This window comes from Heterodontus francisci, chromosome 20 (genome assembly GCF_036365525.1).
Source record: "Heterodontus francisci isolate sHetFra1 chromosome 20, sHetFra1.hap1, whole genome shotgun sequence".
Lineage (NCBI taxonomy): Eukaryota > Metazoa > Chordata > Chondrichthyes > Heterodontiformes > Heterodontidae > Heterodontus > Heterodontus francisci.
The window spans coordinates 57,751,284-57,895,462 of record NC_090390.1 but is presented as its reverse complement, the minus strand read 5'-3'; the positions used below and the strand labels follow the sequence as shown (position 1 = coordinate 57,895,462).

Genomic DNA, 144,179 nt, shown 5'->3' with positions numbered 1-144,179 from the left:
TGTGTGTGATGTCTCCATTTTACGAAAGAGGCGCTCACTGAAATCTGCCACCTTTGGCAAACAGATCTGCAGCCTTACAGTAGGGTGATGACAGTGCTGCCAGTGACTATGAAGATGACCATGGCCATGAACTTCTTTGTGCTGGGACCTTTCCAGCCTGGAGCATGCAACATCTCTAACATCTTGCAGTTTGCTATCCACTGCTGTATAAGGGAGGCCAGTGACACTCTTTATGCCAGGAGAGAGGAATGCATTGCATTCTCTCTGGTCAAAGAGAGCACGTGGCTTCACCAGGATAACAGGCTTCCCCATGGTGCAGGGTGCCATTTACTGCCCATACGTTTGCATGCACTGTATCTAAATGCAGAAATGTACTGTAACTGCAAAGAGTTCATTCCCTGAAATGTGCAGATGGTTTACAGCGATGCTTAGCACATCATGCAGGTGAATGCCTGGCAACAGTCATGATGCCTTTATTCTGCACCAGTCTGCTGTACCATGAGTGTTAGAGCCACCATGTCAAATCAGAGGGTGACTGTTGGGTGCAAAGGGGTATCTGCTGGCCACCTGGCTCATGACTCCAGTGCGCATCCTAATCACATGTGGCCAGCGTGCACATAATGAGAGCTATGCTGCCACACAAAATGTCATCGGACAGACTATTGGGGTGCTCAAGCAATGCTCCACTGCCTGGACTGCTCTGGAGGAGCCCTGCAGTACTCACCAGAGTGTGTGTCATGATCTGTTGTAGTCTGTGTATCCTACCCGACCATGCCATCATGAGGGCACAGATCTTGTCACCAGGTATACAGTGAGCAGCTGAGGAGGAGGAGGTAAAGGAGGAGCAGGAGGAGGAAACCACTATGATCCTTTCTGGCTGGACTGTCTGTGATTGGCTTAACTGTCTGCAGTATCAGTGAACACTATCCCTATTCCCCATTCTACAACAGTTCCACACCTTACCTTCCTTCTGTCACTGACCATCACAACATGTTCTTGACAATAATGCTGAAATAAAAGCCACCATGAAACAAACCATACAATATTTCACACAAGTGTTAACCTTGTGCATTCCGTTGGCGCCTGTCTTGTGGTTTCCTTTGCCTATCCACATGCTACCCTAGTGGTTGCAGCATGCTGGCAGAAGTCTGCTGAATTTCAGTACAGGAGACTGCAGATGGCCTTGCAGGAAGCCCTCAAGCAGCTCTGGCCCTAGAAAGCCCAGCTTCAGACTGCACCAGCGCTGCATGGGTGGCATTGTCTGGGCTGGGTAACTAACAGGCAACAGCAAGTTGGCAGAGTGGCAGTGATGGGATGATGAATGCTGTCATCCTGAGAGAGAACAGCAGGGTCATGTTCCATAGAGCCATTCCAATTCCCCCGATGGCATCTCAGCAGTCCTGATAATCTGTTGGAGGACAGATTGCTGGACTGCTGTGATGTTCTGCAAGCCCCTTTAAACACTGATAACCACAGCCATGATGAGCTGAGATTGCATGCCATCACTCTGAGCTTCTACTGCCACGCTGAGACATTGTGGCTTCTGCTTGTGCTGCAATGGAAGCTGAGACATCGTCCATCAGACACTGCATCATGGTTGAGTCTGCAAATTCTCTCATGGAGTTGGCCACCACTTCCACATTACAAAGGATGGTCTCCAAACTTTTGCAAAGCCCTGTGCCAAATTGGTGCCGGACTCCTCCATGCTCTCTGATAGTGACAGTCGGGTTTCTGATGGGCCTGCCAATGTACAGAGCATTTCACAGTGCATGCCCATCAATCTTTTCCAGTACGCCACCCCATCGAGATCCTTATGTAGGTCCTCAGCAGCAGAACGTCTGTGATACCTTGCTCTTCAGGGTCCTGGTGTCTGTGCAACTCTTTTTTCTTGCCATGGCTGCAGGCCAGTCATGCCCGGTGACTCACCATGTGAAGATCCCGTCTCTATGCTACCCTGTAAAATACAGGCAGTACCAGTATCTGAGCTGGTGGCTGTGAGTCTCAGATCAAGTGATGGTGCTTCGTCAGCATCAGACTCTAGCTCCCACTTCATGCTCCTGCGCCACTGACTGGGCAGGTGGCAGATCTTGGATATCTGAATGGAGAAAGGCACATGGATAGGGTTGTGGTGAGGGAAGTGGCAGGGAGTGGGGGAGGGAAGCAAGAGGTGCATGCTTACACAATCTTGTAAATCAGAAGAGATTGTGGTTTGATGGGGGAGTGAGATGTAAGAGGAGGATTAGCTAGGAACATACTGTAATCTTCAATTGTTTCAACCCCACCACTGGTCACAACCTCAGTTGTGGCTGCTCGAATGATGGTGAGCACCATCTCCTCCATCAGGGTGAAGACATGCAGCTGTGTGCGTCTCTCGCTTAGGTGCTGCTGCCTACGGTTGAGCACTAACTTCTCCTGCAAGGGAGAGGGAAGTGTGTTAGTGAATGTGATGCAATCTGCTTAAGTGATGTGCCTGTCATAGTTCAATAACTGCCTGTGTGTGCAAAGTGTGAGATGTGGAGATGAGGCTTGCAGCAGTACTAAGTGTGTGAGGGTGAGGTGTTGCTATGAATGTGAAGTATGAGTCGTACTTGTTAGAGATTTTCGGTAGCTGAGTGCAAAGGTCATGGTGAAAGGAGCATTGTGTGACCCTAGTGTAGCATTTTGATAGGAAATGGCATTTGATGATGCATTCTCTTACCTTGACAACTTGTGTGAGGTCCTTGAACTTCTTGCGGCCATGCATCCAGGTTCTCGGGGCTACACTGCTGTCATTGACCCCGACAGCTATCTGCTCCCACTGTCCTACAATGTTTGGCTAGAGGGCCTCTGGTCCCCTGTTCTTAGTGCACCTCTCTCCTCCTGTCCACCACCTGCATTAGGACGTCCATGGAAGTGATAGAGAACTTTGGAGCACACTCTCTGCCCTGTTACACCATGATTCTGAGTTCTTCTTGCTCTTCTCCAGCCTCTTCCAGCACCTGCCGCACCCAGAATGCATCTCCTCTTTTAAGAGGTTCAGGCTGGTCTTAAGTAGTGCAGGCTAGCTTTAAATGGTACCATCCTTGCATGTTCTTGGGCCCCCTGCTGAGGCATGTAGCCACTCAACAGTGCACTTAGCACTGGGCTGCACGCTACTATAATTTAAATTAGCAAGCAACACCAAGTTTGCGTGCTGCCTGCATCAGAAGGAACAGGCGTGGGTTAATCATGCATCGAGATCCCCATCTCTGCTTTCAGGCCTTATCCAGTTTCTCCCCCACACATCAGAAAATGTCAGTTTTCCCATCAACTGCACTTCTTAAATAAAACTGCTTTATTTCGAATTCACCCATCTTAACCACAGAGGGGAAAGTTCTGCAATTTGTTTTCCTTGACACCTAAAGTTGGCATCCTTCCATCTATGAAAGATGATGGACACAGAGCAAACAATCCATAAAGGTGGTGTGTCTTCTCTTGGGGCACCTTTGCTCATGACTGTGAAGGCCAGCCCTTGGGAGGCAGGTTCTGCCACTAGTGCCACACGTGAAGCTGCCAAGTGATGCTGTGAGTTGTTTTTGACATTGGCGCTTGTTGCCAAGCTGCTGTAGCAACTGGTCGTCATGGTAGTGCACATCAGTCCACAGGATGTGTCGCCATTTCCCTCTTTCACCAGCCAGTGACTCCAAGGTGCGATAGTTGACACTTAGGGCCTTCATGTCATGCTTGCAAGCATTCTTGAAGTGGAGCTTTGGGCGCCCCACTGGTCATCTGGCACCAAGGATAACCAAGAAAAACTGCATGACATCTATCTATAACTATACCTCTATGCTTCAAACATAATTGTTTTATTCTTTTGCTGGTGGAGATAAAACACTAACTGTAACTCTAACCTTGTTCTGGACAAAATGCTGCCTTGAAACTTGTGTCTCCTTCTGCACCCTTCATCCCTCCGACTCTGCCTGTCAGCACTTTCTACATCCCATCATTAGTGGTAGAAGTGCATAGTTCAATGGGCTGACACACTGTCCTAACATCAGACTAATAGGATCTTTCTGACTGAAAGGACATAAGTAAATAAATGGGCTGGTTTTAATCCAGTTCCTATTTAGCATGGACTCACAACAAAAAAACTGCTGACTGCAGCTCATAATTACACACATGCTGGCCTAAAAACTGGTAATCTGATTCAGAGAGAACTTAATGAAAGCTCGTGTAACATATAGAAACAATCTCACAGGTGTAGTCAAGGATGCTGTTCTCAGATTAGAGATAAGGTACAAGGTAGGGGAAAACAAAGGGAATTTAACTTCTCTGCGCTTTTACCTCACTTTGAATAGTTACATGGTGGCAAAAATGGGAATTAGGTTTCATTCCCGAGGACTGATTTTCTTTACCTTGATTAACACAAAATCACCAAAAATATAAATTTAAAACAAAAAAGCCATTGAATAGCAAAAAGAAGGGACTTTGCTTTCATTCACCCAATCAATAGGTGTAATGTCAACTAGTAGGAACAAGAAAGAATGTGTAGTCTAATTTTCACTTGACTTAATTCATGATTTGATTTTTTTTGGGGGTGATATATGTTACAATGAATCAGAATGAATGTGGGATAAAACTGTAGAAGTTTACAGAACAGAAGGAGATCACTTGCTAAAGCAATCTAAAACAAAACCCAAAAGCAAAATACTGCAGATGCTGGAAATCCGAAATACAAAATACACAGCAGGTCTGGCAGCATCAGTGCAGAGAGAAACACAGTTAACGTTTGAGGTCAATGACCCTTCATCAGAACTGGGAGTACTTAGATGTAACAGTTTTTAAGCAACCCATTGACCTACAGTCCCCATAACCCTGTACTTCCTGTTTTAACTATTTATCCAATTTTCTCTTGCAATATGCAATGGTTTTTGGCTCAACCAGTCCCTGTGGAAAAGCATTCCATGGTTCAACAAACCCTCTGTGTAAAGAAATGTCTCTTAACCTCTCTGCTCACAATCTTAATTAACAATTGTAAATTGACTCCATTCTCACTGACTTCAGAGGAAGTAACCTTCCCCTATTTACTCTCTAAAAATCCTCCATAATTTCCAAAAGATATATTAAATCCTCTCTTAGCCTTCTCTGCTCCAGTGGAAATAATCGCAGTATTTCAAGTCTCTCCTCATAACTATACTTGCCCATCCCTGGATCATCCTGGTGAATCTACATTGTAGATGCTTGGTGGCTTCGATGTCCTGTCCATAATAGGGTACCTAAAACTGCACACAGTATATTAACTGTTGCTGAACCAAGGGTTTTTAGAAATTCATCATCACTTCTTTGCTCTTGTATTCTATGCTCTGCTTATGTAACTCAGAATGCCGTTGACTTTTTTGTGGCTTTATTTTCCTGCTCTTAGGCATTATGTATTTGAACCCTCAAATAATTGTTCATCCACACCCTTCAGCATCTTTCCATTTGAATGTATATTCCCAATCCTTGTCTTTATTTAAATATATTATCTCGCACGTATTCACATTAAATTGCATCTGCTAATTGTTTGCTTTTTTCTGCTCAGCTGAAACCTTTAACAGTGGCGCAGTGGTTAGCACCGCAGCCTCACAGCTCTAGCGACCCGGGTTCAATTCTGGGTACTGCCTGTGTGGAGTTTGCAAGTTCTCCCTGTGTCTGCGTGGGTTTCCTCCGGGTGCCCCGGTTTCCTCCCACATGCCAAAGACTTGCAGGTTGATAGGTAAATTGGCCATTATAAATTGCCCCTAGTATAGGTAGGTGGTAGAGAAATATAGGGACAGGTGGGGATGTGGTAGGGATATAGGATTAGTATAAATGGATGGTTGATGGTCGGCACAGACTCGGTGGGCCGAAGGGCCTGTTTCAGTGCTGTATCTCTAAATTAAAAAAATTAAAATAGTCCACATAACTGTTAGCCCAACCCCTTACTTTTGCGTCATCAGCAAATTTTGAAACTGCGTTCCTTGTCCTCAAGTCCAAATTATCGATATATACACACCAAGAACGAAAAAGAAACCAGCACCAACTGCTTGGTACACAGAGTAACATTCATTCATTCTAACTCTGTTTCCTGTCGACCAGTCAATTTTCTATTTGTGCTGCTATATTTCCTCCTATCCCATATACCTGATTTTTTTATAATAAGCTTCTTGTGAGATATCTTATTGAACAATTTCCAGAATTCCATATACATCACATCCACTGCATTTCTTTTCACTATCCAGTCACGCAGTCACATCTGCAGTTCAGTTATTGATCTGAAATGCTATTGATTGCATACTTCTCCCAATCTTATTTCCTTCAGTCTTCCTCCTTTCCCCCTTCATGCAGTAAGAATGTAGTCTGGGTTATGAACTTGTTGAAATCTGCCATCACTACTGCACTGTAATTGTTTCTCAGGAAGTGCCTTTCCACTGGGGGTTTTCTGCCAGCAGCGAAATGCCCTACTTACCCGCCTGGCAGCCTCGTCAAAGCCCGAGATAAGCATCATTCGAGACTAGGCTTGAACTGAGCATGACTGCAGTATCCTATGTAACTTGAAAATAACATTTTTAAAACAAAAGATAGGAGTTTTATTATTAAATAAGATACTGTCACACATTATAATATCTCAGTGAACTGCCCTCGTTTCTCTTCCTATGAGTGGTGAAGAACTCCAGCAGCCCAGTGTTAGAGGTTGTCAATGAGTGGGATATATAGGGATGTAGTCAGCGTCAATGACTACCATCTTTTCTTCCACAATATATTTTCGATGCCTGTGAGTGCAACTCTGGATGGACTTTGAGCAAATATATAATCTAACTGGCTGATGGATTCTGGTGTGGCTAAGTAAATAGCTAACTGTGGTATATAAAGCAATAACTCATTCAAATTTAGACATTATGATTTACTTGTCATGGCTCCAAGTTGGCCAGATGCTTCACTTTTCCAAACAGCTGTCTGCCTCTCCCTCGATTGATTCAGCTGAGAATAATTACACACAATAAATATAATATTGTTTGACTACTGTCAGACACTCCAATTTGAACATTTAAATATACAACACAAGATATCTTTGTTGCCCTTTGGGTTATGTTACTGATATATATGACTGACATGAATTATATGTGGGGGTGAATCTCCTCTGGACTTCTCCCACTCTGCCAGTGTAACTTTGGCAGAAACCACGTTTAAGCTGAGTTTCCACTAAAGTTGCAGCGATGGAGCTGGAGAAAAAAATTGACTCCATATATGAGATGAAGTCTGTAGATTTATGAAGATAAATGTAATCATAGAATTGTTGCAGCACAGAAAGAGACCATTCAGCCCATCATGTCTGTGCAAGCTCTCTGCAAGAGCAACTAAGCTAGTCCCATTCCCCTGCCTTTTCCCCATAGCTCTGTAATATTTTTCTCCAGATAATTATCCAATACCCTTTTAAAAGCCATGATTGAAACTGCCTCCAGCACACTCCCAGGCAGTGCATTCCAGATCCTAACCACTAGCTGAGCAAATAAAATTTGTCCTAAGTTGCTTTTGGTTCTTTTACCTTATTTTCACTAGAGTTTAGGAGAGTGAGGGGAGACTTGATTGAAATATATAAGATCCTGAATGGTCTTGACAAGGTGGATGTGGAAAGGATGTTTCGTCTTGTCGGTGAGTCCAGAACTAGGGGGCACTGTTTTAAAGTTAGGGGTCGAACGTTTAGGACAGAGATGAGGAGAAATCTTCTCTCAGAGGGTTGTGTGACTTTGGAACTCTCTGCCTCAGGAGGTGGTGGAGGCGGGATCATTGAATATTTTTAAGGCGAAGGTAGATAGATTTTTGTTAGGCAAGGGAATCAAAGGGCATCAGGGGTAGATGGGAGTGAGGAATTTGAGACACAAACAGATTGGCCATGATCTTATTGAATGGCAGAGCAGGCCCTAGGTGCCGAATGGCCTACCTCTGGTCCTAATTCGTATGTTAGTATGTTCGTATTCACCTTAAATTGGTGTCCTCTGGTTATCCAACCTTTTGCCAGTTTCTCCTTATCTACTCTGTCCAGACCCCTCATGATTTTGAACATATCGATCAAAACTCTCAACCTTCTCTAAGGTTAAACAACCCCAGCTTCTCGAATCTATCCATGTAAGTGAAGTCCCTCATCCCTGGAACCATTCTTGTAAATCTTTTTTGCACCCTCTCTAATGCCTTCATAACCTTCCTAAAGTTTGGTGCCCAGAACTGGAAAAAATACTCCAGTTGAAGCCAAACCAGTGTTTTATAAATATTCACCATAACTTTCTTGCTTTTATACTCTATGCCTTTTTAAAAAATAAAGCTTAGGAAACCGTATGCCTTATTAATCGCTTTCTTAACCTGCCCTGCCACCTTCAATGATTTGTGCACATATACCCCCAGGCCCTTCTGCACCTGTACCCCTTTAGAATTGTATCCTTTATTTTATATTGCCTCTCCTTGTTCTTCCTCCCAATATGTATCACCTCACACTTCCCTGCATTAAATTTCAACTGCCTCATTTCTGCCCATTCCACCAGCCTGTCTACGTCCTCTTGAAGTTTATCACTATCCTCTTCACAGTTCACAATACTTCCAAGTTTTGTGTCATCTGCAAATTTTGAACTTGTCCCCTGCACACCCAATGTCTGAGACTTATGATGTAAGTCCACTAGGAGGAGGCATTTCCAGGTAATTTCAAGTGCAGTACTGCAGTTTATTTAATTCTCTGGAACACTTTCAAAACATTTAAACCCAGTAGTTACTATCCCTCTGCCCACCATTTTTAGTCCATTTATTTTAAATGGGTTAATCCTTTCACCAAAATAACAGACAGAGGAATGTCACACAAATGTTTTTAACATTAGTCCACTAAGATTGTCAACAGTAAGTTTTAGGTTTTAAATTTTAACTGTTGTGAGTTAAGTATGCAAGTAATTCCAGCTGTATAACTGAAGATTTATGCTGCAGAACTAGCCGTGCTGCTAGCCAAGCTGTTCCAGTACAGCTACAGCACTGGCATCTCCCTGACAATGTGGAACATTGTCTATGTATGCCCTGTCCACAAAAAGCAGGAAAAACCCAATCTGGTCATCATTCCACCCCATCAGTCTACTCTTGATCATCAGCAAACTGATGGAAGGTGTCATCGCCAGTGCTATCAAGCACCACTTAAACAGCAACAACCTGCTTACTAATGCTCAGTTTGGGTTCTGCCAGGGCCACTCGGCTCCTGACCTCATTACATACAGCCTTGGTCCAAACATACACAAAACAACTGAACTCAAGAGGTGAGGTCAGAGTGATTGCTCTTAATATCAAGGCAGCATTTGACTGAGTGAGGCATCAAGGAGCCCTAGACAAATTGAAGTCAATGGGAAGCAGAGGGAAAAGTTTCCACATGTTGGAGTCAGACCAACCACAAAGGAAGATGGTTGTGGTTGTTGGAGGCCAATCATCTCAGTCCCAGGGCACCACTGCAGGAGATCCTAGGCCCAACCATCTTCAGCTGCTTCATCAATGACCTCCCCTCCATCACAAGATGCATTGCAGCAACTCACCATGCCTCCTTCGACAGCACTTTCCAAACCCACGACCTCTACCACCTAGAAGGACAAGGGCAGCAAATACATGGGAACAGCACCATCTGCAATTTCCCCTCCAAGCCACACACCATCCTGACTTGGAAATATATTGCTGTTCCTTCACTGTCGCTAGATCAAAATCCTAGAATTCCCTCCCTAATAGTACTGTGGGTGTACCCACACTGGATGGACTGCAGCGGTTCAAGAAGGCAGCTCACCACCACCTTCTCAAGGGATGGGCAACAAATGCTGGCCTTGTCAGCGATACTCACATCCCATGAAACAAATAAAAAAAAATCAAACAGGTGAAGAGGTGTCTCCAGGGCAGGAGGATTACAGTTTGAGGCAGGTAGTATAAACGAGATACTGCTTGGCTCCCACTAATCACTGTCAGTCTTCAGATCTGCAGCAGCAGTATAAATATTGAGAGTATTGAGAGGTATTGAGAGAAATATTGAGAGGCAGTATAAATAAATGTTGAGAGAATGAGGGAAAAATTGTTTTTCACCGATTACAAATTGACAGGCTGTTTTGCACTCTGCCCAATTTCCATTTCCAATGGCTGGTGATTCAATATCACCCACTTTGCACTATCGCCGAAGACCAGTTTCACCCTAATGTTTTAAAAAATACATTCTGAAGCAACTCCATCTCTAACCAGTAAAAGCAATTCATGCTCCCAGTGGAGTGTCTAACCCACTAGGAAAACATGTGAGAAATTCAGGAGCACTGTGCATGATTTTCCAACTGTTTACATTAATGGTCAGAAATCAAATGCAGCGACCCCACACTTCCGTTATACATTCTCAACAGTGAAGGTTTCCCATCGGAATGTGAAGTCAGAAAATTATCCCTAAGAAACTTGGACCTGTTTCTCGGTGTCTGAAATTTTAACCGGCAAACTTTCCAAGAAAAACCCAGGCAAAAGGATTCGAAGTAAAATCAGTTCAAGAATTGCTCTCCATATTTTCTTTTGACTGTCACATTAATACTGTAGCTTTGTGTGATTGCCAGTAACAACAATCATCAGTCCTCCTTGTGAGGCTAATAATGCTGGAACGAGTTATAAAAGGACTGGGAAATAGTTTGATTTCACTATCTGTATTTGAACATCTAGTCCCAATGTTGGAAGGTCAGGACCAGGAAAGATTGCTTTGGAGGTGATTACTAGGATTAGCTGAATATACATTCTGTGTGAAAGTGTTTCCTGACTTATGTTCGAATCGTTCTTCCAATTATTTTAATGCCAGCTCAGCTGAAATAGAGCTGTACATTCTTTGACTTAAACAATTGTTATACAAATAGGTTTCCATTGTTACAAGATGCCATGGAAACCATTAACAAATTAGCATTCTGATTTAAACGACAGAAATTGCAACATTAATTTTATAAACTGGAGCCACAGTTTTTTTTTCTCGTTCTTTGCCAAAGCTCTTCCCTTCCTTCTTTGTGTCTGATTTTCTTTTCCACTTGTCCCTTTCAACATTTCTTTCTTTTTATAGCACATTATTTAGTTTATTTAGGAATGAATTTGAAGATATTCTGTCGTTTCCTTTGAATTCTCTCTATGTTGAGAATTTGCTTTTTTATTGCTGTATCTTTTCCTTCTGCAGCTTTAAAAAAATTTGTTCGGGGGATATGGGCAACGCTGGCTATGCTGACATTTATTGCCCATCCCTAATTGCCCTTGAGAAGGTGGTGGTGAGCTGCCTTCTTGAACTACTGCAGTCCTTGAGGTGTTGGTACACCTACAGTGCTGTTAGGAAGGGAGTTCCAGGATTTTGACCCAGCGACAGTGAAGGAACGGTGATAGAGTTTCAAGTCAGGATGGGGTGTGGCTTGGAGGGGAACTTGCAGGTGGTGGTGTTCCCATGCATCTGCTGCCCTTGCGGGTTTGCGGGTTTGCAAGGTGCTGTTGAAGGAGCCTTGGCGTGTTGCTGCAGTGCTTCGTGTAGATGGTACACACTGCTGCCACTGTGCATCGGTGGTTGAGGGAGTGAATGTTGAAGGTGGTGAATGGGGTGCCAATCAAGCGGGCTGCTTTGTCCTGGATGACGTGAGCTTCTTGAGTGTCGGAGCTGCACCCATCCAGGCAAGTGGAGAGTATTCCATCACATTCCTGACTTGTGCCTTGTAGATAGTGGACAGGCATTGGGGAGTAAGGAAGCGAGTTACTCACTGCAGGATTCCCAGCCTCTGACTTGCTTTTGTAGCCACAGCATTTACGTGGCTGGTCCAGTTCAGTTTCTGGTCAAGGGTAACCCCCAGGATGTTGATAGTGGGGGATTCAGCGATGGTAATGCCATTGAATGTCAAGGGGAGATGGTTAGATTCTCTCTTGTTCGAAATGATCATTGCCTGGTACTTCTGTGGCATGAATGTTACTTTCCACCTATTAGCCCAAGCCTGGATATTGTCCATGTCTTGCAGCGTATGGACACGGGCTGCTTCAGTATCTGAGAAGTCACGACTGGTGTTGAACATTGTGCAATCATCATCGAATATCCCCACTTCTGACCTTATGATAGAAGGAAGATCATTGATGAAGCAGCTGAATATGGTTGGGCCTAGGACACTACCCTGAGGAACTCCTGCAGTGATGTCCTGGGACTGAGATGATTGACCTCAACCACAACCATCTTCCTTTGCGCTAGGTATGACTCCAACCAGTGAAGAGTTTTCCCCTGATTCCCATTGACTCCAGTTTTGCGAAGGCTCCTTGATGCCATACTCAGTCCAATGCTGCCTTGATGTCAAGGGCAGTCATTCTCACCTCACCTCTTGAGTTCAGCTTTTTTGTCCATGTTTAGACCAAAGCTGTAATGAGGTTAGGAGCTGAGTGGCCTTGGCAGAACCCAAACTGTGCATCTGTGAGCAGGTTATTGCTGACCAAGTGTTGCTTGATAGCACTATCGACGACCCCTTCCATCACTTTGCTGGTGATTGGGAGCAGACCGATGGGGAAGTAATTGGCTGGGTTGGATTTGCCCTGCTTTTTGTGCAAGGATATACCTGGGCAATTTTCCACATTGCTGGGTAGATGCCAGTGTTGTAGCTGTACTGGAACAGCTTGGTTAGGGGCACGGCTAGTTCTGGAGCTCAAGTCTTCAGTACTATTGCCGGAATATTGTCAGGGATCATCGCCTTTGCAGTATCCAGAGCCTTCAGTCAATTCTTGGTATCACGTGGAGTGAATCAAATTGGCTGAAGACTGGCATCTGTGATGCTGAGGACCTCAGCAGGAGGCTGAGAGGTATCATCCACTTGGCACTTCTGGCTGAAGATGGATGCAAATGCTTCAGCCTTGTCTTTTGTACTGATGTGCTGGGCTCCCCATCGTTGAGGATGGGACTGTTTGTGGAGCCTCCTCCTCCTGTCAGTTGTTTAATTGTCCACCACCATTCACGACTGAATGTGGCAGGACTGCAGAGCTTAGATCTGATCCGTTGGTTGTGGGATCACTTAGCCCTGTCTATTGCATGATGCTTCCGCTGTTTGGCAAGTAGTCCTGGGTTGCAGCTTCATCAGGCTGACACCTCATTTAGATGTGCCTGGTGTTGCTCCTGGCATGCCCTCCTGCACTCTTCATTGTAGCAGGGTTGGTCTCCTGGCTTGATGGTAATGGTAGAGTGAGGGATATGCCAGGCCATGAGGTTACAGATTGTGGTTGAATACAATTCTGCTGCTGCTGATGGCCCACAGTGCCTCATGGATGCCCAGTTTTGAGTTGCAAGATCTGTTTGAAATCTATCCCATTTAGCACGGTGGTAGTGCCACACAGCATGATGGTGGGTACACTCAGAGTGAAGACGGGACTTTGTCTCCACAAGGTCTGTGCGGTGGTCACTCCTACCATGCAGATGCCCCTGCGACAGGTAGATTGGTGAGGATGCGGTCAAGCCTGGATCTCTGGGTTACTAGTCTAGTGACATTACCAGTACGCCACCACCTCACCATGCCTTGGGCCTATTTATAATCAGTCAGTAGCGATGTGCCCTCTAAGCTGCATGGTGCGCTGATGCACAGCAATCCTGAAGGTACAGTGCTGGCCGCTCACAGGCCGCCCCCTTTAAGATACTGCATGTGCATAGATGTTGTTTATAGGTACTGCTCCTTGAAATAAACAGGCTGCGCACAACAAAGAAAATTTAGGTGGATCATTGGTCAGTAGATTCAATTTGCTTGCAGGCACCACTGCTGATTTAAAGGTCTGCAAAGGAAACCCGACCGAAAATGAATGCTGGCCCTGGACGTGCGACCAGACCCGACCCGAACCTGACACATGTCGTCGGGTCCCATCGGGGTCGGGTCGGGTAGCAGGCCTTTACATCAGTGCATGGGTACAGGCCTACCACCCGACCCGACCCAAACCCGACGACATGTGTCGGGTTCGGGCCTGGTCAGTTCACACTTCCGGGTCCGGCATTTGGGCTCGGTTGGGTTTTCTTTGCAGACCTTTATGCTGATTGAACAAAATGTGGGTAGGTTGAATTCACTGGACCAGATGGCAGTGATTCTCCTGCCCATGAAGCTCCTGTGCATCATTTCATATACAGAGATAGACTTGCATTTATATGACATCTTTCATGATGTCGCAAAGTGCTTTACAATCAATTAAGTACTTTTGAAGTGTGGTCAATGTTGGAATATAGGAAACGCAATATCCAATTTTGCATAGGCAAAGCCCCACATACAGTAATGACCCAATCATCTATCTTAGTGATTTTGACTGAGAGATAAATATTAGGCAGGACACTAGGGATGACTCCCTTGATTTTAATCAAAATAGTGCCATTGAATCTTTTACATCCAACTGTGAGGGCACATGGAGCTTTGGTTTAACACCTCATTCAAAAGACAGCCACTCTGACAGTGCAGCAGCCCCATAATACTGCACTGGGAGTGTCAGCCTTGATTTTAGTTTTAGTTTAGTGATACAGCACTGAAACAGGCCCTTCGGCCCACCGAGTCTGTGCCGACCATCAACCACCCATTTATACTAATCCTACACTAATCCCATATTCCTACCACATTCCCACCTGTCCCTATATTTCCTTACCACCTACCTATACTAGGGGCGATTTATAATGGCCAATTAACCTATCAACCTGCAAGTCTTTGGCATGTGGGAGTAAACCGGAGCACCCGGAGGAAACCCACACAGGCACAGGGAGAACTTGCAAACTCCACACAGGCAGTACCCAGAATTGAACCCAGGTCGCTGGAGCTGTGAGGCTGCAGTGCTAACCACTGTGCCACTGTGCCGCCCCTGCGCCCTGTCTTGAGTCGGACATGAATCCGCAAACCTCATGGGTGCGAGTGGGTGCGAGTGCTACCACAGAACCATGGCTGACACCCAGTGCATTGTTGATAAGAAATAGGATGGAGCCCTGGAATGGCAGGTTTCTGCCCCTCTTGCACATGGTGTACAATTCCTGGGGCTAAATAAAGCAGGCAAAAGCCTGATTGGTATCAGGTGGTCACATGAATCATGATTACGCAATGGAATCTGCTCTCAAGCAGTTGCTAGGCAGCACCTTTAAATCAAGAAATGCTTAAACGTGCAGCCAGCAACTTTCTCTTTCTTTATTTAGATGTTCAGACTTTGGCTCAGCAAGAAAACAGACTCTTTGCTTCTGTCAGACTGCTCTGTGTTGATGCAAGGGAACTTAGCTGTTGGCACAAACAGTATATACAGGTGCTAGATTCCCTTTCCCCGCTAGTGCAGGCCTTTAAAGTATGCTGGAGTGCACAACCTCTCACTCCCTCTTTCATGCAAGCATCAAATCTGAAGCAGTAGTCCTGCGTGCGCTTGCTGACAGGATATAAAATGGCTGGATATATGGCTAGAATCAGCAAAGTACAACTCAGGCTTGTGAGAAACAGGCACTAGCTGACACAGCCAGGCCATCAGGAGACAGACAAATTTCTATGTTTTTATTTTGAGATTTTAGTAGATTTTTCTTTCTTCAGACACAGCATGGCAGGTCTAACAGGCAATAGGATATTCAATGTGTATTGACATTGATTGTCTATAACTATTTACAGTATGTCTTGATGTTTTTACTTTTAATTTAGATTGAATTATGAAGTTGTTAAGGTTTTATATTCAGTTTTTATATTCTGAGCGGTTTGTGAACTTTTTTGTATCTTTTTGCTGAAAATTATGTATAATGTTTTTCCAATTAAAAAAAAATCCCATTACTTGGGCATTTTTCCATTGTGTCTTTTATTTGAGGCTTATGTTTACTCCTAGATTGAAGAGCATGCATCTAATATTAGATTTGGGTTTGTGTTCTCTATATAGTTTGTGAATGTCTTCTGACTTGGGTTCGCTTTGCCAATCAGCCATGCCTTTGCATCTCTGTAATCTCCTCCAGCCCTACAACCTTCCAAGATATCTGTACTCTGCTTCCTTGCGCATCTCCGATTTTCACTGCTTCCCTATTGGCGACTGTGCCTTCAGATACCAAGCTCTGGAATTCCCTCCGAAAATCTCTCCTCCACTTGACCTCTCTTTCCTCCTTTCAGATACTCCTTAAAACCTACTTCTTTGACTAAGCTTTTGGTCACCTGCCCTAATATCTCCTATGTGACTTGGTGGCAAATTTTGTTTGATAATTTTCCTGTCAAGTGCCTTGGTATGTTTTACTGTGTTCGAGATATTATACGCACGCAAGTTATTGTTCACAATCTTTGTGAGATGCAAATATTGAGTGCAGTGCCATCTAGTGGTTGAGGTGTTGAATATTTTCCAAGTTCAAGAACAAAACATAGTAATGGTGAAGCTGCTAAAAAAAATGTTGTAGGAACATACAAATTAAATATGAGCCAGGGGAAAATGGTGTGATATTGTACTGGGAATTTAATAGTGAATTGATTCTTTTTCAGGTAAAGCAGAGAAGTAAAAACAAAAGATGTACCATTAAATGTAACAAGGACAAATATTTTGGAATCCCTGGTTGACTGCTTTCGGGATTGGTTTGCTTTTCTGTTGATTTAAAATGCTATTTGTAACATCTGTCAAGATCACATCTGGCATTAAAAATTATTATTTGTAAATACTGGCCGCTCTTATTGTGCTGGAAATGGTTGTTTCCCTGTTTTCTTTCCTCATGGAAATAAAGGGTGTTAACTTGCATAGCCTCAGATTTGGGCACAAGACTCGCAATGCGTGAATACCTTGCGCCTGATCGAAGTGATGCATGCAGCAGGTTTGCTCATTTCCATGATTGTGTCGTGCAGCCCAGCGCTGAACACACTGCTGAGTGACAGCACGCCTCAGCAGGAGGCTCAAGTTTGTGCGAGGCTGGCATCACTTAAAGCTAGCCTGCATGAATTAAAGCCAGACTGCACCTCTTTAAGACGTGATGCATTCTGGCTGCAGCAGGGACTGAAACTGCTTAGGCAAGATTTGAAGACCTTCAGGAAGGACCCGAAATAGTTTTCGGATGCAGCGCTGGAGTCGTTGGTCGACCGGAGGAGAGAGGTTTTCTTCCCACAGGTGGCCAGGAGGTCCTCCAGACAAGTCCTCCGAAGGCAGTGGGAGGAAGTGGCCATGGTGGTCAATGCTACCGGTCTGGCACTGAGGACATGTGCCGCAAGAAGTTTAATGACCTCACATGAGAGGTCAAGGTCAGTGAATGCATGTTTACATGCCAACTCCTACCAACTGCAGCACCAGCCTCACAAGATGTTTCAATCACCACATCCCTTTCACTTGCTTGCCAGCAAACTATAGCAGCCATGTCTCAAACCTCGCATTCATATGTTTCACCTCACCCTCACACACTTACCACTGCTGCAAGCTGCGCACTCACATCTTAGAGCTTGCACCACACTCACTGACACACTTCCTGCTCTTTTGCAGGACAAGGTGGCTCATGCTATACAGCAGCAGCAGCAGCAAACTGGTGGGAGGCAGACACGTCTTCATGTGCTGACCTTCATGGAGGAGATGGAGCAGAGGATAAAAAGAGCAGCCATCACCGAGGCTGTGGCCAGTGGCGATGCTGAAGTCATCCATGATGATGATACGTTCCTGCCTGATGCACCTTCACAAATACCACTTCACCCTCAACCCACAATCTGGCATGATGTACAAGCTGCAGCTGGTATGACCATGCACCATGCCCTCTCCCACGCCCCTAACCACACCCAACCCTCTCCTTGTGCATTTATGCCTTTAGAAACGCAAAAACTATTGGCTGACCAGCTAGTGGTGCCTGAGGCTGAAGGCCTAGAAAAAGACCACACTTCTGAGGAAAAATCTGACACTCACAGCCACCAGCTCAGATACTGGCACTGCGCATATCTTACAGGGTAGTATAGAGACGGGATCAACATGTGGAGAGTCACTGAGCAGTGGGCTGCAGCCAGTCCAGGGGAAAGGATAGTGCATGTGTCAGCTCCCCGGGAGGGCAAAGACCGCACATGAGTTCTTTTGCAGAGGACTCACATGAGGACTTTGATGAGACTGTGTGCATAAAAAGGATGAAGGACCTGCATGCAGAAATGTTTAGTGTATTGGCCGGCCTGCCAGAAAGCCTGTTGCCACTGTCAAGAAGCATGGTGGAGTCTGACACCAACTTTGTGCAGAGCTTGGAGCCCATCCTTTCCAGCATGGAAGTGGTGGCCAACTTCAGAGAACACCTCGGTATCCAATCATGATGCAGTGTCTGACGGCCGATGTCTCAGCTTCCTTTGCAGCACAAGCAAAGGCCACCCAACATCTGAGTGCTGCAGTGGAAGATCAGAGTCAGGCCATGAAATCTTTGTTTGTTCCCACGCAAGCCTAGCTTGGTGTCATGCAGGCTCAGACTGCTGCCATTATGGCTGTGGACTCGTAAGAACATAAGAGATAGGAGCAGGAGTAGACCATCGAGCTTGCTCTGCCATTCAATACAATCATGGCTGATCTTCTGTTTCAAATCCACTTTCCCGCCCACTTCCCATAATCCCTTGATTCCATGAGTGTCCAAAAATCTATCCATCCCAGCCTTGAATATACACAACGATGGAACATCCACAAACTTTTGGGGTAGAGAATTCCAAAGATTCACAACCTTCTGAATGAAGAAATTTCTCCTCTTTTCAATCCTAAATGATCGACTCTTTATTCTGAGACTGTGACCCCATGTTCTGGATTCCCTAGCTAGGGGAAACACCCTTAGTGTTTACCCTGTCAAGCCCTTCAGAATCTTCTATGTTTCAATTAGATCACCTCTCATTTTTCTATCCTCCCGAGAGTATTAGCCCAACTAACTCAGCCTCTCATCAAGGACAATCCTCTCGTGCCAGGAAACAATCTAGTGAACCTTGGCTGTTCTGCCTCCAAGGCAAATATATCCTTCCTCAGATATGGTGACCAAAACTGCGCACAGTATTTCAGGTGTGGTCTCACCAAAATCCTATACAATCGTAGCAAGACTTCCTTATTTTTGTACTCCAATCCTATTGCAATAAAGGCCAATATGCCATTTACCTTTAATAAAAGCAAAATACTGCAGATGCTGGAAATCTGAAATAAAAACAAGAAATGCTGGAACCACTCAGCAGGAACCACTTTACCTTTACCTTTACCTTTACCATTTACCTTTAATTGCTTGCTGTACCTGCATGCTAACTTTTTGTGTTCCTTGTATGAGTTCACCCAAGTGATCAAAGGGGCTTGCAGGGCCTTATAGCAGTCCAGCCTTCTGACTTCCAGCAGCTTAATAGGATTGCTGAGGCACCACCGTGGGGGAGTGGCAGTGGCTCTGTGGAGCATAAATGTGCTGTCCTTTCTCAGGTTGACAGCCTTTGTGCTCTCACCACTGTCACTCTGCCAGTACCCCTGATATTGTCTGTCAGCCAGCCAACCCAGACTGCTGCTGCCCATGCCGAGATGGTGCAATCCAAAGCTGGGCCTTCTAGTGCTAGAGCTGCTTAAGGTCATCCTGCGAGGCCATTTGCAGTCTCCCCATTGAAAGTCAGCAGCCTTCCACCAGCCAGGTTGTAGCCACTGGGGTAGTACTGTGTATGGCAGTCAAAGGTACTGGAGCGCTTCACTGAGCAGTCCAGGCAGTGGAACCATTGCTTCAGCCTGCCAATGGTCTGCTCAATGATGTTACTGATTGCAGCATGGTTCTCATTGTATCAGTGCTGGCCATGAGTGATGGGGTCGTGGAGAGGAGTCATCAGCCAGGTATATAGCAGATAGCCCTTGTCACCTTGTAGCCACTCTCTAGTCCAACGTGATGGTTTGAAGATGGCTGGAACAGTGGACTGGCACAGGATGAATGCCTGCTGCCAGGATAGTGAGTATTGACCAAAATGATGATCTGGGCATGGTCGCACACCAACTGCATGTTGAGTGAGTGGTAGCCCTTGCAGTTGTGGTACATCTCCTCATTGAGATGCAGCCTCCTGCTGAGAGCCCTCCTCTTCCCTCTGCAAGCAACTTGTCTTCTCCATCTCTCTCCTCTATCTTCCTGTCATGCTATAGCCCAAGGGGAACTGCAACAATTACCCCCAAGACTGGGATCAAGTGGTATACTCAAAGACCTTTCAGAAGCAAACAATTCCTTCCAAACATCCAGCACCACTCCATACTGACTTAAACCATTATTCACAATCCCTCCTACAACGTGGTATTTTCACTAACTCTGGAACAAATCAAAACCTGCAAGCTGGATAGTGATGCTGTTAAACAGCACTCATGGGACTCCCTCATACAATTGTGTGTTTAAGAGAGGGTGTTAACTAGAGTGACCCAGTCCAAAATGGCAGGTCAGGCAATAAATCGTGTTAGATGCTGACTGACATCATGATCTGCCTACTCTGCATACTTCCGGCGCATGCATGGAATTCCCACACTATCACCATCTAAAACATGGTGGTCAGAGGAGGCTGTGCCCAATGTGGCCGGGAGTGGTTCCCCTGCCATCTTTCACCTCTATCAGCTCCCATAGCACCGAAACAACTTGTGCTGCGGAGACAAATTTTGTGGCCAATGACTCTATTGATATTAATTTCCCTCAAAATGATCCCTTTCCTTCCTCTCCCAGGTGAAATAAAGATGGTATTTCGGCACCAAAAGCTCAGCTGTACCTTGCACAAATAACCAATCTGCCTTTGTGATTACTGGTGGGTTAATTGATCAAGGGGACCCATCACAGCTAAGCCTAACAATTCTCTCTCCTGATAGCCTCTGTTACAAATATTCGGCCTGCATTGGATAATATGTTGGGCTAATGTTACCAGTGACTCCTGGGAACGAGCCTGCTTCCCTTATGATCAGGAATTTACTTTTGCTGCCGAATATCCAAACATACCATCGTGTAATTCGGAGGGGTGTAACAATGAGATCATCTTGCTATACAAACTGAATAGGGTGATCATAACACGGTCCTGTTTGTTGTCTGGTGCAGTCATTTGAGCAGTATGACTGGGTGGGATGGGTGTGGCATTGCCCCTAAGGAGCAGGCCCCCTCATCTTTGCTATCTCTGCTCCTGGGCATTCCTCAGCATGTCCTGTCAGAGTCATAGAGTTATATAGTACAGAAACAGGCCCTTCGGCCCATCATGAAAGTATGGAACACACTGTGGGTGACAAAGAGGAATTATAAAAGACTGCCTCTAGATTTCCTCAATCAAATCTGCCCCTTGGGTCCAGATGGAAGATTACTGTATCATAGAGACCAGCCATAGATTTTCAGAGAGAAACTGCAATGGGCTTATAACCTTAGTTAATGGGCCGCTCTGCAGCATATGGTCATGGAGATGCCAGGGGTCTTATGCTAGATTGTAGTTCTATTAAACAGTTATGAACCAATGCACAGAGGCAGTTAGTGGACTCTTCCAGTTTCCAACAGACATTGCAGGTTGACTGGTACCTTCTTAAACAACTCAATGTAATGGTTATGCTTAGATGTGAGGATTCTTTTATTTTCAGCTGGAAGGGTAGCAGTAAATGGCTTGTTTTTGGACTTTGAACTTATAATTCATGAACATTAAGGTACAAGTTCTCAATGTGTTTGTCTTAAATTACTTTGTCCATTATATTAATTTTGGTGATTACCCATTTAAAATAAACAAGAGACAATTTGATATGAATGCATTAATTGGGTGGACTCTGTCATGCACATTTTTTTTAGTTCACTCCTTGGATGTGGGCATTGCTGGCTAGGCCAGCATTTATTGCCCATTCCTAATTCCGCTTGAGAAGGTGGCGATGAGCTGCCTTCTTGAACAGTTGCAGTCCTTAGGGTGTAGCTACATCAACAGTGCTGTTAGGAAGGGAGTTCCAGGATTTTTGACCCAGCAACAGTGAAGGAATGGCAATATAATTCCAAGTCAGGATGGTGTGTGGCTTGGAGGGGAACTTGCAGGTGGTGGTGTTCCCACGCATCTGCCGCCCTTGTCCTTCTAGTTGGTAAAGGTCTCAGGTTTGGAAGTTGCTGCCTGAATAGCCTTGGTGCATTGCTGCAGTGCATCTTGTAGATGGTACACACTGCTGCCACTGTTCGTCAGTGGTGGAGTGAGTGAATGTTTGTGGATGCGGTGCCGATCAAGCGAGCTGCTTTGTCCTGGATGGTGTCGAGCTTCTTGAGTGTTGTTGGAGCTGTACTCAACCAGGCAAGTAGAGGGTATTCCATCACACTCCTGACTTGTGCCTTGCTGATGGTGGACAGGCTTTGGGGAGTCAGGAGATGAGTTACTCACCACAGGCTTTCTAGCCTCTGACCTGCTCTTGTAGCCACGGTATTTACATGGCTACTCCAGTTCAGTTTCTGGTCAATGGTAACCCCCAGGATGTTGATAGTGGAGGATTCAGCGATTGTAATGCCATTGAATGTCAAGGGGAGATGGTTAGATTCTCTCTTGTTGGAGATGGTCATTGCCTGGCGCAAATGTTACTTGCCACTTATCAGCCGAAGCCTGGATATTGTCCATGTCTTGCTGCATTTCTACACGGACTGCTTCAGACAAATGTCATTTGCCCCACCTGATTTTTGTCTCTGTTGCAACCAGGAGCTAAAGACAAAAATCTGTCGCAAGAGTGTGAGAAAGATGGAGAAATTATACATGAGAGAAAGCCTGTTCATAATTATGGAGATATGGGAATATGTGATAATGTGTGATAGAGGCAGGTGCTACATCCCACTTAAATAAGACTGATGCTTACGAATGATCAATTTTATGACTTGGTGAGCTCACAGAATGGGTTTTGTGTTTGTTTGAAGAAATACAAGCAGATATGAAGATTACACAACAGTCAAGATGTAAGTAAATTACAAAATAGCCTGGAAGAATGTCAGACTGAATTATTAGTAAATATGTGTACTTACAAGAAGCTATAAAAAGTGCAATTAAATAATGCAAAAACATTCTGCAGATGCAAGGGCTATCTTCTTAGCCAACAGTGCTATGTAAAGAAAAAAACACCAAAATTGGTTTCACTCTAAGAATATCCTCTCCAACTACCACTATTCTGGCTTCTACTTGTCACAACACCCCTGCTGTTATTGACCTGCTCAGCAGCTCTTTTGTCCATGAAGAAATCTACATTTCCTCTCCCCTCTCAGGCTGTGGTCCGTGCTAACCCTCTGAAGACTTACATCCCATGCCCATGTTGTATCCCTACTACTATTATTACCCTCCATCCTGACAGAATGTTACAAGAGAAATCTGAGCTATTTATCTTGCTGAAAGTCTTGCTGAACTTAACAGCAGTACCTCTAACATTTCTTAGCTCCATTTCTCACTCAGCAGGCAGCCAAATGGGCAGGCTGACTGGTGGCCAAGAGGGAGCTCCAGTATCAGGAGTCCACAGCCGGGGACCCTTGGGGTCTGCCGCTGGCAATCAGAAGAGGAATATAGCCCATGATCGTGATGGGTGAGAATGGTTGGCATTTGGGAAGGCACTAAGAGAGGTCCCGACAGGGAAGGAAGAGAGGCTGTGATTAGGAGGAGGGAGAGAGGACGACAATCTGGAGGGCTGAGTGGTGGAGGCTGGCAACTGGGGCTAGGGAGGCTGAAGGTTTCCTTGATGATCTGGGAGGGGCACTATTGCCCCCCCTAGCCACAAGAACTGCTGAAAAAGGCATTAACTTTGTGGAGCTGGCAGCTAGGTTTCCCAACCCCTGGGAAACCCACACCGCAACTGTCAATTGCATTACGGGAGCCCAACTTAAATGTATTAAGTGCCCTCCCTCCATGGTGGTACGCTTGGAACCCCCAATAGCCCCTGGAGATTGCTGCAACCAATTGGCACTGTGCATTCTTCCTCCAGGTGGTTGAATCAACTTAACACAAGATCAAAGTCATGGTCCTGAATTACGTCTATCTTCAGAACTTGGGCTGTTTTTACACCACATTATGTGTTTATGTATGGTTGATGTGCCTGTTGTGAGTTTTTTTTAGTAACATTGAGGATCTTTCTAGCCCTTTGAGTCTCATGGGACCCACTTCAATCGGGGCACCATTCACCCAGTGCTCAGAATTTCCTAATTTCCTACAGCACTGTGGGAAGATTAGACCCATATAAAACAGTCACAGCTGTTTCCCGAGTCTCCAAACTTCCAGCCTCATAGACTTTTTTGCAACTCCTTATATTACAGTGTTTCTCACTGAGACTTACACATTGACCACACACCTGTGAGAACCCGCAACCCCCTCCAACCCCGCACTGTGCTAGGGCCAGATTTTCAGGCCCCCACACCGAAGATGGGAATGGAGGCGGTGGGTGGCGTGTCCATTTCAGGATGCTGATCATGGCACCAGCAATAATGCGCAGCGCGGAGAGAGATCAGGATTCCTTCCCACTCTCCCTCCAATTCAGGCCAATTAAGATAGTTTAAAGGCTCGTTAACAGTTTTTAAGGGGTTGCAGTTCTGATTTTGAAAGAGGCGCATGGGTAAAACAAATCAGCTGGGGGGATGCGAGTACAGAGTGGGAAGCCAGTCATGGCTCCCCCAGGGCATCACCCCGGCCCCATAAAAGGGTCAGTGGGTGCAAAGAAGGACTCAGCTCTTAGTCAAGGGGTGTCCTTTGTGCAGTGCAGGTGGCAAGAAAAGTGGATACAGTGTCCAATCTTTGAAGGAGGTCAGCACCCCCTGGCATCACAGGGGAAAAAAAGCAGGGATCAAGGCTGTCAAGGACAGTTGTTCAGCCACCTGCCCAGAAGGAAGGCTCCAGTTGGCAATGAGGGCGCCACTGTCAGATTTTGGGCACAGTCACTGAGGGTCAACATCCTCTGCAGGAAAGATGGGACCCCGAGCAGCAGGAGGGCACAGGAGGAAAAAGAGGGCAAGAACGACATGGAGGCCTACCCTCAGCACAGGGTCGATAGCTGAAGACAGAGCTACGTGGAAATGACCGAGAACCAATGCCGCAGGTGACTGTGACTCTCCAGGCAGATGGCCACAGACATCTGTGACTTAATCGCCGAAGACCTGGCAGCTTGCAGCACTGGTCGTCATGCCCTGCCATTGGCCGTCAATGTTACCATGGCCTTGAACCTCTTCGCTTCTGGCTCCTTCCAAGGATCAGCTGCAGACCTTCATGGCATCTCGCAAATGGCAGCACAGCACTGCATCTCGCAGGTCATTGATGCCCTCTTTGCCAAGCCTGGACAGTACATTCATTTCAAGCCAGATGAGGCCTCGCAGGCACAGAGGGCAGTGGATTTCAGCACCATTGCTGGATTCCCCCAGATGCAGGGCGTCATCAATTACACCCATGTAGCCATCAAGGCACCAGCTGACCAGCTTGTGAGGTTCATCAACAGGAAGGGTTTCTACTCCCTCAACATTCTGCTGGTATGTGACCACAAAAAAGAGCTTCCTCCATGTGTGTGCTCACTTTCCTGGCAGCTGCCATGACTCCTTCATTCTCTACCAGTCCATGCTGCCTGAGAGCTTCACTTCAACCTAGGGGACAAGGGATATCTTTTGAAGCCATAAATAAAAACAAAATACTGCAGATACTGGAAATCTGAAATAAAAACAAAAAGTGCTGGAAATACTCAGCAGGTCTGGCAGCATCTGTGGAGAGAAAAGCAAAGTTAACATTTCAGGTCTGATGACCTTTCATCAGAACTTTTGAAGACATGGCTACTCACCCCTCTATGGGAACCCCAGACAGACACAAAGGTGATACAAAGAGAGCCACCTGCTCACTAGGACAACCCATTAAGCAGGCCATTGGGCTTCTCAAGATTGCTTCTGGTGCCTGGAATGGTTGGGTGGTGCCCTCCACTACCCTCCTACACAAGTGTTGGCTCATTGTGGTGGTCTGCTGTGCTCGCCATAACTTGGCCCTCCAGAGAGGTATGGACCTTGAGGATGGTGAGGCCCTGGAAGATCATCGGGGGAGGAGCAAGAGGTGAAAGAGGAGTAGGAAGAGGTGGAGGGTGATGACACTGAGCAGAGAGATGCTCCTGCTCCACTACAAGATGTCCTCCTCTTACCACCCTCCAGGAAGAGGACCGCTCTCCTCTCCCTCATGACCTCCAACATTAGATCCAGGTCAGCATCGATGAAATGAGGGACTAGCCTGTGCCAGGTGGCAGGCCTCCTGCTCCCTTGTGACATCTCACATCCCTCTGGTGAAGTGTAAGACTTTGGCACAAACCGTAAATTTCTCTCTCAGGATGGCTGCCTCAGTGATGGCTGCTGTGGGGAGTCTAAATCAGTCCCCCACTTCATTTAACCTGTCTCTGCTCTTGTTCCCACAGGCTTTAATTAGACAGGAACCTGTCTCCATATCAATTAAGCGCTCACCCCCGTGAAATTCTGAACTTTAATCAGTTTCCCACCGGAAGTGGGTTTTTGACTCAAAAATGGACTCGGTTCCTGTTTCACGCATCCATAGTAGAAATTCAGCCCCTCACCTGTACAACTCCAAACATAATCAGAATGACTTTGGAATATGGTATTCCCCATGAGCATACCTCTCTCTGCCATCTTTATGGGCAGGAGGAGGAATAGCAATACATCGATGCAGGGAGTATGAAGTGCCAAGGCCACTTCTGTTAACTTCCGTTAGCCATCAGATGTCTGTTAACCTTTCTTGTTCCCTATTCTCTCTGGTCTCTCCTCATAATTAAAGACCCTGATATCACCTTAATGAGTGTCTACTGCATTCTTTCCACAGCCTTGACAACATTCCTAAAGTATGGGATCCAAATTCCTTTGGGATTCTCTCGATCTGCTGCTGTAACTTCACCTGGTCATTGGTTGAATCTCCAGATAAAACATGCAAAAAGGATTTTTGCTGAAGTTATGGTGAATAAAATTCGAACCGTGACTTAGCCAAAGATTTGTTTAGGTTTAGTATCACTTCGTTCATGTTTGTACTCAATAGCCCTATTTATAAAACATGTCCTTCTGGGAGCGGAGAGCAGTCGGAGCTCTTCCAGTGCACTGGAGTTTTGAAAAAAAGACAAACAGTGACGTCAGAGGAGAGCTACAAGGTGATTGGTTGGAATATCTTAAAAAAGGGGAAAGTTTCTTTTTGTTGGAAAAAAAACCTCTGGTGATAAGGTAAGGTGAGTACTACTAAAGTGTTTTTTTTTAAGGACTTTAGATAGGAGTGAGTAGAACAAGGCCCCTAGTATAATTAGTATTTTTTAATTAAGGGAGTAACTAATTAACCTAAGGGTAAGTCATGGCAGGAGAGCTCAGTCTCATGATATGTTCCTCCTGCGCTATGTGGGAAATCAGGGATGTTTCCAGTGTCCCTGGTGACCATGTGTGCAGGATGTGTATCCCTCTGCAGCTACTGGCTACCCGCATTACGGAGTTGGAGCTGCGGGTGGATTCACTGTGGAGCATCCGCGATGCTGAGGAAGTCGTGGATAGCGTGTTTAGTGAGGTGGTCACACCGCAGGTAATGGCTGCACAGGCAAAAAAGAAATGGGTGACCACCAGAAGGAGTAGTAGGCGCAGGCAGGTAGTGCAGGAGTCCCCTGTGGCCATCACCCTCTCAAACAGATACTGTTTGGATACTGTTGGGGGGGCTGGGGGGATAACCTCCCAGGGGAAAGCAGCAACAGCCAAGTTCGTGGCACCACGGAGGGCTCTGCTGCACAGCAGGGGAGGAAAAGGATTGGAACAGCTTTCGTGATAGGGGATTCTATCGTAAGAGGTGCAGATAGGCGTTTCTGTGGCCACAAATGAGACTCCAGGATGGTATGTTGCCTCCCTGGTGCTAGGGTCAAGGATGTCTCAGAGCAGCTGCAGGACATTCTGAAAGGGGAGGGTGAACAGCCAGAGGCCATGGTCCATATTGGTACTAACAACATAGGCAGGAAGAGAGATGAGGTCCTGCAAAGTGAATATAGGGAGTTAGGCAGAAGGTTAAAAAGCAGGACCTCTAAGGTTATAATCTCAGGATTACTCCCTGTGCCACGTGCTAGTGAGGGTAGGAATAGGAGGATTAGGCAAATGAATGCGTGGCTGAAGAGCTGGTGTAGGCGGGAGGTCTTCAGCTACTTGGATCATGGGGATGTCTTCTGGTGCAGAGGTGACCTGTACAAGAAGGATAGGTTGCATCTAAACTGGAAGGGGACCAATATCCTTGCGGGGAGGTTTGCTCGTACTACTCGGGAGGGTTTAAACTAGTCTTGCAGGGGGGTGGGACCCAAAGTAGTAGTCTCTCCAATGAGATAGTTGAGGCAAATGTAGAGGTTAAAGCAAGCAAGTCCAGTAGGCAGGCCGGGCAGGGGCAGGGGCAGGACAGGAAGCCCTGGAAGGACTGGTAGACTAAATTGCATTTACTTTAATGCAAGATACTTACAGGTAAGGCAAATGAACTCAGAGCATGGATCGGTACATGGGATTGTGATATTATCGCTATTACGGAAACGTGGTTGAGGGATGGGCAGGACTGGCAGCTCAATGTTCCGGGGTACCGATCCTTTCGGCGTGACAGAGGTGGAGGTAAGAGAGGAGGGGGAGTTGCACTATTGATTAGGGAGGACATCACGGCAGTACTTAGAGAGGATATCCCGGGGGGAATATCCAGTGAGGCCATATGGGTAGAACTTAGAAATAAGAAAGGGGCGATCACTTTGATGGGATTATACTGTAGACCCCCCAATAATCAGAGGGAAGTGGAGGAGCATATATGTAGGGAAATCACAGATAGGTCTAGGAACTATAGGGTTGTAATTGTAGGTGATTTTAACTTCCCTAATATTGACTGGGACTGCCTTAGTGCTAAGGGATCAGATGGGGAAGAATTTGTTAAGTGTGTCCAGGATAGTTTTCTGAAGCAGTATGTGGATGACCCTACTAGAGAAGGGGCTACACTCGACCTCCTCTTAGGAAATGAGGATGGGCAGGTGGTTGATGTGTCAGTGGGGGAGCACTTTGGGACCAGTGACCATAACTCTATTAGCTTCAAGATAGTTATGGAAAAGGATAGGACTGGTCCTCAGGTTGAAGTCCTAAATTGGGGGGAGGCTTATTTCGATGGTATCAGACAGGAACTCTCAAAAGTTGAATGGGAGAGGCTGTTTACAGGTAAAGGGACGTCTGGCAAGTGGGAGGCTTTTAAAAGTGAGATAGGAAGAGTTCAGGGCCGGCATGTTCCTGTTAGATGGAATGACAAGGCTGGCAAATTTAGGGAACCTTGGTTGACGAGGGATATTGAGGGTCTGGTCAGGACAAAGAATGAGGCATATGTCAGGTAGAGGTAGCTGGGATCGAGCGAGTCCCATGAGGAGTATAGGGGATGTAGGACTACACTTAAGAAGGAAATTAGGAGGGCGAATAGGGGCCATGAGATTTCCCTTGCAGATAAGATAAAGGAGAATCCTAAAAGATTCTATAAGTATATTAAGAGTAAAAGGGTAGCTAGGGAGAGAGTAGGTCCCATTAAGAATCAGTGTGGCAATCTATGTGTGGAGCCATGGGAAATGGGCGAGGTCTTAAATGAATATTTTTCATCCGTATTTACTGTGGAGAAGGTCAGGGAAGCTAGTGAGTTCAAGGGAGGGAATACCAATATCCTGGAATATATCAGCATTACAAAGGAGGAGGTGTTGGAGGTTTTGAAGCACATTAAGGTGGATAAATCCCCAGGGCCTAACCAGGTGTATCCTCGGATGCTATGGGAAGCAAGGGAGGAGATTGCTGGGGCCCTGGCAGAGATTTTTGTATCATCGTTAGCCACGGATGAGGTACCAGAAGACTGGAGGATAGCTAATGTTGTGCGTTTATTTAAGATGGGCAGCAGGGATAAGCCAGGCAACTACAGGCTGGTGAGCCTTACATCAGTGGTGGGTAAGTTATTGGAAGGGATTCTGAGAGACAGGATTTATATGCATCTGGAAAGGCATGGTCTGAATAGGGATAGGCAGCATGGCTTTATGCGTGGGAAATCATGTTTCACGAATTTGATTGAGTTTTTCGAGGAGGTGACCAAGAGGATTGACGAGGGCAGGGCGATGGACGTTGTCTACATGGACTTTAACAAGGCCTTTGACAAGGTCCTGCATGGTAGGCTGGCCCAGAAGGTTCGAACACATGGGATCCAGGGTGAGCTAGCAAATTGGATACAAAATTGGCTTGGTGATAGGAGGCAGAGGGTGGTAGTGGAGGGTTGTTTTTCAGATTGGAGGCCGGTGACCAGTGGTGTGTCGCAGGAATTGCTGCTGGGCCCTCTGTTGTTTGTCATATATATTAATGACTTCGATGTGAATGTAAGGGGCATGATTAGTAAGTTTGCAGATGACACCAGAATTGGTGGTATAGTGGACAGTAAAGAAGGTTGTCTAAGGTTACAACAGGATATAGATAAACTGGGAAAGTGGGCAAGGGATTGGCAAATGGAATTTAACACAGACAAGTGTGAAGTGATGCATTTTGGGAAGTTAAACCAGGGCAGGACATATACAGTGAATGGCAGGGTCCTGGGGAGTGTCCTTGAGCAGACAGACCTTGGGGTGCAAGTACATAGTTCCCTGAAAGTGGCAACACAGGTAGACAGGGTGGTGAAGTAGGCATATGGCCTGCTTGCTTTCATCGGCCAAAGCATTGCGTACAAGAGTTGGGACGTCATGTTACAGTTGTACATAACGTTGGCTAGACCGCATTTGGAGTACTGTGTGCAGTTCTGGTCGCCGCACTACAGGAAAGATGTGATTAAGCTAAAGAGGGTGCAGAAAAGATTCACAAGGATGTTGTCTGGTTTGGAGGGCTTGAGTTATAAAGAGAGATTGGGAAGACTGGCTCTGTTTTCCCTGGAGCGAAGGAGGCATGATAGAGGTATATAAAATTTGAGAGGCATGGATAGGGTAGATAGCCAGAGGCTGTTTCCCATGGTAGGGGTGACTAAATCTAGAGGGCATAGATTTAAGATGAGAGGGAGGAGGTTTAAAGGGGATCAAAGGGGTAAATTTTTCACACAAAGAATAGTGGGTATCTGGAATGAGCTGCCTGAGGAGGTGGTGAAGGCAGGAACAGTAGCGACATTTAAGAGGCATCTGGACAGGTACTTGAATGAGCAAGACATAGAGGGATATGGAATTAATGCAGGCAGGTGGGATTAGTATAGATAGGCATTATGGTCGGCATGGATGTGGTGGGCCGAAGGGCCTGTTTCTATGCTGTACGACTCTATGACTCTATGACTCTATGTGATATGCTTTCTGTAACACCGTTATCAATTTGTTCTCCACTTTATTTAATTATCTAGAAACTGGATTGTGCCTGAATCAGAGCACGACCTCAATGCAGTCCATGTTGTACATGCCTGATGAAGCTGGTAGACAAATTTGTCAAGGTCCTGCTATTGGTTCTTTGAACTAGGTCAAATGAACTGCATTGTGATCTAATGCACAGTGTAGAGTAACACTGCAATGTAGCTTTCTAAGTTTAAATTGTAGTATAGCACAGATTTTGCAGACAGTACATTGGTCAACAGACAATAATATCATATATATAATATTGAATAAAAACAAGCTGTACACTGGAAAGCAGGTGACCTCACTTGATTTGATGAAGATAAACTGCACATGTTAACAGGTCTGGGTTCTGTTCTGATTAACCAGGACATGCAAGTTTAAAGTAAAAGCAAAATACTGCCTATGCTGGAAATCTGAGATAAAAACAAGAAATGCTGGAAATACCCAGCAGGTCTGGCAGCATCTGTGGAGAGAGAAGCAAAGTTAACATTTCAGGTCAGTGACCCTTCATCAGAACTGATGAAGTTTTGATGAAGGGCCACTGACCTGAAACGTTAACTCTGCCTCTCTCTTCGCAGATGCTGCCAGACCTGCTGAATATTTCCAGCAGTTCTTGTTGTTGTTATGCAAGTTTAAAGGGTTGATATCTTTAAAAAAGGTAATGACAAGGTGTTCATATTCACAGATAATAAATCTACATTATCATGGCTAATGTCCAATGTGGAATACAATAAAATACCATTTGTGATATTTCCACAGCCATATTTGGCATTAACAAACATTGCAATTTGCACTATGAGTTTATTGGGTGCTATTTTGAAAGTATATACATCTAACAGGATATAACAAATTATATTACTTGATTTTATCGAAGTTTTTGACGCACCCATCCTATCAGTTTGGGTATAAATGAAAGGTGCTGTACATGGCCTTGTACCACATGAGAAAATGGCATGCAAAGCAAGAGCTTTTTTACATGTCTTTCTCATAACTTTTATTTTCTATGTCAAGAGCCACGGTAAGTCAGAAAACATTTGCTATTACTAAGTTATGTGTTACATTGTTCAAAAGTGATGCTGATAAATTACTATCTTAAATGATTGGATTGAAGGAAGGGCAGTTCATGTCATTATGAATTGGTAATTTGAACATGTTTAATATCTTTGAGATAAGTATAAAGTGAAGAATAAAAAAGATATATCACATTTTGATTTACATCAATATTGTCAGTTTTGGAGTGATAGAAGTAGAAATAACAAAGCTCTGAATAGTAAGAGTGAAGGGTCTTGTGTTCAGGCTCTGATAGCAGTGAATGGTCATCCTGCTTCACTTCTTGTTGAAAAGAATATAAGAGAGGAGATGAAAAACATACTTTAAAATCCAATTAATTGTGAAAAATATTTTTTACTAATTGAAACTTTTTAATATGGACAGAATACATTACTACAATAGCAGGTAATGAAAATATTCTTAATTTGAAGCTGATTTTTTTCAAGACTGTCCTGTGTAATGCAGATATACTTGTAATTAGAATGGTAACTGAAGGTGGTTGAGTAATATTTCTGTCTAAACATTTGATGGCAGTCCCTGTACTTCACAGTGGAAGGCCTTCAGTACTTGGAAGAAAAACGTCAATATTCGTTCACTATTGAAGAGTTAGGAACATAGGAGCAGGAGTAGGTCATTCACTTCGAGCCTGTTCTGCTATTCATTAAGATCATGGCTGATCATCTACCTCAATACCACTTTCCCCCACGATCTCCATATCCCTTGATGTCATTAGTAACCAGATATCTATCGATTTCTGTCTTGAACATGCTTAATGATTGAGCTTGTACAGCCCTCTGGAGTAGAGAATTCCAAAGATTCACCACTCTCTAAGTGAAGAAATTCCTCCTCATCTCAGTTTTAAATGGCCTACCCCTTATTCGGAGACTATGTCCCCTAGTTCTAGACTCAACAGCCAGGGGAAACATCCTATCTGCATCCACCCTGTCATGCCCTGTAAGAATTTTGTAAGTTTCAATGAGATCACCTCTCATTCTTTGAAACTCTAGAGAATACAAGCCCAGTTTCCTCAATCTCTCCTCATAAAACAATCCCACCATCCCAGGGGTTAGTCTGCTGAACCTCTGTTGCACTCCCTCTATAGCAAGTATATCCTTCCTTCAATGAGGAGACCAAAACTGTACACAATACTCCAGGTGTGGTCTCGCCAAGGCTCCATACAATTGCAGCAAGACTTCTTTACTCCTGTACTCAAAACCCCTTGCGATGAAGGCCAACATACCATTTGCCCTCCTAATTGCTTGCTGCACCTGCATGCTAGCTTTTAGTGACTCACGAACCAAGACATCCAGGTCCCTTTGGACATCAACACTTTCCAATATCTCACCATTTAAGAATTACTCTCTTTTTCTATTTTTTTCCACCAAAGTGGATCACTTCACACTTATTCACATTATATTCCATCTGCCATGTTCTTGCCCATTCAGTTAGCTTGCCAAATCCCCTTGAAGCCTCCTTGCATCCTCCTCACAACTTACATTCCCACCTAGATTTGTGTCACCTTTCACCACCTCTATCTGTTTTCTATCACTCAGCCAACTTTATATCCATGCTGCCACTGTCCTTTTACTCCATGGGCTTCAACATTGCTGGCAAGCCTATATGGCACTTTATTAAACACCTTTTGGAAGTCCATGTACACCACATTAACCACATTACCCTCATCAACCATCTCTGGTTCCTCATCAAAAAACGTAATCAAATTAGTTAAACAGAATTTGCCTTTAACGAATCGTTGCAGGCATTCCCTAATTAATCCGCACTTGTCCAAGCGGCTGTTAATTTTTTCCCAGATTATTGTTTCAAAAAGCTTTCCCACCACTGAGATTAAGCTGACTGGCTTGAAGTTGCTGGGTTTTTTGAACAAGGGTGTAACATTTGCAATTCTCCAGTCCTCTGGCACCATTCCCGGGTATCCAAGGAGGATTGGAAGATTAAGGCCAGTGCCTCTGCAATTTCCACCCTTACTTCCATCTGTATCTTTGGGTGCATTTGATCTGGTCCTGGTGACAGCCAGCCTTTCAAATACCTCTTCCTTTTCACTTTTTCAATGTCTCGACTATCTCCTCTTTCACTATGATTTCAGCAGCATCTTCTTCTTCGGTAAAGACAGATGCAAAATACTCATTTAGTTGCTCAGCTTTGCTCTCTGCCTCCATGCATAGCTCCCCTTTCTGGTCCCTAATCGGCCTCACCTCTCCTCTTAATACCTTTTTACTGTTTATATGCCTATAGAAGACTTTTGGATTCCCTATTATGTTAGCTGCCAGCATCTTTGTATAACTCTCTCTTTGCCTTTCTTACTTCCTTTTTCATGTCCCCACAGAACTTTCTACATTCAGCCTGGTTCTCACTTGTATTATCAACCTGACATCTGTCGTATGCACCCTGTTTCTACTTCATCTTGCTATCTATCTATTTTGGCATCCAGAGAGCTCTGGCTTTGCTTGCCTTAACTTTTCCTCTCATGGGAATGTACCTTGACTTTACCTGAACCATCTCCTCTTTAAAGGCAGCCCATTGTTCCGTGACAGTTTTTCCCTGCCAATCTTTGATTAGAATTTACCTGGGCCAGATCTGTTCTCACCCCATTTAAATATTTTTACTTCAGATTGCTCCTTCTGCTTTTCCACAGCAACCTGAGCCTCACTCTACTATAATCACTGTTCCCTAAATGTTCCCCTCCTGACACATGATCCACTTGACCCACCTTATTCCCCAGAACCATATCCAGCAATCCTCCTCCCTCATTGGGCCAGAAACATACTGATCAAGAAAATTCTCCTGAAAACATTTCAAAAACTCTTGGCCCTCTCTGCCATTTGCACTCTTACCATCTCAGTTTATATTAGGATAATTAAAGTCCACCATTATCACTACTCTATAGTTTCTGTACCTCTCTGTAATTTCCCTGCAAATTTGTTTGTCGATGTCTTTCCTATGAGTTGGTGGTCTATAGTAATGTAGTGGTACCTCTCGATTGTTTCTTAATGCTAACCAAATAGATTCTGTCCTTGACTCCTCAAGGACATCCTCTCTCTCAGCACTGTAATATTGTCCTTTATCAATATTGCCATCCCTCATCCTTTCTTTCCTTCCCTTTCCTGAATACCTGGTGTCCAGGAATATTTAGCACTGAGCCCTGTGCTTTTTTGAGCCAGGTCCTGATTATTGCCATGACATCATATTCCAATGTGGTTATCCATGCCTGCAGCTCAACACCTGTGTTTAGAACACTTTGTGAGGTTAGTCACGTGTGCTATAACTGTAATTGAGAGCCTATTGCATTCCCTCTTACTCTGACCCCACATAATACCTTACCATTTCTTACTCTAGGGCTATCTGTTTCTTCCAATCCTTTGTGCACCTTGTTTCTCCTTTCAAATGCTGCATTCTGGTTCCCATTCCCTCTGTCAAGTTAGTTCAAACCAGGGGTGTCCAACCTTTTCGTGTGGTGGTGGGGGGGCACATTACAATTTTTGTCCTACATAGGGGGCTGGTGAACACTTTTCAGAACGATAAAGGCATTAAAAATTTATCATACTATCAAAACAACAAACGTGCAATTTTGTGAAGAAGCTTTAAATGAGAAGACTATTTTATTGACTTAGTTTTTTGTCACTATGTTGAACGCTGATCTATTGACACCTCTGGCATTGCTTTTGCTTGCATTAGTACTCAATCGTTTCCTGCACACTTGACATAACGATGCTAAGTGTTCCAGATTGATGTCCATTTGTCAGGAGTGATCATGATTTCTTTCGCTTCCCTCTCTCTCAGAACTGTAATCAGAGAATCACATTAATGATTTCATCAAGACTTTGTATCCTGCTGTCTAAGGTCTGCCTATCATTGACAGAGTGAAGCAGTGTGTTCCACATTGTACTATTTTGATGTTCTTTTATTAAAATGTTAATTAACAGTAACATTCTTATAATGTAATCTGTACTATTCATAGATTAAAATTGTGGCATTGTATATTAAGGAAAAGTGTGAAATTAAAGTAGGTACATGAACATTCAGTTTATTTTCTAACATATTGTTCATTGAGCAGTACATGATTAATTTTTATATCGTCTTGTGATGACAGAGGTTGCTGTATTTGATAAGAATGTACTTTTTCTCTGGCCTTCAATAGAAGAAAATGGTGCAGATTTCTCTTTTAGGCATTTGTACTGGTGCCTTCTGTCATTGATTGTCAAAATGGCCACAGAGAAAACAGAATCATTCAGCTAGTGTGGAAATGAAGCCAATTCTCCACAAAACTGAGAAAGGAAGTGTCATGTCATTTTATAATTCTCCATCCCAGTTGAACAAATCAAATTTCTCCAGTAATTATTGCTGATACAAGTATAATATCAGTGTACCGTGGAACACCATGAGGGGTTGTGGAGCAGTGAAAAGAGAAAAGATTAAATAGGGCATTGTATGCTTCTTTGGCTCCAGCTTGGGTAACATTTCTAGGGGAGGCAGTACGACTGTGGCCCAGAATATCATTGTCAACCTGGAGTGAGATTCCAACTGTGACCTGGACTGGCAATTTTGCTCCAACATTTCCACCATTATTGCATGTGGGGTGGGAAGGGCTAGGGGTGTGTGTGGCTCCTCTTGCCCACTGCCTCTGACCCTGTGATCTTTAACTGGATCAGTGGCATATTTTACTGGAGGGCATGCAATCCCTGTGAAACTGCAGGATGTTACCTTCTTGAGAAAATTCCTGGCCACTTTTTTTTTCTTTATTGCCTCTCAAAAGTATTGCACAGAATTTGAGGTTTGAATCGTTATGAAAAATATTAATTATGGCTTTGCTTTTAAAATGTTGGCTGGCATTACTAGACCACAAATATCATCAGGTACTTTAAATGAATTCAAATTAATGTTAAATCCTTTCCAGTCTGCACCATCTCAGTAGCAAGATCGACCAAACATCTGTCCATAGATCCTCCTATTCCAAGTATGTCAGATATGGGATTCCCTTTGAAATGTGTTGGTGCCACTAATGGTGCTTTAGGAAAGGAGAAGTAATTTACAACAGGTGCACAAAGGTGTATCAGACCCATTTTAAATGGGTATAATTAATGTTTTTCAACTCTTGGACCAGGACACTGGGAGATGATGTACAGGACGAGCATATTGCCAAATTAATATTTCAATGCAGCATTCACTGTTTGTGTGTGACAATAGACCATCTGACATAATAATCAGTGAGACCGCTGTCTCTCCACACTGTATAATGTTAGAGGTAAACCGACACTCACTAAAACTGGCAAACTTCTGCCAGCATTTGCAACATCATTGGTGGGCACAATCCTGACAGATATCATCTCACCAGGAAATGTCCTGGTCACACTTCATTCTTTCATGCTGTTCAAAAAGATCAAACAAAGTTGAGGCTTGAACAGGTTTGAAAAATATTGTGGTTAATTATGCATTTATTTTTATTACTTTAACAGCGACTACTGAAGTATGGCCAACAGGTACGGAAAATCTCTTCAAAAACGTATTGATCCATTTTTGAATGATAAATGTTCATTATATTTCTTCGAAAATTGTATTCTGCAAACTTGTTTGCAATCTATATAAGCTCATATCTAACTCAACATTTACTGTATAACAGGATACGGCTCATGCAGATACAACTGTGGTGGACATTCATCAGGTTGTTCCTGTGATTACAGCTGTCAGTATAGTGGCAACTGTTGCTCTGACTTCTGTTACTACTGTTCCTACATTGATTACGGTAAGAGAACTTTCAGAAAATTAACTAATGTTTAAATTTAGGTTGAAGTTAATATATTAGGATTATTAAAAAGTCTGTCAAAATTAAAAATAGAACTTAATTGAAGATTGTTGCTCATATTGCGTAACAGTGTAGCTGAGCCTTGATACAAAGGAATTAGGAGCAGAAGTAGGCCATTCAGCCTCTTGAGTCTGCTCCACCATTCAATGAAATCATGGCTGATCTGATTGTGTCTCGAATTCCACACTCCCATCTACCCCCTGATAGCCTTTGATTCCCTTGCCTAACAAGAACCTATCTACCTCCACCTTAAAAAATATTCAATGGTCCCGCCTCCACCACCTTCTGAGGCAGAGAGTTCCAAAGTCGCACAACCCTCTGAGAGAAAAACGTTCTCCTCATCTCTGTCCTAAAAGGGCGACTCCTAATTTTAAAACAATGCCCCCAGTTCTGGACTCACCCACAAGAGGAAACATCCTTTCCACGTCCACCTTGTCAAGAGCGTTCAGGATCTTATATACTTCAATCAAATCTTCCCTCACTCTTCGAAACTCCAGTGGAAGGAAGCCAAGCCTGTCCAACCTGTCCTCATAAGACAACTCATTCATGACAGGTATCAATCTAGTGAACCTCCTCTGAACCTGTTCCAACGCATTTACATTCTTCCTTAAATAAGGAGACCAAAACTGCACACAGTATTCGAGATGTGGTCTTACCAATGCCCTGTATAACTGAAGCATTAACATCTTACTTTTATTTTCACTTCCTCTCGTAATAAAGGATAGCATTCCATTAGCCTTTTTTATCACTTGCTTTACCTGCATACTAACTTTATCTGACTCATGCACTGGAATACCTAGATCCTTCGCACCACGAAATTCAGTAGTCCTTCTCTGTTCAAGAAATACTTGAGAGGGGAAGAGTTACCTGGACACTGTGTTTCAGGAGACAGTCACACCCGTTAGATTAATTACATCCAATCTGGACCATGGTCAGGGACAGGAGGGTGTGACTGCAAGTGAGGCAGGTATGGGGATCCAGAATTTAGCTTTGGAGGAGCCTCAGCCAGTGCCCTTATCCAATAGATGCGAGGTTCTTGCTCCCAGTTTGGACGAGGGCACAGACTGCAGGGAGAATGAGCAAACTGACCACACTACCATGGTTCAGAGCGCTATTCAAGTGGGGGGAATAAAGAGAAATGCTGCTGTAATAGGGGATACCATAGTTAGGGGAATAGATACTGTTTTCTGCAGCAAAAGCAGGGAGTCCCAATGGCTGTGTTGCCTACCTGGTGCCAAGGTTAAGGATACCTCTTCTGGGCTGGAGAGGAACTTGGAGTGGGAGGGAAAGGATCCAGTTGTCGTGGTCCATGTAGGTACCAACGACATAGGAAAGCGGTTCTGCTGAGTGATTATGAGCAGTTCAGGGCTAAATTAAAAAGCTGAACCACAAAGGTAATAATTTCTGGATTACTACCTGAGCCACGTGCAAATTGGCATAGGGTAAATAAGAATAGAGAGGTAAATATGTGGCTCAAAGATTGGCGTGGCAGAAATGGGTTCCAGTTCATGGGATACTGGCACCAGTACTGGGAAAGAGAGAGCTGTTCCATTGGGATGGGCTTTACTTGAACCATACTGGGACCAGTGTCCTATCGAATCGTATAACTAGGGTTGTAGATCAGGCTTTAAAATAAATAGCAGGGGTGAGCGTTCAATTGAAAGGAAGTTTAAAAAGTCGATAAGTAACGAGAGAGCAGAGGTGCAGGGTAGTGAAGGGGCATACATCAATCAGAGTGTGACAGATAGGGACAGAGAATACCAGCATAAGAGTACAGCAGAAATTAGAACCAGAGTAGGTAAAAATGGTCAAAGTTTAAGGCTCTTTATCTGAATGCACATAGCATTTGTAACAAGATAGATGAGCTGACAGCACAGATAGAAATAAATGAACATGATTTGATCGCTATCATAGAGACGTGGTTGCAGAATGACCAGGGCTGGAATCTCAGTGTTCAAGGATATACGATGTTCCAGAAGAATAGGCAGAAAGGAAAAGGAGGTGGAGTAGCTTTGTTATTAAAGGAAGGGATCAGTGCAGTTGTGAGTAATGATATAGGTGTAATAGATCATGATGTAGAATCGGTTTGGGTGGAAATAAGGAATAGCAAGGGAAAGAAATCATGGGTGGGAGTGGTCTATAGGCCCCCGAGGGGTTGCCTCTCTGTAGGACAAATTATTAATCAGGAAATAATAGAGGCATGTAAGAAGGGCACTGCAATTATCATGGGTGATTTTAATCTGCATATAGACTGGACAAATCAAATTGGCAAGGGTAGCATGAAGGACCAATTTGTACAGTGCATCAGGGATTGTTTCTTAGAACAATACATTGCAGAACCTACCTGGGAACAGGCTATTTTAGATTTGGTAATGTGTAATGAGGTACGATTAATAAGAGATCTCGTAGTTAAGGATCCTCTAGGGGGAAGCGATCATAATATAGTAGAATTTCAAATTCAGTTTGAGGGTGAGCAACTCGGGTCTCAAACCAGTGTCTTCAACTTAAACAAGGGCGATTACAGAGGTATGAAGAAAGAGTTGTCTAAAGTGGCTTGGAAAATAGACTACAGGGAAAGTCAGTAGAGGAGCAGTGGCAGACTTTTAAGCAGATATTTCATAACACTCAGCAAACATTTATTCCGGTCAGAAGGAAGGTCTCGATGAGAATGATGAACCACCCATGGATAACAAAGGAAGTTAAGGAGAGTATCAAATCAAAAACAAAGGCGTACAAATTGGCAAAAGTTAGTGGTAGGCCAGAGGATTGGGAATTTTTTAGAAACCAGCAGCGTATGACTAAAAAATTAATAAAGAGGGAGAAAATTGGTTATGAGAGTAAATTGGCAAGAAATATAAAAACAAATAGTAAGAGCTTCTACGGGTATATAAAAAGGAAGAGAGTAGCTAAAGTAAGTGTGTGACCCTTAGAGAATGCGACTGGGGAATTAATAACAGGGAACAGGGAAATGACAGATAATTTAAACCAATATTTTGCATGAGTCTTCACGGTGGAGGACACTATAAACATCCTGACAATAATAGATGAGCAATGTGCAAATGGGAGGGAGGAACTTGTAACAATCTCCATCACGAAAGAAAAGCTGCTTGACAAACTGATTGGACTAAAGGCAGACAAGTAACCAGGACCTGATGGCCTGCATCCAAGAGTTTTAAAAGAAGTGGCTGCAGAGATAGTGGAGGCATAGTTCATAATACACCAAAACTCACTAGATTCCGGTAGGGTACCAGCAGATTGGAAAACCACTAATGTGACACCCCTATTCAAGAAAGGAAGGAGACAGAAAGCAGGAAACTATAGACCAGTTAGCTTAACATCTGTCATTGGGAAAATGCTGGAGTCCATTATGAAGGAAGAAATAGCAGGACATTTAGAAAAACATCATGCAATCAAACAGTCAACATGGTTTTATGAAACAGGAAATCATGTTTGACAAATTTGTTAGAGTTCTTTGCGGATATAACAAGCAGAGTGGATAAAGGGGAACCAGTAGATGCAGTGTATTTGGATTTTCAGAAGGCGTTGGATAAGGTGCCACATAAAAGGTTATTGCACAAAATAAGAGCTCAGGGTATTGGGGGTAATGTGTCAGCATGGATTGAAAATTGGCTAATACACAGAAGGCAGAGTCGGGATCAATGGGTCTTTTTCAGGTTGGAAAGCTGTAACTAGTGGGGTGTCATAAGGATCGGTCCTAGGGCCTCAACTATTTAGTATCTATATCAATGACTCGGAGGAAGGGACAGAGTGTAGTGTTTCCAAATTTGCTGACGATACAAAAATAGGTGGGAAGGCATGTTGTGATGAAGACACAAAGAATCTGCAAAGGGATATAGATAGGTTGAGTGAGTGGGCAAAAATTTGGCAGATGGAGTTCAATGTGGGAAAGTGTGAGTTCATCCACTTTGGTAGGAAGAATAAAAAGGCAGATTATTATTTAGATGGAGAAAGACTACAAAATACTGCAGTACAGAGGAATCTGGGTGTTCTTGTACATGAAATGCAAAAGGTTAGCATGCAGGTGCAGCAAGTAATTAGGAAGGCAAATGGAATTTTGGCTTTTATTGCGAGGCGGTTAGAGTTTAAAAATAGGGAAGTCCTGTTACAACTGTACAGGGTGTTGGTGAGGCCACACCTGGAGTACTGTGTACAATTTTGGTCCCCGTATTTAAAGAAGGATATACTAGCATTGGAGGCAGTTCAGAAAAGGTTCACTAGGCTGATTTCTGGGATGAAGGGGTTGTCTTATCAAGAACGGCTAAACAGGTTCGGCCTTTATTCATTGGAGTTAGAAGAATGAGAGGTGATCTTATTGAAACATATAAGATTTTAAGGGGACTTGACAGGGTAGATGTTGAGAATATGTTTCCACTGGTGGGGGAATCTCAAACTAGGGGACATAGTTACAGAATAAGGGGGCACACATTTAAAACTGAGATGCGAAGGAATTTCTTCTCTCAGAGGGTGGTGAATCTCTGGAACTCTCTACCTCAGAGAGTTGTGGAGGCTAGGTCACTAAATGTATTTAAGGAGGAGGTAGACAGGTTTTTGAAATCTCGGGGAGTTGAGGGGTATGCGGACCAGGCCTGAAAGAGGAGTTGAGGCCTGGGACAGATCAGCCATGATCTTATTGCATGGCGGGGCAGGCTTGAGGGGCTGAATGATGTACTTCTGCTCCTATTTCTTATGTTCTCACGTAGTCTGCTTTTTTATTCTTCCTACCAAAGTGAACAACTTCACATTTTCCCACATTATACTCCATCTGGCAGATTTCTGCCCACTCAGTCAACCTATCTATTTCAGTCTGCAACCTCTTCAAGTCTGCTTCTCAACATACTTTTCTACTTATTTTTGCGTCATCTGCAAATTTAGCTACCATGCCTTCGCTCCCCTCATTTGGTGATGTGAGATACTTTTCTGCAGTGTATAATGTGATCCATGAGATTATTGTTAGGACAGATCTGCGCTGTACTCCTTCAAATGTTAAAGCCTGGTGAGGCTGAAATATATGGCTCGACAGCACCCATATTTTCAGTGACCCACACCTGGCCTGATTTTGTGAGGGCATTGGGCAGCCATTATCAGCGTGTGCTGGGAGTAGGCAGAGTAGACGGATGATACTAGCCCTGGCATCAACCTCATCAGTGCAGCTAACGCACACTCTCAACCTTGTTTTCAAATCACCCCCATGGCCTTGCCTTTCCCTGCATTCTCCTCCAGCCCAACAATCCCAGCCCAAATGCCCTCCGCCACCCTCGCTTGATTTCTGCAATCCACCAATTCTGGTCTCTTGAATATTCCTGATTTTAATCACTCCACTAATAGCAGCTGTGCCTTCATCTGCCTGAGCCCTAAGCTCTGGAATTCCCTCCCTTGACTTCTCCGGCTCTCGTTCCTCTTTTAAGTTGCTCCTTAAAATCTATCTCTTGACCAAACTTTTGGTCATCTGGCCTATATCTCCTTGTGTGGCCCGGTATCACATTTCATTCAATAATACTCCTGTAAAGCAGCTTGGGACGTATTATGACACTGAAGATGCTATATAAATGCGAGTTGTTGTTATTTCAATTGCATGAACAGTAGATGGAATACTGTATCCAGTTTTAGTCCCCTCATGTGATTGTTGTTAAAGAGGCTTTGGAAAGGGTGCAGAGGTGGTGTGGTGGGGGGTTGTGGGGAGTGTTCAGATTCATTCCAGAGTTGAAGAATTTAGTCATCAAGGAAAGTTGAAAGAGTTAAACCTCTACACTGCAGAGAAACGTGGTGTTAGAGCTGACTTGATTGAGGTTTACCAAATGATGAAGGAAATAATGTGTGTTTGTGTCGTCTGTTTGTTTCAATTAAATACGATAATGAGAACTAGGGGTTATGATCTCAAGTTATATAAAGGCCAAGCGAGGTGTGATGTTAGGAGGTAATTATTTTCCCGGTCAATAGTGGGTCTGTGGAACAGGATGCTGGCTCAGGCAGTGAACACTGATTCACTGAATTCCTTCAAACATGAGCTGGACCCATTTCTGGTTGGAGATCGCCACAAACAAATAGTCGATACTGCAGAACATTAATCAGGGTAGGAGGACTCTCCTGGACTAGTCTTGATCGGATGGGAATTTTCCACAATTGTTTCAGAAATTTGCCTGAGATTATATTTTATTTCCAGTTGGTGGTGGGAGTGTATATATTGTCTGTTGTGTGAGACAGACTGGCTGTACCAGTGAGCCAGTCCATTTCCTCGTCAATGTCAATAATAGCTGATGTTAAGAATTTCCTCTTTGTCATGCGTTCCATTAATATTTCCATGAGTATGAATGATAAAGGATTCTTCAAAAACACTTGACAAAGCAAATAAACTGAATGTGTTCTTTTATAGGATACTGCAGTGCTTATTCAACAGGTCAGTAATATTTAAATTCATTTTCTTTTAATTTGTTGGTTTGTACATTTGTTGACCGTATATCAGTCAATAACAAATCTTAGTGGCTGTACTCAGAGAATCACATTATTGATTTAGTAAAGTCTTTGTATCCTGCTGTCTAAAGTCTGCCTAATATTGACGTGAATGCATGTGTTCTACATTGTACTATTTTGATGTTCCTTTATTACAGTGTTAAGTAGCTGTAACATTCTTATAATGTAATCTGTACTGTTCGTCAGAGATTAAAATTGTAGCATTTCATATCAAGGAAAAGTGTGAAATCAAAGCAGGTACCAGAACATTCAGTTTATGTGCTAACATATTGTTCGTTGAGCAGTACATAATAAAATTTTATATTGTTTTGTGGTGACAGAGGTTGCTGTATTTGATGAGAATTTGTTTTTTCTCTGGCCTTCAATAGAAGAAAATGGTGAAGATTTCTCTTCTTTTAGGCATTTGTATTGGTGCGTTCTGTCACTGATTGTCAAAATAGCCACAGTGAAAACATTGAATCATTCAGCTAGTGTGGAAATGAAAACGAGATTCTCCAAGAAAACTGAGAAAGGAAGTGTCATGTCATTGTATAATTTTCCATCCCAGTCGAACTAACATAAAACTCACCATTAATTATCGCTGATACAGAATGATAATCAGTGTACCACGTAACAGCATGAGGGGTTGTGGAAGGGTTCAAAGAGTAAGATTAAATAGGGCATTGTATGCTTCTTTGGCTCGAGCATGGGGAACATTCCTAGGGGAGGCAGTATGACTGCGACCCAGAATATCATTGTGAACCCGACGTGAGATTCCAACTGTGACCCGGACTGGCAATCTTGCACCAACATTTCCATCATTATTGCATGTGGGGTGGGAGGAGCTTGTGGTGTGTGTGGCTCCTCTTGCTCACTGCCTCTGACCCTGTGATCTTTAACTGGGTCAGTGGCGGATTTTACTGGAGGGCATGCAATCCCTGTGAAACTGCAGGATGTTAGCTTCTTGAGAAAATTCCTGGCCACTGTTTTTTCTTGAATGGCTCCCAATAGTATTGCACAAAGTTTGACGTTTGAATATTTATGAAAAAAATTAATTATGGCTTTGTTTTTAAAATGTTGACTGGCACTACTAGACCAAAAATATCATCAGGTACTTTAAATGTCTTCAAATTAATGTTAAATCCTTTTCAGTCTGCAGCTACTGCTATTTGTGTATTGGCAGGTAGCAAGGCACAGTCTCAGCAGCAAGCTCGACCGACCATCTATCCATAGATAAAAGCAAAATACTGCAGATGCTGGAAATCTGAAATAAAAACAAGAAATGCTGGAACCACTATGCAGGTCTGGCAGCATCTGTGAAAAGAGAAGCAGAGTTAATGTTTCGGGTCAGTGACCCTTCTTCCGTACTGACAAATATTAGAAAAGTCACAGGTTATAAGCAAGTGAGGTGGGGGTGGGGCAAGAGATAACAAAGGAGGTCTAGATTGGACCAGGCCACATAACTGGTCCAATCTAGACTCCTTTGTTATCTCTTGCCCCACCCCCACCTCACTTGCTTATAACCTGTGACTTTTCTAATATTTGTCAGTTCCGAAGAAGGGTCACTGACCCGAAACGTTAACTCTGCTTCTCTTTTCACAGATGCTGCCAGACCTGCTGAGTGGTTCCAGCATTTCTTGTTTTTATTATCTATCCATAGATCCTCCTTTTCCAAATATGTCAGATAGGGAATTCCCTTTGAAGTGTGTTGGTGCCACTAATGGTGCTTTAGGAAAGAAGTAATTTACAACAGATGCACAAAGGTATATCAGACCCATTTTAAATGGGTATAATTACTGTTTTTCATCCCTTGGACCAGGACAGTGGGAGATGGTGCGCAGGGTGGGCATATCCCCAAAGTAATATTTAAATGTAGCATTCACTGTTTGGGAGCGACAATAGGCCATCTGACATAAGCTTCAGTGAGACTGCTGTCTCTCCACACTGTCTCATGGTGGAAGAAAACCGACACTCACTCAGACTGGCAAATCTGTGCCAGCATTTGCAACAGTTTTGACGGGCACAATCCTGACAGATACCAATGCACCAGGAAATGTCCTGGTCATTCTTCATTCTTTCATGCTGTTGAAAAAGATCAAACAAAATTGTGGCTTTAACAGGTTTGAAAAATATTCTGGTTAGTTATGCATTTATTTTTATTATTTTGACAGAGGCTACTGAAGCACCATCAACAGGTATGGAAAATCTCTTCAAAAATGTATTGATTTATTTTTGAATGTTAAATATACATCACATTTCTTTGAAAATTGAATTCTGCAAATTTGTTTGCAATCAATATAATTTCTAATCGAGCTCAACATTTACTGTCTAACAGAATACGGCTCATGCAGATACAACTGTGGTGGACATTCATCAGGTTGTTCCTGTGATTACAACTGTCCTCATTATGGCAACTGTTGCCCTGACTTCTGTGACCACTGTTCCTACATTAATTACGGTAAGAGAACTTTCGGAAAATTAACTAATGTTTAAATTTAGGTTGAAGTTAGTATATTAGGATTATTAAGAGACTGTCAAAATTAAAAATAGAACTTTATTGAAGGCTGCCTCTCATATTATTAATCAGTGTAGCTGACCCTAGATACTTATGAATTAGGAGCAGAAGTAGGCCATTCGGCCCCTCGAATCTGCTGAGCCATTCAATAGGATCATGGATGATCTGATTGTGTTTCGAATTCCACACTCCCATCTACCCCGATAACCTTCGGTTCCCTTGCTTAACAAGAATCTGTCTACCACTGCCTGAAAAATATTCAATGATCCTGCCTCAACCACCTTCTGAGACAGAGACTTCCAAAGACGCACAACCCTCTGAAAGAAAAAATTCTCTTCATCTCTGTCCGAAAAGGGCAACACCTAATTTTAAAACCATTTCCCCCAGTTCTGGAGTCACCCACAAGAGGAAACATCCTTCCACATCCACCTTGTCAAGACTGTTCAGGATCTTATATACTTCAATCAAATCTCCCCTCACTCTTCGAAACTGCAGTGAAAACAACCCCAGTCTGTCCCACCTTTCCTCATAAGACAACCCGCTCATAGCAGTTATCAATCTAGTAAACCTCCTATGAACCGTTTCCAATGCATTTACATCCTTTCTTAAATAAGGAAACCAAAACTGCACACAGTATTCGAGATGTGGTCTCACCAATGCCCTGTATAATTGAAGCATAACATCCTTACATTTGTTTTAAATTCCTCTCGTAATAAAGAATCACGTCCATTCGCCTTCTTAATACTTGCTGTACCTGCATAATATCTTTTTGTGACTCATGCACTGGAACACTTAGATTCCTCTGCACGTCAGAACTCTGCAGTCGTTCTCTGATAAAGTAATGCTCTGCTCTTTTATTCTTCCTGCCAAAGTGAACCACTTGACGTTTTCCCACATTATAGTCCATCTGCCAGATTTCCGTCCACTCACTCAACCTATCTATATCGATCTGCCTCCTCTTTATGCCCTCTTCACAACATACATTCCTAGCTATCTTAGTATCATCTGAAAATTTGACTACCAAGCCATTGCTCCCCTAATCTGGTTATGTGAGATATTTTTCTGCAGTGTATAATGTGATCCATGAGATTATTCCGAGGACAGATTTGCGCTGTACTCCTTCAAACATTAAAACCTGGTGAGTCAGAAAGACAGTGGCCACAAAATTTGGTTCCATCGGACCCATATTTTTGGCGACCCGCACCAGTCCTGATTTTGTGAGGGCACTGGGCAGCCATTAGCAGCGTGTGCTGGAAGTAGGCAGAGTAGATGGATCGTGCCGTCACTCAGCGAGTAACGCTCATTTGATTCCGTCCCTGGCATCTTCCACCTCATCAGTGCAGCTGATGCCCATTCTCATCCTTGTTTTCAAATCCCTCCATGGCCTTGCCTTTTTCAATCTCTGTATTCTCCTCCATCCCTGCAACACCACCCCCTGAGACAACCCCCCATCAGATTTCTGCAATCCACCAATTCTGGTCTCTTTCTGATTTTAATCACTCCACTATTGGCAGCTGTGCCTTCATCTGCCTGGGCCCTAAACTCTGGAATTCCTTCCCTTGACTTCTCCAGCTCTCGTTCCTCTTTTCAGATGTTCCTAAAAACCTATCGATTTACCAATCTTTTGGTCATCTGGCCTATATCTCCTTGTGTGGCTCGGTATCACATTTCATTCCATAATACTCCTGTAACACCCCTGGCAACATTCTATTACATTAAATCTGTTATATAATGTGTCCTCAGTACCTTGCTCTATGGCAGTGAGGCCTGGACAACATATATTCGCCAAGAGCGACATCTCAATACTTTCCATCTTCGCTGCCTCCGGAGAATCCTTGGCATCAGGTGGCAGGACCGTATCTCCAACACAGAAGTCCTCGAGGCGGCCAACTTCCCCAGCATATACACCCTACTGAGCCAGCGGCGCTTGAGATGGTTTGGCCATGTGAGCCGTGTGGAAGATGGCAGGATCCCCAAGGACACATTGTACAGTGAGCTCGGCACTAGAATCAGACCTACCGGACGTCCATGTCTCCGTTTTAAATACGTCTGCAAATGCGACATGAAGTCCTGTGACATTGATCACAAGTCGTGGGAGTCAGTTGGCAGTGATCGCCAGAGCTGGCGGACAGTCATAAAGGCGGGGCTAAAGTGTGGCGAGTCGAAGAAGCTTAGCACTTGGCAGGAAAAAAGACAGAAGCGCAAGGGGAGAGCCAACTGTGTAACTGCCTCGACAACCAATTTTATCTGCAGCACCTGTGGAAGAGTCTGTCACTCTAGAATTGGCCTTTATAACCACTCCAGGCACCACTTCACAAACCACTGACCACCTCCAGGCGCTTCCCCATTGTCTCCCGAGACAAGGAGGCCAAAGAGGAAGAAGATGAATGCAAGTTGTTCTTTCAGCTGCTTGAACACTAAATGGAATTCTGTATGCTCTTTTAGTCCCATCACATGATGGTTGGTAAAGAGGCTTTGGAAAGGGTACAGAGGTGGGGTCGTTGGGGGTATTGCTGAGTGTGCAGATTCATTCCGAAGTTGAAGAATTTAATTATCAAGGAAAGATTAAAGAACTGGATCTGTACACTGCAGAGAAATGTAGTCTTAGGGCTGACTTGATTGAGGTTTACCAAATGATGAAGGAAATAAAGTGTGTTTGTGTAGTCTGTTTGTTTCTATTAGATATGATAGCGAGGACGAGGGATTACAATGTCATGTTATATAAAGGCCAAGCAAGGATTGATCTTAGGAGGTAATTATTTTCCCGGTGAATAGTGAGTCTGTGAAACAGGATGCTGGCTCAGGCTGTGAACACTGATTGACTGAATTCCTTCAAACATGAGCTGGACCCATTTCTGAATGGAAATTGCCACAAACAATTGGTCGATACTGTAGAACATTAATCAGGGCAGGAGGAGTCTCCTGGACTAGTCTTGATCGGATGGGAATTTTCCATATTTCTTTCAGAAATTTGCCTGTGATTTTATTTTATTTCCAGTTGGTGGTGGGAGTTTTGTCTGTTGTATGAGAGAGGCTGGCTGCACCAGTGAGCCATTTCCTGTCCATTTGTTCGTAGCTGTCAATCATAGCCGATGTTAAGAATTTCTTTTTTTCATGTGTTCCATTAATATTTCCATGAGTATGTATGATAAAATATTCTTCAAAAACAGTTGACAAAGCAAATAAAGTGAATGTGTTCCTCTATAGGATACTGCAGTGGTTATTCAACAGGTCAGTAATATTTAAATTCATTTTCCTTTAATTTGTTGGTTAGTACATTTGTTGACCGTATATCAGTCAATAATAAATCTTAGTGGCTGTACTCAGAGAATCACATTATTGATTTCATAAAGTCTTTGAATCCTGCTGTCTAAAGTCTGCATATTATTGACGTGAAATCGTGTGTTCTACATTGTACTATTTTGATATTCCTCTATTACTGTGTTAAGTAGCTGTAACATTCTTATAATGTCATCTGTACTGTTCATCAGAGATTAAAATTGTAGCATTTCATATCAAGGAAAAGTGTGAAATCAAAGTAGGTACCTGAACATTCAGTTTATGTGCTAACATATTGTTCGTTGAGCAGTACAGGATTATTTTTTGTATCATTTTGTGGTGACAGAGGTTGCTGCATTTGATGAGAATTTGTTTTTTCTCTGGCCTTCAATAGAAGAAAATGTTGAAGATTTCTCTTTGAGGCATTTGTATTCGTGCGTTCTGTCACTGATTGTCAAAATAGCCACAGTGAAAACATTGAATCATTCAGCTAGTGTGGAAATGAAAGGTAGATTCTCCAAGAAAACTGAGAAAGGAAGTGTCATGTCATTGTATAATACCCCACCCCAATTGAAGAGACATAACATTTCTCCAGTAATTATCACTGATCCAGAATAATTATGAATGTACCATGAACAGCATGAGGGGTTGAGGAAGAGTTCAATGGGTGAGATTAAATAGGGCATTGTATGCCTCTTTGGCTCCAGCATGGGTAACATTTCTAGGGGAGGCAGTACGACTGCCACCCAGAATATCATTGTGAAGCTGGAGTGAGATTCCAACTGTGACCTGGACTGGCAATCTTACACCAACATTTCCATCATTATTGCATGTGGGGTAGGAGGAGCTTGTGGTGTGTGTGGCTCTTCTTGCCCACTGCCTCTGACCCTGTGATCTTTAACTGGGTCAGTAGCAGATTTTATTGGAGGGCATGCAATCCCCGTGAAAATGGAGGATTTTACCTTCTTGTGAAAATTCCTGCCCACTGATTTTGCTTTCTTGGCTCTCAAAACGTATTGCACAAAGTTTGACGTTTGAATAGTTATGAAAAAAAAAATTATGCTTTTGTTTTTAAAATGATGACTGGCATTACTGGTCCAAAAGTTTCATCAGGTACTTTAAATGTCTTCAAATTCGTGTTATATCCTTTCCAGTCTGCAGCTACTGGTATTTGTGTATTGGCAGGTAGCAACAACCTTCTCAGCAGCAAGCTCGACCGAACATCTGTCCATAGATCCTCCTATTCCAAATATGTCAGATAGGGAATTCCCTTTGAAATGTGTTGGTGCCACTAATGGTGCTTTAGGAAAGGAGAAGTAATTTACAACAGGTGCACAAAGGTATATCAGACCCATTTTAAATGGGTATAATTACTGTTTTTCATCCCTTGGACCATGACAGTGGGAGATGGTGCGCAGGGCGGGCATATCCCCAGATTAATATTTAAATATAGCATTCACTGTTTGGGAGCGACAATAGTCCATCTGACATAAGCTTCAGTGAGACTGCTGTTTCTCCACACTGTCTCATGGTGGAGGAAAACCGACACTCACTCAGACTGGCAAATCTGTGCCAGCATTTGCAACAGTTTTGGCAGGCACAATCCTGACAGATACCAACTCACCAGGAAATGTCCTGGTCATTCTTCATTCTTTCATGCTGTTGAAAAAGATCAAACAAAATTGTGGCTTTAACAGGTTTGAAAAATATTCTGGTTAGTTATGCATTTATTTTTATTATTTTGACAGAGATGACTGAAGCACCTTCAACAGGTATGGAAAATCTCTTCAAAAATGTATTGATTTATTTTTGAATGTTAATTATACATCACATTTCTTTGAAATTTGTAATCTGCAAACTTGTTTGCAATCAATATAATTTCTAATCTAACTCAACATTTACTGTCTAACAGAATACGGCTCATGCAGATACAACTGTGGTGGACATTCATCAGGTTGTTCCTGTGAATACAACTGTCCTCATTATGGCAACTGTTGCCCTGACTTCTGTGACCACTGTTCCTACATTAATTACGGTAAGAGAACTTTCGGAAAATTAACTAATGTTTAAATTTAGATTGAAGTTAATATATTAGGATTATTAAAGAGACTGTCAAAATTAAAAATAGAACTTTATTGAAGGCTGCCTCTCATATTATTAATCAGTGTAGCTGTCCCTAGATACTTATAAATTAGGAGCAGAAGTAGGCCATTCGGCCCCTCGAATCTGCTGAGCCATTCAATAAGATCATGGCTGATCTGATTGTGTCTCGACTTCCACACTCCCATCTTCCACGGTAACCTTCGATTCTCTTGCTTAACAAGAATCTGTCTACCACCGCCTTAAAAATATTCAATGATCTTGCCTCAACCACCTTCTGAGACAGAGAGTTCCAAAGACGCACATCCCTCTGAAAGAAAAAATTCTCTTCATCGCTGTCCTAAAAGGGCAACACCTAATTTTAAAAACATTTCCCCCAGTTCTGGAGTCTCCCACAAGAGGAAAAATCCTTCCACATCCACCTTGTCAAGACTGTTCAGGATCTTATATACTTCAATCAAATCTCCCCTCACTCTTCGAAACTCCAGTGAAAACAACCCCAGTCTGTCCCACCTTTCCTCATAAGGCAACCTGCTCATAGCAGTTATCAATCCAGTAAACCTCCAATGAACCGCTTCCAATACATTTACATCCTTTCTTAAATAAGGAGACCAAAACTGCACACAGTATTCGAGATGTGGTCTCACCAATGCCCTGTATAATTGAAGCATAACATCCTTACATTTATATTCAATTCCTCTCGTAATAAAGGTTTGCATTCCATTCGCCTTCTTTACTACTTGCTGTACCTGCATAATATCTTTTTTTGACTCATGCAATGGAACACTCAGATTCCTCTGCACGTCAGAACTCTGCAGTCGTTCTCTGTTTAAGTAATGCTCTGCTCTTTTATTCTTCCTGCCAAAGTGAACCACTTTACATTTTCCCACATTATAGTCCATCTGCCAGATTTCCATCCACTCACTCAACCTATCGATATCGATCTGCAACCTCTTTATGCCCTCTTCACAACATACTTTCCAAGCTATCTTAATATCATCTGAAAATTTGGCTACCAACTCCCCTAATCTGGTGATGTGTGATATTTTTCTGCAGTGTATAATGTGATCCATGAGATTATTCCTAGGACAGATTTGTGCTGTTCTCCTTCAAACATTAAAACCTGGTGAGTCAGAAAGACAGTGGCCACAAAATTTGGTTCCATCGGACCCATATTTTTGGCGACCCGCAACGGACCTGATTTTGTGAGGGCACTGGGCAGCCATTAGCAGCGTGTGCTGGAAGTAGGCAGAGGAGACGGATCGTGCCGTCACTCAGCGAGTAACGCTCATTTGATTCCGTCCCTGGCATCTTCCACCTCATCAGTGCACCTGACGCCCATTCTCATCCTTGTTCTCAAATCCCTCCATGGCCTTGCCTTTTTCAATCTCTGTATTCTCCTCCATCCCTGCAACACCACCCCCTGAGACAACCCCCCATCAGATTTCTGCAATCCACCAATTCTGGTCTCTTTCTGATTTTAATCACTCCACTATTGGCAGCTGTGCCTTCATCTGCCTGGGCCCTAAACTCTGGAATTCCTTCCCTTGACTTCTCCAGCTCTCGTTCCTCTTTTCAGATGTTCCTAAAAACCTATCGATTTACCAATCTTTTGGTCATCTGGCCTATATCTCCTTGTGTGGCTCGGTATCACATTTCATTCCATAATACTCCTGTAACACCCCTGGCAACATTCTATTACATTAAATCTGTTATATAATGTGTCCTCAGTACCTTGCTCTATGGCAGTGAGGCCTGGACAACATATATTAGCCAAGAGCGACATCTCAATACTTTCCATCTTCGCTGCCTCCGGAGAATCCTTGGCATCAGGTGGCAGGACCGTATCTCCAACACAGAAGTCCTCGAGGCGGCCAACTTCCCCAGCATGTACACCCTACTGAGCCAGCGGCGCTTGAGATGGTTTGGCCATGTGAGCCGTGTGGAAGATGGCAGGATCCCCAAGGACACATTGTACAGTGAGCTCGGCACTAGAATCAGACCTACCGGATGACCATGTCTCCGTTTTAAATACGTCTGCAAATGCGACATGAAGTCCTGTGACATTGATCACAAGTCGTGGGAGTCAGTTGGCAGTGATCGCCAGAGCTGGCGGACAGCCATAAAGGTGGGGCTAAAGTGTGGCGAGTCGAAGAAGCTTAGCACTTGGCAGGAAAAAAGACAGAAGCGCAAGGGGAGAGCCAACTGTGTCACTGCCTCGACAACCAATTTTATCTGCAGCACCTGTGGAAGAGTCTGTCACTCTAGAATTGGCCTTTATAACCACTCCAGGCACCACTTCATAAACCACTGACCACCTCCAGGCGCTTCCCCATTGTCTCCCGAGACAAGGAAGCCAAAGAGGAAGAAGATGAATGCAAGTTGTTCTTTCAGCTGCTTGAACACTAAATGGAATTCTGTATGCTCTTTTAGTCCCATCACATGATGGTTGGTAAAGAGGCTTTGGAAAGGGTACAGAGGTGGGGTCATTGGGGGTATTGCTGAGTGTGCAGATTCATTCCGAAGTTGAAGAATTTAATTATCAAGGAAAGATTAAAGAACTGGATCTGTACACTGCAGAGAAATGTAGTCTTAGGGCTGACTTGATTGAGGTTTACCAAATGATGAAGGAAATAAAGTGTGTTTGTGTAGTCTGTTTGTTTCTATTAGATATGATAGCGAGGACGAGGGATTACAATGTCATGTTATATAAAGGCCAAGCAAGGATTGATCTTAGGAGGTAATTATTTTCCCAGTGAATAGTGAGTCTGTGAAACAGGATGCTGGCTCAGGCTGTGAACACTGATTGACTGAATTCCTTCAAACATGAGCTGGACCCATTTCTGAATGGAAATTGCCACAAACAATTGGTCGATACTGTAGAACATCAATCAGGGCAGGAGGAGTCTCCTGGACTAGTCTTGATCGGATGGGAATTTTCCATATTTCTTTCAGAAATTTGCCTGCGATTTTATTTTATTTCCAGTTGGTAGTGGGAGTTTTGTCTGTTGTATGAGAGAGGCTGGCTGCACCAGTGAGCCTTTTCCTGTCCATTTGTTCGTAGCTGTCAATCATAGCCGATGTTAAGAATTTCTTTTTTTCATGTGTTCCATTAATATTTCCATGAGTATGTATGATAAAATATTCTTCAAAAACAGTTGACAAAGCAAATAAAGTGAATGTGTTCCTTTATAGGATACTGCAGTGGTTATTCAACAGGTCAGTAATATTTAAATTCATTTTCTTTTAATTTGTTGGTTAGTACATTTGTTGACCGTATATCGGTCAATAATAAATCTTAGTGGCTACACTCAGAGAATCACGTTATTGATTTCATAAAGTCTTTGTATCCTGCTGTCTAAAGTCTGCATATTATTGACGTGAAAGCGTGTGCTCTACATTGTACTATTTTGATGTTCCTCTATTACTGTGTTAAGTAGCTGTAACATTCTTATAATGTCATCTGTACTGTTCATCAGAGATTAAAATTGTAGCATTTCATATCAAGGAAAAGTGTGAAATCAAAGTAGGTACCTGAACATTCAGTTTATGTTCTAACATATTGTTCGTTGAGCAGTACAGGATTATTTTTTGTATCATTCTGTGGTGACAGAGGTTGCTGTATTTGATGAGAATTTGTTTTTTCTCTGGCCTTCAAAAGAAGAAAATTGTGAAGATTTCTCTTCTTTGAGGCATTTGTATTGGTGCGTTCTGTCACTGATTGTCAAAATAGCCACAGTGAAAACATTGAATCATTCAGCTAGTGTGGAAATGAAAGGTAGATTCTCCAAGAAAACTGAGAAAGGAAGTGTCATGTCATTGTATAATACCCCACCCCAATTGAAGAAACATAAAATTTCTCCAGTAATTATCACTGATCCAGAATAATTATGAATGTACCATGGAACAGCATGATGGGTTGAGGAAGAGTTCAATGGGTGAGATTAAATAGGGCATTGTATGCCTCTTTGGCTCCAGCATGGGTAACATTTCTAGGGGAGGCAGTACGACTGCCACCCAGAATATCATTGTGAACCTGGAGTGAGATTCCAACTGTGACCTGGACTGGCAATCTTACACCAACATTTCCATCATTATTGCATGTGGGGTGGGAGGAGCTTGTGGTGTGTGTGGCTCTTCTTGCCCACTGCCTCTGACCCTGTGATCTTTAACTGGGTCAGTAGCAGATTTTATTGGAGGGCATGCAATCCCCGTGAAAATGGAGGATTTTACCTTCTTGTGAAAATTCCTGCCCACTGATTTTGCTTTCTTGGCTCTCAAAACGTATTGCACAAAGTTTGACGTTTGAATAGTTATGAAAAAAAAAATTATGCTTTTGTTTTTAAAATGATGACTGGCATTACTGGTCCAAAAGTTTCATCAGGTACTTTAAATGTCTTCAAATTCGTGTTATATCCTTTCCAGTCTGCAGCTAATGGTATTTGTGTATTGGCAGGTAGCAACAACCTTCTCAGCAGCAAGCTCGACCGAACATCTGTCCATAGATCCTCCTATTCCAAATATGTCAGATAGGGAATTCCCTTTGAAGTGTGTTGGTGCCACTAATGGTGCTTTAGGAAAGGAGAAGTAATTTACAACAGGTGCACAAAGGTATATCAGACCCATTTTAAATGGGTATAATTACTGTTTTTCATCCCTTGGACCATGACAGTGGGAGATGGTGCGCAGGGCGGGCATATCCCCAAATTAATATTTAAATATAGCATTCACTGTTTGGGAGCGACAATAGTCCATCTGACATAAGCTTCAGTGAGACTGCTGTCTCTCCACACTGTCTCATGGTGGAAGAAAACCGACACTCACTCAGACTGGCAAATCTGTGCCAGCATTTGCAACAGTTTTGCCGGGCACAATCCTGACAGATACCAATTCACCAGGAAATGTCCTGGTCATTTTTCATTCTTTCATGCTGTTGAAAAAGATCAAACAAAATTGTGGCTTTAACAGGTTTGAAAAATATTCTGGTTAGTTATGCATTTATTTTTATTATTTTGACAGAGGTGACTGAAGCACCTTCAACAGGTATGGAAAATCTCTTCAAAAATGTATTGATCGATTTTTGAATGATAATTATACATCACATTTCTTTGAAAGTTGTAATCTGCAAACTTGTTTGCAATCAATATAATTTCTAATCTAACTCGACATTTACTGTCTAACAGAATACGGCTCATGCAGATACAACTGTGGTGGACATTCATCAGGTTGTTCCTGTGAATACAACTGTCCTCATTATGGCAACTGTTGCCCTGACTTCTGTGACCACTGTTCCTACAGTAATTACGGTAAGAGAACTTTTGGAAAATTAACTAATGTTTAAATTTAGATTGAAGTTAATATATGAGGATTATTAAAGAGACTGTCAAAATTAAAAATAGAACTTTATTGAAGGCTGCCTCTCATATTATTAATCAGTGTAGCTGTCCCTAGATACTTATAAATTAGGAGCAGAAGTAGGCCCTTCGGCCCCTCGAATCTGCTGAGCCATTCAATAAGATCATGGCTGATCTGATTGTGTCTCGACTTCCACACTCCCATCTTCTACGGTAACCTTCGATTCTCTTGCTTAACAAGAATCTGTCTACCACCGCCTTAAAAATATTCAATGATCTTGCCTCAACCACCTTCTGAGACAGAGAGTTCCAAAGACGCACATCCCTCTGAAAGAAAAAATTCTCTTCATTGCTGTCCTAAAAGGGCAACACCTAATTTTAAAAACATTTCCCCCAGTTCTGGAGTCTCCCACAAGAGGAAAAATCCTTCCACATCCACCTTGTCAAGACCGATCAGGAGCTTATATACTTCAATCAAATCTCCCCTTACTCTTCGAAACTCCAGTGAAAACAACCCCAGTCTGTCCAACCTTTCCTCATAAGACAACCCGCTCAGAGCAGTTATCAATTCAGTAAACCTCCTCTGAACTGCTTCCAATGCATTTGCATCATTTCTTAAATAAGGAGACCAAAACTGCACACAGTATTCGAGATGTGGTCTCACCAGTGCCCTGTATAATTGAAGCATAACATCCTTACATTTATATTCAATTCCTCTCGTAATAAAGTTTCGCATTCCATTAGCCTTCTTTACTACTTGCTGTACCTGCATCATAACTTTTTGTGACTCATGCACTGCAACAATTCGATTCCTCTGCACGTCGGAACTGTGCAGTCGTTCTCTGTTTAAGTAATGCTCTGTTTTTTAATTCTTCCTGCCAAAGTGAACAACTTCACATTTTCCCACATTATAGTCCATCTGCCAAATTTCTGTCCATTCACTCAACTATCTATATTGGTCTGCAACCTCTTTATGTCCTCTTCACAACATACTTTCCTAGCTATCTTTGTGTCATCTGCAAATTTAGCTACCAAACCATTGCTGCCCTAATCTGATGATGCGAGATATTTTTCTGCAGTGTATAATGTGATCCATGAGATTATTCTTAGATCTGCGCTGTACTCCTTCAAATGTTCAAACCAGGTGAGTCTGAAACATAGTGGCCACAGAGTATGGTTCCACAGCACCCATATTTTCAGCAACCCGCAATAGGCCTGATTTTGTGAGGGCATTGGGCAGCCATTAGCAGCGTGTGCTGGAAGGAGGCAGAGTAGACGGATCGTGCCGTCACTCAGCATGTAACGCTCAATTGATACTGGCTCCGGCATCTTAAACCTCATCACTGCAGCTGATGCCCATTCTCATCCTTGTTTTCAAATCCCTCCATGGCCTTGCCTTTCTCAATCTCTGTATTCTCCTCCAGCCCTGCAACACCTCTCCCTGAACCAAACCGCACCCCCCCCAACAGACTTCTGCAATCCACCAATTCTGGTCTCTTGAACATTCCTGATTTTAATCACTCCACTATTGGCAGCTGTGCCTTCATCTGCCTGGGCCCTAAACTCTGGAATTCCTTCCCTAGTCTTCTCCATCTCTCGTTCATCTTTTGAGATGCTCCTTAAAATCTATCTCTTGACCAAACTTTGGTCCTCTGGCCGATATCTCCCCGGTGGCTCGGTATCACATTTCATTCCATAATACTCCTGTAACACCCCTTGCGACATTTGCTGAAACTAAGGGCATTATATGATTGCAAGTTGTTATTTCAGCTGCATGAACACTAAATGGAATACTGTATCCTGTTTTAGTCCCATCACATGATAGTTGGTAAAGAGGCTTTGGAAAGGGTACAGAGGTGGAGTCGTTGGGGGATTTGCTGAGTGTGGAGATTCATTCCAAAGTTGAAGAATTTGTTATAAAGGAAAGGTTTAAAGAGCTGTAACTCTACACTGCAGAGAAACGTAGTCTTAGGGATGACTTGATTGCGGTTTACCAAATGATGAAGGAAATAAAGTGTGTTTGTGTCGTCTGTTTGTTTCTATTAAATACGATAGGGAGGATTAGGGGTTACGATCTCATGTTATATAAAGGCCAAGCGAGGATTGATGTTAGGAGGTAATTATTTTCCCGGTGAATAGTGAGTCTGTGAAACAGGTTGCTGGCTCAGGCAGTGAACACTGATTCACTGAATTCCTTCAAACATGAGCTGGACCCATTTCTGGTTGGAGATCGCCACAAACAATTGGTCGATACTGTAGAACATTAATCAGGGCAGGAGGAGTCTCCTGGACTAGTCTTGATCGGATGGGAATTTTCCATATTTCTTTCAGAAATTTGCCTGAGATTTTATTTTATTTCCAGTTGGTGGTGGGAGTGTATATATTGTCTGTTGTGCGAGGGAGGCTGGCGGCACCAGTGACCCTTTTCCTGTCCATTTGTTCGTAAATGTCAATCATAGCCGATGTTAAGAATTTCTTTTTTTCATGTGTTCCATTAATATTTCCATGAGTATGAATGATAAAAGATTCTTCAAAAACACTTGACAAAGCAAATAAACTGAATGTGTTCCTTTATAGGATTCTTTTGGGCCTCCTTATCTCGAGAGACAATGGATACGCGCCTGGAGGTGGTCAGTGGTAGGATACTGCAGTGCTTATTCAACAGGTCAGTAATATTTAAATTCATTTTCTTTTAATTTGTTGGTTTGTACATTTGTTGACCGTATATCAGAGTCTTTGTATCCTGCTGTCTAAGTCTGCATATTATTGACGTGAAAGCATGTGTTCTCCATTGTACTATTTTAATGTTCCTCTATTACTGTGTTAAGTCGCTGTAACATTCTTATAATGTCATCTGTACTGTTCGTCAGAGATTAAAATTGTAGCATTTCATATCAAGGAGAAGTGTGAAATCAAAGTAGGTACCTGAAAATTCAGTTTATGTGCTAACATATTGTTCGTTGAGCAGTACAGGAATAATTTTTGTATAATTTTATGGTGACAGAGGTTGCTGTATTTGATCAGAATTTGTTTTTTCTCTGGCCTTCAAAAGAAGAAAATTGTGAAGATTTCTCTTCTTTTAGGCATTTGTATTGGTGCGTTCTGTCACTGATTGTCAAAATAGCCCATGTGAAAACATTGAATCATTCAGCTAGTGTGGAAATGAGAGGTAGATTCTCCAAGAAAACTGAGAAAGGAAGTGTCATGTCATTCTTTTATACCCCTTCCCAATTAAAGAGACATAAAATTTCTCCAGTAATTATCGCTGATACAGAATAATTAAAATGTACCATGGAGCAGCATGAGGGGTCAGGGAAAAGTTCAAAGAGTAAGATTAAATAGGGCATTGTATGCTTCTTTGGCTCCTGCATAGGTAACATTTCTAGGGGAGGCAGTACGTCTGCAGCCCAGAAGATCATTGTGAACCTGGAGTGAGATTCCAACTGTGACCTGGACTGGCAATCTTGCACCAACCTTTCCATCATTATAGCATGTGGGGTGGGAGGAGCTTGTGGTGTGTGTGGCTCCTCTTGCCCACTGCCTCTGACCCTGTGATCTTTAACTGGGTCAGTGGCAGATTTTATTGGAGGGCATGCAATCCGCGTGAAACTGGAGGATGGTACCTTCTTGAGAAAATTCCTGGCCACTGATTTTGCTTTCTTGACTCTCAAAAGTATTGCACAAAGTTTGACGTTTGAATAGTTATGAAAAAAAATTAATTATGGCTTTGTTTTTAAAATGTTGACTGGCATTACTGGACCAAAAGTTTCATCAGGTACTTTAAATGTCTTCAAATTAATGTTAAATCCTTTCCAGTCTGCAGCTACTGGTATTTGTATATTGGCAGGTAGCAATGCACCTTCTCAGCAGCAAGCTCGACCGAACATCTGTCCATAGATCCTCCTAATCCAAATATGTCAGATAAGGGATTCCCTTTGAAATGTGTTGGTGCCACTAATGGTGCTTTAGGAAAGAAGTAATTTACAACGGGTGCACAAAGGTATATCAGACCCATTTTAAATGGGTATAATTAATGTTTTTCAACTCTTGGACCAGGACAGTGGGAGATGGTGTGCAGGATGAGAAAATCCCAAAATTAATATTTAAATGCAGCATTCACTGTTTGGGAGCGACAATAGGCCATCTGACATAAGCTTCAGTGAGACCACTGTTTCTCAACTCCGTCGAATGGTGGAGGAAAAGCGACACTCACTCAGACTGGCAAATCTGTGCTATCATTTGCAACAGTTTTGGCGGGCACAATCCTGACGGATACCACCTCACCAGGAAATGACCTGGTCAATCTTCATTCTTTCATGCTGTTGAAAAAGATCAAACAAAGTTGAGGCATTTTCAGGTTTGAAAGATTTTCTGGTTAGTTATGCATTTATTTTTATTATTTTGACAGAGGCTACTGAAGCACCATCAACAGGTATGGAAAATCTCTGCAAAAATGTATTGATTTATTTTTTAATGTTAAATATACATCACATTTCTTTGAAAATTGAATTCTGCAAACTTGTTTGCAATCAATATAATTTCTAATCTATCTCAATATTTACTGTATAACAGGATACGGCTCATGCAGATACAACTGTGGTGGACATTCATCAGGTTGTTCCTGTGATTACAACTGTCCTCATTATGGCAACTGTTGCCCTGACTTCTGTTACTTCTGTTCCTACATTAATTACGGTAAGAGAACTTGTGGAAAATTAACTCATGCTTAAATTTAGGTTGAAGTTAATATATTAGGATTATTAAAAAGACTGTCAAAATTAAAATTAGAACTTAATTGGAGATTGCTTCTCATATTATGAATCAGAGTAGCTGAGCCTTGATACATAGGAATTAGGAGCAGACGTCGGCCATTCGGAACCTTAAACCTGCTCCTCCATTCAATAAGATCATGGCTGCGCTGATTGTGTCTTGAATTCCACACTCCCATCTTCCCCGATAACCTTTGATTCCCTTGCTTAACAAGAATCTGTCTACCACCGCCTTAAAAATATTCAATGATCCTGCCTCAACCACATTCTGAGACAGAGAGTTCCAAAGACACACAACCCTTTGAAAGAAAAAATTCTCTTCATCTCTGTCCTAAAAGGGCAACACCAAATTTTAAAACCATTTCCCCAGTTCTGGAGTCACCCACAAGAGGAAACATCCTTCCACATCCACCTTGTCAAGACTGTTCAGGATCTTATATACTTCAATCAAATCTCCCCTCCCTCTTTGAAACTCCAGCGAAAACAACCCCAGTCTGTCCCACCTTTCCTCATAAGACAACCCGCTCATAGCTGTTATCAATCTCGTAAACCTCCTATGAACCGCTTCAATGCATTTACATCTTTTCTTAAATAAGGAGACCAAAACTGCAAACAGTATTTGAGATGTGGTCTCACCAATGCCCTGTATAATTGAAGCATAACATCCTTACATTTATTTTCAATTCCTCTCGTAATAAAGGATCGCATCCATTAGCCTTCTTTACTACTTGCTGTACCTGCATAATATCTTTTTTTGACTCATGCAATGGAACACTCAGATTCCTCTGCACATCAGAACTCTGCAGTCGTTCTCTGTTTAAATAATGCTCTGCTCTTTTATTCTTCCTGCCAAAGTGAACCACTTTACATTTTCCCACATTATAGTCCATCTGCCAGATTTCCGTCCACTCACTCAGCCTATTAAATCGGTCTGCAACCTCTTTATGCCCTCTTCACAACATACTTTCCTAGCTATCTTAGTATCATCAGAAAATTTGGCTACCAAGTCATTGCTCCCCTAATCTGGTGATGTGAGATATTTTTCTGCAGTGTATAATGTGATCCATGAGATTATTTTTAGGACAGATTTGCGCTGTACTCCTTCAAAGTCAGAAAGACAATGGCCACAAAATTTGGTTCCATAGCACCCATATTTTTGGTGACCCGCCCCGGACCTGATTTTGTGAGGGCATTGGGCAGCCATTAGCAGCATGTGCTGGAAGTAGGCAGAGTAGACGGATCGTGACGTCACTGTGTGACGCTCATTTGATTCTGTCCCTGGCATCTTCCACCTCATCAGTGCAGCTGACCTCCATTCTCATCCTTGTTTTCAAATCCCTCCATGGCCTTGCCTTTTTCAATCTCTGTATTTTCCTCCATCCCTGCAACACCATCCCCCGAACCAACTCCCCACCAGATTTCCGCAATCCACCAATTCTGGTCTCTTGAACATTCTTGATTTTAATCACTCCACTATTGGCAGCTGTGCCTTCATCTGCCTGGGCCCTAAACTGTGGAATTCCTTCCCTTGATTTCTCCGGCTCTCGTTCCTCTTTTCAGATGCTCCTTTAAAGCGATTGCTTTTCCAATCTTTTGGTCATTTGGCCTATATCTCCTTGTGTGGCTCGGTATCACATTTCATTCCATAATACTCCTGTAATACCCCTTGCGACATTTTATTACATTAAATGCGTTATATAAATTCAAGTTGTAATTTCAGCTGCATAAGCACTAAATGGAATTCTGTATCCTGTTTTAGTCCCATCACATGATGGTTGGTAAAGAGGCTTTGGAAAGGGTACAGAGGTGGGGTCGTGAGGGGTTTTGCTGAGTGTGCAGATTCATTCCGAAGTTGAAGAATTTAATTATCAAGGAAAGGTTAAAGAGCTGAAACTCTACACTGCAGAGAAATGTAGTCTTCGGGCTGACTTGATTGAGGTTTACCAAATGATGAAGGAAATAAAGTGTGTTTGTGTCGTCTGTTTGTTTCTATTAAATACGATAATAAGAACTAGGGGTTACAATGTCCTGTTAGATAAAGACCAAGCGAGGATTGATGTTCGGAGGTAATTATTTTCCCGGTGAATAGTGGGTCTGTGAAACAGGATGCTGGCTCAGGCAGTGAACACTGATTCACTGAATTCCTTCAAACATGAGCTGGACCCATTTCTGGTTGGGATGGTGATCACCACAAACAATTGGTCGATACTGTAGAACATTAATCAGGGCAGGAGGAGTCTCCTGGACTAGTCTTGATTGGATGGGAATTTTCCATATTTCTTTCAGAAATTTGCCTGCGATTTTATTTTATTTCCAGTTGGTGTTGGGAGTGTATATATTGTCTCTTTTGAGAGAGGCTGGCTGCACCAGTGAGCCTTTTCCTGTCCATTTGTTCATAAATGTCAATCATAGCCGATGCTCAGAATTTCTTTTTTCCATGTGTTCCATTAATATTTCCATGAGTATGAATGATAAAAGATTCTTCAAAAACACTTGACAAAGCAAATAAAGCGAATGTGTTCCTTTATAGGATACTGCAGTGGTTATTCAACAGGTCAGTAATATTTAAATTCATTTTCTTTTAATTTATTGGTTTGTACATTTGTTGACCGTATATCGGTCAATAATAAATCTTAGTGGCTGTACTCAGAGAATCACATTATTGATTTAGTAAAGTCTTTGTATCCTGCTGTCTAAAGTCTGCATATTATTGACGTGAAAGCGTGTGTTCTACATTGTACTATTTTAATGTTCCTCTATTACTGTGTTAAGTAGCTGTAACATTCTTATAATGTCATCTGTACTGTTCATCAGAGATTAAAATTGTAGCATTTCATATCAAGGAAAAGTGTGAAATCAAAGTAGGTACCTGAAAATTCAGTTTATGTTCTAACATATTGTTCGTTGAGCAGTACAGGATTATTTTTTGTATCATTCTGTGGTGACAGAGGTTGCTGTATTTGATGAGAATTTGTTTTTTCTCTGGCCTTCAATAGAATAAAATGGTGAAGATTTCTCTTCTTTGAGGCATTTGTATTGCTGCGTTCTGTCACTGATTGTCAAAATAGCCACGGTGAAAACATTGAATCATTCAGCTAGTGTGGAAATGAAAGGTAGATTCTCCAAGAAAACTGAGAAAGGAAGTGTCATGTCATTGTATAATACCCCATCCCAATTAAAGAAACATGAAATTTCTCCAGTAATTATCGCTGATACTGAATAATTATCAATGTATCATGGAACAGCATGAGGGGTTGTGGAAGAGTTCAAAGAGTAGGATTAAATAGGGCATTGTATGCCTCTTTGGCTCCAGCATTGGTAACATTTCTAGGGGAGGCAGTACGACTGCAGCCCAGAAAATCAGTGTGAACCTGGAGTGAGATTCCAACTGTGACCTGGACTGGCAATCTTGCTCCAACATTTCCATCATTATTGCATGTGGGGTGGGAGGAGCTTGAGGTGTGTGTGGCTCCTCTTGCCCACTGCCTCTGACCCTGTGATCTTTAACTGGGTCAGTGGCAGATTTTATTGGAGGGCATGCAATCCCTGTGAAACTGGAGGATGTTACCTTCTTGAGAAAATTCATGGCCACTGAATTTGCTTTCTTGGCTCTCAAAAGTATTGTACAAAGTTTGACGTTTGAACAGTTATGAAAAATAAATTATGCTTTTGTTTTTAAAATGTTGACTGGCATTACTGGTCCAAAAGTTTCATCAGGTACTTTAAATGTCTTCAAATTAATGTTATATCCTTTCCAGTCTGCAGCTACTTGTATTTGTGTATTGGCAGGTAGCAATGCACCTTCTCAGCAGCAAGCTCGACCGAACATCTGTCCATAGATCCTCCTATTCCAAATATGTCAGATAAGGGATTCCCTTTGAAATGTGTTGGTGCCACTAATGGTGCTTTAGGAAAGGAGAAGTAATTTACAACGGGTGCACAAAGGTATATCAGACCCATTTTAAATGGGTATAATTAATGTTTTTCAACTCTTGGACCAGGACAGTGGGAGATGGTGTGCAGGATGAGAAAATCCCAAAATTAATATTTAAATGCAGCATTCACTGTTTGGGAGCGACAATAGGCCATCTGACATAAGCTTCAGTGAGACCACTGTTTCTCAACACCGTCGGATGGTGGAGGAAAACCGACACTCACTAAGACTGGCAAATCTGTGCCATCATTTGCAACAGCTTTGGCGGGGACAATCCTGACAGATACCACCTCACCAGGAAATGTCCTGGTCAATCTTCATTCTTTCATGCTGTTGAAAAAGATCAAACAAAGTTGAGGCTTTAACAGGTTTGAAATATATTCTGGTTAGTTATGCATTTATTTTTATTATTTTGACAGAGGTGACTGAATCACCATCAACAGGTATGGAAAATCTCTGCAAAAATGTATTGATTTATTTTTGATTGTTAAATATACATCACATTTCTTTGAAAATTGAATTCTGCAAACTTGTTTGCAATCAATATAATTTCATATCTAACTCAATATTTACTGTATAACAGGATACGGCTCATGCAGATACAACTGTGGTGGACATTCATCGGGTTGTTCCTGTGATTACAGCTGTCAGTATAGTGGCAACTGTTGCTCTGACTTCTGTTACTACTGTTCCTACATTAATTACGGTAAGAGAATATTTGGAAAAATACCTAGTGTTTAAATTTAGGTTGAATTTAATATATTAGGATTATTAAAAAGACTGTCAAAATTAGAATAGATCTTTACTGAAGATTGCTGCTCATATTGTGAATCAGAGTAGTTGAGCCTTGATACCTAGGAATTAGGAGCAGAAGTAGGCCATTTGGCCCCTCAAACCTGCTCCTCCATTCAATAAGATCATGGCTGCACTGATTGTGTCTCAAATTCCACACTCCCATCTCCCCCGCTAACCTTTGATTCCCTTCCCTAACAAGCATCTCTCTCCCTCCACCTTAAAAATATTCAATGATCCAGCCTCCACCATCTTCTGAGGCAGAGAGTTCCAAAGACGCACAACCTCTGAAAGAAAAAATTCTCCTCATCTCTGTCCAAAAAGTGCACCACCTAATTTTCAAACCATGCCCCCAGTTCTGGACTCCCCCACAAGAGGAAACATTCTTCCACATCCACCTTGTCAAGAACGATCAGGAGCTTATATACTTCAATCAAATCTCCCCTTACTCTTCTAAACTCCAGTGAAAACAACCCCAGTCTGTCCCACCTTTCCTCATAAGACAACCCGCTCAGAGCAGTTATCAATCCAGTAAACCTCCTCTGAACCGCTTCCAATGCATTTGCATCATTTCTTAAATAAGGAGACCAAAACTGCACGCAGTATTCGAGATGTGGTCTCACCAGTGCCCTGTATAATTGAAGCATAACATCCTTACATTTATATTCAATTCCTCTCGTAATAAAGGTTCGCATTCCGTTAGCCTTCTTTACTACTTGCTGTACCTGCATCATAACTTTTTGTGACTCATGCACTGCAACAATTCGATTCCTCTGCACGTCGGAACTGTGCAGTCGTTCTCTGTTTAAGTAATGCTCTGTTTTTTAATTCTTCCTGCCAAAGTGAACAACTTCACATTTTCCCACATTATAGTCCATCTGCCAGATTTCTGTCCACTCACTCAACTATCTATATCGGTCTGCAACCTCTTTATGTCCTCTTCACAACATACTTTCCTAGCTATCTTTGTGTCATCTGCAAATTTAGCTGCCAAACCATTGCTGCCCTAATCTGATGATGCGAGATATTTTTCTGCAGTGTATAATGTGATCCATGAGATTATTCTTAGATCTGCGCTGTACTCCTTCAAATGTTCAAACCAGGTGAGTCTGAAACATAGTGGCCACAAAGTATGGTTCCACAGCACCCATATTTTCAGCAACCCGCAATAGGCCTGATTTTGTGAGGGCATTGGGCAGCCATTAGCAGCGTGTGCTGGAAGGAGGCAGAGTAGACGGATCGTGCCGTCACTCAGCATGTAACGCTCATTTGATACTGGCTCCGGCATCTTAAACCTCATCAGTGCAGCTGACGCCCATTCTCATCCTTGTTTTCAAATCCCTCCATGGCCTTGCCTTTCTCAATCTCTGTATTCTCCTCCAGCCCTGCAACACCACCCCCTGAACCAACCCACAGCCCCCCCAACAGACTTCTGCAATCCACCAATTCTGGTCTCTTGAACATTCCTGATTTTAATCACTCCACTATTGGCTGCTGTGCCTTCATCTGCCTGGGCCCTAAACTCTGGAATTCCTTCCCTAGTCTTCTCCATCTCTCGTTCATTTTTTCAGATGCTCCTTAAAATCTATCTCTTGACCAAACTTTGGTCCTCTGGCCGATATCTCCCCGGTGGCTCGGTATCACATTTCATTCCATAATACTCGTGTAACGCCCCTTGCGACATTTGCTGACACTAAGGGCATTATATGATTGCAAGTTGTTATTTCAGCTGCATGAACACTAAACGGAATACTGTATCCTGTTTTAGTCCCATCACATGATAGTTGGTAAAGAGGCTTTGGAAAGGGTACAGAGGTGGAGTCGTTGGGGATTTGCTGAGTGTGGAGATTCATTCCAAAGTTGAAGAATTTCTTATAAAGGAAAGGTTAAAGAGCTGTAACTCTACACTGCAGAGAAACGTAGTCTTAGGGATGACTTGATTGCAGTTTACCAAATGATGAAGGAAATAAAGTGTGTTTGTGTCGTCTGTTTGTTTCAATTAAATACGATAATGAGAACTAGGTGTTACGTTCTCAAGTTATAGAAAGGCCAAGCGAGGATTGGTGTTAGGAGGTAGTTATTTTCCCGGTGAATAGTGGGTCTGTGAAACAGGATGCTGGCTCAGGCAGTGAACACTGATTCACTGAATTCCTTCAAACATGAGCTGGACCCATTTCTGGTTGGAGATCGCCACAAACAATTGGTCGATACTGTAGAACATTAATCAGGGCAGGAGGAGTCTCCTGGATTCGTATTGATCGGATGGGAATTTTCCATATTTCTTTCAGAAATTTGCCTGAGATTTTATTTTATTTCCAGTTGGTGGTGGGAGTGTATATATTGTCTGTTGTGTGAGAAAGGCTGGCTACACCAGTGAGACTTTTCCTGTCCATTTGTTCGTAAATGTCAATCATAGCCGATGTTAAGAATTTCTTTTTTTCATGTGTGCCATTAATATTTCCATGAGTATGAATGATAAAAGATTCTTCAAAAACACTTGACAAAGCAAATAAACTGAATGTGTTCCTTTATAGGATACTGCAGTGCTTATTCAACAGGTCAGTAATATTTAAATTCATTTTCTTTTAATTTGTTGGTTTGTACATTTGTTGACCATATATCAGTCAATAATGAATCTTAGTGGCTGTACTCAGAGAATCACATTATTGATTTAGTAAAGTCTTTGTATCCTGCTGTCTAAAGTCTGCATATTATTGACGTGAAAGCATGTGTTCTACATTGTACTATTTTAACGTTCCTCTATTACTGTGTTAAGTAGCTGTAACATTCTTATAATGTCATCTGTACTGTTCATCAGTGATTAAAATTGTAGCATTTCATATTAAGGAGAAGTGTGAAATCAAAGTAGGTACCTGAAAATTCAGTTTCTGTGCTAACATATTGTTCGTTGAGCAGTACAGGATTAATTTTTGTATCATTTTGTGGTGACAGAGGTTGCTGTATTTTTGATGAGAATTTGTTTTTTCTCTGGCCTTCAATAGAATAAAATAGTGAAGATTTCTCTTCTTTGAGGCACTTGTATTGGTGCGTTCTGTCATTGATTGTCAAAATAGCCACAGTGAAAACATTGAATCATTCAGCAAGTGTGGAAATGAAAGGTAGATTCTCCAAGAAAACTGAGAAAGGAAGTGTCATGTCATTCTTTTGTACCCCTTCCCAATTGAAGAAACATAAAATTTCTCCAGTAATTATCGCTGATACTGAATAATTATCAATGTACCATGGAACAGCATGAGGGGTTGTGGAAGAGTTCAAAGAGTAAGATTTAAATAGGGCATTGTATGCTTCTTTGGCTCCAGCATGGGTAACATTTCTAGGGGAGGCAGTACGACTGCCACCAAGAATATCATTGTGAACCTGGAGTGAGATTCCAACTGTGACCTGGACTGGCAATCTTGCACCAACATTTCAATCATTATTGCATGTGGCGTGGGAGGAGCTTGTTGTGTGTGTGGCTCCTCTTGCCCACTGCCTCTGACCCTGTGATCTTTAACTGGGTCAGTGGCAGATTTTATTGGAGGGCATGCAATCCCTTGAAACTGGAGGATGTTACCTTCTTGAGAAAATTCATGGCCACTGAATTTGTTTTCTTGGCTCTCAAAAGTATTGTACAAAGTTTGACGTTTGAATAGTTATGAAAAATAAATTATGCTTTTGTTTTTAAAATGTTGACTGGCATTACTGGACCAAAAGTTTCATCAGGTACTTTAAATGTCTTCAAATTAATGTTAAATCCTTTCCAGTCTGCAGCTGCTGGTATTTGTGTATTGGCAGGTAGCAACAACCTTCTCAGCAGCAAGCTCGACCGAACATCTGTCCATAGATCCTCCTATTCCAAATATGTCAGATAGGGAATTCCCTTTGAAATGTGTTGGTGCCACTAATGGTGCTTTAGGAAAAGAGAAGTAATTTACAACGGGTGCACAAAGGTATATCAGACCCATTTTAAATGGGTATAATTAATGTTTTTCAACTCTTGGACCAGGACAGTGGGAGATGGTGTGCAGGATGAGAAAATCCCAAAATTAATATTTAAATGCAGCATTCACTGTTTGGGAGCGACAATAGGCCATCTGACATCAGCTTCAATGAGACCACTGTTTCTCAACACCGTCGAATGGTGGAGGAAAACCGACACTCACTAAGACTGGCAAATCTGTGCCATCATTTGCAACAGCTTTGGCGGGCACAATCCTGACAAATACCACCTCACCAGGAAATGTCCTGGTCAATCTTCATTCTTTCATGCTGTTGAAAAAGATCAAACAAAGTTGAGGCTTTAACAGGTTTGAAATATATTCTGGTTAGTTATGCATTTATTTTTATTATTTTGACAGAGGCGACTGAATCACCATCAACAGGTATGGAAAATCTCTGCAAAAATGTATTGATTTATTTTTGAATGTTAAATATACATCACATTTCTTTGAAAATTGAATTCTGCAAACTTGTTTGCAATCAATATAATTTCATATCTAACTCAATATTTACTGTTTTACAGAATATGGCTCATGCAGATACAACTGTGGTGGACATTCATCAGGTTGTTCCTGTGATTACAGCTGTCAGTATAATGGCAACTGTTGCTCTGACTTCTGTTACTACTGTTCCTACATTAATTACGGTAAGAGAATATTTGGAAAAATAACTAGTGTTTAAATTTAGGTTGAAGTTAATATATTAGGATTATTAAAAAGACTGTCAAAATTAGAATAGATCTTTACTGAAGATTGCTGCTCATGTTGTGAATCAGAGTAGTTGAGCCTTGATACCTAGGAATTAGGAGCAGAAGTAGGCCATTTGGCCCCTCAAACCTGCTCCTCCATTCAATAAGATCATGGCTGCACTGATTGTGTCTCAAATTCCACACACCCATCTCCCCCGCTAACCTTTGATTCCCTTCCGTAACAAGCATCTCTCTCCCTCCACCTTAAAAATATTCAATGATCCAGCCTCCACCATCTTCTGAGGCAGAGAGTTCCAAAGACGCACAACCTCTAAAAGAAAAAATTCTCCTCATCTCTGTCCAAAAAGGGCACCACCTAATTTTCAAACCATGCCCCCAGTTCTGGACTCCCCCACAAGAGGAAACATTCTTCCACATCCACCTTGTCAAGAACGATCAGGAGCTTATATACTTCAATCAAATCTCCCCTTACTCTTCTAAACTCCAGTGAAAACAACCCCAGTCTGTCCCACCTTTCCTCATAAGACAACCCGCTCAGAGCAGTTATCAATCCAGTAAACCTCCTCTGAACCGCTTCCAATGCATTTGCAACATTTCTTAAATAAGGAGACCAAAACTGCACGCAGTATTCGAGATGTGGTCTCACCAATGCCCTGTATAATTGAAGCATAACATCCTTCCATTTATTTTCAATTCCTCTCGTAATAAAGGTTTGCATTCCGTTAGCCTTCTTTACTACTTGCTCTACCTGCATCATAACTTTTTGTGACTCATGCACTGCAACAATTCGATTCCTCTGCACGTCGGAACTGTGCAGTCGTTCTCTGTTTAAGTAATGCTCTGTTTTTTAATTCTTCCTGCCAAAGTGAACAACTTCACATTTTCCCACATTATAGTCCATCTGCCAGATTTCTGTCCACTCACTCAACTATCTATATTGGTCTGCAACCTCTTTATGTCCTCTTCACAACATACTTTCCTAGCTATCTTTGTGTCATCTGCAAATTTAGCTACCAAACCATTGCTGCCCTAATCTGATGATGCGAGATATTTTTCTGCAGTGTATAATGTGATCCATGAGATTATTCTTAGATCTGCGCTGTACTCCTTCAAATGTTCAAACCAGGTGAGTCTGAAACATAGTGGCCACAAAGTATGGTTCCACAGCACCCATATTTTCAGCAACCCGCAATAGGCCTGATTTTGTGAGGGCATTGGGCAGCCATTAGCAGCGTGTGCTGGAAGGAGGCAGAGTAGACGGATCGTGCCGTCACTCAGCATGTAACGCTCATTTGATACTGGCTCCGGCATCTTAAACCTCATCAGTGCAGCTGACGCCCATTCTCATCCTTGTTTTCAAATCCCTCCATGGCCTTGCCTTTCTCAATCTCTGTATTCTCCTCCAGCCCTGCAACACCACCCCCTGAACCAACCCGCAGCCCCCCCAACAGACTTCTGCAATCCACCAATTCTGGTCTCTTGAACATTCCTGATTTTAATCACTCCACTATTGGCTGCTGTGCCTTCATCTGCCTGGGCCCTAAACTCTGGAATTCCTTCCCTAGTCTTCTCCATCTCTCGTTCATTTTTTCAGATGCTCCTTAAAATCTATCTCTTGACCAAACTTTGGTCCTCTGGCCGATATCTCCCCGGTGGCTCGGTATCACATTTCATTCCATAATACTCGTGTAACGCCCCTTGCGACATTTGCTGACACTAAGGGCATTATATGATTGCAAGTTGTTATTTCAGCTGCATGAACACTAAATGGAATACTGTATCCTGTTTTAGTCCCATCACATGATAGTTGGTAAAGAGGCTTTGGAAAGGGTACAGAGGTGGAGTCGTTGGGGATTTGCTGAGTGTGGAGATTCATTCCAAAGTTGAAGAATTTGTTATAAAAGAAAGGTTAAAGAGCTGTAACTCTACACTGCAGAGAAACGTAGTCTTAGGGATGACTTGATTGCAGTTTACCAAATGATGAAGGAAATAAAGTGTGTTTGTGTCGTCTGTTTGTTTCAATTAAATACGATAATGAGAACTAGGTGTTACGATCTCAAGTTATAGAAAGGCCAAGCGAGGATTGGTGTTAGGAGGTAGTTATTTTCCCGGTGAATAGTGGGTCTGTGAAACAGGATGCTGGCTCAGGCAGTGAACACTGATTCACTGAATTCCTTCAAACATGAGCTGGACCCATTTCTGGTTGGAGATCGCCACAAACAATTGGTCGATACTGTAGAACATTAATCAGGGCAGGAGGAGTCTCCTGGATTCGTATTGATCGGATGGGAATTTTCCATATTTCTTTCAGAAATTTGCCTGAGATTTTATTTTATTTCCAGTTGGTGGTGGGAGTGTATATATTGTCTGTTGTGTGAGAAAGGCTGGCTACACCAGTGAGACTTTTCCTGTCCATTTGTTCGTAAATGTCAATCATAGCCGATGTTAAGAATTTCTTTTTTTCATGTGTTCCATTAATATTTCCATGAGTATGAATGATAAAAGATTCTTCAAAAACACTTGACAAAGCAAATAAACTGAATGTGTTCCTTTATAGGATACTGCAGTGCTTATTCAACAGGTCAGTAATATTTAAATTCATTTTCTTTTAATTTGTTGGTTTGTACATTTGTTGACCATATATCAGTCAATAATGAATCTTAGTGGCTGTACTCAGAGAATCACATTATTGATTTAGTAAAGTCTTTGTATCCTGCTGTCTAAAGTCTGCATATTATTGACGTGAAAGCATGTGTTCTACATTGTACTATTTTAACGTTCCTCTATTACTGTGTTAAGTAGCTGTAACATTCTTATAATGTCATCTGTACTGTTCATCAGTGATTAAAATTGTAGCATTTCATATTAAGGAGAAGTGTGAAATCAAAGTAGGTACCTGAAAATTCAGTTTCTGTGCTAACATATTGTTCGTTGAGCAGTACAGGATTAATTTTTGTATCATTTTGTGGTGACAGAGGTTGCTGTATTTTTGATGAGAATTTGTTTTTTCTCTGGCCTTCAATAGAATAAAATAGTGAAGATTTCTCTTCTTTGAGGCATTTGTATTGGTGCGTTCTGTCATTGATTGTCAAAATAGCCACAGTGAAAACATTGAATCATTCAGCAAGTGTGGAAATGAAAGGTAGATTCTCCAAGAAAACTGAGAAAGGAAGTGTCATGTCATTCTTTTGTACCCCTTCCCAATTGAAGAAACATAAAATTTCTCCAGTAATTATCGCTGATACTGAATAATTATCAATGTACCATGGAACAGCATGAGGGGTTGTGGAAGAGTTCAAAGAGTAAGATTTAAATAGGGCATTGTATGCTTCTTTGGCTCCAGCATGGGTAACATTTCTAGGGGAGGCAGTACGACTGCCACCAAGAATATCATTGTGAACCTGGAGTGAGATTCCAACTGTGACCTGGACTGGCAATCTTGCACCAACATTTCAATCATTATTGCATGTGGCGTGGGAGGAGCTTGTTGTGTGTGTGGCTCCTCTTGCCCACTGCCTCTGACCCTGTGATCTTTAATTGGGTCAGTGGCAGATTTTATTGGAGGGCATGCAATCCCTTGAAACTGGAGGATGTTACCTTCTTGAGAAAATTCATGGCCACTGAATTTGTTTTCTTGGCTCTCAAAAGTATTGTACAAAGTTTGACGTTTGAATAGTTATGAAAAATAAATTATGCTTTTGTTTTTAAAATGTTGACTGGCATTACTGGACCAAAAGTTTCATCAGGTACTTTAAATGTCTTCAAATTAATGTTAAATCCTTTCCAGTCTGCAGCTGCTGGTATTTGTGTATTGGCAGGTAGCAACAACCTTCTCAGGAGCAAGCTCGACCAAACATCTGTCCATAGATCCTCCTATTCCAAATATGTCAGATAAGGGATTCCCTTTGAAATGTGTTGGTGCCACTAATGGTGCTTTAGGAAAAGAGAAGTAATTTACAACGGGTGCACAAAGGTATATCAGACCCATTTTAAATGGCTATAATTAATGTTTTTCAACTCTTGGACCAGGACAGTGGGAGATGGTGTGCAGGATGAGAAAATCCCAAAATTAATATTTAAATGCAGCATTCACTGTTTGGGAGCAACAATAGTCCATCTGACATAAGCTTCAATGAGACCACTGTTTCTCAACACCGTCGAATGGTGGAGGAAAACCGACACTCACTAAGACTGGCAAATCTGTGCCATCATTTGCAACAGCTTTGGCGGGCACAATCCTGACAAATACCACCTCACCAGGAAATGTCCTGGTCAATCTTCATTCTTTCATGCTGTTGAAAAAGATCAAACAAAGTTGAGGCTTTAACAGGTTTGAAATATATTCTGGTTAGTTATGCATTTATTTTTATTATTTTGACAGAGGCGACTGAATCACCATCAACAGGTATGGAAAATCTCTGCAAAAATGTATTGATTTATTTTTGAATGTTAAATATACATCACATTTCTTTGAAAATTGAATTCTGCAAACTTGTTTGCAATCAATATAATTTCATATCTAACTCAATATTTACTGTTTTACAGAATATGGCTCATGCAGATACAACTGTGGTGGACATTCATCAGGTTGTTCCTGTGATTACAGCTGTCAGTATAATGGCAACTGTTGCTCTGACTTCTGTTACTACTGTTCCTACATTAATTACGGTAAGAGAATATTTGGAAAAATAACTAGTGTTTAAATTTAGGTTGAAGTTAATATATTAGGATTATTAAAAAGACTGTCAAAATTAGAATAGATCTTTATTGAAGATTGCTGCTCATGTTGTGAATCAGAGTAGTTGAGCCTTGATACCTAGGAATTAGGAGCAGAAGTAGGCCATTTGGCCCCTCAAACCTGCTCCTCCATTCAATAAGATCATGGCTGCACTGATTGTGTCTCAAATTCCACACACCCATCTCCCCCGCTAACCTTTGATTCCCTTCCGTAACAAGCATCTCTCTCCCTCCACCTTAAAAATATTCAATGATCCAGCCTCCACCATCTTCTGAGGCAGAGAGTTCCAAAGACGCACAACCTCTAAAAGAAAAAATTCTCCTCATCTCTGTCCAAAAAGGGCACCACCTAATTTTCAAACCATGCCCCCAGTTCTGGACTCCCCCACAAGAGGAAACATTCTTCCACATCCACCTTGTCAAGAACGATCAGGAGCTTATATACTTCAATCAAATCTCCCCTTACTCTTCTAAACTCCAGTGAAAACAACCCCAGTCTGTCCCACCTTTCCTCATAAGACAACCCGCTCAGAGCAGTTATCAATCCAGTAAACCTCCTCTGAACCGCTTCCAATGCATTTGCAACATTTCTTAAATAAGGAGACCAAAACTGCACGCAGTATTCGAGATGTGGTCTCACCAATGTCCTGTATAATTGAAGCATAACATCCTTCCATTTATTTTCAATTCCTCTCGTAATAAAGGTTTGCATTCCGTTAGCCTTCTTTACTACTTGCTCTACCTGCATCATAACTTTTTGTGACTCATGCACTGCAACAATTCGATTCCTCTGCACGTCGGAACTGTGCAGTCGTTCTCTGTTTAAGTAATGCTCTGTTTTTTAATTCTTCCTGCCAAAGTGAACAACTTCACATTTTCCCACATTATAGTCCATCTGCCAGATTTCTGTCCACTCACTCAACTATCTATATTGGTCTGCAACCTCTTTATGTCCTCTTCACAACATACTTTCCTAGCTATCTTTGTGTCATCTGCAAATTTAGCTACCAAACCATTGCTGCCCTAATCTGATGATGCGAGATATTTTTCTGCAGTGTATAATGTGATCCATGAGATTATTCTTAGATCTGCGCTGTACTCCTTCAAATGTTCAAACCAGGTGAGTCTGAAACATAGTGGCCGCAGAGTAACTTTCCACAGCACCCATATTTTCAGCAACCCGCAATAGGCCTGATTTTGTGAGGGCATTGGGCAGCCATTAGTGCTGGAAGGAGGCAGAGTAGACGGATCGTGCCGTCACTCAGCATGTAACGCTCAATTGATACTGGCTCCGGCATCTTAAACCTCATCAGTGCAGCTGACGCCCATTCTCATCCTTGTTTTCAAATCCCTCCATGGCCTTGCCTTTCTCAATCTCTGTATTCTCCTCCAGCCCTGCAACACCACCCCCTGAACCAACCCGCAGCCCCCCCAACAGACTTCTGCAATCCACCAATTCTGGTCTCTTGAACATTCCTGATTTTAATCACTCCACTATTGGCAGCTGTGCCTTCATCTGCCTGGGCCCTAAACTCTGGAATTCCTTCCCCAGTCTTCTCCATCTCTCGTTCATCTTTTGAGATGCTCCTTAAAATCTATCTCTTGACCAAACTTTGGTCCTCTGGCCGATATCTCCCCGGTGGCTCGGTATCACATTTCATTCCATAATACTCCTGTAACACCCCTTGCGACATTTGCTGACACTAAGGGCATTATATGATTGCAAGTTGTTATTTCAGCTGCATGAACACTAAATGGAATACTGTATCCTGTTTTAGTCCCATCACATGATAGTTGGTAAAGAGGCTTTGGAAAGGGTACAGAGGTGGAGTCGTTGGGGGATTTGCTGAGTGTGGAGATTCATTCCAAAGTTGAAGAATTTGTTATAAAGGAATGTTTTAAAGAGCTGTAACTCTACACTGCAGAGAAACGTAGTCTTAGGGATGACTTGATTGCGGTTTACCAAATGATGAAGGAAATAAAGTGTGTTTGTGTCGTCTGTTTGTTTCTATTAAATACGATAGGGAGGATTAGGGGTTACGATCTCATGTTATATAAAGGCCAAGCGAGGATTGATGTTAGGAGGTAATTATTTTCCCGGTGAATAGTGAGTCTGTGAAACAGGTTGCTGGCTCAGGCAGTGAACACTGATTCACTGAATTCCTTCAAACATGAGCTGGACCCATTTCTGGTTGGAGATCGCCACAAACAATTGGTCGATACTGTAGAACATTAATCAGGGCAGGAGGAGTCTCCTGGACTAGTCTTGATCGGATGGGAATTTTCCATATTTCTTTCAGAAATTTGTCTGAGATTTGATATTATTTCCAGTTGGTGTTGGGAGTGTATATATTGGCTGTTGTGTGAGAGAGGCTGGCTACACCAGTGACCCTTTTCCTGTCCATTTGTTCGTAAATGTCAATCATAGCCGATGTTAAGAATTTCTTTTTTTCATGTGTGCCATTAATATTTCCATGAGTATGAATGATAAAAGATTCTTCAAAAACACTTGACAAAGCAAATAAACTGAATGTGTTCCTTTATAGGATACTGCAGTGCTTATTCAACAGGTCAGTAATATTTAAATTCATTTTCTTTTAATTTGTTGGTTTGTACATTTGTTGACCGTATATCAGAGTCTTTGTATCCTGCTGTCTAAAGTCTGCATATTATTGACGTGAAAGCATGTGTTCTACATTGTACTATTTTAATGTTCCTCTATTACTGTGTTAAGTAGCTGTAACATTCTTATAATGTCATCTGTACTGTTCGTCAGAGATTAAAATTGTAGCATTTCATATCAAGGAGAAGTGTGAAATCAAAGTAGGTACCTGAAAATTCAGTTTATGTGCTAACATATTGTTCGTTGAGCAGTACAGGATTAATTTTTGTATCATTTTGTGGTGACAGAGGTTGCTGTATTTTTGATGAGAATTTGTTTTTTCTCTGGCCTTCAAAAGAAGAAAATTGTGAAGATTTCTCTTCTTTTAGGCATTTGTATTGGTGCGTTCTGTCACTGATTGTCAAAATAGCCACAGTGAAAACATTGAATCATTCAGCTAGTGTGGAAATGAAAGGTAGATTCTCCAAGAAAACTGAGAAAGGAAGTGCCATGTAATTCTTTTATACCCCTTCCCAATTAAAGAGACATAAAATTTCTCCAGTAATTATCGCTGATACAGAATAATTAAAATGTACCATGGAGCAGCATGAGGGGATATGGAAGAGTTCAAAGAGTAAGATTAAATAGGGCATTGTATGCTTCTTTGGCTCCTGCATAGGTAACATTTCTAGGGGAGGCAGTACGTCTGCAGCCCAGAAGATCATTGTGAACCTGGAGTGAGATTCCAACTGTGACCTGGACTGGCAATCTTGCACCAACATTTCAATCATTATTGCATGTGGCGTGGGAGGAGCTTGTTGTGTGTGTGGCTCCTCTTGCCCACTGCCTCTGACCCTGTGATCTTTAACTGGGTCAGTGGCAGATTTTATTGGAGGGCATGCAATCCCTGTGAAACTGGAGGATGTTACCTTCTTGAGAAAATTCATGGCCACTGAATTTGCTTTCTTGGCTCTCAAAAGTAGTGTACAAAGTTTGACGTTTGAATAGTTATGAAAAAAAAATTATGCTTTTGTTTTTAAAATGTTGACTGGCATTACTGGACCAAAAGTTTCATCAGGTACTTTAAATGTCTTCAAATTAATGTTAAATCCTTTCCAGTCTGCAGCTACTGGTATTTGTATATTGGTAGGTAGCAATGCACCTTCTCAGCAGCAAGCTCGACCGAACATCTGTCCATAGATCCTCCTATTCCAAATATGTCAGATAAGGGATTCCCTTTGAAATGTGTTGGTGCCACTAATGGTGCTTTAGGAAAAGAGAAGTAATTTACAACGGGTGCACAAAGGTATATCAGACCCATTTTAAATGGGTATAATTAATGTTTTTCAACTCTTGGACCAGGACAGTGGGAGATGGTGTGCATGATGAGAAAATCCCAAAATTAATATTTAAATGCAGCATTCACTGTTTGGGAGCGACAATAGGCCATCTGACATCAGCTTCAGTGAGACCACTGTTTCTCAACACCGTCGAATGGTGGAGGAAAACTGACACTCACTCAGACTGGCAAATCTGTGCCATCATTTGCAACAGCTTTGGCGGGCACAATCCTGACGGATACCAACTCACCAGGAAATGTCCTGGTCAATCTTCATTCTTTCATGCTGTTGAAAAAGATCAAACAAAGTTGAGGCATTTTCAGGTTTGAAAAATATTCTGGTTAGTTATGCATTTATTTTTATTATTTTGACAGAGGCTACTGAATCACCATCAACAGGTATGGAAAATCTCTGCAAAAATGTATTGATTTATTTTAGATTGTTAAATATACATCACATTTCTTTGAAAATTGAATTCTGCAAACTTGTTTGCAATCAATATAATTTCATATCTAACTCAATATTTACTGTTTTACAGAATATGGCTCATGCAGATACAACTGTGGTGGACATTCATCAGGTTGTTCCTGTGATTACAGCTGTCAGTATAATGGCAACTGTTGCTCTGACTTCTGTTACTACTGTTCCTACATTGATTACGGTAAGAGAATATTTGGAAAAATAACTAGTGTTTAAATTTAGGTTGAAGTTAATATATTAGGATTATTAAAAAGACTGTCAAAATTAGAATAGATCTTTATTGAAGATTGCTGCTCATGTTGTGAATCAGAGTAGTTGAGCCTTGATACCTAGGAATTAGGAGCAGAAGTAGGCCATTTGGCCCCTCAAACCTGCTCCTCCATTCAATAAGATCATGGCTGCACTGATTGTGTCTCAAATTCCACACTCCCATCTCCCCTGATAACCTTTGATTCCCTTCCGTAACAAGCATCTCTCTCCCTCCACCTTAAAAATATTCAATGATCCAGCCTCCACCATCTTCTGAGGCAGAGAGTTCCAAAGACGCACAACCTCTGAAAGAAAAAATTCTCCTCATCTCTGTCCTAAAAGGGCACCACCTAATTTTCAAACCATGCCCCCAGTTCTGGACTCCCCCACAAGAGGAAACATTCTTCCACATCCACCTTGTCAAGACCGATCAGGAGCTTATATACTTCAATCAAATCTCCCCTTACTCTTCTAAACTCCAGTGAAAACAACCCCAGACTGTCACATAAGACAACCTGCTCATACCAGGTATCAATCTAGTGAACCTCCTCTGAACCGCTTCCAATCCATTTACATCCTTTCTTAAATAAGGAGACCAAAACTGCACACAGTATTTGAGATGTGGTCTCACCAATGCCCTGAATAATTGAAGCATAACATCGTTCCATTTATTTTCAATTTCTCTCGTAATAAAGGTTCGCATTCCGTTAGCCTTCTTTACTACTTGCTGTACCTGCATCATAACTTTTTGTGACTCATGCACAGGAACAATTCGATTCCTCTGCACGTCGGAACTCTGAAGTCGTTCTCTGTTTAAGTAAAGCGCTGCTCTTTAATTCTTCCTGCCAAAGTGAACAACTTCACATTTTCCCACATTATAGTCCATCTGCCAGATTTCTGTCCACTCACTCAACTATCTATATCGGTCTGCAACCTCTTTATGTCCTCTTCACAACATACGTTCCGAGGTATGTTTGTGTCATCTGCAAATTTATCGACCAAGCCATTGCTGCCCTAATCTGATGATGCGAGATAATTTTCTGCAGTGTATATTATGATCCATGAGATTATTCTTGGGACAGATTTGCGCTGTACTCCTTTCAAACATTAAAACCTGATGAGTCAGAAATACAGGGCCACATAATTTGGTTCCATAGCACCGATATTTTCAGCGACTCGCACCGGATTTGATTTTGTGAGGGCATTGGGCAGCCATTAGCAGCGTGTGCAGGAAGTAGGCAGAGTAGACAGATCGTGCCCCTCACTCAGCGAGTAATGCTCATTTGATTCTGTCCCTGTCATCTTCCACCTCATCAGTGCAGCTGATGCCCATTCTCATCCTTGTTTTCAAATCCCTCCATGACCTTTCTCAATCTCTGTATTCTCCTCCATCCCTGCAACACCACCCCCCGAGACAACCCCCCACCAGATTTCAGCAATCCACCAATTCTGGTCTCTTGAACATTCCTGATTTTAATCACTCCACTATTGGCAGCTGTGCCTTCATCTGCCAGGGCTCTAAACTCTGGAATTCCTTCCCTTGACTTCTCCGGCTCTCGTTCCTCTTTTCAGATGTTCCTTTAAAGCGATTGCTTTTCCAATCTTTTGGTCATTTGGCCTATATCTCCTTGTGTGGCTCGGTGTCACATTTCATTCCATAATACTCCTGTAACACCCCTTGCGACATTTTATTGCATTGACTGCGTTATATAAATGCAAGTTGTTATTTCAGCTGCATGAACACTAAATGGAATTCTGTATCCTGTTTTAGTCCCATCACATGATGGTTGGTAAAGAGGCTTTGTAACGGGTACTTTTGTAACGTGAGGGGTTTTGCTGAGTGTGGAGATTCATTCCAAAGTTGAATAATTTAATTATCAAGGAAAGGTTTAAAGTGCTGGAACTCTACACTGCAGAGAAATGTAGTCTTTGGGCTGACTTGATTGAGGTTTTCCAAATGATGAAGGAAATAAAGTGTGTTTGTGTCGTCTGTTTGTTTCTATTAAATACGATAGGGAGGATTAGGGGTTACGATCTCATGTTATATAAAGGCCAAGCGAGGATTGATGTTAGGAGGTAATTATTTTCCCAGTGAATAGTGAGTCTGTGGAACAGGATGCTGGCTCAGGCAGTGAACACTGATTCACTGAATTCCTTCAAACATGAGCTGGACCCATTTCTGGTTGGGATCGAAATCGCCACAAACAATTGGTCGATACTGTAGAACATTAATCAGGGCAGGAGGAGTCTCCTGGACTAGTCTTGATCGGATGGGAATTTTCCATATTTCTTTCAGAAATTTGCCTGAGAATTTATTTTATTTCCAGTTGGTGGTGGGAGTGTATATATTGGCTGTTGTGAGAGAGGCTGGCTACACCAGTGAGACTTTTCCTGTCCATTTGTTCGTAAATGTCAATCATAGCCGATGTTAAGAATTTCTTTTTTCCATGTGTTCCATTAATATTTCAATGAGTATGAATGATAAAAGATTCTTCAAAAACACTTGACAAAGCAAATAAACTGAATGTGTTCCTTTATAGGATACTGCAGTGGTTATTCAACAGGTCAGTAATATTTAAATTCATTTTCTTTTAATTTGTTGGTTTGTATATTTGTTGACTGTATATCGGTCAATAATAAATCTTAGTGTCTGTACTCAAAGAATCACATTATTGATTTCGTAAAGTCTTTGTATCCTGCTCTCTGAAGTCTGCATATTATTGACGTGAAAGCATGTGTTCTACATTGTACTATTTTGATGTTCCTCTATTACTCTGTTATGTAGCTGTAACATTCTTATAATGTCATCTGTACTGTTCATCAGAGATTAAAATTGTAGCATTTCATATCAAGGAAAAGTGTGAAATCAAATTAGGTACCTGAACATTCAGTTTATGTTCTAACATATTGTTCGTTGAGCAGTACAGGATTAATTTTTGTATCATTTTGTGGTGACAGAGGTTGCTGTATTTGATGAGAATTTGTTTTTTCTCTGGCCTTCAATGGAAGAAAATGGTGAAGATTTCTCTTCTTTGAGGCATTTGTATTGGTGCGTTCTGTCATTGATTGTCAAAATAGCCACAGTGAAAACATTGAATCATTCAGCAAGTGTGGAAATGAAAACGAGATTCTCCAAGAAAATTGAAAAAGGAAGTTTCATATCATTGTATAATTTTCCATCCCAGTCGAACAAATGTAAAATTTCTCCAGTAATTATCGCTGTTACAGAATAATTATCAATGTACCATGGAACAGCATGAGGGGACATGGAAGAGTTCAAAGAGAAAGATTAAATAGGGCATTGTATGCCTCTTTGGCTCCAGCATGGGTAACATTTCTAGGGGAGGCAGTACGTCTGCAGCCCAGAATATCATTGTGAACCTGGAGTGAGATCCCAACTGTGACCCGGACTGGCAATCTTGCACCAACATTTCCATCATTATTGCATGTGGGGTGGGAGGGGCTAGGGGTGTGTGTGGCTCTTCTTGCCCACTGCCTCTGACCCTGTGATCTTTAACTGGGTCAGTGGCAGATTTTACTGGTGGGCATGCAATCCCTGTGTAACTGCAGGATCTTACCTTCATTACAAAATTCCTGGCCACTTTTTATTTCTTTAATGCCTCTCAAAAATACTGTGCAAAGTTTGAGATTTGAATAGTTATGAAAAAAAAATAATTGTGGCTTTGTTTTTAAAATGTTGTCTGGCATTTCTCGAGCAAAAATATCATCAGATACATTAAATGTCTTCAAGTTAATGTTAAATCCTTTCCAGTCTGCAGCTATTGATATTTGTGTATTGGCAGGTAGCAATGCATCTTCTCAGCAGCAAGCTCGACTGAACATCTCTCCATAGATCCTCCTCTTCCAAATATGTCAGATAAGGGATTCCCTTTGAAATGTGTTGGTGCCACTAATGGTGCTTTAGGAAAGGAGAAGTAATTATAATTAATGTTTTTCACCACTTGGACCATGACAGCGGGAGATGGTGAACAGGACAAGTATATCACCAAATTAATATTTAATTGCAGCATTCACTGGGAGTGACAATAGTCCATCTGACATCAGGTTCAGTGAGACCACTGTCTCTCCACAGTGTCTCATGGTGGAGGAAAACCAACACTCATTAAGACTGGCAAATCTGTGCCAGCATTTGCAACAGCTTTGGCGGGCACAATCCTGAGAGATACCACCTCACCAGGAAATGTCCTGGTCAATCTTCATTCTTTCATGCTGTTGAAATAGATCAAACAATGTTGATGGTGTTTAACAGGTTTTTAAAATATTCTGGTTAGTTATGCATTTGTTTTTATTATTTTGACAGAGGCTCCTGAAACACCATCAACAGGTACGGAAAATGTGTTCAAAAATATATTGATCCATTTTTGAGTGACAAATATACATCACATTTCTTTAAAATTGCAATGTGGAGACTTGATTGATATCAATATAGTTTCAGATCTAACTAAACATTTACTGTATAACAGGCTATGGCTCATGCAGATACAACTGTGGTGGACATTCATCAGGTTGTTCCTGTGATTACAGCTGTCAGTATAATGGCAACTGTTGCTCTGACTTCTGTTACTACTGTTCCTACATTGATTACGGTAAGAGAATATTTGGAAAAATAACTAGTGTTTAAATTTAGGTTGAAGTTAATAGATTAGGATTATTAAAAAGACTGTCAAAATTAGAATAGATCTTTATTGAAGATTGCTGCTCATATTGTGAATCAGAGTAGTTGAGCCTTGATACATAGGAATTAGGAGCAGAGTAGGCCATTTGGCCCCTCAAACCTGCTCCTCCATTCAATAAGATCATGGCTGCACTGATTGTGTCTCAAATTCCACACTCCCATCTCCCCTGATAACCTTTGATTCCCTTCCCTAACAAGCATCTCTCTCCCTCCACCTTAAAAATATTAAATGATCCAGCCTCCACCATCTTCTGAGGCAGAGAGTTCCAAAGACGCACAACCTCTGAAAGAAAAAATTCTCCTCATCTCTGTCCTAAAAGGGCACCACCTAATTTTCAAACCATGCCCCCAGTTCTGGACTCCCCCACAAGAGGAAACATTCTTCCACATCCACCTTGTCAAGACCGATCAGGAGCTTATATACTTCAATCAAATCTCCCCTTACTCTTCTAAACTCCAGTGAAAACAACCCCAGTCTGTCCCATAAGACAACCTGCTCATACCAGGTATCAATCTAGTGAACCTCCTCTGAACCGCTTCCAATACATTTACATCCTTTCTTAAATAAGGAGACCAAAACTTCACACAGTATTTGAGATGTGGTCTCACCAATGCCCTGTATAATTGAAGCATAACATCCTTCCATTTATTTTCAATTTCTCTCGTAATAAAGGATCACATTCCGTTAGCCTTCTTTACTACTTGCTGTACCTGCATCATAACTTTTTGTGACTCATGCACAGGAACAGTTAGATTCCTCTGCACGTCGGAACTCTGCAGTCGTTCTCTGTTTAAGTAAAGCGCTGCTCTTTAATTCTTCCTGCCAAAGTGAACAACTTCACATTTTCCCACATTATAGTCCATCTGCCAGATTTCTGTCCACTCACTGAACTATCTATATCGGTCTGCAACCTCTTTATGTCCTCTTCACAACATACGTTCCGAGGTATGTTTGTGTCATCTGCAAATTTATCGACCAAGCCATTGCTGCCCTAATCTGATGATGCGAGATAATTATCTGCAGTGTATATTATGATCCATGAGATTATTCTTGGGACAGATTTGCGCTGTACTCCTTCAAACATTAAAACCTGATGAGTCAGAAATACAGGGCCACATAATTTGGTTCCATAGCACCGATATTTTCAGCGACTCGCACCGGACTTGATTTTGTGAGGGCATTGGGCAGCCATTAGCAGCGTGTGCAGGAAGTAGGCAGAGTAGACGGATCGTGCCGTCACTCAGCGTGTAACGCTCATTTGATTCTGTCCCTGTCATCTTCCACCTCATCAGTGCAGCTGATGCCCATTCTCATCCTTGTTTTCAAATCCCTCCATGACCTTTCTCAATCTCTGTATTCTCCTCCATCCCTGCAACACCACCCCCCGAGACAACCCCCCACCAAATTTCAGCAATCCACCAATTCTGGTCTCTTGAACATTCCTGATTTTAATCACTCCACTATTGGCAGCTGTGCCTTCATCTGCCAGGGCTCTAAACTCTGGAATTCCTTCCCTTGACTTCTCCGGCAATCGTTCCTCTTTTCAGATGTTCCTTTAAAGCGATTGCTTTTCCAATCTTTTGGTCATTTGGCCTATATCTCCTTGTGTGGCTCGGTGTCACATTTCATTCCATAATACTCCTGTAACACCCCTTGCAACATTTTATTGCATTGACTGCGTTATATAAATGCAAGTTGTTATTTCAGCTGCATGAACACTAAATGGAATTCTGTATCCTGTTTTAGTCCCATCACATGATGGTTGGTAAAGAGGCTTTGTAAAGGGTACAGAGGTGGAGTCGCGAGGGGTTTTGCTGAGTGTGGAGATTCATTCCAAAGTTGAATAATTTAATTATCAAGGAAAGGTTTAAAGTGCTGGAACTCTACACTGCAGAGAAATGTAGTCTTTGGGCTGACTTGATTGAGGTTTTCCAAATGATGAAGGAAATAAAGTGTGTTTGTGTCGTCTGTTTGTTTCTATTAAATACGATAGGGAGGATTAGGGGTTACGATCTCATGTTATATAAAGGCCAAGCGAGGATTGATGTTAGGAGGTAATTATTTTCCCAGTGAATAGTGAGTCTGTGGAACAGGATGCTGGCTCAGGCAGTGAACACTGATTCACTGAATTCCTTCAAACATGAGCTGGACCCATTTCTGGTTGGGATCGAAATCGCCACAAACAATTGGTCGATACTGTAGAACATTAATCAGGGCAGGAGGAGTCTCCTGGACTAGTCTTGATCGGATGGGAATTTTCCATATTTCTTTCAGAAATTTGCCTGAGATTTTATTTTATTTCCAGTTGGTGGTGGGAGTGTATATATTGTCTGTTGTGAGAGAGGCTGGCTACACCAGTGAGACTTTTCCTGTCCATTTGTTCGTAAATGTCAATCATAGCCGATGTTAAGAATTTCTTTTTTCCATGTGTTCCATTAATATTTCAATGAGTATGAATGATAAAAGATTCTTCAAAAACACTTGACAAAGCAAATAAACTGAATGTGTTCCTTTATAGGATACTGCAGTGGTTATTCAACAGGTCAGTAATATTTAAATTCATTTTCTTTTAATTTGTTGGTTTGTATATTTGTTGACTGTATATCGGTCAATAATAAATCTTAGTGTCTGTACTCAAAGAATCACATTATTGATTTCGTAAAGTCTTTGTATCCTGCTGTCTGAAGTCTGCATATTATTGACGGGAAAGCATGTGTTCTACATTGTACTATTTTGATGTTCCTCTATTACTCTGTTATGTAGCTGTAACATTCTTATAATGTCATCTGTACTGTTCATCAGAGATTAAAATTGTAGCATTTCATATCAAGGAAAAGTGTGAAATCAAATTAGGTACCTGAACATTCAGTTTATGTTCTAACATATTGTTCGTTGAGCAGTACAGGATTAATTTTTGTATCATTTTGTGGTGACAGAGGTTGCTGTATTTGATGAGAATTTGTTTTTTCTCTGGCCTTCAATGGAAGAAAATGGTGAAGATTTCTCTTCTTTGAGGCATTTGTATTGGTGCGTTCTGTCATTGATTGTCAAAATAGCCACAGTGAAAACATTGAATCATTCAGCAAGTGTGGAAATGAAAACGAGATTCTCCAAGAAAATTGAGAAAGGAAGTTTCATATCATTGTATAATTTTCCATCCCAGTCGAACAAATGTAAAATTTCTCCAGTAATTATCGCTGTTACAGAATAATTATCAATGTACCATGGAACAGCATGAGGGGACATGGAAGAGTTCAAAGAGAAAGATTAAATAGGGCATTGTATGCCTCTTTGGCTCCAGCATGGGTAACATTTCTAGGGGAGGCAGTACGTCTGCAGCCCAGAATATCATTGTGAACCTGGAGTGAGATCCCAACTGTGACCCGGACTGGCAATCTTACACCAACATTTCCATCATTATTGCATGTGGGGTGGGAGGGGCTAGGGGTGTGTGTGGCTCTTCTTGCCCACTGCCTCTGACCCTGTGATCTTTAACTGGGTCAGTGGCAGATTTTACTGGTGGGCATGCAATCCCTGTGTAACTGCAGGATCTTACCTTCATTACAAAATTCCTGGCCACTTTTTATTTCTTTAATGCCTCTCAAAAATACTGTGCAAAGTTTGAGATTTGAATAGTTATGAAAAAAAAATAATTGTGGCTTTGTTTTTAAAATGTTGTCTGGCATTTCTCGAGCAAAAATATCATCAGATACATTAAATGTCTTCAAGTTAATGTTAAATCCTTTCCAGTCTGCAGCTATTGATATTTGTGTATTGGCAGGTAGCAATGCATCTTCTCAGCAGCAAGCTCGACTGAACATCTCTCCATAGATCCTCCTCTTCCAAATATGTCAGATAAGGGATTCCCTTTGAAATGTGTTGGTGCCACTAATGGTGCTTTAGGAAAGGAGAAGTAATTATAATTAATGTTTTTCACCACTTGGACCATGACAGCGGGAGATGGTGAACAGGACAAGTATATCACCAAATTAATATTTAATTGCAGCATTCACTGGGAGTGACAATAGTCCATCTGACATCAGGTTCAGTGAGACCACTGTCTCTCCACAGTGTCTCATGGTGGAGGAAAACCAACACTCATTAAGACTGGCAAATCTGTGCCAGCATTTGCAACAGCTTTGGCGGGCACAATCCTGAGAGATACCACCTCACCAGGAAATGTCCTGGTCAATCTTCATTCTTTCATGCTGTTGAAATAGATCAAACAATGTTGATGGTGTTTAACAGGTTTTTAAAATATTCTGGTTAGTTATGCATTTGTTTTTATTATTTTGACAGAGGCTCCTGAAACACCATCAACAGGTACGGAAAATGTGTTCAAAAATATATTGATCCATTTTTGAGTGACAAATATACATCACATTTCTTTAAAATTGCAATGTGGAGACTTGATTGATATCAATATAGTTTCAGATCTAACTAAACATTTACTGTATAACAGGCTATGGCTCATGCAGATACAACTGTGGTGGACATTCATCAGGTTGTTCCTGTGATTACAGCTGTCAGTATAATGGCAACTGTTGCTCTGACTTCTGTTACTACTGTTCCTACATTGATTACGGTAAGAGAATATTTGGAAAAATAACTAGTGTTTAAATTTAGGTTGAAGTTAATAGATTAGGATTATTAAAAAGACTGTCAAAATTAGAATAGATCTTTATTGAAGATTGCTGCTCATATTGTGAATCAGAGTAGTTGAGCCTTGATACATAGGAATTAGGAGCAGAGTAGGCCATTTGGCCCCTCAAACCTGCTCCTCCATTCAATAAGATCATGGCTGCACTGATTGTGTCTCAAATTCCACACTCCCATCTCCCCTGATAACCTTTGATTCCCTTCCCTAACAAGCATCTCTCTCCCTCCACCTTAAAAATATTAAATGATCCAGCCTCCACCATCTTCTGAGGCAGAGAGTTCCAAAGACGCACAACCTCTGAAAGAAAAAATTCTCCTCATCTCTGTCCTAAAAGGGCACCACCTAATTTTCAAACCATGCCCCCAGTTCTGGACTCCCCCACAAGAGGAAACATTCTTCCACATCCACCTTGTCAAGACCGATCAGGAGCTTATATACTTCAATCAAATCTCCCCTTACTCTTCTAAACTCCAGTGAAAACAACCCCAGTCTGTCCCATAAGACAACCTGCTCATACCAGGTATCAATCTAGTGAACCTCCTCTGAACCGCTTCCAATACATTTACATCCTTTCTTAAATAAGGAGACCAAAACTGCACACAGTATTTGAGATGTGGTCTCACCAATGCCCTGTATAATTGAAGCATAACATCCTTCCATTTATTTTCAATTTCTCTCGTAATAAAGGTTCGCATTCCGTTAGCCTTCTTTACTACTTGCTGTACCTGCATCATAACTTTTTGTGACTCATGCACAGGAACAGTTAGATTCCTCTGCACGTCGGAACTCTGCAGTCGTTCTCTGTTTAAGTAAAGCGCTGCTCTTTAATTCTTCCTGCCAAAGTGAACAACTTCACATTTTCCCACATTATAGTCCATCTGCCAGATTTTTGACCACTCACTCAACTATCTATATCGGTCTGCAACCTCTTTATGTCCTCTTCACAACATACGTTCCGAGGTATGTTTGTGTCATCTGCAAATTTATCGACCAAGCCATTGATGCCCTAATCTGATGATGCGAGATAATTTTCTGCAGTGTATATTATGATCCATGAGATTATTCTTGGGACAGATTTGCGCTGTACTCCTTCAAACATTAAAATTTGATGAGTCAGAAATACAGGGCGACAAAATTTGGTTCCAAAGCACCGATATTTTCAGCGACTCGCACCGGACTTGATTTTGTGAGGGCATTGGGCAGCCATTAGCAGCGTGTGCAGGAAGTAGGCAGAGTAGACGGATCGTGCCGTCACTCAGCGAGTAACGCTCATTTGATTCTGTCCCTGTCATCTTCCACCTCATCAGTGCAGCTGATGCCCATTCTCATCCTTGTTTTCAAATCCCTCCATGACCTTTCTCAATCTCTGTACTCTCCTCCATCCCTGCAACACCACCCCCCGAGACAACCCCCCACCAGATTTCAGCAATCCACCAATTCTGGTCTCTTGAACATTCCTGATTTTAATCACTCCACTATTGGCAGCTGTGCCTTCATCTGCCTGGGCTCTAAACTCTGGAATTCCTTCCCTTGACTTCTCCGGCTCTCGTTCCTCTTTTCAGATGCTCCTTTAAAGCGATTGCTTTTCCAATCTTTTGGTCATTTGGCCTATATCTCCTTGTGTGGTTCGGTGTCACATTTCATTCCATAATACTCCTGTAACACCCCTTGCGACATTTTATTGCATTGACTGCGTTATATAAATGCAAGTTGTTATTTCAGCTGCATGAACACTAAATGGAATTCTGTATCCTGTTTTAGTCCCATCACATGATGGTTGGTAAAGAGGCTTTGTAACGGGTACAGAGGTGGAGTCGTGAGGGGTTTTGCTGAGTGTGGAGATTCATTCCAAAGCTGAATAATTTAATTATCAAGGAAAGGTTTAAAGTGCTGGAACTCTACACTGCAGAGAAATGTAGTCTTTGGGCTGACTTGATTGAGGTTTTCCAAATGATGAAGGAAATAAAGTGTGTTTGTGTCGTCTGTTTGTTTCTATTAAATACGATAGGGAGGGTTAGGGGTTACGATCTCATGTTATACAAAGGCCAAGCGAGGATTGATGTTAGGAGGTAATTATTTTCCCAGTGAATAGTGAGTCTGTGGAGCAGGATGCTGGCTCAGGCAGTGAACACTGATTCACTGAATTTCTTCAAACATGAGCTGGACCCATTTCTGGTTGGAGATCGCCACAAACAGATGGTCGATATTGTCGAACATTAATCAGGGCAGGAGGAGTCTCCTGGACTAGTCTTGATCGGATGGGAATTTTCCATATTTCTTTCAGAAATTTGCCTGCGATTTTATTTTATTTCCAGTTGGTGGTGGGAGTGTATATATTGTCTCTTTTGAGAGAGGCTGGCTGCACCAGTGAGACTTTTCCTGTCCATTTGTTCGTAAATGTCAATCATAGCCGATGCTCAGAATTTCTTTTTTCCATGTGTTCCATTAATATTTCCATGAGTATGAATGACAAAAGATTCTTCAAAAACACTTGACAAAGCAAATAAACTGAATGTGTTCCTTTATAGGATACTGCAGTGCTTATTCAACAGGTCAGTAATATTTAAATTCATTTTCTTTTAATTTGTTGGTTTGTACATTTGTTGACCGTATATCGGTCAATAATAAATCTTAGTGTCTGTACTCAGAGAATCACATTATTGATTTCGTAAAGTCTTTGTATCTGTCTAAAGTCTGCATATTATTGACGTGAAAGCATGTGCTCTACATTGTACTATTTTGATGTTCCTCTATTACTGTGTTAAGTAGCTGTAACATTCTTATAATGTCATCTGTACTGTTCATCAGAGATTAAAATTGTAGCATTTCATATCAAGGAGAAGTGTGAAATCAAAGTAGGTACCTGAACATTCAGTTTATGTGCTAACATATTGTTCGTTGAGCAGTACAGGATTAATTTTTGTATCATTTTGTGGTGACAGAGGTTGCTGTATTTGATGAGAATTTGTTTTTTCTCTGGCCTTCAATAGAAGAAAATGTTGAAGATTTCTCTTCTTTGAGGCATTTGTATTGGTGCGTTCTGTCACTGATTGTCAAAATAGCCACAGTGAAAACATAGAGTCATTCAGCTAGTGTGGAAATGAAAACGAGATTCTCCAAGAAAATTGAGAAAGGAAGTTTCATATCATTGTATAATTTTCCATCCCAGTCGAACAAATGTAAAATTTCTCCAGTAATTATCGTTATTACAGAATAATTATCAATGTACCATGGAACAGCATGAGGGGATATGGAAGAGTTCAAAGAGTAAGATTAAATAGTGCATTGTATGCATCTTTGGCTCCAGCATAGGTAACATTTCTAGGGGAGGCAGTACGTCTGCAGCCCTGAATATCATTGTGAACCTGGAGTGAGATTCCAACTGTGACCCGGACTGGCAATCTTACACCAACATTTCCATCATTATTGCATGTGGGGTGGGAGGAGCTTGTGGTGTGTGTGGCTCTTCTTGCTCACTGCCTCTGACCCTGTGATCTTTAACTGGGTCAGTGGCAGATTTTACTGGAGGGCATGCAATCCCTGTGTAACTGCAGGATCTTACCTTCATTACAAAATTCCTGGCCACTTTTTATTTCTTTAATGCCTCTCAAAAATATTGTGCAAAGTTTGAGATTTGAATAGTTATGAAAAAAAAAATAATTGTGGCTTTGTTTTTAAAATGTTGTCTGGCATTACTCGAGCAAAAATATCATCAGGTACATTAAATGTCTTCAAGTTAATGTTAAATCCTTTCCAGTCTGCAGCTATTGATATTTGTGTATTGGCAGGTAGCAATGCATCTTCTCAGCAGCAAGCTCGACCGAACATCTCTCCATAGATCCTCCTATTCCAAATATGTCAGATAAGGGATTCCCTTTGAAATGTGTTGGTGCCTCTAATGGTGCTTTAGGAAAGGAGAAGTAATTATAATTAATGTTTTTCACCACTTGGACCATGACAGCGGGAGATGGTGAACAGGACAAGTATATCACCAAATTAATATTTAATTGCAGCATTCACTGGGAGTGACAATAGTCCATCTGACATCAGGTTCAGTGAGACCACTGTCTCTCCACAGTGTCTCATGGTGGAGGAAAACCAACACTCATTAAGACTGGCAAATCTGTGCCAGCATTTGCAACAGCTTTGGCGGGCACAATCCTGAGAGATACCACCTCACCAGGAAATGTCCTGGTCAATCTTAATTCTTTCATGCTGTTGAAATAGATCAAACAATGTTGATGGTGTTTAACAGGTTTTTAAAATATTCTGGTTAGTTATGCATTTGTTTTTATTATTTTGACAGAGGCTCCTGAAACACCATCAACAGGTACGGAAAATGTGTTCAAAAATACATTGATCCATTTTTGAGTGACAAATATACATCACATTTCTTTAAAATTGCAATGTGGAGACTTGATTGATATCAATATAGTTTCAGATCTAACTAAACATTTACTGTATAACAGGCTATGGCTCATGCAGATACAACTGTGGTGGACATTCATCAGGTTGTTCCTGTGATTACAGCTGTCAGTATAATGGCAACTGTTGCTCTGACTTCTGTTACTACTGTTCCTACATTAATTACGGTAAGAGAATATTTGGAAAAATAACTAGTGTTTAAATTTAGGTTGAAGTTAATAGATTAGGATTATTAAGAAGACTGTCAAAATTAGAATAGATCTTTATTGAAGATTGCTGCTCATATTGTGAATCAGAGTAGTTGAGCCTTGATACATAGGAATTAGGAGCAGAAGTAGGCCATTTGGCCCCTCAAACCTGCTCCTCCATTCAATAAGATCATGGCTGCACTGATTGTGTCTCAAATTCCACACTCCCATCTCCCCTGATAACCTTTGATTCCCTTCCCTAACAAGCATCTCTCTCCCTCCACCTTAAAAATATTAAATGATCCAGCCTCCACCATCTTCTGAGGCAGAGAGTTCCAAAGACGCACAACCTCTGAAAGAAAAAATTCTCCTCATCTCTGTCCTAAAAGGGCACCACCTAATTTTCAAACCATGCCCCCAGTTCTGGACTCCCCCACAAGAGGAAACATTCTTCCACATCCACCTTGTCAAGACCGATCAGGAGCTTATATACTTCAATCAAATCTCCCCTTACTCTTCTAAACTCCAGTGAAAACAACCCCAGTCTGTCCCATAAGACAACCTGCTCATACCAGGTATCAATCTAGTGAACCTCCTCTGAACCGCTTCCAATACATTTACATCCTTTCTTAAATAAGGAGACCAAAACTGCACACAGTATTTGAGATGTGGTCTCACCAATGCCCTGTATAATTGAAGCATAACATCGTTCCATTTATTTTCAATTTCTCTCGTAATAAAGGTTCGCATTCCGTTAGCCTTCTTTACTACTTGCTGTACCTGCATCATAACTTTTTGTGACTCATGCACAGGAACAGTTAGATTCCTCTGCACGTCGGAACTCTGCAGTCGTTCTCTGTTTAAGTAAAGCGCTGCTCTTTAATTCTTCCTGCCAAAGTGAACAACTTCACATTTTCCCACATTATAGTCCATCTGCCAGATTTCTGTCCACTCACTCAACTATCTATATCGGTCTGCAACCTCTTTATGTCCTCTTCACAACATATGTTCTGAGGTATGTTTGTGTCATCTGCAAATTTATCGACCAAGCCATTGCTGCCCTAATCTGATGATGCGAGATAATTTTCTGCAGTGTATATTATGATCCATGAGATTATTCTTGGGACAGATTTGCGCTGTACTCCTTCAAACATTAAAATTTGATGAGTCAGAAATACAGGGCCACAAAGTTTGGTTCCATAGCACCGATATTTTCAGCGACTCGCACCGGACTTGATTTTGTGAGGGCATTGGGCAGCCATTAGCAGCGTGTGCAGGAAGTAGGCAGAGTAGACGGATCGTGCCGTCACTCAGCGTGTAACGCTCATTTGATTCTGTCCCTGTCATCTTCCACCTCATCAGTGCAGCTGATGCCCATTCTCATCCTTGTTTTCAAATCCCTCCATGACCTTTCTCAATCTCTGTATTCTCCTCCATCCCTGCAACACCACCCCCCGAGACAACCCCCCACCAGATTTCAGCAATCCACCAATTCTGGTCTCTTGAACATTCCTGATTTTAATCACTCCACTATTGGCAGCTGTGCCTTCATCTGCCTGGGCTCTAAACTCTGGAATTCCTTCCCTTGACTTCTCCGGCTCTCGTTCCTCTTTTCAGATGCTCCTTTAAAGCGATTGCTTTTCCAATCTTTTGGTCATTTGGCCTATATCTCCTTGTGTGGCTCGGTGTCACATTTCATTCCATAATACTCCTGTAACACCCCTTGCGACATTTTATTGCATTGACTGCGTTATATAAATGCAAGTTGTTATTTCAGCTGCATGAACACTAAATGGAATTCTGTATCCTGTTTTAGTCCCATCACATGATGGTTGGTAAAGAGGCTTTGTAAAGGGTACAGAGGTGGAGTCGCGAGGGGTTTTGCTGAGTGTGGAGATTCATTCCAAAGTTGAATAATTTAATTATCAAGGAAAGGTTTAAAGTGCTGGAACTCTACACTGCAGAGAAATGTAGTCTTTGGGCTGACTTGATTGAGGTTTTCCAAATGATGAAGGAAATAAAGTGTGTTTGTGTCGTCTGTTTGTTTCTATTAAATACGATAGGGAGGATTAGGGGTTACGATCTCATGTTATATAAAGGCCAAGCGAGGATTGATGTTAGGAGGTAATTATTTTCCCAGTGAATAGTGAGTCTGTGGAACAGGATGCTGGCTCAGGCAGTGAACACTGATTCACTGAATTCCTTCAAACATGAGCTGGACCCATTTCTGGTTGGGATCGAAATCGCCACAAACAATTGGTCGATACTGTAGAACATTAATCAGGGCAGGAGGAGTCTCCTGGACTAGTCTTGATCGCATGGGAATTTTCCATATTTCTTTCAGAAATTTGCCTGAGATTTGATATTATTTCCAGTTGGTGTTGGGAGTGTATATATTGTCTGTTGTGTGAGAGAGGCTGGCTACACCAGTGACCCTTTTCCTGTCCATTTGTTCGTAAATGTCAATCATAGCCGATGTTAAGAATTTCTTTTTTCCATGTGTTCCATTAATATTTCAATGAGTATGAATGATAAAAGATTCTTCAAAACCACTTGACAAAGCAAATAAACTGAATGTGTTCCTTTATAGGATACTGCAGTGGTTATTCAACAGGTCAGTAATATTTAAATTCATTTTCTTTTAATTTGTTGGTTTGTATATTTGTTGACCGTATATCAGTCAATAATAAATCTTAGTGGCTGTACTCAGAGAATCACATTATTGATTTCGTAAAGTCTTTGTATCCTGCTGTCTAAAGTCTGCATATTATTGACGTGAAAGCATGTGCTCTACATTGTACTATTTTGATGTTCCTTAATTACTCTGTTATGTAGCTGTAACATTCTTATAATGTCATCTGTACTGTTCATCAGAGATTAAAATTGTCGCATTTCATATCAAGGAGAAGTGTGAAATCAAATTAGGTACCTGAACATTCAGTTTATGTTCTAACATATTGTTCGTTGAGCAGTACAGGATTAATTTTTGTATCATTTTGTGGTGACAGAGGTTGCTGTATTTGATGAGAATTTGTTTTTTCTCTGGCCTTCAATGGAAGAAAATGGTGAAGATTTCTCTTCTTTGAGGCATTTGTATTGGTGCGTTCTGTCACTGATTGTCAAAATAGCCACAGTGAAAACATTGAATCATTCAGCAAGTGTGGAAATGAAAACGAGATTCTCCAAGAAAATTGAGAAAGGAAGTTTCATATCATTGTATAATTTTCCATCCCAGTCGAACAAATGTAAAATTTCTCCAGTAATTATCGCTGTTACAGAATAATTATCAATGTACCATGGAACAGCATGAGGGGACATGGAAGAGTTCAAAGAGAAAGATTAAATAGGGCATTGTATGCCTCTTTGGCTCCAGCATGGGTAACATTTCTCGGGGAGGCAGTACGTCTGCAGCCCAGAATATCATTGTGAACCTGGAGTGAGATCCCAACTGTGACCCGGACTGGCAATCCTGCACCAACATTTCCATCATTATTGCATGTGGGGTGGGAGGGGCTAGGGGTGTGTGTGGCTCTTCTTGCCCACTGCCTCTGACCCTGTGATCTTTAACTGGGTCAGTGGCAGATTTTACTGGTGGGCATGAATGTGTAACTGCAGGATCTTACCTTCATTACAAAATTCCTGGCCACTTTTTATTTCTTTAATGCCTCTCAAAAATACTGTGCAAAGTTTGAGATTTGAATAGTTATGAAAAAAAAATAATTGTGGCTTTGTTTTTAAAATGTTGTCTGGCATTACTCGAGCAAAAATATCATCAGGTACATTAAATGTCTTCAAGTTAATGTTAAATCCTTTCCAGTCTGCTGCTATTGATAGTTGTGTATTGGCAGGTAGCAATGCATCTTCTCAGCAGCAAGCTCGACCGAACATCTGTCCATAGATCCTCCTATTCCAAATATGTCAGATAAGGGATTCCCTTTGAAATGTGTTGGTGCCACTAATGGTGCTTTAGGAAAGGAGAAGTAATTATAATTAATGTTTTTCACCACTTGGACCATGACAGCGGGAGATGGTGAACAGGACAAGCATATCACCAAATTAATATTTAATTGCAGCATTCACTGGGAGTGACAATAGTCCATCTGACATCAGGTTCAGTGAGACCACTGTCTCTCCACAGTGTCTCATGGTGGAGGAAAACCAACACTCATTAAGACGGGCAAATCTGTGCCAGCATTTGCAACAGCTTTGGCGGGCACAATCCTGAGAGATACCACCTCACCAGGAAATGTCCTGGTCAATCTTCATTCTTTCATGCTGTTGAAATAGATCAAACAATGTTGATGGTGTTTAACAGGTTTTTAAAATATTCTGGTTAGTTATGCATTTGTTTTTATTATTTTGACAGAGGCTCCTGAAACACCATCAACAGGTACGGAAAATGTGTTCAAAAATATATTGATCCATTTTTGAGTGACAAATATACATCACATTTCTTTAAAATTGCAATGTGGAGACTTGATTGATATCAATATAGTTTCAGATCTAACTAAACATTTACTGTCTAACAGGCTATGGCTCATGCAGATACAACTGTGGTGGACATTCATCAGGTTGTTCCTGTGATTACAGCTGTCAGTATAATGGCAACTGTTGCTCTGACTTCTGTTACTACTGTTCCTACATTAATTACGGTAAGAGAATATTTGGAAAAATAACTAGTGTTTAAATTTAGGTTGAAGTTAATAGATTAGGATTATTAAAAAGACTGTCAAAATTAGAATAGATCTTTATTGAAGATTGCTGCTCATATTGTGAATCAGAGTAGTTGAGCCTTGATACATAGGAATTAGGAGCAGAAGTAGGCCATTTGGCCCCTCAAACCTGCTCCTCCATTCAATAAGATCATGGCTGCACTGATTGTGTCTCAAATTCCACACTCCCATCTCCCCTGATAACCTTTGATTCCCTTCCCTAACAAGCATCTCTCTCCCTCCACCTTAAAAATATTCAATGATCCAGCCTCCACCATCTTCTGAGGCAGAGAGTTCCAAAGACGCACAACCTCTGAAAGAAAAAATTCTCCTCATCTCTGTCCTAAAAGGGCACCACCTAATTTTCAAACCATGCCCCCAGTTCTGGACTCCCCCACAAGAGGAAACATTCTTCCACATCCACCTTGTCAAGACCGATCAGGAGCTTATATACTTCAATCAAATCTCCCCTTACTCTTCTAAACTCCAGTGAAAACAACCCCAGTCTGTCCCATAAGACAACCTGCTCATACCAGGTATCAATCTAGTGAACCTCCTCTGAACCGCTTCCAATACATTTACATCCTTTCTTAAATAAGGAGACCAAAACTTCACACAGTATTTGAGATGTGGTCTCACCAATGCCCTGTATAATTGAAGCATAACATCGTTCCATTTATTTTCAATTTCTCTCGTAATAAAGGATCACATTCCGTTAGCCTTCTTTACTACTTGCTGTACCTGCATCATAACTTTTTGTGATTCATGCACAGGAACAGTTAGATTCCTCTGCACGTCGGAACTCTGCAGTCGTTCTCTGTTTAAGTAAAGCGCTGCTCTTTAATTCTTCCTGCCAAAGTGAACAACTTCACATTTTCCCACATTATAGTCCATCTGCCAGATTTCTGTCCACTCACTCAACTATCTATATCGGTCTGCAACCTCTTTATGTCCTCTTCACAACATACGTTCCGAGGTATGTTTGTGTCATCTGCAAATTTATCGACCAAGCCATTGCTGCCCTAATCTGATGATGCGAGATAATTGTCTGCAGTGTATATTATGATCCATGAGATTATTCTTGGGACAGATTTGCGCTGTACTCCTTCAAACATTAAAACCTGATGAGTCAGAAATACAGGGCCACATAATTTGGTTCCATAGCACCGATATTTTCAGCGACTCGCACCGGACTTGATTTTGTGAGGGCATTGGGCAGCCATTAGCAGCGTGTGCAGGAAGTAGGCAGAGTAGACGGATCGTGCCGTCACTCAGTGAGTAACGCTCATTTGATTCTGTCCCTGTCATCTTCCACCTCATCAGTGCAGCTGATGCCCATTCTCATCCTTGTTTTCAAATCCCTCCATGACCTTTCTCAATCTCTGTATTCTCCTCCATCCCTGCAACACCACCCCCCGAGACAACCCCCCACCAGATTTCAGCAATCCACCAATTCTGGTCTCTTGAACATTCCTGATTTTAATCACTCCACTATTGGCAGCTGTGCCTTCATCTGCCTGGGCTCTAAACTCTGGAATTCCTTCCCTTGACTTTTCCGGCTCTCGTTCCTCTTTTCAGATGCTCTTTTAAAGTGATTGCTTTTCCAATCTTTTGGTCATTTGGCCTATATCTCCTTGTGTGGCTCGGTGTCACATTTCATTCCATAATACTCCTGTAACAACCCTTGCGACATTTTATTGCATTGACTGCGTTATATAAATGCAAGTTGTTATTTCAGCTGCATGAACACTAAATGGAATTCTGTATCCTGTTTTAGTCCCATCACATGATGGTTGGTAAAGAGGCTTTGTAACGGGTACAGAGGTGGAGTCGCGAGGGGTTTTGCTGAGTGTGGAGATTCATTCCAAAGTTGAATAATTTAATTATCAAGGAAAGGTTTAAAGTGCTGGAACTCTACACTGCAGAGAAATGTAGTCTTTGGGCTGACTTGATTGAGGTTTTCCAAATGATGAAGGAAATAAAGTGTGTTTGTGTCGTCTGTTTGTTTCTATTAAATACGATAGGGAGGGTTAGGGGTTACGATCTCATGTTATATAAAGGCCAAGCGAGGATTGATGTTAGGAGGTAATTATTTTCCCGGTGAATAGTGAGTCTGTGGAACAGGATGCTGGCTCAGGCAGTGAACACTGATTCACTGAATTCCTTCAAACATGAGCTGGACCCATTTCTGGTTGGAGATCGCCACAAACAGATGGTCGATACTGCAGAACATTAATCAGGGCAGGAGGAGTCTCCTGGACTAGTCTTGATCGGATGGGAATTTTCCATATTTCTTTCAGAAATTTGCCTGCGATTTTATTTTATTTCCAGTTGGTGGTGGGAGTGTATATATTGTCTGTTTTGAGAGAGGCTGGCTGCACCAGTGAGCCTTTTCCTGTCCATTTGTTCGTAACTGTCAATCATAGCCGATGTTAAGAATTTCTTTTTTCCATGTGTTCCATTAATATTTCCATGAGTATGAATGATAAAAGATTCTTCAAAAACACTTGACAAAGCAAATATACTGAATGTGTTCCTTTATAGGATACTGCAGTGCTTATTCAACAGGTCAGTAATATTTAAATTCATTTTCTTTTAATTTGTTGGTTTGTACATTTGTTGACCGTATATCGGTCAATAATAAATCTTAGTGTCTGTACTCAGAGAATCACATTATTGATTTCGTAAAGTTTTTGTATCCTGCTGTCTAAAGTCTGCATATTATTGACGTGAAAGCATGTGCTCTACATTGTACTATTTTGATGTTCCTCTATTACTGTGTTAAGTAGCTGTAACATTCTTATAATGTCATCTGTACTGTTCATCAGAGATTAAAATTGTAGCATTTCATATCAAGGAGAAGTGTGAAATCAAAGTAGGTACCTGAACATTCAGTTTATGTTCTAACATATTGTTCATTGAGCAGTACAGGATTAATTTTTGTATCATTTTGTGGTGACAGAGGTTGCTGTATTTGATGAGAATTTGTTTTTTCTCTGGCCTTCAATGGAAGAAAATGGTGAAGATTTCTCTTCTTTGAGGCATTTGTATTGGTGCGTTCTGTCACTGATTGTCAAAATAGCCACAGTGAAAACATAGAGACATTCAGCTAGTGTGGAAATGAAAACGAGATTCTCCAAGAAAATTGAGAAAGGAAGTTTCATATCATTGTATAATTTTCCATCCCAGTCAAACAAATGTAAAATTTCTCCAGTAATTATCGTTATTACAGAATAATTATCAATGTACCATGGAACAGCATGAGGGGATATGGAAGAGTTCAAAGAGTAAGATTAAATAGGGCATTGTATGCATCTTTGGCTCCAGCATAGGTAACATTTCTAGGGGAGGCAGTACGTCTGCAGCCCTGAATATCATTGTGAACCTGGAGTGAGATTCCAACTGTGACCTGGACTGGCAATCTTACACCAACATTTCCATCATTATTGCATGTGGGGTGGGAGGAGCTTGTGGTGTGTGTGGCTCTTCTTGCCCACTGCCTCTGACCCTGTGATCTTTAACTGGGTCAGTGGCAGATTTTACTGGAGGGCATGCAATCCCTGTGTAACTGCAGGATCTTACCTTCATTACAAAATTCCTGGCCACTTTTTATTTCTTTAATGCCTCTCAAAAATATTGTGCAAAGTTTGAGATTTGAATAGTTATGAAAAAAAAAATAATTGTGGCTTTGTTTTTAAAATGTTGTCTGGCATTACTCGAGCAAAAATATCATCAGGTACTTTAAATGTCTTCAAGTTAATGTTAAATCCTTTCCAGTCTGCTGCTATTGATAGTTGTGTATTGGCAGGTAGCAATGCATCTTCTCAGCAGCAAGCTCGACCGAACATCTGTCCATAGATCCTCCTATTCCAAATATGTCAGATAAGGGATTCCCTTTGAAATGTGTTGGTGCCACTAATGGTGCTTTAGGAAAGGAGAAGTAATTATAATTAATGTTTTTCACCACTTGGACCATGACAGCGGGAGATGGTGAACAGGAGAAGCATATCACCAAATTAATATTTAATTGCAGCATTCACTGGGAGTGACAATAGTCCATCTGACATCAGGTTCAGTGAGACCACTGTCTCTCCACAGTGTCTCATGGTGGAGGAAAACCAACACTCATTAAGACGGGCAAATCTGTGCCAGCATTTGCAACAGCTTTGGCGGGCACAATCCTGAGAGATACCACCTCACCAGGAAATGTCCTGGTCAATCTTCATTCTTTCATGCTGTTGAAATAGATCAAACAATGTTGATGGTGTTTAACAGGTTTTTAAAATATTCTGGTTAGTTATGCATTTGTTTTTATTATTTTGACAGAGGCTCCTGAAACACCATCAACAGGTACGGAAAATGTGTTCAAAAATATATTGATCCATTTTTGAGTGACAAATATACATCACATTTCTTTAAAATTGCAATGTGGAGACTTGATTGATATCAATATAGTTTCAGATCTAACTAAACATTTACTGTCTAACAGGCTATGGCTCATGCAGATACAACTGTGGTGGACATTCATCAGGTTGTTCCTGTGATTACAGCTGTCAGTATAATGGCAACTGTTGCTCTGACTTCTGTTACTACTGTTCCTACATTAATTACGGTAAGAGAATATTTGGAAAAATAACTAGTGTTTAAATTTAGGTTGAAGTTAATAGATTAGGATTATTAAAAAGACTGTCAAAATTAGAATAGATCTTTATTGAAGATTGCTGCTCATATTGTGAATCAGAGTAGTTGAGCCTTGATACATAGGAATTAGGAGCAGAAGTAGGCCATTTGGCCCCTCAAACCTGCTCCTCCATTCAATAAGATCATTGCTGCACTGATTGTGTCTCAAATTCCACACTCCCATCTCCCCTGATAACCTTTGATTCCCTTCCCTAACAAGCATCTCTCTCCCTCCACCTTAAAAATATTAAATGATCCAGCCTCCACCATCTTCTGAGGCAGAGAGTTCCAAAGACGCACAACCTCTGAAAGAAAAAATTCTCCTCATCTCTGTCCTAAAAGGGCACCACCTAATTTTCAAACCATGCCCCCAGTTCTGGACTCCCCCACAAGAGGAAACATTCTTCCACATCCACCTTGTCAAGACCGATCAGGGGCTTATATACTTCAATCAAATCTCCCCTTACTCTTCTAAACTCCAGTGAAAACAACCCCAGTCTGTCCCATAAGACAACCTGCTCATACCAGGTATCAATCTAGTGAACCTCCTCTGAACCGCTTCCAATACATTTACATCCTTTCTTAAATAAGGAGACCAATACTGCACACAGTATTTGAGATGTGGTCTCACCAATGCCCTGTATAATTGAAGCATAACATCCTTCCATTTATTTTCAATTTCTCTCGTAATAAAGGTTCGCATTCCGTTAGCCTTCTTTACTACTTGCTGTACCTGCATCATAACTTTTTGTGACTCATGCACAGGAACAGTTAGATTCCTCTGCACGTCGGAACTCTGCAGTCGTTCTCTGTTTAAGTAAAGCGCTGCTCTTTAATTCTTCCTGCCAAAGTGAACAACTTCACATTTTCCCACATTATAGTCCATCTGCCAGATTTCTGTCCACTCACTCAACTATCTATATCGGTCTGCAACCTCTTTATGTCCTCTTCACAACATACGTTCCGAGGTATGTTTGTGTCATCTGCAAATTTATCGACCAAGCCATTGCTGCCCTAATCTGATGATGCGAGATAATTTTCTGCAGTGTATATTATGATCCATGAGATTATTCTTGGGACAGATTTGCGCTGTACTCCTTCAAACATTAAAATTTGATCAGTCAGAAATACAGCGCGACAAAATTTGGTTCCATAGCACCGATATTTTCAGCGACTCGCACCGGACTTGATTTTGTGAGGGCATTGGGCAGCCATTAGCAGCGTGTGCAGGAAGTAGGCAGAGTAGACGGATCGTGCCGTCACTCAGCGAGTAACGCTCATTTGATTCTGTCCCTGTCATCTTCCACCTCATCAGTGCAGCTGATGCCCATTCTCATCCTTGTTTTCAAATCCCTCCATGACCCTTCTCAATCTCTGTATTCTCCTCCATCCCTGCAACGCCACCCCCCGAGACAACCCCCCACCAGATTTCAGCAATCCACCAATTCTGGTCTCTTGAACATTCCTGATTTTAATCACTCCACTATTGGCAGCTGTGCCTTCATCTGCCTGGGCTCTAAACTCTGGAATTCCTTCCCTTGACTTCTCCGGCTCTCGTTCCTCTTTTCAGATGCTCCTTTAAAGCGATTGCTTTTCCAATCTTTTGGTCATTTGGCCTATATCTCCTTGTGTGGCTCGGTGTCACATTTCATTCCATAATACTCCTGTAACACCCCTTGCGACATTTTATTGCATTGACTGCGTTATATAAATGCAAGTTGTTATTTCAGCTGCATGAACACTAAATGGAATTCTGTATCCTGTTTTAGTCCCATCACATGATGGTTGGTAAAGAGGCTTTGTAACGGGTACAGAGGTGGAGTCGTGAGGGGTTTTGCTGAGTGTGGAGATTCATTCCAAAGTTGAATAATTTAATTATCAAGGAAAGGTTTAAAGTGCTGGAACTCTACACTGCAGAGAAATGTAGTCTTTGGGCTGACTTGATTGAGGTTTTCCAAATGATGAAGGAAATAAAGTATGTTTGTGTCGTCTGTTTGTTTCTATTAAATACGATAGGGAGGATTAGGGGTTACGATCTCATGTTATATAAAGGCCAAGCGAGGATTGATGTTAGGAGGTAATTATTTTCCCAGTGAATAGTGAGTCTGTGGAACAGGATGCTGGCTCAGGCAGTGAACACTGATTCACTGAATTTATTCAAACATGAGCTGGACCCATTTCTGGTTGGAGATCGCCACAAACAGATGGTCGATATTGTCGAACATTAATCAGGGCAGGAGGAGTCTCCTGGACTAGTCTTGATCGGATGGGAATTTTCCATATTTCTTTCAGAAATTTGCCTGCGATTTTATTTTATTTCCAGTTGGTGGTGGGATTGTAGATATTGTCTCTTTTGAGAGAGGCTGGCTGCACCAGTGAGACTTTTCCTGTCCATTTGTTCGTAACTGTCAATCATAGCCGATGCTCAGAATTTCTTTTTTCCATGTGTTCCATTAATATTTCCATGAGTATGAATGATAAAAGATTCTTCAAAAACACTTGACAAAGCAAATAAACTGAATGTGTTCCTTTATAGGATACTGCAGTGCTTATTCAACAGGTCAGTAATATTTAAATTCATTTTCTTTTAATTTGTTGGTTTGTACATTTGTTGACCGTATATCGGTCAATAATAAATCTTAGTGTCTGTACTCAGAGAATCACATTATTGATTTCGTAAAGTCTTTGTATCTGTCTAAAGTCTGCATATTATTGACGTGAAAGCATGTGCTCTACATTGTACTATTTTGATGTTCCTCTATTACTGTGTTAAGTAGCTGTAACATTCTTATAATGTCATCTGTACTGTTCATCAGAGATTAAAATTGTAGCATTTCATATCAAGGAGAAGTGTGAAATCAAAGTAGGTACCTGAACATTCAGTTTATGTTCTAACATATTGTTCGTTGAGCAGTACAGGATTAATTTTTGTATCATTTTGTGGTGACAGAGGTTGCTGTATTTGATGAGAATTTGTTTTTTCTCTGGCCTTCAATAGAAGAAAATGTTGAAGATTTCTCTTCTTTGAGGCATTTGTATTGGTGCGTTCTGTCACTGATTGTCAAAATAGCCACAGTGAAAACATAGAGTCATTCAGCTAGTGTGGAAATGAAAACAAGATTCTCCAAGAAAATTGAGAAAGGAAGTTTCATATCATTGTATAATTTTCCATCCCAGTCGAACAAATGTAAAATTTCTCCAGTAATTATCGTTATTACAGAATAATTATCAATGTACCATGGAACAGCATGAGGGGATATGGAAGAGTTCAAAGAGTAAGATTAAATAGGGCATTGTAGGCATCTTTGGCTCCAGCATAGGTAACATTTCTAGGGGAGGCAGTACGTCTGCAGCCCTGAATATCATTGTGAACCTGGAGTGAGATTCCAACTGTGACCTGGACTGGCAATCTTGCTCCAACATTTCCATCATTATTGCATGTGGGGTGGGAGGAGCTTGAGGTGTGTGTGGCTCCTCTTGCCCACTGCCTCTGACCCTGTGATCTTTAACTGGGTCAGTGGCAGATTTTACTGGAGGGCATGCAATCCCTGTGTAACTGCAGGATCTTACCTTCATTACAAAATTCCTGGCCACTTTTTATTTCTTTAATGCCTCTCAAAAATATTGTGCAAAGTTTGAGATTTGAATAGTTATGAAAAAAAAAATAATTGTGGCTTTGTTTTTAAAATGTTGTCTGGCATTACTCGAGCAAAAATATCATCAGGTACTTTAAATGTCTTCAAGTTAATGTTAAATCCTTTCCAGTCTGCTGCTATTGATAGTTGTGTATTGGCAGGTAGCAATGCATCTTCTCAGCAGCAAGCTCGACCGAACATCTGTCCATAGATCCTCCTATTCCAAATATGTCAGATAAGGGATTCCCTTTGAAATGTGTTGGTGCCACTAATGGTGCTTTAGGAAAGGAGAAGTAATTATAATTAATGTTTTTCACCACTTGGACCATGACAGCGGGAGATGGTGAACAGGACAAGCATATCACCAAATTAATATTTAATTGCAGCATTCACTGGGAGTGACAATAGTCCATCTGACATCAGGTTCAGTGAGACCACTGTCTCTCCACAGTGTCTCATGGTGGAGGAAAACCAACACTCATTAAGACGGGCAAATCTGTGCCAGCATTTGCAACAGCTTTGGCGGGCACAATCCTGAGAGATACCACCTCACCAGGAAATGTCCTGGTCAATCTTCATTCTTTCATGCTGTTGAAATAGATCAAACAATGTTGATGGTGTTTAACAGGTTTTTAAAATATTCTGGTTAGTTATGCATTTGTTTTTATTATTTTGACAGAGGCTCCTGAAACACCATCAACAGGTACGGAAAATGTGTTCAAAAATATATTGATCCATTTTTGAGTGACAAATATACATCACATTTCTTTAAAATTGCAATGTGGAGACTTGATTGATATCAATATAGTTTCAGATCTAACTAAACATTTACTGTCTAACAGGCTATGGCTCATGCAGATACAACTGTGGTGGACATTCATCAGGTTGTTCCTGTGAATACAACTGTCCTTATTATGGCAACTGTTGCCCTGACTTCTGTGACCACTGTTCCTACATTAATTACGGTAAGAGAACTTTTGGAAAATAAGCCAATGTTTAAATTTTGGTTGAAGATAATATGTTCAGATTATAAAAAAGACTGTCAATATTAATAATAGAACTGTATTGAAGATTGCTGCTCATATTGTGAATCAATGTAGCTGAGTCTTGCTGATATGTGATGTTTTTCTGCAGTGTAGAATATGATCTGTGTTGTACTACTATATGTTAAAACTCCTAAATGCTAAAACCTGGTGGGCTGAATTTTATGCTTGGACATCGGTGCTGTCCCTGTACTTAGCAGCCACCATGGAGTCCTCGCGATATTATGCGCCGGGATCATTTAAATGGAGGTGGCAGAACGGCTGCCCCCGATGATTTAGTGGGGTGGCCACTGCGTCCCCAGCAAAGGCGCCTGGCAGCACCGGGCAGGCACCGGCACTGGCACCATTTTTAATGGGCTTTAAGCCCTTAGAAGCAATTCAAATGTTTAAAGGGAGATGTTTGTTTAAAAATTGTAAATAAAATCTGTTCACAGCAATCAGAGCAGTTTTTACCGCTACTCCATCCCTCCCGCCCTGATAATTTCACTCCTCCCCCCTCCTCACCAGTGTCTCGCCTTGGAACTCCATATGGGATGGCCGCTTGGTCAGTTCATTAACATTTATTTGCATGAACTTTAGTAGGCAAATGAAGGCCCCAGCACTTTGTGGCGGGGTCCGCACCGAGGCCTCGCCACCTCCGGTAAAAGGTGGTGGGGCCTTCTTGGCGTCGTGGGTCATGGCGGGCCTTTCCCACTGCATTTTACGGGCCCCCCCCCCCCCCCCTCACGACCCACAACGTTGTAGGGCTGGTAAAATTCAGCCCGGTGAGTCTGAAATATGGTGACCACAAAATTTGGCTCCATAGCACCCATATTTTCAGCGACTCGTGCCAGGCTTGATTTTGGTGAAGTCATTGGGCAGGCGTTAGCAGCATGTGCTGGAAGTAGACAGAGTAGTTGGATTGTGATCAGTCAGTGTATAACGTTGATTTGATACTAGCCGTGGCATTTTCAACTTCATCACTGCAGCTAACATCCACTCTTCACCTCCCACAGCTGAACATTCATTCAGTAGCAGGAAGGACCACCCTCCAGTGCTATATAAACGGATCATCAACTAGTTCCATGTTACTTTCAGGTTCAGATTTCTGCTGGATCTTGCTGAGTTTGTAGAACTGTTGTGAGTTTTCTACTGATGTTTAAAGTTGCTGAAGTTTGCAGAGAGTCCTGTCACACATGGTGAAGGCCTTGATTCTAACTTCAAGGTTTCAGCTCAGACCAATTGCTCCCCGTCATGGGTGCTGTAGTTGACATCCTCCTTGGCCTGCAGCATTTTAGGGGGATTGAGCATAGGCAACAGGCGGTAATAAAGGCAAATGGTATGTTGGCCTTCATAGCGAGAGGATTCGAGTACAGGAACGGGAATGTCTTGCTGCAATTATACAGGGTCTTGGTGAGGCCACACTTGGAATATTGTGTGCAGTTTTGGTCTCCTTATCTGAGAAAGGATGTTCTTGTTATAGAGGAAGTGCAGCGAAGGTTTACCAGACTGATTCCTGGGATGGCGGGACTGATATGAGGAGAGATTGAGTCATTTCGGATTATATTCGCTGGAGTTCAGAAGAGTGAGGGGGGATCTCGTAGAAACCTATAAAATTGTAACAGGACTTGACAGGGTAGATGCAGGAAGGATGTTCCCAATGGTGGGGGAGTCCAGAACCAGGGGTCATAGTCTAAGGATATGGGTAAACCTTTCAGGACTAAGATGAGGAGAAATTTCTTCACCCAGAGAGTAGTGAGCCTGTGGAATTCGCTACCACAGTAAGCAGTTGAGGCCAAAGCATTGTATGTTTTCAAGAAGGAGTTAGATATAGCTGTTGGGTCTAAAGGGATCAAAGGGTATGGGGCAAAAGCGGGAACAGGCTACTAAGTTGGATGATCAGCCATGATCATAATGAATGGCGGAGCAGGCTCGAATGGCCTACTCCTGCTCCTATTTTCTATGTTTCTGTGTAATGAGCTTGGTCAAGGAAGAATTTCCCTTTTGAAATCTCTGTTGGCTACTCATTATGTTTTTGGTTTCTAGATTTTACTACTACTGATGGCTGGCTGGCCTGTGGTTCCCTAGACTTGGCTGAAAAATAAATCCTATCAAGATATCCTGCACAATATTTGCATGCAGACACTGGCAGGGGTCCCTTAATTGGCTGAGGTCCTTGGTACGGGCTAAATAGGCCCAACCATCAATCCATCTCTGGACTTATGTGTTGTGATTCCAATTTTCAATCTTTTGTCTTTGCAGACCATAACCCAGGATCTTAAAAACTCAAAGTAAATCAATGTAGTGGTTGTGGAATTGTTTTTCTGTTATACCTAGAGAACAGAGCTGGAATGATTGATTCAAATATATGACTAAATTCTGAATGAAGGGTAACAGCAGAGCTGTTAACATAAGGAATAGATTACCATCTAATTTGCTGGCTAGAAGCATTCAAAGCTGAACTGGACAGATTATTTAACATGGATTAGAGAAATGCACAGTTGAGATAAAGCAGTGAAGGAGATGCAACTTGTCCCAACAGATCCTGGGCCTAGACTGAAAGGATAGATGGGAAAGAATCCCTCATGTTGCTACTTGATGTCATAAACAGACTGGATTGATTTTATCATAACCATGTTCCAATAAGGTGTTTCTTATTCTGGTATAAATGGTGAGCAGAGGATTCTTTTCCAGCTATTTATTTAATGTCACTAACACATAGTGACCAGAAAAAATCTTTGCTGAGGGTGAGCTAGATTGACACAAAAGCATTTTCTTCTTGATGCCATTGTATATTCCAAAAGAAGCAACATAGATATGGTTTACATAAACAACAAATAGTTTTGTGCTACACAACCTTGGTGCAACATAGCAATGGTTGTTGTTTAAGTTGCATGAACACTAGATGGAATACTGTGTCCAGATTTGCTCCCCTCACATGATGGGTGATATTGAGGTTTTGGAAAGGGTGCAGAGTGAGGGTAGGGATTGGGGGTACGGGGGCGGGGGGCACAGATTAATTCCAGTTTGAAGCATTTAGTTACCAAGAAAAGTTCAAAGAGATCGGATTCTAGAATGGAAAGAAGAGAAGATTTGGGATGATTCGATGGAGATTTATGAAATGATGAAGGGAATAAATTGTGTTTGTGTAGTCTGCTTGTTTCAACTAAATATGATAGGGAGGTCCAGGGGTTACAATCTCATGTTATGTAAAGACAGAGTGAAGATAGATGTTAGTAGATGTTAGAAGGCTAGTTCTTTTCTCAGTGAATAGTGGACCTGTAGAACAGGCTGCTGGCTCGAGCACTGTGCACAATGATTCACTGAATTCCTTCAAACCTGAGCTGGACCCTTTTCTGACTGGGATGGAGATCCCCAAGTGGGTATGGTATAACATTAATTTGGCCCCAAGTAGCCTCTTGGACTAGTGTTGATTGGAGAGGAATTTTACAGACTTCTTTCTCAAATTTGCTTGGTTTTTATTCACCTCACCCAAGGTTTCCAGGTCGGGTGGAGGTGTATAGATTGTATGTTGCATGTGACAGGCGGTTGCACCACTGGGCCTTTTCCTGTGTGCCATTGTTTGTATTTTTGTAAATGTCAATCTTAGCTGATGTTAATAAATTTCATTTTTGCCTTGTGTTGTATTGATATTTCTATGTGTTTGAATGAAATTGTTCAAAGTTGTTTAGAAATACTTGATTTAAATTAAATGTGTTCCTCTACAGAATACTGCAGCTCTTTTACAACTTCACCAGGTCAGTAATACTTAAATTCATTCTCTAAAAAATAAATATTGGCTTTTACATTTTCTGAACCTTTATAAATCTTAATGAGTGTACTCAGAGAATCACATTTGCGATTTGGTAAAATCTTTGTATACTGCATAGTAGTGATATAGCTAAGCAGTATGTTGTACATTGTACTTTTTTAATGTTCTTTTATTACAATGTTAAGTAGCTCTAATATTCTTAGAATGTAATAAAAGGCAAAATGTGATATCAGTATGGTAGTTGGATGTTCAGTTTGTTATGTTCCAATATTGTTCCTTGAACAGAGCGTGCATTATCTTTTTTATCATTTTGTGGCTACAGAGATTGCTGTATATGATGAAAAATTTTTATGACCTTCAATCGAATGAAATGGCTAAGATTTCTCTTCTTTTAGGCATTTTGTGTTGCCATATTTTGTTATTGATTGTCAAAGCAGCGAGACTGTTCCAGATTGCCACACCTACAGGAAATGTCTCTGCCTTGAGAGCCTCCAGTTCAGAGTCTGTGAGTTAGAATCATAGAATGGTTCCAGCACAGATGGAGGCTATTCAGCCTATTACCTCTGTGCCAGCTCTCTGCAAGAGCAACTCACCTAGTCCCACTCGCCTGCCCTTTTCCCCATAGCCCTGCAATTTTTTTTTCTCATGAAAAAATTGTCCATTTCTCTTTTGGAAGTTAGTATTGAATCTTCCTCCACCACACTCTCAGGCAGTGCATTCCAGATCCTAACCACTGAGTGTGTAAAATGTTTCTCCTCATGTGGCTGTTGCTTCTTTTGTCAATCACCTTAAATCAGCATCCTCTGGTTGTCGGCCTTTCTGCCAATGGGAAGTTTCTGCCTATCTACTCTGTCCAGAGCCCTCATGATTTTGAATACAAGTCTAAGTTAGAGAGATTGTGACACATAAGGGAGGGGGAGAATTTCTGGATAGTTTCCTCCAGAACAAAGGTGCTGGAAAGGGAGAGTGTGATTGTCAGTCAACAGGATAGGTGGAATCGAGGGGAGATCGAGGAGGAGCAGACACTGGTCTTATCCAACAGGTACAATGTGCTTAATACATGTGAGGTTAATTGAGGAAGACTGTGGGAAAGGACAGTTGCAATGCTGACCTAGGCAGTAAGAAGCAAGAGGCTGTACAATGAGGAGAAAAGCAGAATAGAAATATAGGAGTGATGGGGGTTTCAATAATTAGGGGAATAGATTACATCCTATACAGCCACAATTGAGAGTCCCAAAGGGTGTGTTGCCAGTCTAGTGACAGGGTGAGGAATATCTCAATGCAGCTGAAAAGGAATTTCGAAAGGGAGGAGGAAGATCCAATTACCGTGGTCCATGTCGGGTCCAATGAAATAGGAATGAAAAGGGAGGAGGTTAAACTGAGGGAGTGTCAGGAGTTAGGACTAAATTTAAAAGCTAAATTAAAAAGCAGGACCTCAAGGATGTTAATCTTGGGATTATTAACTGAGCCACATGCTAATTGGCATTGGGACAAACAGACCAGGAAGGTGAATATGCAGCTAAGGGAATGGGGTGGAAAGGAAGGGTTCCATTTCATGGGACACCAGCACTAGTACTGGGATGAGGGAATTGTATCGTCGGGAGGGGCTATATCTGAAACAGTCTGGGACCAAGGTCCTAGCATAAAGTATAAATAGGGTGGTTAAACGAATAAATGGGGAAGAGGGCTCAGTCAGAAACCATTATGAAACTGATAGTTCAAAGAGAAAATAAAGGATGAGAGCAGAGTTCAGTTCATGAACAAGTGTTATAATTAGACCTGAAGAAGGGAATAGTAAAATAACTAAAGTGGAGCAGATTGACAAAGAAGAAATATGTTAAGTTAAATGGTGTGAGGAAGGCAGCATCAGACCAAAAGGACAGGTCTCTTGCCCAAATAGGAGTTTTATATACTAATGCATGGAGTATAAAAAATAAATTGAATGAATTAGAGACTAAAATACACCTTAGAGAGTATGGCATAGTGCCCATTGTACAGACATGGCTGTAAGCTGGTCATAGCTGGGAGTTCCAGCTTATGAGGTCTTTCAAAAGGAGAAGGAAACTAAAAGAGTAGGAGGGGTAGCCTTATTGATTAAAGATACTATTACAGCATTAGTCTGAGAGGATATAGGCAGGGAAAATCAATCGGGGAGACTCTATGGTTCGAATTGAAAAATAAGACAGGACTTAAAACTGTGTAATGAGAGTTGTGTACAGGCCTACTGATAGCAGCAATGAAGTGGCAGAATGTATTAAGTCAGAGATTAGAGAGGCTGGTAGCAAAAGCAAAGTTGTTTTAATGGGACACTTTAATTTTCATATAGATTTGGAAGAGCAGAGCAGCTTAATTCAGAAAGGTAGTGAATTTCATGACGGCATTCTAGATAGTTTTCTGGAATTATGTTCTAGGACCAACAAAAGGGCAGGCGACATTAGATTTAGTAATGAGCCAGACTTAGTTAATAATCTAACAGTAAGGGAACATTTATCTAAAAATGATCATAAGGATTGAATTCAGTGTGAGGTTTGAAAAGGAGAAAGTTAATGCAATTACTAAGATTCTAGGTATTGGTAAGGTTAACTTTAACAGGTTGAGACAGAAAATGATGACAGCAAACTGGTCAAAACTATTATCAGGCAAAACCGCAGATGAACAGTGGGAGGTCTTCAAAAAAGAATACAGGACCAATATATATTCAATTCCAGAAGGCATTCGATAAGGTTCCACATAACAGAATGTTAGCTAAAATTAAAGCTCATGGAATTGAAGGCAAATTAATGACCTGGTTAGGAAATTGGTCAGGCGGTAGAAATGGGTAAGTACCTGAATTGAAAGAAGGTGATTAATGAGCCGGAATTTTTTGTTGGCCGGGAGGCCCCGCCCACTAGCCACAAAGTCAGTGGCAAGCCCACCTCCACAGGGCCTGGGGAGCCAGACTGGGATTTTACATTCCCCAGGCCCTGAATTGGTTTTGGGCAGGAGTTCCACCTTCTTGAGGCAGGAAGTCCAGCCTAATGGAACTTCCGGCCAATCAGCAGGCCGGCAGTTCTTAGTCCCAGCAGCACCACCAAAGCGATAGCCACTGCTGGAACTACACCCAGCCATAGCAAGGAAGATGAAGGACGGCCTGGAATTAAGATAAGTTTTTAGGGCCTCGCCGCGAACAATTGGTTGGGCCCTGGTGAGGTAAGGGGGTCAGTTGGGGGCGGGGGGCAGTGTTGTGCGTAAGGGGCAGTTGGGGCTTTGGGAGGACCCTCTGTGGGGCATAGGGTGCTTGATCAGGAAGGCTCCACCCAGCCTGCAAGAAGGCTGCCTAGCATTTTGAGGCCTCAGTTTCCCGCCAGCCAAGGGTAAAATACCTGTGGTGGCGGGCAGAGGCCCTTAAGTGCCAGTTAGTTTGCCACTTAAGGGCATGGATTGGCCTGGGGCGAATGGGCCATTTCTCGCCACCTAAGCCCTGTGTAAAATTGCAGCAGGGGCAGGAGGGGGTTGGGAACGGCCCCCCCACTCAATTTTACACCCCCCCCCAACAGCCTGCTTGTTTAGGGGGCATAAAATCCTGGCAGGGGACCCACAATGATTTGTGCTGGGGCCTCAACTGTTTACTACATTTAATAATGACTTAGATAACACGATAGAGAGCCATGCATTGTTTGTCGATGACACAAAGATTAGTGGTTCAGTAAGTGTAGGTGGGGACACAATATTACAAAACGATATTGATAAATGAGTGGGTGACACTATGGCAGATGGATTTCAATGCAGGTAAGTGTCAGGTCATCCATTTTACATTTAAAAGATGGACTTGAGTATTATTTAAATTGTGAAAAGCCAGGAGCAGTGGAGATCCAAAGAGATTTAGGCGTCCATATATACAGATCACTAAAATGCTGTAGTTAGGTACAAAAAATAATCAATAAAGCTAATGGAATGTTAGCCTTTATAAGTAGCTACCTAAAATATAAAAGGGAGGAAGCTTTGCTACAGTTATACAAAGCTGGGTTTGACCTCATTCTCCACTACCACCTTCTCAAGGGCAATTAGGGATGAACAATAAATGCTGGCCTTACTAGCGATGTCCACGTCCCATGAATGAATGAAAAAAAAATCTGGAGTTCTAAGCACAGTCCTGGGCACCGCACCCTAAAAAGGATATAATGGCCTTGGAAGAAGTGCAGTGCAGATTCATCAGAATGCTATCAGGGCTCCAAAGGTTGAATTATGAGGAGAGATTGCACGAACTCCATTTGAATTCCCTGAAATATAGGATATTAAGGAGTGATTTTATTGAGGCTTTTAGGATATTGAAAGGAACTGATAGGGCAGATAGAGAGAAACATTTATCTGCTGGTAGGGGAGTCCGAGGACAGTCTTAAAATCAGTCCCTGGTCATTTAGGAAAGAAGTTCTTCTTCTTGCAAAGGGTAGCAGGAGTGTGGGACTCTCGCCCACAAAAAGCAGTTGATGCTAATAACTTTAAATCTGTGATGATAGATTTTTGCCAGACAAGGGTATAAAAGGAAATGAAGCCAAGGCAGGTGGATGGAGATAACACACAGATCAGCCATGATCTCACAGAATGGAAGAATGGCTTATTCCTGTATTCCTATCTTTCTACGTACACTAGCACGGGCAGTAGAAAATGTCCTCAATAGAATATATTGATTCACAAATAACGATAAAAGCTCAATATTTATTTTAAAATTGTAATAGGAAAACTTGCTTGCAATAAAATTAATTTCAGATCTAACCTTATATTTACTGTACAGCAGCACACGGCTCATGCAGATACAACTGTGGTGGACATTCATCAGGTTGTTCCTGTGATTACAACTGTTATTATTATGGCAACTGTTGCCCTGACTTCTGTGACCACTGTCCTTACATTAATTATGGTAAGAGAACTTGCAGAAAATAAACTAACATGTAAATGTATGTTAAAATTAAGAAATAAAATGATAAAAAGACTGTCAAAATTAACAACAGGACTTTAGTAAAGAGTTTTGCTCATGTAGTGAAATAGTGTAGCTGAATCTTGACGATGTGAGACTTTTTTTTGCAGTGTATAATTTTGCAGGGGTGGGGCATAATGTTATATTCTGAAATATTTACACAAATCCACAATCCCCCAATCCATTACATGTGTAGTAAAATGCATGAATAAATAGCATATAGGATGTTTACAGAATATGTTAATAATAAAGCAAATCATATCACAATATATTAAGCTTAAATTAAATTTGATCCATATCATTAAGTAGTACAATTGAATGAAGCATGTTTGCATCTGCAAGAGTGCCCATAGTTGGCTGAAGCACTTGGGCACAAGCCCTGTAGCCTGTATGTTAATCCACCCCATGCAATAGTTACGGTTTATAATCAAAAGGCCAAATACTTTTTTTTTTGGAGACCATATTCCAGCTTTTTGAAAAATATTAAGAGAATTGGTACAGGTGTTGTGGGATTTTTTTTGCATTATACTTGGAGAACAGAATTAAAGAGCTTGAATCAGATCAATGGGACTCACAACTAAAACCTGACTGATGGATAACAGCAGAATTTGGGCTTATAACGTATGGAATAGATTATCAGCTAGTTTACTGAATGTACACTGACTTGAAGTATTCAGAACTGAACTGGACGTAGTACTGATTTAACAAGGAGTAAAGAGACACAGGCTTGTGATTAAGCAAGAAGGGGATGCAACATGTCCTGGACCTAGGTGGAAATGATGTTTAGGGAAGATTCCCTCAAGGTACTGCATGTTAGTGATGTCATAACCACAATGGAAAGACTTCCTATGTTTGTAATTTGGTTGTAAAATTGTTACCATGTTCCAAAGAGGATATTTATTATTCTGCTACAAATAGCAATTGAGAATTCTTCGGCGGTGTAGGCAATGTCCCTTACCCATATTGACTAGGATATCTTTGGCTGAAATTCTACCGGCATGCCATGGAGCCTGCTTCTGGAATCAAATATGCGGGTCCTGAGCCCATGCAGGCAAACGGTGGGACCACAGAGGGGATTTTACTGGTGGCAGCCAATTAAGAGGCTGCTGCTGGGACCACTAACCAATTAAGGACGGTGGCCTGCCTCTCCAAGGGGCTGGCCCTATCAGAGGGCCAGCAGCTCTGCAATTTTGGCAACACCACCAATTAGAGTGGCCACTGCTTGAGGCTGCAGGGAGAAGGAAAGTGCACCTCCCTGCTGAGGCCCCTGAAGGACAGGTAAGAAATGTTTTTAATTTGCAGAGGCTAGGCAGGCAGTCCCCAAAGGTGCATTGGAGCCACAGGGTAGCCATTGCTGTTGGAGGTCCTCCTGCATGGGACATGACGTCTCCAGGAATGACACCCACTGCCCCCCACACCCCCCTGGGAAGCCGCTGGGAGGCCACCTCGATATACCTGGCGGTTTCCCCATGCAGCGGGGTGGGGGGGGGGGGTGCATTCTGAAAACCTGGTGGCATGGTAAAATGGCTGTTAATAGGCCAACTAATTGGATTAATTGGCTGCTCACCTCTGGTCGTCAGGGGGCAGCCGAGCTGCTGGAAATATCCCGTGGTAGCGGGCCGATGTCGGGCTTTCCTCCTGACTCTTTCGGCTGTCATTGTACCAACCCTCCTGCTTCCCTCCACTGGGCTGGTAAAATTCCAATCTCAGACAAGCTAAATTGAATAACCTAAATGAGTTTCACTTCTATCAAAAAAAAATAATTTCAACTATGTGTTAAATTAATATTTCAATGAGAATAAATCTAAGAGAATTATCCAAAAACACTTGACAAAGTATGTAAACTGAATGTGTTCCTCTACAGGATACTGCAGTGCTTTTACAACATCGGGTCAGTAATATTCAAGTTTATTCTTTTCTTAAAATATGTTGGTTTGTTCATTTGCTGATTCTTTATAAATCAACAGTTAATTTTAATGGCAGTACTCAGCATATCACATAATTGATTTAATAAAGTCTTTGTATACTGCCGCCTCAAGTCTACATAATATTGACGTAGCTAAGCAGTTTGTTCTACAGTGTACTATTCTGATGCATTCTCATGGAGTAATCTGTATTGTTTATCAGAGAATAAGATTCTAGCATTGCGTATAAAGGCAAAATGTGAAACCAAGCAAGATACCTGAACATTCAGTTTGTTTTGTTCCGACATATTGTTCCTTGAGCAGAGCATGAATAATCTTTTTATTGTTTTGTGGCTACAGAGACTGTTGTATTTTATAAGAATTATTTTTCCCATCACCTTCAATAGAAGAAAATGGCAAAAACCTCTGTTCTTTTAGGCATTTGTGTCGCTGTGTTCTGTCACTGACTGTCAAAATGTCCACTGAAAATACAGGATCATTCAGTTAGTACAGAAATGAAAATGAGATTCTCTAAGAAAACTGAGAAGAAAGTTGTCATGGCATTATATAATTTTTCAGCCTGGCTGAATAATCATATAATTTTTCTAAGAGCTATCGGTGAAACAAGGATAATCTCCAGGCTGCCCATGACACAAATAAAAAGGAACAACGAAAGGGGGCATTTTCTGCTTTTCTGTTTCCAGCCTGGAATATTTCTAAAAGCCCCAAAGAGGCTGTCCAGCTCTCCCTTGGTCTGGCAACCTTGAACCAACATTTCCAGTATCTTTCTGGAGGGTCGATTCTCCTTGCCCATTATCCCTGACCCCGTGAACTTTAGCAGCTGAATTCACTGGCGGGCACAACTGCAATGTAACACCTGCATATTGGCCCCCTGTGAAATTTCCTGGCCGTTGTTTTTTCTTTAAAGTTTCTGAATAGGATTATGCAAAGTTGGAGGCTGTAATGGTTATGAAAAATTTTCCGTTTAATTATGGCTTTGTTATTATTTTGACAAGATATTTTTGCAACCACAAAGGCAACTAACACAGAAAATATTCACAAACTAACACTAAATCCTTTCCAGACCATACTGTACAGGCTGACTTTCATCTGTAGGCTGCAGGTCCCAACATTGGACTGGAGGCAGGTGCGGCATCCGTTGGAGCACTCAGTGGCCAGCTGAACGCAATTCAGTGGCAGCCAGCCAATTAAGGATCGGAAGTCGGGGAGGGGGGCGTCATCCACTGAGAGGATTGAGGCAGCAAATGCAGTGTCAGGTGATGGCGTGGAAGCTCTAGACGCCATACGTAAATGGCTGACAGACCTGGCTGACCTCTTAGAGACTCATCGGAACCCCTGCCTGACTGTTCACAGCCTCATCACAGGGCCAGCAGCTCAGCAGTATTGGCAGTGCCACTGGGAGTGGTGGGCACTGCCAGTACTGCAGAGGCCCAGGACCCAGGCGCAGCCCTGATGAGGGGGTGGGTGGTGGTCTTGTGGTCCGGGGGAGGGGTGTCCCGGTGGGTAAATTGGTTCTTGGTGATGGTCCTCCATGGGCCACAAATTGCCCACAAAAAAGGAAACTGCTTCAAGCCTGCAGGGAGGGTACCTCGTTTTACAAGGCATCCTCCCCACGTGGCGGAGAACCCCCCTCCCCCTCCCTGCCGCTGGTAAGATCCCAGTCGTGGCGGGAAGAGGCCCTTAATTGACCCTTAATAGGCCACTTATGGGCCTTAATTTGCCTGGGTGGGAAGGCCATCGTCAGCCTGCCCGGTTCTGGGAAGATTGCTGGAGAAAGGGGAGGCAGCGGGCCCTCCACCCCACTGACCCCCTGCCACCCATCCCAATTCTCTATGCCCCCCCAACTTCGATCTGATCTCAGGGTGGGGGGGAGGGAGATCCCTGCTGTAGTCTGTAGTAGTTAAACATTAATCTTTACTGCATTATAACTATTTACACTCCACACTAACCTGTGTGACTCCTCCAAAAGCCATGCTGCATCTATTCTCAAATCTCTCTCACTTGTGATCTCTTACATCATCACAGTAGCAGGCATTCTTTACACTCTCTCAAGATTAACCCTTTCAAACCCTTATACTACAGCTTGAATAATGATGAAAAATATTCCATTTAATTCAGGCTTTCTTTTTGTTACAGAGACAGAGCCACCCTCAACTGGAATAGGTATAGAAAATATTCTCAAAATAACACTAAATCCTTTTCATATTATCCAATATCAGTTAGAGCTAGAGCCAAAGTCATTCTTAGGGTGTGAGAGATGACTATAATTTTATTTGATTTTCATTGATTTGAGTTCTCTGTGTCTGTGATCAATATAGTTGATGCGAACTAGCTGTAGAAATACCTGAGGAAATTTGTCATCTGGGCTCAGCAGAAACAGCTGATGGCTAGAGCAAGATGTTGATCGAATTGGCTCTGACTTCTGGGTTGACATTCAGTGGGCTACACGTATCTAGTGGGTGCGGATGGAATCTATAACATATGGGTCGATGGCTAATTACACCCTCCCACCACGGAGGAATATCCACCCTAATAACTGTTATAATGATTGCTACAAAGGTGAGAGTGTCCCATCAGACAGCTAAACAGTCTGTGAACCCTTCCAGTACTTCAACTCCAGCACTGAGCAAGTGACTCACCACCATCTTCCCAAGGCAATTAAGTTGGGCAATAAATGCTGGACTTGCTGGTGATACCCCACATCCCATGAATAAATAAAAAAAACCTTGTGTGCTCAGACACACCTGACCTTCTGACATTCGCTGTGAAACAACAATCATATCCTCACTGCAGACCCAGCAGCAGGTCTCCTATTTATCTTTTCAGAGCAATTGTTAATTCTCTTCTCTTCTCACTTTTCAATATTGTATGTGAATCCTTGGCTGAGATTATGTACAGTCCTTGCCAACAGTACACTTCCTGGTTGCGATGGGTTGTGGGAAAACTACCAGGATGCACTGCAGCAACTTGTCAAGACTTTTTTGAGAACACTTCTCACACCTCCACCACCTAGAAGGACAAAAGCAGCAAGTGCATGGGAATATCAACACCTCCAAGTTCCCCTCCAAGTCACAATCATTCCCAAATTGGACACATCTCACCATTCCTTCATCAGCAGTGTGGGAGTTCTTTTACCAGATGGACCACAACAGGTCAATAAGGGCTCCCCAACACCTTCTCAAGGTCATCTAAGGATGGCCAATATCTGCTAGTGATGCCCATATCCTGAGAATGAATTAAAGAGTTAAAACAATTGGAACATTGTTCGTTGGAATAACAGAGATTACAGGCTGATATGATAAAAGTGTTTACAATTATGAAAGGATGAAGTGGGGTAGATAGAAACAGACTGTTCTCAGTAATACAAACAGAAAGTGCTAGAAATACTGACCAGGTCTGGCAGCATCTGTGGAGAGAGGAAAACAGAGTTAAAGTTTCAGTCGATGACCTATCATCAGAACTGGTCATCAACCTGAAACGTTAACTCTGTTTCTCCCTCCAAAGATCCTTCCAGACCTGCTGGAGTATTTCCAGCACTTGCTGTTTTTATTTCAGATTTCCAGCAGCTGCAGTATTTTGCTTTTATTTAACTGTTTTCAATAGTTGAGGGGTCTATAATGAGGGACTAGTGGTTGGTTGGCATCCTTCCATCTATGAAAGATGATGGACACCCAGCAAACAATCCATTTAGGTGGGGTGTCTTCTCTTGGTGCACCTTTGCTGATGGCAATCCTTGAGAGGCAGGTTCTGCCACAAGTGCTTCACGTGAAGCTGTCAAGTGACATAGTGAGTTGTTGTTTTTGACGTTGGCGCCTGATGCCAAGCTGTAGCAACTGGTCATCATGGTAGTGCACATCAGTCCACAGGATGGATCGCCACTTCCCTCTTTTGCCAGCTAGTGACTCCCATATGTGATAGTCGACATTTAGGGCCTTCATGTCATGCCTGCAAGCATCCTTGAAGCGGAGCTTTGGGTGTCCCACTGGTCGTCTGGCCCCAGCTACCTGATCATACAGAGGATACACGATCGTCTTCCATCCTGCGGATGTGTCCAATCTACCAAAGCTGCCTCTGTTTGATTTGGGAGCTCTGCCTTTGAGAGGACTGCCGCACTTGTGATTCTGTCCTGTCAGGATATACCCATAATGCACCGCAGACAGCGAAGATGGAAATTATTGAGCTTCCTTCCTGGTAGCTAAATTACCCATGATTCACAGCCACGCAGCAAGGTGCTGAGAACACAGGCCTTATAAATCATCAGCTTGGTCCTCAAGTTAGCGTGGTGTTATCCCATGAGCCTTTCACAAGTTGGCCAAAGGTGGTAGCTGCTTTCCTCATGCATGTATCGAGCTATGCATCAAGGGACAGATTGTCTATCACCATTTACCCAAGGTAGCAGAAATTGCTAACCACTTCCAGTGGGGTGTTATTTAGAGTTATTGGGGCAGAGATGCAACAACTTGTCCCATGACCACGGTCTTCTTGACACTTATAGTCAAGGAGAACAAGTTACAGGCACGGGAGAGACAGTCCACGAGTCTTTGAAGCTGAGGGACTATAGATACCAGATGAAAAGTATGATATTTAGAACAGAAGGGAGGGGACACTTCCTAACACAGAGTTTTGAGGAGGCGTAATTCACTTCAAGGGTTAGTGATTGAGGCAGAAGCTTTATCAATATTCAAGATTAGATTGACTAGGAGGAAAAAGGCTTGAAGGGATATGGTAATAAATTTTAACATGAATAGAACTGTTTGCTCATGTGGCAGGTAAATATTGACACAGGCTTGTTGGGGCAAATTCCATGTTGTAATTTCTATGTGCTGTAACTGTTATCTTATAATTGTCAGAAATTTTTTTTAGTATTTGTTTATGGTTAACTAATACATTTTCCTAATTTTAATCTGTACTTTGTTTTAATCTTTTCAGCAATCTCAGTATCAGGTAACTATTATTAAAGGCTCCCAATCATTTTCTTCAAACATAAACTGGAAACTAAGAAATTTCCAAAAATAAATATATCAGGGTTGAGTTCTGGGTAATGTTATGTTTGCTTGAATATTTTCCTTCCAAGGATCTCATAATAACCTTGCAGTTCATGAAAACTGTGACTTGTGCTTGGGTACAGTTATGTAGACAGCGGCAGCCATCTGCTACTTCACCATGTTGCCATTCTTCAGCTGGATTTTATGGGCCCTCCTGAGATGGGGTCAGAGGTGGGGGGGGCCCATAGAACAGCGATGGGAGATAAGGCTGGAGGACCCATCACGTCCCTGTTATCTCCCCATAGCCAAACGATTTTGTTGGGGACTGGATATGCTGATGATGGCCATCCCACCCAGAGGCCAATTGAGGCTCTTCAATGGCCTATTCACGGCCACTTGAGGGCCTTTTCACCCGCCACTGGGATTTAACCAGCAGCGGGTGCTGCCTCTGCCACACGGGAGGTCGCTTAGTAATACAAGATGCCCTCTCTGCGGGCTTGGGGTGGGGGTGGCAATTAGTGGCCCATGGAGGACCACCGCTGGGAATCATTCCACCTCCCTGGATCCCCACTCCCCCTGCTCACCCTCCAACTGCTCCTCACCGGGGCCTTCCAGACTGGCCCCAGTGATCCCTGTCTCACCTACCTCTGATCTGTGTCTGCAGTGCTGGGCCTGGGCCCAAGGCCACCCACGGTGGCCACTGCTCCCGATATAGCTGAGCTGCTGGCCCTGTGATTGGCTGGCAACTCTTGGAGGCAGGATCTCTGTCTTTAAAGGGATGGGGATCCTGGCACCCGGCCCTTAAGTGTCAGAACAATGCAAGATCACACCGAGTTGGGGGGAGTGGGGGTGCTCGTAAAGGCCGAGGTGGGATTCTCCCCCCCATTATAGCCCGGTGCCGGGAGCCCTGCTGGCACCACAAAATCCAGCTCGATGTATAAGCCAGAAGTATTGGTGGGCTTCTCAACAGGGTCAATATTGTTAAAATTGTGACTTAATTGAGCAATGAAAATTTGACAATAATGGGGTGAGATTACATATCCAAAGTCCAAATGCAAGTATTGTTGCAAATGTTAGTAGGAGAATTGTTTTAAAAATACAGAAATCTAATGGTCTGTACCAAAGTTATAAAAGGAAACAACTCATTGAAGAATTGGCACAGTAGGCTGGATTGGATTAGAAATGTCACACTGCTGCAGAATTTCAGTTCTTTTATTCTCCAACATTAACATCTACAGCTAATAAACACAAAATTCACCTTTCCGATGAATGAGGGCAAAAAATCCAAACATTAATATTTGGAATACTTTATGTAACCAGTTATTCAGAATCAAATTATGCAAATGTTTTTGTTGATTTCCATATATTAGAATATATCTCTTGTTTCACCAAACACACTGCAATTTTATTCAGTTAGTAGCTGAAGCATACAAACAGGAAATTCCCAGATGCTTGCTGGCAGGGACTCGATGGGCTGAATGGCCTCCTTCTATGCCATAAATCACTCTATGACTCTATTTGATTGCCAGCTGAGTTAGCTGGTCTCAGCCAGGGCAGTGTCTGGCATGTCACAATTGGCTTCAGTAGTCAGATAAGCAAGGGTGGTTGACATAATCAGGATTCCCACTAGCTGTCATTGGCAGTGCGTCTGTATGGACATCTGGTGAAATCAGATTCACAGTAGATCAACAATGATGTAATCAAGATACTAGAGGGTGACTAGTAGAATCTTATGGCAACAAGGAATGAATGGGTTTAAGAGGGACTGAGGAAAGGAAGATCAACCATGAACATATTGAGTTGCAGAGTAGTCTCAAGGGACTGTATGGCCTACTCCTACTCATATTTCTTGTGGTAAGGAAAATTGGCAACAAATATTGATAGGAAAAAAAAAGGTTGTTATTCTGTTGTGTGTTGCACCACATAAACTTATCCACTTCCTTACTATTAATAGGTGGATCTTGTGGAGGGTATCTCGAAGGTCCCTATGGGTCTATTACCAGTCCCAATTATCCATACTTCTACCCAAATAACGCACAGTGCACTTGGTACATAAGAGTGGACAGAAACCAAAAAATAAAGCTGCAATTTACTGAAATTGAGTAAGTAAAAACGTTTATGCTTCATATTTGAGTGTAAATAATGGCAGAGGTATTTACTGTCAATTAACTGCTGCTGATAGATACACTTAACTTATATCAATGCACTAGGGAGACCAGTAGTTTAATGTTGAGTGTCATGAATGCTGTGCTGGCAATACATTTTTGGCTCCTTGGTGAATACTTTTAAACTGAAATATATCCTGCAGAAAAACAGCAAGGAGGTGGTCTCCATTTTATTTACAAGAAACAGTATTATAGAAATCTGTTAGGTTTCACAGAAAAAAAAACAGTGACTAACTGAAGCATCAGATAGATTTTATGCTATACAATATCACTACTACCTCCTCCTTTACTGCTACATTGGCAGCATCCTTTTCTCTAGTGAAGAAGGATGCAAAATACTAATTTAGTATCTCAGCCATGCCCTGTAGCTCCACAAGATCTTCTTTTTGGTCCCTATTCAGCCCTACTGTTTCTTTAACTACCTTTTACTTTTTATGTGCTTATAAGTGACTTTTGGGTTTCCATTAATGTTAACTGGTAATGTATTCATACCCTCTCTTTGCTCCTCTTGTTTCTGTCTATCTTTAGTCATCCAGGGAGTTCTGGTTTTGCATGCCATTCCTTCCCCATCATCAGACTGTGCCAACTCAATACCTGTACCATCTCCTCTTTGAAGACCTACCATTGTTCAATCACTGTTTTGCCTACCTTTTTTGATTCCAATCCACCTGAGGCAGATCCCTTTTTAATTTATTGAAATTAGCCCTCCTCCAGTTAAGTATTTTTATGCTTGATTGTACTTTGTCCTTTTCCATAACTATTCTAAATCTGATTATATTATGATTACTGTTCCCCAAATGTTCTGCCACTGAATGACCTTAAATCACTGTCCTCTTGTTATTGACCCTTCAGCCACTGGAAGCAGTTACTCTGCTTACTCATCTAAACTGTTCATGATTTTAAACTCATCATATCTCCTCTTTGCCTTCTCTACTCCAAGAAAACAAAACAACTTCTACAGTCAATTTATGTAACTGTAATCCCTCATCCCTGAATTGATTCTATTAAATCTTTTCTGTACCCTCTCCAAAACCTTCACAACTTTCTAAAATGTGGTGTCTGGAATCGGAAACAGTACTCTGGCTGGGGCCGAACTAGTGTTTTACATAGGTTTAGCATAACTTCCTAGTTTTTGTGCTAGCTGCCTTTATTTATAAAGCTTACATCCCATATGCTTTGTTAACTGCCTTGTTAACCTATCCTGCCACCTTCAAAGATTTGTGCACAAACACCCCCAGATCTCTCTCTTCTTACACCCCTTTAATAAGGACCATTTAATATGTATTGTCTATCCTCATTCTTCCCACCTCACACTTTTCTGAGTTTCATTTGTCTATGTGTCTGCCCAATCCACCAGCCTGTCAATGTCCTCTTGAAGTCTATTACTATCTTTCTCACTGTTTACTAATATTTGTTGATATTGCCCCTTTTATCCCATAGACTTCTATTTTGCTATTTTACTACTATTTTGCTAACAAGCTGAATATGTGGTACTTTATCAAATGCCTTTTGAAAGTCCATAGACACAACATCAACTGCATTTCCCTCATCCACCCTCTCTGTTACCTCAACAAAGCATCAATCACGTTTCCTCCTTGCTTGAAGACATTGGGCAGAATTTTACACCAGTCCAGAAAGTCCCGCCATCAGGATGAAAAGCCCAGGGTGAGGGGTGAGGTGGGGAATGGTGAGACATGAAGTTAGAGATTGAGATCGGAATGATAGACCTTGCAGTATGATTGCACTGAGATTTTTGCTGCAATATTACCTGATTTGTGATAGGATAGCAGAGGAAAATCTGAGCCTCACACTCATGGAATTAATGGCAAACTAGCCAGTTTGAATTCTGACTTAGTAATAGTGAATGAAAGAGAATCATTGAATAAGTTTAGTCTCAGAGCATCGACCAGCACAGTACTGCAAGTGTATGCTCTGGATCCCTGTCATTCACACTATTCATAACTGATACTGCAGAGGGTACTTCTACTGTTAGAAAATTTACTGATGTGATCAGGTAACAAGTGTAAGGGAGTCTGGAAGTTTTCAAAGTGATATGGACCAATTAATAAGATAGTAGGGAAAAGGCAGACAAATCGTTTTTGGTATACGTGAATGAATTTTGGAACAAGAAAGCTAATCTATGTATGTACAATGGAGGATTGATCATTGGCGAAAATGGAAGAACCAAAAGATTTGGATGTGATTATTAATCATTCATTGAAAGTGTTCCATCAATATGAAGTTACTATCTACGAGGACAATCAAATACATCTCAAAGACATTTGATTATGAGTCAAAAAGTGTTTTATTTCTATTGCTTATCAAGGGCAGTGTTACATTGTATAGGCGCCAGAGAAGAATGTCAGGACTTATGCTGGGAATTTCCTCAAGAGTCTCCCGATTTTGCAGCCATACTCTAACTGAAAAACTGTTTCCTCAGTCCATTTGGTGTTCCTGCAGATCTTCTACTGAAGTTACAAAAATTTCTGGCATTAATTCTTAAATTATGAGGCAAACTCAAAGAATCAAATTAGCTCTTACTGGGGAAAATATCAAAGAATGCACATGCAGGATGTAAGGAAGCTATTTAATTTGAATTGGGAGCCAAAGTGCTGAAGACGCAGGTTCAAAATTTTTACGTGGGAATTAGGCAGCCTGGTTTAAACAATGGAAATTAACACTAGATAGATATTCAAGTATGTGCTTGATAATCTTGAAAGATTGGGAGAGAATTTAATGTAAATTTGTTAGAGTATTTACTAAAGCAAATCAAACTAGATCTGTTGAAAGGAATGGGCTGGATGAATTGAGTCGCCTATATGTTGTAATATTTTCTCATGTTTAGGTCCTGAATTACCTTCTAATGGTGCTTGTACATACATATATACTTATAATTGTTTGATCTATTGCGTAAGTTGATAAAAAAAATTACTGCAACATTCATTTTCAAACTACGATCACTCTCTTAACAGCCTGGAAGTTGCATCATCTTGCCAGTATGATTATATTGCAATATACGATGGGCCTTCAACAAATTCTGTTTTGCTTTCAAAAATCTGTCGAGGATCAAATTCGACATTTATATCATCATCCAACAGTATGACAATATATTTTAGATCTGATTCCAGTGTTTACAGACATGGGTTTACTGCACACTACTACTCTTTATCAATCGATGACGGTGAGCTTTGTTACACTTTTGTCTCAAAATTTCAATGTACTTTAAACTTGAAGAATTGTCGAGAAATTAGGAATTTATCTTACGTATTTAAATTGCCATTAAAAAGGCCCTATCATCATGTTTTATTATAAATGAAGCCAAAATGGTCAAACATAAAGATTTTCAACTTACCACCGAGGCATAAAACTGGTCTTGCATTTGGACAACCATTATAGAAGTCGCCCGATTTGCATTTCCATTGATTTCAGCCAATCGCAATACCCGTTTTACTCACCAGCAGCAAGTTGAAAATCTACCCCACATTTTCAAAGTAGCTTTGGTCACATTTTGTCCTTTCATGTGAACAGTTTTCCTGGGGTTCTCCTTAATTTACTCAGAAAACTAGTTTTAAAAGGTGTAGAATAAGTTGAAGTACAAGCATGCATTTCAAAATGTTATTATTTTTGAAGATGTAGTTAACATTCATAGTCAGTGTTACAACTTATGTAAAGATGCGTTAAATAAACTAGAAAAGCTGATTTTGAATGTAACAGTCGGTTTCACCTCTTAGCTTCACATCCAGCATTTTGTTGTTGCCAACACTTCCCAAAGAAAATCTTAGAATTAGTTTATCCACAGTTTGGCTGAAGTGATGTTGGGATCCTACAAAATGGAAGTTAGCCCCGACAATAAAAAGCCAATTCAAAACACTGTCCTGTGCAAAATATGTTTCCAATTCCACTGCGCAAAATTTCACCCAAACTAAATGCAAAAAAGGAGAGAAAATGGGCAGAGAGCAAATTGTCTCCACTTGTATCAAATAATTTGACAAATTACAAAATACTTACAGCACAGAAACAAGCCATTCAACCTAACAGGTCCATGGTGGTGTTTATGCTCCACATGAGCATCCTCCCACCCCTCTTCATCTAAATCCTTCTATACCTTTCTCCCTTATGTATTCATCTAGCTTCCCCTTGAATGCATCTCTGCTATTCGCCTTAATTGCTCCCTATGGTAGTGAGTTCCACATTATAACTACTCTCTGGATAAAGCAGTTTTTCCTGACTTCCATATTGGATTTATTAATGAATATCTCATATTCATGGCGTCTAGTTTTGGTCTTATGTGGGAATATCTTCTCTACATCTATCCTATGTCTACCCCATCAAACTCTTTCATAATCTTAAATCAGGTTACCCCTCAGTCTTCTCTTTTCCAGAGAAAAAAGCCCCAACCTGTTCAATCTTTCTTGATAGACACAACCTCTTGGTTCTGGTATCATTTTAGAAAATCTTTTTTGCATCTTCTCTAGTGCCTATATATCCTTTTCATAATATGAAGATGAGAAATGTTCACTTCATTCCAAGTGTAAACTAACCAAGGTTCTATACAAGTTGGCCATAACTTCTCTACTTTAAAATGAACCGCAGGGTCTCTTTATTGATTTGTGTATCCGTACCACCAGATCCCTGTCTTTCTCTACCCCATTTAATGCACTTATTTTCCAAGGAGTATGCGACCTCTTTATTCTTGCTTCCAAAATCTAATTCCCTGCACTTATCGATATTGAAATTCATTTACCAATTGCACGCATATTCTGCAAGTTTATTAATGTCTTCCTGTATTATACACACCCAATTTGGTGTCATTTGCAAATTTTGAAATTGTATTTCCAATTCCCAGGTCCAACTTGGTTATGCAAATTGTGAATAACAGTGGTCGCAGCACCGTTCCTTGTGGAGCACCACTTCCTACCATTTGCCAAACCGAATATCTACCTTGAACCCGTTTGTAGCCAGCTTGCTATCCATTCTACTACTTGTTCCCTGATTCCACCTTAGACCTTCTGACCTTACTCATGAGTTTATATGTGATACCTTATTGAAGGCTTTTTGTAAATTGTTCAGCATTTGCAGGCAAAGAGCAGTGAATAGCCAAAAGCAGAAAATGAAATGCACCCTTGCATATCTCCATGTACATGTCATAGACAGAATATAGATAGAAATATGGGTCCAGATATATAAACTTTGAAATTCTGGTGGAGGCAATAGGTTGACTGAAGTGTGGCACAGTAGAACTTCTGCCAGGTGCTCTGTTTGTGCTCATGCCCTGATGTGAAAAAGAGGTGCTTTTCCAAGGCCAAGTTTTGTTTCTTCCTCCCTGGTGATCCCTCCATGATTGATTGCCATTTGAACCTGGCATTCTGGGTTCACATGCTGCTCTCTGCAACACATCTGCTTGCTTCTTGCAGTCATATGCAGCACTAACAGTGGATTTCTAGTCAAACCCAGGAACACCTCCGAAATTAATGTCAGAATGTGGTGGGGGTGGGGGATGGGGTGCGGGCGAGGGGGCTGGTGCTGGGTGGAAATAGCTCTGTGTAAAGTTAGCATATTACCTGAAGAATGGGCAAAAATCCGGGAGATTTGGGCTCTATCTCAATTCCCAGCCTGTCTGCCCCCTGGACGTCTGACCTCCACCACAAAAAAAAAATACAAGTTCTAGACTATATATTTCTAAACTTCCCTCATGCACATTAAAAGTACAACAAAAAATGTTTATTTGATGTGATCATGTGCAAGAGGGGTTTTTAGTTTCAGCCTATTGGTTTTATCCTGAATATAGTTACATTTTAATAACTGTAATTAATTTTGCTAGTATCAATGTCACGGTGAATGCAACCCACCCTCATGTTCCAACAGGGATGTCACTTACTGTGTTTACATCAAGTGGGGCTGAAATTCCACATTGGTAACTTAAGTAAAAAATTAACACTTCTTACTAAAATGAACTTGTTACTAACATTAGCAATGGCAGGAATTTCAGATCCAATATTTCTGTTTCCGCTGATACAAATTCTGTTGAAAATTGAGCATGAATAGATTTTTTGCTTTTATCCTGAATTGAAAAATTAAATCTTAGAGATGAAGTTATATTATTGACAATAACGACTTTGTCAATTCTGGCTCCATTGTCTGTAATGACACTGAGAGGCACTTTAGTTGGGCAACACTGCCTAGTGATGGAGTTTCTGGAAATTAGACATCATCCTTCCAACAGCAATTTTTTTTTAATTTTTGAAAGAAAGAAGAAATTCCTCCTCTATCTAAGGGTTATTTCATTTCAAAGAAAACCTTCCTTCTCAGTGTTGTTGTATAAGTGGCAGAATTGACAGCCATAGGCATAGGCCCTGTGGGCCTCTGTGCACCTTTTTTGAAACAATGGTTAAATACAAGTCTCTATAACCTGAGGTCAAAGCTTGCACTGACAAATGGTGCGACTTATTGATCAAGCCAAATGCAGTAAAATGGCACATTTCGATGCTGGGGTTAGTGCAGATTATTGATCTTTCAAGCAGTTTTCATTTCTAATGTGTAGGATTCATAAGATTTTTTATTTTCCAGATTTGTTAACCTGTACAACAGATTATATGGAAGTAAAACTTAGTAGGTCCTATCTCAACTCTCTGGGTTTTGATGAACACAATCTTTACCTGAATGATCAAAACTGCAGGCCAATAATAACAGCTAATGACGTGGTGTTCAGGATACCACTTAATAGCTGTGGTACAGAACGGCAGGTAAGGAAAACAGTGGTGGGAGGGTTGGGTCCGCCAAAGATAAACAAATATTTTTCCATTTCCCGTGACGATATAATTGTAAAATGATCAAACTGAACCCTCTTATAATTCAATTACTGCAACATTGCCCTTGCATAAATACTTTCTAAAGTTATAGATACTGCTGTTGGCGTTGAGTTTATGTACCACCTATGGTTTTGGCATAATCATTCTGCTCTCGGACACTTTAGTGAATAGTTTGCCATTGTGTTGGGTGTCTTCAAAGCCTCTAATATAGTTTGGTACTAAGCACTTCTATACTATGGCCTCCTTCCTATGCTCTTGACCACCTCTTAAATCAATCTATTTTTCTGCAATTGATGGCTCATTCTTTGACTTGTTTTCCATTGACCCCTGTCTTCCCATGTCCTGTCCTCTCCTACTCTATTCCTTCCATATGTCAATGAGCTCATCCAGCTTTTTGCTTTTGATTCCACTCTACATTCATCTATTTCCTCCAGACCATATTCCATCAGTACCCTTCGCCACTCTCACAATGTATTGCATTCATGTAATGAAAATGTTATCTCTTTCAATTCTTCGCTTTAATTATGTCTCTCATAAGACTAACTAACAGCTCCCACCTCTTATGTTTGAGGGTTCTACCATTAGTTCTTCTTCATATTTTGATGTTCTTAGCCTCAGTATCGGGGGAGGCGATGGCATACTGGTATTGTCACTGGACTAGTAACCCAGAGACCCAGGTATTGCTCTGTGGATATGGGTTCGAATCCCACCACAGCAGAAGGTGGAATTTGAATTCAATTAATAAATCTGGAATTTAAAGCTAGTCTAATGATAGCCATGAAACTATTGTCGATTGTTGTAAAAACCCATGTGGTTCACTAATGTCCTTTAGGGAAGGAAATCTGCTGTCCTTACCTGGTCTGGCCTACATGTGACTCCAGATCCACAGCAATGTGGTTGTCTCTTACTTGCCCTCGAAATGGCCTAGCAAGCCATGCAGTTCAAGGGCAATTAGGGATGGGCAATAAATGCTGGCCTGGCCTGTGACGTCCACATCCCATGAAAGAATAAAGAAAAAGTATCTTGTCTTATTTCAAATAGAACTCCCACATCTGTCATGTTGCAAAAGTTACCTCCAAGAAGGAGGATTTGTCCTTTCATGCTGAACAGTTTTTCCTCAACAGCTTTTCACTCTCTGAAAAGAAAATTTGTCCAAGAGTTGAATACTGCCCCTATCTAGGAATGGTTTTCTACCACCCCTTCCCCCTCCCCAACCCCCACCAGTGCCTCACACTCCTGGACAGGATAAATAAAAAAGTTCTATGATAGGTGATTCCTCTCTCATCCCTAGCCTCCATTATTCACTTATCATAACCTGTAATTTATTTTTATTTACTGAATTTTTATTCCTTTTTCCTCCTAAACTGAAAATATGCTATTCTATACACCTTCCTCCTCCCTAAAGCCTCACTATATTGAAATTAAATGAAACTTAGCCAATGCAGAATTTTAGTTTTTCTTTTGGGACTAATTATATTTCAGATCATAAACCAGAATTTGTGATTTTTTTTAACTTTGAAAGTATTAATTTGTTCAGTGGTCAGTACAATTTACTGTGCATAAATATTTCATCTTATGAAAGATATCAATTCTAATGTGCATTCTACACTTACAGGGAAACAATGGCAGTATCACATATTCCAATACCATCCGATCTTCACCTTCTGACTCAGTTATAACTCGTGAAACAAACCTACAGATCAATATTGGCTGCGAAGTAAAACAGGATACAATGTTTAAAATAATGTATGTGGCAAATGAAAACATGACAGGTGACATAATAGAAAACGTAACAGAATCTAGCACGTTTAATGTCAGCATGACATTCTATGACTCGCCATCATTCACCTGGCCAGTGCTAGAAGCACCTTACTATGTGGACCTAAGGCAGAACCTGTACCTGCAAGTTAACCTGCACAGTTCAGACACTGGTCTTGTAGTATTTGTGGACACCTGCACAGCATCACCTTATAGCTTTGACTGGACATCAAGGACCTATGATCTAATCAAGAACGGGTAAGAAATGTAAACTCCTGTATCAAAATTAGAAGGAATATTCCTAACTAACTGAGATATATTGCAGTTTATCTAAAATAACTTAAATCAGAACTGCAACAGTTACTCTGCTGTTCTGTATGAGACAAGCAGTTTAAAAGTTTCAAATTAAATCTTTTTCAACTAGCACTTACATTAGCATTTTTATGTGATAATGATGAGCTATTAGAAATATCAGTTTAAAATGTGCTATATTATTCCTTTATTGCTTTACATATTAACATCTAATGGGTCCTGCACATGAATTTTAAAAAGTCATTAAATGTGTACATGAGCATAAAATGGCTCCTAGTTTAACTCTTAACTGCCCTCTGAAGTGTCCCAGCAAGCCATTAAGTTCCTAGACATGGACAATAAATGTCAGCTTTGTCAGTGATGCCCACATTCCGCTAATGAACTTTTGAAAATGTTAATGCATCAGTATTTTGGTCTTTTCCCGCATGAGTTTGCTTGTGAAATTTGTGATCGTGAGAAAAAATTCTGTTGCAACTTTTATGTAAGTTTCAGAATTTAGCCTTAAATACCAATGCTTTAACATTAAACTTCAAAACACTAATTTTACAATAGTTTACATTGTTTTAGAGCAACAAAGAGTAGTATTGTTCATTTTACCACACTTCCCCATGCCCCCCCCATTATCATAATCTTATCCCTAATCTGCTTTTCCTCTCCAAGGTCCTTGAAAGTTTTATTCCCACCCATTGCATGTTGACATCAATACAGCTTTGTTCCGAAGAAGGGTCACTGACCCGAAACGTTAACTCTGCTTTTCTTTCCACAGATGCTGCCAGACCTGCTGAGTATTTCCAGTATTTCTTGTTTTTATTTCAGATTTCCAGCATCCGCAGTATTTTGCTTTTATAATAGAGCTTTGTGCTCGAGTCCTTGCAATATGGCTTCTGAGCAGTCCACTGACTGAAGACAGGCCCTGATTAAAGTCATAAGTGATAATCTGTATGGCTGCAACCAGGGTTCCTTATCCCTCCTCGACCTCTCTTATCTTCAACATTGTTAGCCACTTCATTCTCCTCCATCGCCTATCCTCCATGGTTTACCTCTATGTTTCTGTGGGTTCCGCTCTAACCTGTCTCTGCACACCTCTTCAAATGGTTTCTTCTCCCATACTCATAGTGTCACTTTTGGTGTGCTGGAAAGCTCCATCCTTGGTCTAATCCTGTTTCATCAAATGCATGCTACTTCTTGGCAAGATCATATGTAAGAATGGGGTTAGCTTATATATGTATGCTGATGAAACCAAACATTATCTCTCCCTCCTGGAGGTAATCTCACACCATTTTGACTTCACACCAGCTGTGTTGTAACCAGCCAGTGAAAGTAAAATGCAAAATAACAAAACTTGGTTTTTAACCTTATTAATGTTCGAAGGGAGTTGGCCCTTTGTTAAGATTAAAATTCAGCTGCGATTCGGATATTGGTCAACATAACTCTGCAAACACAGAGCTCCATTTTACTAGCCAGCAAAATAATTTCGGTTGGTACCATACTCAGCAGTCTCAAACATTTCAGCTGTAATATAGCAATACATTTACATTTTCATTGAAACTATAGTTTGAATGGGGATTTTATGTTCTGGAATTAATATTAAAATGTTTGCTTTATAGGTGTGTAAAGGATGGAACATATGAAACATATCCCTCGCCAGTCAATGGTGTTGCACGATTTAAATTCAGTGCCTTTAAGTTCCTGAACCTTCATTCTTCAGTCTACCTGCAGTGTAAACTTGTGGTCTGTAAAGCCTATGATTATTCTTCTCGGTGTTACCGTGGGTGCATATCTCGGCAAAGAAGAGCCACAGGTTCTTCAAAGGGAATCACTAATGTTCTCACAGGACCCATTGAACTGAAAAAAGATGTAAAATATTATGAAGCCAGAGGTGAGACAATCATATTATTTACTGAATATATCACCAAAAAGCATGGCTAAATTGGAAATTTGTTTTTCAATAGTATGCAGTCATAGTCTTCATTTTTGTAGCTCCAGCAACTGGTAGTCATTGCTTCAAAAATAATAAAATGTTTTGCATGTCTTTCAGAACTTGAAAACAAATTGGACGAAGCTGATGAGACAACTATCCAATCTAGCTTTCCATTTGTCCTGTCTTTATTGGTTCTGGTTGCAGTTGTTTCAGTTTTGGTTGTCACGGTGCTAAAACTACGCAGGAGCCAACAAAAGGAATATGGTTATGAGCAACTGGGAGGCAATTTCCCAAATGTGGTCAATAACCAAATAGCATAGTATGTGGAATTCTGCTCTGAAGTTATCCTATCAACCAATAATCAAGATGATCAAATTGAAAACTACTTACCATTTCACTTTGAACTTATTGCCTGGAAAAAATTCAAGAGCTGCTCAAAATTGATTCGAAGATGATCTGAAGCAACTACTTTGGCTGCTGAGATCAAGTTAAAATAAATAAGAATATCTTATCTGTTATGTCTCAATAATTGCTAATTAGAATGCAACAATGGTTGAATTTATTTGCTCAATTGTTTCTGTTCTCATTAAATATGTTGCAAAGAAATTGTTATCTATAATTAATAGTGATGCAATAAAGTATTTTCTTCTGCAGAGCACAAATGTACTTTATTAAGCTTTTGCAAGGAGTGAACTACCGTATACATAGATGCTTTGAAACTTTTTTTCATCAATAAGAGTTTTGCTGTACTGGACTTTACTGCTTCCCTTTGCCAGGCTGGAGAGTGAGGTAAAGACAGAAAATGCTGGAACTATTCAGCAGGACAGATAGCATCTGTGGAGAGTGAAACAAAACTAATGTTTCAGGTCAATGACCATTCATCAGAACTGGAAAAAGTCAGAGGCATAACAGGTTTTAAGAAAGTAGACAGGGAAAGGGGGAAGGAAAGAACAAAAGGGAAGACCTGTGATTGGGTGGAGGGCAGGAGAGATTAAATAATAAAAAAGATGATGGTGCAAGACCAAACGGATGGTAATGGGATTAGTAAAGAAACAAAGAGGGGTGTCGAGGAGGTATAAATGGCAATAGCAGCACCATTACCAACAGGTGTTATCTGAAAAAAATGGGAGTGGTTGTTAGGATCTGAAATTGTTGAACTCAGTGTTGAATCCAAGAGGCTGCAAAGTGCCTAATAGAAAGATGCGGTGCTGCTCAAGATACCATTGAGCTTTATTAGAACAATGTAGGAGACCAAGGATCTAGAGGTCAGAATGAGAGTGCAGTAGAGAAGTAAAATGACGGGCGACCATAAACTCAGGGTCATGGTTCCAGAATGAACAGAGATGTTCTGCAAAGCAATCATGCAAACTGTGTTTGGTCTCCCTAGTATAGAGGAGACCACATCATGAGCAGCAAATGCAGTAAACTGTCCACTGGAGAGTAGGATGTCCAGCCTGCTGACTTTCCATGACATCAATATCAATATCAATCCATACTAAATGCAGAAATGTTTAGTAGGATGTAGTATATGTCCTGCCAATACCCCATCACCTCCCACTCATAAAATGGAGCACTTTATTTAATAAATTATCCCACTTGATAGTGTAGACGAAAACTGAAAGCTCAGTTTGGGTTCCGCCTGGGCCACTCAGCTCCTGACTTCATTACAGCCTTGGTTCAAACATGGATAAAAGAGCCGAACTCAAGAGATGAGGTGAGAGTGACTGCCCTTGACATCAAGGCAGCATTTGACCGTGTATGGCATCAAGGAGCCCTAGCAAAACTGAGGTCAATAGGAATCAGAGGGAAAACCTTCCGCTGGCTGGAGTCATACCTAGCACAAAGGAAGATGGTTGTGGTTGTTGGAGGTCAATCATCTGAGCTCCAGGACATCACTGCAGGAGTTCCTCAGGGTAGTGTCCTAGGCCCAACCATCTTCTGCTGCTTCATCAATAACCTTCCTTCAATCATAAGGTCAGAAGTGAAGATGTTCACTGATGATTGCACAATGTTCAGCACCATTCGTGACTCCTCAGATACTGAAGCAGTCTGTGTAGAAATGCAGCAAGACCTGGACAATATCCAGGCTTGGGCTGATAAGTGGCAAGTAACATTCGCGCCACACAAGTACCAGGCAATGACCATCTCCAACAAGAGAGAATCTAACCATCTCCCCTTGACATTCAGTGGCATTACCATCGCTGAATCCCCCACTATCAACATCCTAGGGGCTACCATTGACCAGAAACAGAACTGGAGTAGCCATATAAATACCATGGTTACAAGAGCAGGTCAGAGGCTAGGAATCCTGAGGCGAGTAACTCACCTCCTGACTCCCCAAAGCCTGTCCACCATCTACAAGGCACAAGTCAGGAGTGTGATGGAATACTCTCCACTTGCCTGGATGGGTGCAGCTCCAACAACACTCAAGAAGCTCGACACCATCCAGGACAAAACAGCCCGCTTGATTGGCACCCCATCTACAAACATTCACTCCCTCCATCACCGACGAACAGTGGCAGCAGTGTGTACCATCTACAAGATGCACTGCAGCAATGCACCAAGGCTCCTTAGACAGCACCTTCCAAACCTGCGACCTTTACCAACTAGAAGGACAAGGGCAGCAAATGCATGGGAACACCACCACATGCAAGTTCCCCTCCAAGTCACACACCATCCTGACTTGGAACTATATCGCCGTTCCTTCACTGTCACTGGGTCAAAATTCTGGAATTCCCTTCCTAACAGCACTGTGGGTGTACCTACCCCAAATGTCCTGCAGCGGTTCAAGAAGGCAGCTCACCACCACCTTCTCAAGGGCAATTAGGGATGGGCAATAAATGCTGGTCTAGCCAGCGACGCCCACATCCCTGAATGAATAAACAAAATTTATGCTAATAAGATGACTGAATTTGAGTGCCAGCCAGGAACATTGGAAGACAAATTGTAGGAAGGGGAAAAGAAAAGCTGTTCTAATTCACGTTGTTTTACAAGACATGCTACAAAATATCATTTGACAGTTTTTCCTCCCTCAAATCCATATTTCTCTTTTATTTTGCGAAATTAATACTTCACCAAATGGATGAAAAGCCATTATGTCCTGTCCACAAAATGCAGGACAAATCCAATCTGGCCAATTACTGTCCCGTCAGTCTACCCGCAACCATCAGCAAAGTGAGGGAAGGTATCATCGACAGTCGTATCAGGCGACACTTAACCTGCTCACTGCTGCTCAATTTGGGTTCCTCCAGGGCCACTGAGCTCCAGACCTTGCCATAAGTGGCAAGTAACATTCTCACAACACAAGTGCCAGGTAATGACCATCTCTAAAAAGAGAGAATCTAACTATCTTCCTTGACATTCAACGGCATTAATATCGCTATCCTACACCATCAACATCTTGGGCCATCCTTGCCAGAGACACTCACATCCCACAAATGAATTAAAAAAACTTTCTATTGCTGGTACTTCCCTATTTAATCTCTTCAACTTCGTGGGCTAATTCCATCTAAGTACACTGAGAGTGCATTAAAGGAGAATTAATTGGAACACAGATTTTTTTAATGCAGTTAGTTCTGCAGATGTTTATTCAATAGTAATTTATTTAGTAGTAATACAGAACAGAGCAACCAATGTGATCACATGTATCTGTTGAGCATGAGTCTTATCCTGCACTACTTGGCCATGAGGGTTATAAATAGTGCATATCAAATGCAGCTGTAAAGTGAATAACTTTTAAATGCAATGGAAAGAACAAGACAGAGAAAACATGAGTTCACTGATGATGCTGTGCAGATTATAGTTAACAGTATGAAGGAGTAATGGAATGCCCACTGCGAGTCTGAAGAACATTCAACAAATAGGCAACCACGGCGTTCATTATTATCATGTTGTCACATCTACCATACATGGGAACATACAAAGCATGAAGATAGAAAGGAAATAGGAAAATAACCTCATTTATTTAGCACATCAGAATGCCCCAGAGTACTTAAGAGAAAATGAATTACTTTTGAAGTATAGGCCATGTTGTTTTGCAGGCAGACACGGCAGTCAATTCGTGCATAGCTAGGTGACACAAACGGCGGTGAGATAACTGTCCAGCTAATCTGTTTAGTGGTGTTTGTTGAGGATTGCGGGCTAAATGCTAGAGAGGGCAACCCTGATAAATGGGTCTTTTTCTGAATGGCAGGCAGTGACTAGTGGGGTACTGCAGGGATCAGTGCTAGGACCCCAGCTATTCACAATATATATTAATAATTTAGATGAGGGAACTAAATGTAATATCTCCAAATTTTCAGATGACACAAAACTGGGTGGAAGGATGAGTTGTGAGGAGGATGCAGAGAGGCTTCAGGGTGATTTGGACAAGTTGAGTGAGTGGGCAAATGCATGGCAGATGCAGTATAATGTGGATAAATGTGAGGTTATCCACTTTGGTAGCAAAAACAGGAAGGCAGATTATTATCTGAATGGCTATAAACTGAGAGAGGGGAATAGGCAACGAGACCTGGGTGTTCTTGTACACCAGCCGCTGAAGGTAAGCATGCAGGTGCAACAGGCGGTAAAAAAGGCAAATGGTATGTTGGCCTTCATAGCGAGAGGATTCGAGTACAGGAGCGGGCATCTCTTGCTGCAATTATACAGGGCCTTGGTGAGGCCACACCTTGAATATTGTGTGCAGTTTTGGTCTCCTTATCTGAAGAAGGATGTTCTTGCTATAGAAAGAGTGCAGCAAAGGTTTACCAGACTGATTCCTGAGATGGCGGGACTGCCATATGAGGAGAGATTGAGTCAGTTAGGATTATATTTGCTGGAGTTCAGAAGAGTGAGGGGGGATTTCATAGAAACCTATAAAATTCTAACAGGACTTGACAGGGTAGATGCAGGAAGGATGTTCCCGATGGTGGGGGAGTCCAGAACCAGGGGTCATAGTCGAAGGATATGGGTAAACCTTTCAGGACTGAGATGAGCAGAAATTTCTTCACCCAGAGGGTGGTGAACCTGTGGAATTCGCTACCACAGAAAGCGGTTGAGGCCAAAACATTGTATGTTTTCAAGAAGGAGTTAGATATAGCTCTTGGGTTTAAAGGGATTAAAGGATATGGGGCAAAAGTGGGAACAGGTTACTGAGTTGGACGATCAGCCATGATCATAATGAGTGGCGGAGCAGGCATGAAGGGCCGAATGGCCTACTCCTGCTCCTATTTTCTATGTTTCTATGATCCCAATGAAAATCCCCAGCAGATTTCCTCTAGTCTCTATGTGTTACTAACATTGTAAGCATAGCAGGAATTTTTGCTCTGCTATCTACTTTTAGCAAAATCATAAACTTATTCTTTCACGTTGCTTTTACAAGTTTGTAAGAAATAAGACACATAGACCATGATTTTAGCTATTCCCACCTAGTAGAAACTGGGTGGAGGCAGTTAACTGTTGCCTTCACCGCTTCCTTCTTGACGTGTCCTCATACTAAACTGATCTTTTGAGCAGGTGAGAGGGCACCTGTTGGAAGAAAGTGGGGTCCTGTATTCACTATACAGATCTGGTCTGATGATGTCAGAGGCCTGAGCAGGGGTTGTAGGGGGCAGTGACACCTTCGCCATAAGCCAAACCTGCCGGGAGCTGGATGCTAGGCCAGAAGAGGCCCAGCAGCTAAGTTTGAAATTTATTTTTCAAGTTTCATTGTGTGTTAGGATTGGGTGCTCCTCTAACCTACAGGAAGCCTTGGACATCCATTAAACTGGGCTACCTACTGCTCTCTCCCTCCAGCCTAGATTGCTACAAAACCTCCTCCAGCCTTGGTTGTGACTCTGAGTTCTGCACCTCACTAATTGTGGGGGCCATCCACTTTCTTGGTTTCGTGTCTGGCAGCCAGGTTGTCAATCTGGCCAGCTGTGGTGTGCAAGACTGCCTCCTTTTATTTAAATGAGGCCTTGAGTTGGGATTGGCAGGGCCACTACTACCTCATCGACCTATTACAGCCCATTTCCTCCCCACCTCCCTGTTAATATCGGAGCTATAGTATTAGCATATGTATTCCAGGTAGCATTTTCTAATATAAGGCATATATACACACACATACTAAAATTAATTCTGCAGTAGTTGCAACAGGTCACACATAGGATGAG

At 41.7% G+C, this 144,179-nt stretch overlaps 1 protein-coding gene and 1 long non-coding RNA gene across 2 annotated transcripts; both read left to right on the top strand.

The window, feature by feature from the left end:
- Positions 1 to 52,107: 52,107 nt before the first annotated feature.
- LOC137380948 (uncharacterized) lies at positions 52,108 to 55,676 on the top strand. The gene is made up of 3 exons (XR_010977094.1): positions 52,108 to 52,135; positions 52,276 to 52,398; positions 55,659 to 55,676. It is a non-coding gene; the product is annotated as an uncharacterized lncRNA (long non-coding RNA).
- Positions 55,677 to 56,813: 1,137 nt separating this feature from the next.
- LOC137380876 (uncharacterized) lies at positions 56,814 to 138,598 on the top strand. The gene is made up of 44 exons (XM_068053284.1): positions 56,814 to 56,901; positions 57,432 to 57,529; positions 57,647 to 57,769; positions 62,226 to 62,249; positions 62,390 to 62,512; positions 64,346 to 64,384; positions 67,104 to 67,226; positions 69,081 to 69,119; positions 71,671 to 71,694; positions 71,835 to 71,957; positions 76,402 to 76,425; positions 76,566 to 76,688; positions 81,074 to 81,097; positions 81,238 to 81,360; positions 83,969 to 83,992; positions 85,750 to 85,773; positions 85,913 to 86,035; positions 88,644 to 88,667; positions 90,425 to 90,448; positions 90,588 to 90,710; positions 93,314 to 93,337; positions 93,998 to 94,052; positions 95,092 to 95,115; positions 95,255 to 95,377; positions 97,989 to 98,012; positions 99,765 to 99,788; positions 99,928 to 100,050; positions 102,655 to 102,678; positions 104,437 to 104,460; positions 104,600 to 104,722; positions 107,327 to 107,350; positions 109,105 to 109,128; positions 109,268 to 109,390; positions 113,176 to 113,205; positions 117,991 to 118,116; positions 120,038 to 120,064; positions 122,235 to 122,261; positions 125,028 to 125,042; positions 127,038 to 127,185; positions 130,221 to 130,429; positions 133,816 to 133,991; positions 135,673 to 136,073; positions 137,735 to 138,006; positions 138,166 to 138,598. Exons 1-44 carry the CDS (start codon positions 56,814 to 56,816, stop codon positions 138,366 to 138,368), a joined length of 3,813 nt encoding a protein of 1,270 aa, XP_067909385.1. The 3' UTR covers positions 138,369 to 138,598.
- Positions 138,599 to 144,179: the final 5,581 nt, after the last annotated feature.

Excerpts from the sequence above, each read along its gene's own strand:
- LOC137380876 (XM_068053284.1), top strand. The coding sequence starts at position 56,814 with ATGACTGGCATTACTGGTCCAAAAGTTTCATCAGGTACTTTAAATGTC. Across the intron at positions 76,689-81,073 it reads CTGTTCCTACATTAATTACG|AGGCTACTGAATCACCATCA; the intron begins GTAAGAGAATAT and ends TTATTTTGACAG. Across the intron at positions 104,723-107,326 it reads CTGTTCCTACATTAATTACG|GATACTGCAGTGCTTATTCA; the intron begins GTAAGAGAATAT and ends GTTCCTTTATAG.